Source organism: Vulpes lagopus, chromosome 3 (genome assembly GCF_018345385.1).
Source record: "Vulpes lagopus strain Blue_001 chromosome 3, ASM1834538v1, whole genome shotgun sequence".
Classification (NCBI taxonomy): Eukaryota; Metazoa; Chordata; class Mammalia; order Carnivora; family Canidae; genus Vulpes; species Vulpes lagopus.
In genome coordinates, this window is record NC_054826.1 from 94,248,445 (window position 1) to 94,391,877 (window position 143,433).

The following is a 143,433-nucleotide window of genomic DNA, read 5'->3' on the forward strand; positions in this document are numbered from 1 at the left end:
TCCCACGTCGGGCTCCCTGCGAGGAGCCTGCTTCTCCCCCTGCCTGGGTCTCTGCCCCTCTGTGTCTCTCATGAATAAATGAATACGCTCCTAAAGAACCAAACCGAACCAGACCCCACGGACCGCGTGCCGGGTTGCAGCAGGGGTTAACCTGCAGGGGTGCTGGGCCCGGGCTCGGCCCTGAAGTCGGCTGCCCCAGCCCTGGGTCTTCCCCTGGACCTCATGGACGTCCCCGTCCCTGTTCCCAGGCTGCCCGGCTTGGAACTCGCGCTCACCTTGTCTTCTGCGCCGCAGCTGCTGAGTCTGTCTCCGCGTGCCCTGGACCGGTTCAGGGTTTTCTGGCCTCGTTTTGCCTTTGTGACCCGCCGTGTCTGTGCAGGTCTGTCTCACTAGGGAGCGGTGGTGGGTTTCACTCACCTTGGTTTCCCGGTGCCTTTCCTGGGAACAGAATATGTTCTCAAATAGCAGGTGCTCAAAACATAGTTTTAAATTTTTATGGGTTTATTTTGACTAAGCTAAAGTTCTTGACGACCTGTTAATCTTTCAGATTTAATTTAAAAATTTATGACCTTGAAAATACGTATTTTTTCTAGTTCTCTTCCATACTCCTTGATAATTATGGAATAGATAGCTTGTGGTCTTGACATTTGCTGTTGTTTTACACTTTTTTCTGGTTTGGGGATGCCTGGGTGGCTCAGTCTGTTGAGCAGCCAATTTTTCTTTTCTTTTCTTTTTTTTTTTTTTTAATTTTTAAAAATCCGCTGGGCCACCAGGGCTGCCCAAGCAGCCAATTCTTAATTTCCACTCAGGTCATGATCTCTGGGCCCTGGGATCCAGCCCTGTATCAGGCTTTGGATTGGGGGGTGAAGGGAGTCTGCTTGAGGATTCTCTCTCCCTCCCTCTCCGTCAGCTCTTGTCCCCAGCCTGCCCATTCACCGTTCTCTTTCTCTACAATAAATAAATCTTTGGGTGCCTGGGTAGCTCAGTGAGTTAGGCATCTGCCTTCAGCTCAGGTTGTGATCTCAAGGTTCTGGGATCTCTCACCATGTCATCAGGCTCTCTGATCAGCAGGGTGTCTACTTCTCTGTCCCCCACTGCTTCTCCCCTCCACTCATGCATGCTTGTGCTCTCCCTCCCTCTAATATATAAAAACCTTTAAAAGGATAAATCTTTAAAAACTTTTTTAGGGATCCCTGGGTGGCGCAGCGGTTTAGTGCCTACCTTTGGCCCAGGGCGCGATCCTGGAGACCCAGTCGAATCCCATGTCGGGCTCCCGGTGCATGGAGCCTGCTTCTCCCTCTGCCTATGTCTCTGCCTCTCTCTGTGTGTGACTATCATAAATAAATAAAAATAAAAAAAATAAAAATAAACTTTTTTAAGTTAAATTTTTTCTGGTTTTATTGAAATATAATTGACATGTAACATTTCATTAGTTTTAGGTATACAACATAGTGATTTAATATATGTATATATTGCAAAATGATCATCACCACTAGTTTAGTCAACATCACCTTGTGTAGTTACAAATTTTTGTTGTTTTGTGATGGGAACTTTTATTTTTAAAAAACAATTTATTTATTAATTCATGAGAGAGACAGAGACACAGGTAGAGGGAGAAGCAGGCTCCATGTAGGGAGCCTGATGTGGGACTCGATCCTGGTACTCCGGGATCACGCCCAGAGCCTAAGGCAGATAGATGCTCAACTGCTGAGCCACCCAGGAGTCCCTGATGAGAACTTTTTAAGATTCATTGATTGAGGGGATCCCTGGGTGGCTCAGCGGTTTGGCACCTGCCTTCAGCTCAGGGCGTGATCCTGGGGTCCCAGGATCAAGTCCCACATTGGGCTCCCTGTGTGGAGCCTGCTTCTCCCTCTGCCTGTGTCTCTGCCTCTCTTTCTCTGTCTCTCCGTGTCTCTCATGAATAAATAAAATCTTAAAAAAAAAAAAGATTGATCGATTGATTGATTGATTTGAGAGTGTGAGCCCACCAGTGGGGGGAGGAGCAGAGGGAGAAGGAGAAGCAGACTCCCCACTGAGCAGGGAGCCCTGCACAGGACTTGATCTCAGCACTCTGGGATCATAAATTGAGCCAAAGGCAGGCACTTAACCAACTGAGCCATCCAGATGTCCCTCTCTTAGCAACTTTTAAACATACAGTATGGTATTGTTAACTATAACTGCCATGCGGTACATTATATCCCTAGGACTGACTTATTTATTGATTGATTTTTAAGATTTTAAACTTTTTTATTTTTTTAAAGATTTTATTTATTTATTCATGAGAGACACACAGAGACAGGCAGAGACATAGACAGAGGGAGAAACAGGCTCCCTATAGGGAGCCTATTGCAACACTGGATCCCCGGATCTGGGATCATCCCCTGAGCTGAAGGCAGATGCTCAAATGCTGAGCCACCCAGGTGTTCCAAGATTAAAAAAAAAAAAAAAAAAAAAAATTTTAAAGTAATCTCTACACCCAACGTGGGGCTCAAACTCAAGCCTAAGAATTTCACTCTGGCCAGCCAGGTGCCCCAGGACTTACAGGACTTACATTTTTATGGCTGGAAGTTGTACCTTTAACTCCCTCCTCCATACATTTCTGTGGCCCAGACTGTGGAAAAGGTGGCACCTTGGGACTAAATAAAATCAAGGCCTCGCAGACCTGAAAAATGCACCTTTGGAAAGGAAAACCTAGGAACAGTTGGGAAAATAAACTGGGCCCCTATCTCAACACGTGAGAAGTTTGATAAATGGAGCCTATGACATTGCAAATGCTGAACGTTGGACGTGATGGGAATGAACACTAGATCAGGGATGGGCAAACTTTTTCTGTGCAAGGCCGGATAATAAATATTTTTGGTCTAGGGGACAATGGTCTCTGTCACATGCATGCAACCCTGCCTTTACAGGAAAGCAGCCACAGCTGAGATACAAACAAATGAGTGTGGCTGTGTTCCAATAAAAGTCATTGACAAATGTATGTGGCAATCTGGATTTGACACACAGGCTGCAGATTGTTGACTTCTGTTCACAACGCAGAGTACTAACCACTATACCATCACGGCCTGTTGACTCCTGTTCAGAATGTTTACTTATCATTAGTAAAATGTTACATTGAAATGGTGAGACAGATAATCCTCAAGGATTGCTGGGGAAACTTTAAGATTTGAAAGGGTTTTTGTTTTGTTTTGTTTTTAGTTTATATCTCCAATCTTAAAAAGAGCAAAAAGTTGGGGTGCCTGGCTGGTTCAGTGAGAAGAGCATGCTACTCTTGATCTTGGGGTTGTAAATTCAAGCTCCACATTGAGTGTAGAGATTGCTTAAATAAATAAACTTTAAAAAAAGTAATAAAAGGGGATCCCTGGGTGGCGCAGCGGTTTAGCGCCTGCCTTTGGTGCGATCCTGGAGACCCGGGATCGAATCCCACGTCGGGCTCCCGGTGCATGGATCCTGCTTCTCCCTCTGCCTATGTCTCTGCCTCTCTCTCTCTCTCTCTCTGTGGGACTATCATAAATAAAAAAAAAAAAAATTTAAAAAGGAAAAAAAAGTAATAAAAGAGCAAAAAGTTAAGTGCTGTGTAAATCCTATGATCCAAATGAATGTTGCTTATGTATTAGATTTTAATAGAAAAAATGAATCACCCTGTAGGCTTTGGGGGATTTTACTCTGGTATAAGCTCTCCCTGTTAAAGATTTTTAGCTTTCATACAATGCAGTGATTTTTTTTTTTTCAGGAAAATATTCTCAGGGTGGGAGACCTCAGGCCATCTTCTAATCATGTTTCATTATTTTGTTTTAAGTAATCTCTATACCCAACGTGGGGCTCAAACTCACAACCCCAAGATCAGGAGTTGTATGTTCTACCAACTGGGCCAGGCAGGTGCCCTCATGTTTCATTATTTTTGATGTTCCATTAACGCACAGGGTGTTCTAAGTCATAAAATAGAAAAGACAAGGCTCCTGTCTCCATTTGTTGTTAAAGTAAATGATGCAACAAAACAATAATTATGCAACACTCATTTTTGTCATTGCTGGTAGCACAGTTGATACCAACTAATAATATATTTTTTAGTTCCACCTAGCTTTATTGTGCATATTACTTATTCTCTGTTATAAACCAGAGTTTTGACATCACAGTCCTCCTAGGGATTACTTTGGTATAATTAACAGACATGATACCTGTACCTACTGGTGCTAACAGATGTCAGTCAAGCAACTTTTGAGTTTTAGAGGAAGGCTTTGTTAAAGCTTCTCTATGTGAGGAATTGTGCAAAATAATAGATACGATGGTGCCGCCTTTGGCAGCACATATACTAAAATTAGAACAATACAGAGAAGATTAGCGTGGCCCCTTTGGAAGGACGACACAATAATAAAGATGTTGTACCATACATGCATTTAACTTAGAGTTTAATCATGGTTGAACCACAAAAAAGAAATGAGAAAAATCACTATTTAAATATCGTAGGGAGTGCTTGGGTGGCTCAAGTTGGGCATCTGACTTTGGCTTAGGTCATGGTTTCAGGGTCCTCAGGTTAAGTCCTGAGTTGGGCTCCATGCTCAGTGGGGGAGTCTGCTTTGCCCCTTCCCTCTGCTCACCCCCCTCCAGTCATGCTAGTGAATAGATAAAATCTTTAAATGAATGAATGAATGAAAAAAAATTATATGTGTATAGGCACTTTCTGTCATTCCAGTGAGTGACATGCAGGAGATGGGAGCCTGGAATATACCAGTGCCTTAAATGGTCTCAGTTCTCTGGGCTTTCTCAATACAAACATTTCAGAACACCACGTGTGATTCCAGTGTGTTTTTCAGGGTGCCTCGCTGGCTTAGTTAGTAGAGCATACGTCTCTTGATGTCTCTTGATCTCAGGGTTGTAAATTCAAGCCCTGTGTTGAGTGTAGAGATTACTTAAAAATAAAATCTTTTTTTAAGGCTTTTATTTATTTTTTTAAAGATTATTTATTTATTTATTCATGAGAATACACAGAGAGGAGAGAGAGAGAGAGAGAGAGGCAGAGACACAGGCAGAGGGAGAAGCAGGCTCCATGCAGGGAGCCTGACATGGGACTCGATCCTGGGTCTCCAGGATCATGCCCTGCGCTGAAGGCAGCGCTAAACTGCTGAGCCACCTGGCCTGCCCTTTTTTAAAGGTTTTATTTATTCATGAGACACACACACACACACAGATTGAGAGAGAGAGGTTCAGAGACACAGGCAGAGGGAGAAGCAGGCCCCTCACAGGGAACCTGATGGGGTACTCCATCCCAGATCCACGACCTGAGCTGAAGGCAGGTGCCCAACTGCTGAGCCACCCAGGCATCCGTTTTTTGTTGTTTGTTTGTTTTTTTGTTTTTGTTTTTCTTTTAAGATTATTTATTTGAGAGAGAGTATGAATGGTGGGGAGGGGCAGAGGTAGAGGAGACAAGCAGATTCCTCACTGAGCGGGGAGTCCAACATAGGGCTGGATCCCATAACCTTGAGATCATGACCTGAGCCTAAGGCAGAGGTTTAATTGACTGAGCCACCCAGGCACCTCTTTTAAAAAATTTGATTGATTGATTGGGCACCTGGGTGGCTAGGGGGTTAAGCATCTGCCTTAGGCTGAGGTCATGATTTCAGGGTCCTGAGATGGAGCCCCCACATCTGTCTCCCTGTTCAGCAGGGAGTCCACTTCTTCCTCTCTCTCTGCTTGTTCTCTCAAATAAATAAAATATTTTTAAAAAACCCAAAAAGTGTTTGAGTTAGTTTACTCTGAAAGATGGTCAAGAATCAGGTTTTTTTTTTTTTTTTTTTGAAAGATTTTTATTTATTTATTCATGAGAGACACACAGAAATAGGCAGAGAGGCAAGGAGAACCAGGCTCCCTGCAGGGAGCCTAATGCCAGACTTGATCCCAGGACCCAGGGATCATGACCCAAGCCAAAGGCAGACGCTCAACCACTGAGCCACCCAGGTGTCCCAAGAGTATCATTTTCTTTTTCTTTTTTTTTTTTTTTAAGATTTTATTTATTTATTCATGAGAGACACACAGAGAAGCAGAGACACAGACAGACAGAGAGGAGACTGCAGAAATCCTGATGCGGGTCTCGATCCCAGGACCCCAGGATCACACCCTGAGCCGAAAGCAGATGCTCAACCAGCATCTGAGCATGCTGAGCCACCTAGGTGTCCCAAGTATCAGTTTCTTAACCATGGTTTATTTATTTTTTCTTAAGTAGTCTCCACAGTAACATGGGGCTTGAACTCATGATCTTGAGATCAAGAGTTGCATACTCTACCAGGTGAGCCAGCCAGGAGCCCATCTTAGTAAAATTTTTAAACAATAGCAATAATCTATTAAAGTGTTTTGAGCCCTACTTTACTTTTAAAACAGTGCAAATTTTCCCATATTGATCCTTTTTAATAACAAATACATTATTGCTTTATCTTAGATAAAAATTGAACACCTGTTCAATATATTTAAAGGTTCATTTTAAAATCTTTGTGAGATTTCTGTAACTTCCAATGGGAAAATAATTCTATTTCAATCAGGTAATGCAGCTGATTTCTGAAAACATAGACAGGACTTTGGAGTGAAAGCTCTAGTTTCAGTACACTTACTTTGCATAAAATAAAAATTGTTTCATGTTGTGCCCTTCTCATGAAAGAATTTCATCTGAATTCTCTTTTTTTTTTTTTTAAGATTTTTTAATTTACTTCTTAGAGAGAGAGGGAAAATGAGCAGGAGAGCAGGAGAGGGAGAAGCAGACCTCTTGCTGAGCAGGGAGCCTGATGCAGGACTCTATCCCAGGACCCCAGGATCACAACCCGAGCCAAAGGCAGACGCTCAACCACTGAGCCACCCAGGCACCCCTAATCTGAATTCTTAATGATGCATTCTAGAGACTGATTTTCCCAAAAAAGAATTACATAGCCCAGTGGATGGACCATACAATTTTTGGAAATAGAAATGTACAAATAATTGACACAGAGTATAGTCAATTTCTAAAAATAATTGTTAAAAATTTGAAACAATTTTGAACTTGCAGGAAAGTTGCCAGTATGGCACAAAGAACTTTATTTTTTCTGAACCATTTGAGAGAAATTATGAACCTGACGTCCTATTATTCCTGAAATACTTAACAGTGTATATTTCCTATCAACAAAAATAGCCTGCATAGCAGCCGTATTACAATCAAAATAAAGTTAGCCCAGATACATTGTAATCCTAAGACTTCATTAAGTTTTATCAGTCGTCCTGGTAATGGGACAGTAAAGGGAAAGTACTTTGCAAACCACATCTAAGGGACTTATGTCAAGAGCATAGAAAGAACTCTATAAATTCAATAAGAAAAAATAAGCCAGGGGATCCCTGGGTGGCGCAGCGGTTTCGCGCCTGCCTTTGGCCCAGGGCGCGATCCTGGAGACCCGGGATCGAATCCCACGTCGGGCTCCCGGTGCATGGAGCCTGCTTCTCCCTCTGCCTGTGTCTCTGCCTCTCTCTATGCGTGACTATCATAAATAAATAAAAATTTAAAAAAAAAAAGAAAAAATAAGCCAGTTTTTAAATGAACAAAAATTTGAACAGGCATTTTCATCAAAAAAGATAAGATATAAGGATGGGAGATAAGCACACGTAAAGCTTCCCAGCATCATTAGTCATTAAGAAAATGCAAATTCAAACCACAGAGTAATATCACCACTTTGGAATTCTCTTGTATTTTCGATAGGAACCCAAAATGGTATAGTCACTTTGGATAGCAGTTTGGTACTTTATTATAAAGTTTAAAATACATACTTCTCATATGACCCAGCAATCTCACTCTTAGGTATTTACCCAAGAGAAATGGAAACAGGTATGTGAATGGTCATAGTGGCTTTGTTCATAATAGTCAAGAACTGCAGACAGCTCAGATGTTCCTCACCTGGCTAAAGGATAAATAACCATTGAATCGCTACAGTGAAATACTCAGAAGTAAAAAGAATAAACAACTAACAGAGCAACAATACAGGGTAGGATTCCATTTATATGACATTCTGGAATAAGCAAAACTAGAGACAGAAACATCGTTATTGCTAGGGTTTGGGATGGGGTTATGGATCCGAGTACAAAGGGGCATGGAGGAATTTTGGGGGTGATGGAAATGTTCTATACTTTGATTTTAGTGGTGGCTACTTGACTTTATGTTTATTAAAACGTATAGATCTGTATACTAAAAAGTGAGCTTCCATAAATTATGCCTTGATTTAAAAAATTTGGGGGGTGCCTAGGTGGCTCAGTCGGTTGAATGGCCAGCTCTTGATTTCGGCTCTAGTCATGATCTCAAGGTCCCGAGATCAAGCCCCATGATGGGCTCTGTGGCAAAGCTGCTTTGAGGATTCTTTCCCCTGTTCTCTCTACGCCTCCTCCTCACATGCTTTCCCTGAAATAAATAAATCTTTAAAAAAATTTTTTTAATGACATGAACAGGAATTTAAAGAAATGAAATGTAATCCCAGTAAGGATCTGGTTTACAGCAGTTGCAAAGAATTTTTTTTGAGAGGGGTGAGCAGGGGTGAGGTGATATGGTGAAAGGCAGAGGGAGAGAGAGAATCTTAAAAGCAGGCTCCATACCCAGTGTGGAGCCCCCACCTGGGCTCAGTCCCAGGACCCTGAGATCATGACCTGAGCTGAAATCAAGAGTTGGATGCTCAACCAGTTGAGCCATTGAGCCATTCACATACCCAGCTAAAGAATATTTATAATAAAAACTTCCCTGTACTTAAAAGGAGACAGTGAATGATCATCTTGACCATTTTTCTTCTTGTTGAAAAAAATCTGCAGACATGAACAATGTTTGAGTTCAGGGATGTGTGCCCCACTTTGACTGCTTTTTGGTCTGCTTCATCATGAGGCCTCTTAACTTGGAGGTTATTTTAAGGACATAAAAGGCCATGTCCTGGGTTTTTTTTTTTTCTTTTCATTTTATAAACTACCCCCACATAAGTAGTTTATAATGACAGACTTCTGCTCATTCTCAAATATTGGTATGATAACGAGAGTCAAAGTTTTTATTTTAAGATAATTATCTAAAAGCTTCAAATTGGGGGCACCCACATGGTTCATTCAGTTGAGCTTCCAACCCTTGATCTCACCTCAGGTCATGATCTTGAGGTCATGGGTTCATGCCCAGCATGGAGCCTACTTTAAATAATAATAACAAAAGAAGAAAAAAAGGTTCAAATTGAAGAATGTGTATTTATCTGTTCGTGGCCAGGTCATGCCTGCTATGAAGTCCCATTCTCTCACATTCATTTCATAATAGGGAGACCAACTTATAAAATTTTTTAATCAAAGCAATTTGCATTGTAATGGCTCTGCTAGGCTATGGTCTTTCTCAGGAAGAGTATAAATCTAATTAAGGCATCCTCAAGTGTCTTCAGAGAATTGAGATAGTGGCATTTTTTTAGACTCCCTTTTCAGGCTGCTCTATTAGCACATTGGCTAGGGTATGCTGTGGTTTAAAGTACCGCCTGGTGGCGGTGGATTACAGAAGCAAGGATTTATTTCTTGCTTCATTAAAGGACTATTGTGAGCTGGCTGTAGTGTCTATGCCATGGTTTCTTCAACCACAGTTGATGGAACTGTCCCGTAGGGAATAGTGGTGGTGATTTTACAGAGAAACAGGGAGTGTTGCAAAGCCTCTGCCTGAAAGTGATGTCACTCCCTTGATGTCACTGCCCAAGGCAAGGCACATGGCCACATAGCATTCAGGTGGGCAAAGAATCAAAGCACTGAGAGAGAAACATTTGTGAGTCTTTTTTTTTTTTTTTAAGATTTTATTTATTTTCTCATGAGAGACACAGAGAGAGAAGCAGAGACACAGGCAGAGGGAGAAGCAGGCTCCCTGCCCAGAACCTGACGTGAGACTCGATCCCAGGACCCTGGGATCACGACCTGACTTGAAGGCAGACGCTCAACCACTAAGCCACCCAGGCACCCCCTTTGTGAATATCTCTGAATAACCTTATACAACCACCATACTTCACTCCCTTAGATCCATCTTTAGGCTTCATCTGAGTATCTGGGTTATCTGTTAATTTTTCCTTTGCTTACAAATATAATTAAGCCAGCCACTTTGGGGCCATGACATAGCTGGCAGTATTTCTTTTGCATTCTCTATTTCTAAAAATCCTTTCTATGGTGCTGGAGAAATTTTTCCAAAGACATTTTGGGATGTTACATTGATTTAGACTTTGGAGGAATTTCGAGTGAGCTTTTATACCAGAGAAATCCTAGTGGGAAAAGGAAGTTGGGATTGTCTCTTCTCACCTTTAGCATACTTCTCACTTCTCTCTTTTGTACTTGGGAATTGGAATTTAGTGTCAGGCACTCCTGTGTGGGGTCTGATGGAACATCATCAGATCAGTGTTCCCCTCCTCAACCAGGAGGTGGTTAATGTGCTTTTCCAGCAAACAACCGGAATTTATTTTATGAGGAGACAATGTCTAGGTTTGATAGAAAACATGCTTCATGAGAATTAGCATTACTTACCAGAGATCTTGGGCAGAGACTTTATCCTTTTTTTTTAATTATTTATTTGAGAGAGAGAGTGTGAGTGAGAGAGAGAGCATGAGCAGAGGGTGGGGCAGAGGGAGAAGCAGACTCCCCACTGAGCAGGGAGCCTGATGTGGGACTCAACCCCAGGACCCCACAGTCATGACCTGCCTGAGCTGAAGGCAGACGCTTAACCAGCTGAGCCACCCAGGCGCCCCAAACCACTTTATGTCTTTAGTTTCTTTACCTGTAAAGGAAGGTTGGAAGTGGGTTATCAGTGAGGACCCTTGCAGCTCTAAACATGTGCTTGGAGGACACTGGATTTCTACCGCTCACTTTCTTGTTACTTCTCTTGGACAGGGATCATGGCCCAAGTGGCAGTGTCTGCCCTGCCCATGGAAAACGAGGAGTCCTCGGAGAGCAGGATGGTGGTGACATTCCTTGTGTCTGCTCTGGAATCCATGGTGAGGTGGTCTGCAGTTCTATAAAATGTCCCCTAGTGGGACCACTGTTGAAATAACAGCTGGGCCACACTTCACTGTCCTTGTCTGTGTAACTATATTCTTCTTCATAGAGGTTGCGGGCTCATCAGGTAATCTTTAAAAAAGGCACTTCTTACGTTATGAATGTAATTATATCAATGTGAGCTTTCCAGATTGGAAAATTTAACAAGGATGTCTCTGTTTCCTTGTTTGAGAATGGTTTTGCTGTAAATGCAGAGGTAAGCTAATAGTCCATTTATATGCCTCTATTTAGCACCACCATATAAAATGGACCTTGTGGGTGAAAACTTGGTGAGAAATGTACATGCCCTCAAGGTATCTGATCACAAAATACTTATTGATTAGAAAGGGAAATCAGAGACACCTGGGTGGCTCAGTGGTTGAGCATCTGCCTTTGGCTCGGTGGTGATCCCAGGGTCCTGTGAGTTGAGTCCCACTTTGGGCTCTCTGCAGGGAGCCTGCTTCTCCCACTGCCTGTATCTCTGCCTCTCTTTCTGTGTCTCTCATGAATAAATAAATAAAAATCTTAAAAAAAAAAGAAAGGAAGGGAAGATCAACACCTTTATAAAAGTGGACAAGTGTGAGGGACGCCCCCTTAATCAAGTGATCAGAGTGGCCATCAGCAGTAATGGGACAGACCAGTATCATGTGTCTCCTGATGGGATGCTCCGGGAAGGGGCTTCGCCCTTGCTGTGACATTCCTGCCAAAAACACCTGACCTGAATCTAATGGGGAAATACCAGACAAAGCCAAATTAAGCGATGTTCTATAAAATAACTGGGGTGGACTTTTTTTTTTTTTAAGATTTTATCTATTTTTTTTTAAAGATTTTATTTATTTATTCACTAGAGACAGAGAGAGACAGAGAAAGAGAGAGAGAGAGAGAGAGAAAGAGACACAGGCAGAGGAAGAAGCAGGCTCCATGCAGGAAGCCATGTGGGACTCGATCCCGGTCTCCAGGATCAGGCCCTGGGCTGAAGACGGCACTAAACCACTGAGCCACTCAGGCTGCCCTCTATTTATTATTTTTGAGAGAGAACAAGAGAAAGTGTGAGTGGAGGGGCAGACAGAGGGAGAGGAACAAGCAGACTCCCTGCTGAGCTGAGAGCTGACGTGGGGCTGGATCCCATGAGCCTGAGATCATGACCTGAGCCAAAACCAAGAGTCAGAGGCTCAACCCACTGAGCCACCCAGGCTGCCCCTTGGGCTGAACTTCGAATAAATGTCAACTGCAGGAGACACAAAAGACTGGAGAACCATTCCAGATGGAAACACAAAAGACTAAAGAGCTCACTCAGGTAGAAACTGTGACCCTGGATTGGATCCTTGACCAGAAAAAATAAACAAATTGATCCATTTTTCTCTTTCTTTAAAGAAGATTATTGGGTTAATTGACCATATACCACACACACATAGCTCCCTCTTACATACATGTGTGTGTATATACACATGTGCACACAGATACACATGGCCCTACACCCATCATATTTATTTATTTATTTATTTATTTATTTATTTATCTTTACAAAAGATTTTATCCATTTATTTGAGACAGAGAGCAAAGCCAGCGGTGGGGTCACGGAGGGGCAGAGGGAAAAGTAGGCTTCTCACTGAACAGAGAGACCCATGTGAGGCTCGATTCTAGGACCCTGGAATCATCTGAGCCAAAAGCAGACACCCAACTAATTGAGCCACCCAGGTGCCCCTAGACCCATCATATTTAAACCATAGAAAACCAGGGGTAATAAAAATAAAACAAAAACGAACAAACAAACAAAGAAAACCAGGGATGCCTGGGTGGCTCAGTGGTTAAGTGTCTGCCTTCAGCTCAGGGCATGATCCCAGATTCCTGGGTCAAGCCCTGCATTGGGCTCATTGCATGGAGTCTGCTTCTCCTCCCTCTGCCTGTGTCTCAGCCTCTCTCTGTATGTCTCTCATGAATAAATAAATAAAATCTTAAAAAAAAAAAGGAAACCAAATGTAAAGAGAAATCTTGAAAGCGTCCCAGGGGTAACTGAATAATGGCCCTTAGAGATGTCCCTATCCTCACCCTGGTACCTGTGAATGTTCTTATTTGGCAAAGGGAACTTTACAGATGTGATTAAGTTAAGAATCTTGAGATATGGAAATTATCAAAGATTATCTGAGAGTAGATAAAACTGTTTTTTAAAAAAACACCTTGGAGGGCAGTCCCAGTGGCGCGCAGCGGTTTAGCGCCGCCTGCAGCCCAGGACGTGATCCTGGAGACCCGGGATCGAGTCCCGCGTCGGGCTCTCTGCATGGAGCCTGCTTCTCCCTCTGCCTGTGTCTCTGCCTCTCTCTCTCTGTGTCTCTATGAATACAATAAAATAAAAAATTAAAAAAAATTAAAAACATCTTGGAATAAATTTTGAAAGAAAATATCAGGATCTATTTGAAGAGAGAACTAGAAACATTTTACCAAAGAATTGACCACATTCCTTCATATGACAGATATTCATGAAGTGCCTTGCATATCTAGATGGGTCTTTAGGCCTTGGGGTCACAAGCCTTGAAAAGACAGATAAGGTCCTGCCCATATGATCTCATGTTCTATCTAGGGAGACAGACAATAAACAAATTCTATGTGGATATGTTCATATCAGTAAATATAATAAGTATTATAAAGAAAAGGAGGGGGGAGCTTGGGTGGCTCAGTTGGTTGAGTGTCTGCCTTCAGCTTGGGTCATGATCCCAGTGTCCTGGGATAGAGCCCTGCATCAAGCTCTCTGCTCAGCGGGGAGTCTGCTTCTCTGTCTGCTCCTACTCCTACTCATGCTCTCTTTCCCTCTCTCTGTCTCTCTCAGATAAAATTTTTTTTTAAATTTTTTATTTATTTATGATAGGAACACAGTGAGAGAGAGAGGCAGAGACACAGGCAGAGGGAGAAGCAGGCTCCATGCACCGGGAGCCCGACGTGGGATTCGATCCCGGATCTCCAGGATCGCGCCCTGGGCCAAAGGCAGGTGCCAAACCGCTGCGCCACCCAGGGATCCCTCTCAGATAAAATTTTTAAAACATAAAGAAAAGAAGGGTCAGGAAACAGATATGGAGCAAGAACAGGTGGTTATGACAAGGTGGTCTAGGAGAGATTCTCTGGGTAGTTGCCTTTTCTGCAAAGATGTGGATGAAGGGAAGAAGTAGGCCAGGCCCATATCCAGGAGCAGAGTATTCAGTGAGAACAGATTGTGCAAAGACCCTGAGGTGGGAACAAGTGTGGTATTTTCTTCCATTTATTTATTTTTAAAGATTTTATTTTAGGGCCAGAGAGAGAGAGATGGGGAAGAGGGCCAGAGGAAGAAGAAGAGGGAGAGAGAGAGAAGAATCTCAAGCAGACTCCATGCTGAGCATGGAGCCTGGCTCAGGGCTCGATCTTACGCCCCCAAGATCATGACCTGAGCCAAAATCAAGAGTCAGATGCTTAAGCAGCTGAGCCCTCCAAGTGTGATATTTTCAAGGAGCATCAAGAAGTCCAGTAACGGGATCCCTGGGTGGCTCAGCGGTTTAGCACCTGCCTTCAGCCCAGGGCGTGATCCTGGAGTCCTGGGATCGAGTCCCACATCAGGCTCCCTGCATGAAGCCTCAGGCTCCCTGCATGAAGCCTGCCTCTCCCTTTGCCTGTGTCTCTGCCTCTCTCTCTTTCTGTGTGTCTCTGTCATGAATAAATAAATAAAATCTTAAAAAAAAAAAAAAGTCCAGTAACACTGAAGCAGGGGGAGAAAAGGAAAAGGGGGCAGAGGTGAGCTTCAAGAGGTACCAGGTAGCTAAATCACGGAGTGCTCTGGGCCTTTCTCCTCAGTGTGGTGGGAAGCATTTGGAAGGTTCTGAGGGAAGGAGTCATGTGGGGGAGTGGTGCTTGTATGAGCAGTCAGTTAACATGGAATAAGACTGGAATGCCGGGACACCAGTTAGTGGGCTAGTAGACTGTGGTTCAGACAGGAGAGTTTGGTGGCATGGACTAGGCTGGGAATGGTGGGAAGAAGTGATGCTTCTAGAATTATCTGTAGAGTTGACAGTATTTAGCAACAGATTGGATGTGAGTTGTGAGGTTTTCTTGGGGGAAAATCAAGAGGGTTTTTTTTTTTTTGTGGTAAAATATACAGATATAGATCACAAAATTTCCCATTTTAACCACTTTAACCAGTTCAGAGGCATTAACTGCATCTACTTGTCATGTAGATGCCATCACTACCATCCTTCTCCAGAGCTTTTTTTTTTTTTTTTTTTAAAGTACCATGCCTTCTTTTTTTTTTTTTTTTTTTTTAAAGAATTTTATTTTATTTTATTTATGATAGTCACAGAGAGAGAGATAGAGAGAGGCAGAGACATAGGCAGAGGGAGAAGCAGGCTCCATGCACCGGGAGCCCGACGTGGGATTCGATCCCGGGTCTCCAGTATCGCGCCCTGGGCCAACGGAAGGCGCCAAACCGCTGCGCCACCCAGGGATCCCTCTCCAGAGCTTTTTAATCCTCTTCAACAGAAAATCTGTACTCCTTGAACAAAATTGTTCCCCTTCCGCCCTTCCCCCAACCCCCTGAAAACCAAGAAGTTTTGTTTTTTTGTTTTTGTTTTGTTTTTTTAAGATTTTGTTTTTAAGTAATCTCTACTCTCAGTGTGGGACTTGAACTCACAACCCCAAGATCAAGAGCCTCATGCTCCTACCAACTGAGTCAGATAGGTGCCCCTGGTTTTTTATACAATACATTTTTATTTAGGAATAGTTTAAGGGGATGCCTGGGTGGCTCAGTGGTTGAGCGTCTGCCTTTGGCTCAGGGCGTGATCCTGGAGTCCTGGGATGGAGTCCCACATCAGGTTCCCTGCATGGAGCCTGTTTTTCTCTCTGCCTATATCTCTGCCTCTCTCTGTGTGTCTCTCGTGAATAAATAAATAAATTTTTTTTAAAAGAATACTTTAAGGATTTACAGAAAAGTTGCAGATTTGCAGGGAGCTCCCATATGCTCCTCACCCATCACTTATGTAAACTACGGCACATTTATCCAAATCAATAGATAGTACTGGTACATCACTACTAGCCAGCCCCAGAATTTCCTCCATTTTCATCAGCAATTTTTAAAAAAAATTTGATTTTAAAATTTGAAAAATTTTATTTTATTTTATTTTATTTTATTATTTTTTTTTTTTTAATTTTTATCTATCCATGATAGTCACAGAGAGAGAGAGAGGGGCAGAGACACAGGCAGAGGAAGAAGCAGGCTCCATGCACCAGGAGCCCGACGTGGGATTCGATCCCGGGTCTCCAGGATCGCGCCCTGGGCCAAAGGCAGGCGCCAAACCACTGCGCCACCCAGGGATCCCAAAATTTGAAAAATTTTAAAATCAAAAAATTTGATTTGGGGCTCAAACTCACAACCCCGAGATCAAGAGTCACATGCTCCACCAACTGAGCCAGCTGGGCGTCCCAGATTTCATCTGCATTTTGACTGAGATCTTTTCTCTGTCCCCCCGAGCCTCTTGTGGCATCACACCACTTTCAACCATCAGGTCTCCTTAGGCACCTCTGGTCTGTGACAGCTTCTTAGTCCTCCCTTGTTTTTTATGACCTTGATGGCCTTGAAGAGTACTGGTAGGTATTTTATCAAATCTGTCAGTTTGGGTTTCACTGAGACTCTGCCTTCTGTTTGGACTGGGGTTTTGGAAAGACCATGGAGGTGAGATGCTCCCATTCATACATTGTATCAGGGGCGCATGACGCCAACGGGACCTGTCACTGATGAGGCCTACCTGGGTGACTGGGTCAGGGTGGTGCCATGGTTAGTCTTATGTGTCAGCTCAACTGGGCCACGGGATGCCCGCACATCTGGTTAAACATTATTTCTGGGGGTGTCTGTGAGGGTATTTCGGGAAGAGATTAGCACTTGAATTGGTGGACAGAGCAAAGAAGACGGCGCTCCCCACTGTAGGTGGGTGTCCCCTAGCCCGTGGAGGGCCAGAATAGAACAGAGTCAGAGGAAAGGTTGAGTCCCCTCTTTGCCCAAGTGCTTTCTGGGGACATCCATCTTCTGCTCTTATACTCTTGATCCTGGGGCCTTCAGACTCAGAGTAGAATCCACACCATCAGTTTTCCTCTCTCAGACTTTCGAACTACACCACTAGCTCTTCTGCAGCCCCAGCTTGCTGACAGCCCATCATGGGACTTGTCAGCCTCCATAATCACATGAGCTAATTCCTCATGAGGAACCTCATATTGGAGAGAAAGAGAGAGAGACTTTTATTAGTTCTGCTTCTCTGGAAAACCCTAACACAAATAGTGGTTGTCATGTTTCTTTGTCATCCAGTTACTATTTTTCCCCTCTATGTCCTGTTCTTGGGAAACCGGTCACAAAGACCAGCCTACAAATAATGATCCTCAGTTTTCATAATGGGAAGGTGACAAGACGTCTCTCACAGTTCTGGTGGGAGTGTGAGCCCCTCTGAAATGCTACTTGTAATATGCTTTAAGAATCTTAAAAGAGGGGATGCCTGCATGGCTCAGTGGTTGGGCATCTGCCTTCGGCTCAGGGCGTGATCACAGGATCCTGGGATCAAGTCCCACATCGGGCTCCTTGCAGGGAGCCTACTTCTCCCTCTGCCTATGTATCTGCCTCTTTCTGTGTGTCTTTCATGAATAATAAACAAAATATTTAAACAAAAAAAGAGGCTTAAAAAAAGAACCTTTAAAAAGGGATGCTTGGGTGGCTCAGCAGGTGATCCTGGGGTCCTGGGATCGAGCCCCACATTGAGTTCAGCGAAGAGTCTGCTTCTCCCTCTCCCTCTGCCCCTCCACAGTTTGTGTGCTCTCTCTCTCTCTCTCAAATGAATAAATAAAATCTTAAAAAAAAAGTTTAAATAATTTACACCTTTTGACTCAGGTGTATGAATCCATCCTGCAGAAATAATCACACATGGACAGAAATGATTACATTCTTGACATTTATAGTGTGATTTGTAATAGTAAAAAAACTTTTCAGTAATGTTGTGGTTAAGCTACAGCATATGCATAGGAAAGAATATTGTGTATTCATTCAGAAATCATGTTGTTCAGAACTTATCAATGCTCAAAAACAATGAAGAGCAAATAAAGCAGAATGGCATCCTATAGAGAGTAGTGCAATCCAGTTTTGTTTGTAAAAATTATGTGTGTGTGTGTGTATGTGTGTTTCAAAGTGTGACTCGTGTAATTCTGTGCAGTGGGATTACCAGTTATTTCTTCTGTGTGCTTTTCTGTATCTGCTAAAATTTTTATAATATACATGTATTTTTTAAAGATTTTATTTATTTATTCGAGAGAGAGAGAGGCAGAGACACAGGCAGAAGGAGACGCAGGCTCCATGCAGGGAGTCCGATGTGGGACTTGATCCTGGGGTTCCAGGATCACACCCTGGGCTGAAGGCAAGCACCAAACCGTTGAGCCACCCAGGAATCCCCTACATATTTTATTTTTATTTATTCATTTATAAAGATTTGTTTATTTGAAAGACAGAGTGCAGGAGGAAGGGGCAGAGAGAGAGGGAGAGAGAGTCTTCAAGCAGACTCCCCACTGAGTGAGGAGCCCAATGCAGGGCTGGATCCCACGACTCTGAGATCATGAGCTAAGCCAAAACCAAGAGTTAGCCCCTTAACCAACTGACCCTTAACCCAGCTGCCCTTATTTATTTTTCTTAGTCAGCTGCATGTTCAGTGTGGGGCTTGAACTCACAACCTTGAGATTGAGTCCCATGCTCTACCAACTGAGCTCTACCAATATGCACCCCTGTAACACAGATATTTTATAATGAGGAAAAAAAAACCGCCTTTGGAAAGATCCTTTCTACCAACAATGGCCTAAGTAAGGCTAAATATTAGTGACTTCACCTGATACTTCAGATTCTATAAGGTTCTATACTTCAGATGGATGAGGTGCTGAATTTTTGGTTCGTTTGATAGAAATACAGAGAGATTTGCCATGAAGCTAATGAAGCTTAACCTTCTTCTCCCCTCTCACGCTGGCCCCTCCCCTAGTCATGGGAAAGCCCCGGCATTGCGTGTTTGTGCAATTTGCTAAATAAGATATTTTAATCACAATGGTTAAGGTTTCTGCATCCTGCTCTTTCTCGCCACCACAGCCCCTGTATCTGTTTGCGATTGACACTATCACAAGTTCCCCAAATGTAGTGCTTTTAAACAACACACCCTTACTATAAGACAGTTCTAGAGGTCAGGGGCTGAAATCAAGGTATCACCAGGGCTGCATTCCTTCTGGAGGGTTCCCAGGGAGAATCTGTACCTTACTTTTTCCAACTTCTAGAGGCCACCCACTTTCTTCCACTACCAGCCCCTTCCAGCAAGGGCATCGCTCTGCCCTCTGGTTCTGTTGTCACCCCTCCTCTTCTGCCTCCCTCTGTACCTTGTCAAGACCCTTGGTGATTCCATGGGCCCACCTTAATAGTCCAAGAAAATCTGCCACTGTCAAGATATAAAAAATAATCACATCCGCAAAGTCCCTTCTGCTACATAAGGTAATATGTTCATTCACAAGCTCTGGAGATTAGGACATGGACACCTTGGTGGGGGGGCGATTATTCTGTCTCCTGTGATCCCCTGCGTCAGGCAGTACTGGAGTGGACACAGGCACCTTTGGGGCTTCAAAGGGGAAGCTCAGTTAGGGATACATTTAGTTTAGTGTTATTATGTGGCTTGCTGTTATTTCTATGTAGGGGTAAGTTATTGCTAGACACCCTAGTGTGAGAATGGTTTCTGGGAATATTCTTATGGTTCATTGTGTCAACTAACCCAGTAACAGGACACAAAGGGATCTGAGGTCACAGTGCTATGAACATGTACTCATCTCCAGAAGTAGGTGGGTAGTCAAGGAGAAACAGGTTTTAAATATACAGAGTCAGGGGCACCTGGGCGACTCAGTCAGTTTGGGCATCTGTCTTCAGCTCATGATCCCAGGGTCCTGGGATCGAGTCCTGCATCAGGCTCCCTGCTTCTCCCTTTCCCTCTGCTTGTGCTCTGTCAAATAAATACATAAAATCTTTTTTTTTTTTTTTTTAATGTACAGAGCCAGAAACTAGTCTGTGGGAAATTCTTCCAATCAGTAAACAGGTAAATTGTAAATAGAGAACCTGTTTGTCAAAACAGAAGTTCTCTCTGGTCGACTCACCAAAGTAGCATATGCACTTATAAATACACTACACGTTCTTTGAAATCTTTGGAAGGATCTACACAAAGTAAATATCACAGATTTCTTGTCTATCAGGAATTATGCTATAGCACCAGGATAAACAGGAAGTGTGTCTTATGCATGAATTTTTATTTTATGCATCCTTACATCAATAATAAAAACATAATCAACCAGATTAGAGGAAACATTAAGTTATCTCTTTGTTCTCACTATAGAAAATATATTTTTTTTCACTATAGAAAATATTATAAAATTGTTGTCATAGGAAGAGGCAAAGAGTTTGTAGCCAAAAATATAGGGGAAAGAGGCATGTAGAAGAGGCAGGTCAGCTGGTAAAGATACTGCACCCAATTCTGACAAGCAACAAGCAATTCTTTGACACCAACTGGGTGTCCTGCAATTTGACTCAATTCTGACTCTATGTGGAGAGAGAGAGATCCCACAGGTTAAGGGCTCAACCCTACAAGGCCTGCCTGCACTTCAGATGCTAATTAACATCAAGTCAAGATTGTCATCTGTGCTTCTGACCTATGGCTATAGGTTGGAAGTTCTAAAGACCCCGCCCTCCTTGGGTTTGATTCATTCACTAGAGCAGCTTGCAGAACTCAGAGAAACATTTTACTTACTGGATGACTTTTTTTTTTTTTTAAGATTTTATTTATTTATTCATGATAGACATAGAAAGAGAGAGAGAGAGAGAGCTAGGCAGAAATACAGGCGGAAGGAGAAGCAGGCCCCATGCCGGGAGCCCGACGTGGGACTCGATCCCGGGGCTCCAGGATCACGCCCTGGGCCAAAGGCAGGCGCCAAACCACTGAGCCACCCAGGGATCCCCCACTTTTTTTTTTTTAAGATTTTATTTATTTATCCATGAGAGACACAGAGAGAGAGAGAGGCAGAGACACAGGCAGAGGGAGAAGCAGGCTCCATGCAGAGAGCCTGATGTGGGGCTCAATCCTGGAACTCCGGGATTATGCCCTGAGCCAAAGGCAGGCGCTCAACCGCTGAACCACTCAGATGTCCTGATAAAAGACCCCTTTATTGCTCTCTTAGGAAATTCCAAGGGGAAAAAAAAAAAAGGAAATTCCAAGGCTTTTAGGAGCTCTGTGCCAGGAACAGTGAATGAAGACTACTTTTATAAATCACAATATCATAGGTCAGTAAAAATATTAATTTAGTGTTAATAAGTTAATAAAATGGGTTTTTCTCTGGGTTTTATGATGTTTATGGTATTTGCTTGGTGGATTTGTTTTGTTTCTTTTGGGGATTTTTCTCATTCTATTTTTTTTTAAAGGTTTTATTTGTTTATTCATGAGAGACAGGGAGAGAGGCAGAGACACAGGCAGAGGGAGAAGCAGGCTCCATGCAGGGAACCCGACGTGGGACTCTATTCCGGGACTCTGGGATCACGCCCTGAGCCAAAGGCAGATGTTCAACCGCTGAGCCACCCAGGTGCCCCTTGTATTTCTTTTAAATTAAGTAATCTCTGTGTCCACCATGGGGCTCGAACTCACAATCACAGTATCAAGTCACATGCTCTGCTGACTGAGCCAGCCAAGCACCCCTGTGTTCTTTAAAAAAAAAAAAAAATTATTCATTCATTCATTCATTCATTCATTTATTCATTCATGAGAGACACAGAGAGAGAGAGAGAGAGAGAGGCAGAGACACAGGCAGAGGGAGAAGCAGGCTCCATGCAGGGAGCCCAACATGGAACTGTATTCCAGTCTCCAGGATCACGCCCTGGGCTGAAAGCAGCGCTAAACCACTGAGCTACCTGGGCTGCCCCCTGTGTTCTTTTCTTAAAACAGACCTCTCAGGCTCTACAAAATCTGGATCTGCCGTGGTATATAATACTTTATTCTTTGTTTCTATTTCAGTGTAAAGAGCTGGCCAAGTCCAAGGCAGAAGTGGCCTGCATCGCAATGTATGAGACAGATGTGTTCGTTGTTGGAACCGAGAAAGGACGTGCTTTTGTCAATGCCAGGATGGATTTACAGAAGGATTTTGCAAAATACTGTAGGTTTTAACAGCTTTATCCCTTGTTTTCATACCTCTTAAAATCTTTACAGGGAAGACTTATGTAATATTTTCTAAGGTGTCCTAAGCATTATCTTAAAAATGGCTCTGATACATCTCTTTTGACTTGACATACCAGTGAATAGCTGCCTAACACTGATGAGTCCAAGAAACAGGGTCAATGTACTTTGTACTGTGTCCTCAGCAGCACCTTGGTTTTATAAAATAAATTTAAGAAACATAGAGTAAATTATCTTTCATTCCTTTTATAAACCCACATTTTTAAAAATTCTGGGGCACCTGGGTAGCTCAGTCAGTTGAGCTTGTGACTCTTGGTTTCGGCTGGGGTCTTGATTTCAGGGTTGTGAGATTGTGCACCGAGTTGGGCTCCACACATGGGATGGAGTCTGCTTGAGATTCTTCCTCCCTCCCTTCAACCCTCCCCCCCTGCTCTTATGTGCCCACTCACTATCTCAAATAAATAAATAAAATCTTTAAGAAAATTCTTATTTTACTCAATTCCAAAGGAAAGCAAAAAAAACTCAGGACTTGTTAGGTATTGCTCTGAGTTAATAACCATTTTCCCTTTTATCACTATGGGATCTTCAGAGCTCTAAATGTGTTATGAGTGGCGAGGAGCACTAGTGAACACATGTGGCCATATGTGATGGAAACTAGTCTAGGGTGTTAAAACCTACATCTTGTATAGTGATGATCTCTACCATGGTAGGTCATCTACTAAATATTGAGTTAGCATCATAGTATTTTCTGGAACCAAGAAAGAGGAAAAGAATCCACAAAGGTTTATCAGAGGATGTAATGTGAATGTGAGTGTGGAAGAAGAGAGGATAGATGTAGATATAGATATTTCCAAGAGTTGTCAGAGGGAATGTGGGCATAAATATATATCTATATATGTCAAAATCATATATGTATGTATGTGTATACACATACACACACACACACATACACACACACATATATATATATGTGTATATATATATATTTCTATATAATATATATATTGTATATATATATATATTGTATATATTGTGTATATATATATATATATATATATATATATATATATATATGTGCAAGGAGAAAGGAATTGATTAATGCAGATTGGTTTCCAAGCCCAAGATTAGGGTCTCCACTCTCAGGAAGATAGATTCAAATATGAAACAATCTTTAAATAGTACAGTGAATGTATAACTGATGAACAGGAAGGGTATTCTCAATTCATTGTCAGCTGCCAATTGGATTTTTTTAAAGATTTATTTATTTATTTAAGAGAGAGAGCATGAGCTAGGGGAGGGGTAGAAGGAGAGGGAGAAGCAGACTCCTCGCTAATAAGGAGCCTGACACAGGACTCAGTCTCACGACCATTAGATTATGACCTGAGCTGAAACCAAGAGTCAGACATCTAACCAACTGAGCTACCCAGGTGTCCCACCAGTTGAATTTCTAATCATTGACATTTAATTACAGATTTTTTTCAAGTTTCACAGTTGGCATGCTGGTTTTTCAGATATAGGGCTATGTGTACTTTCCATTTCTTCTGGTGCCTATTTCAGTAAACTTCATTTTCAACTTCATTTTTAACTAGTTGATTTCATTAAGTTGTTGAATTTGGTGGCAAAAAATGGTTTATAATATTTGCTTTGTAATTTTAATGTCTGTATGGATGTCTCTACTTTTGTTCCATGGTGAAGGTCTTCCCATAACATGACTGTTACTTTCAGACTATAGAGCAAATGATATTTCTGTTATCATTTCCTTTGAGCTACTACTATTCTCTGTGTGTCGAATTATTTATAGTTCTTTATCAATAGATTCATTTCAGAGGTGATCACTGTTATATATACCAGAAATACATTCTTTGTGCTTTTTTTTTCTTTTGAGAGAGAGAGAGTGCATGCACAGAGGAGGGGGAGAGAAAAGAAGTAGAGGGAAGGGGCAGAGGGAAAGAGAGAGAATCTTGAGCAGTCTCCACACTCAATAAGGAGCTCAATGAGGGGCTTGAACTTACAACCCTGAGATTGTGACCTAAGCTGAAATGAAGAGTTGAATGCTTAACTGACTGAGCCACCCAGGCACCCCCAATTTTTTTAAGATTTTGTTTTGTAAGTAATCTCTACACCCAATGTGGGACTTGAACTTACAACCCTGAGATTGAGAGTTGCATGCTTTATAGACTGAGCCAGCCAAGGGCTCCATCTTTGTGGGTTTTTTAAATTAGAAGATCTTGTTTTAAGGAGCATCTGGATGGCTCAGTTGGAAGAGCATATGACAATCTCAAGGTTGTGTGTTCAAACCCCACATTGGAGGTAGAGATTACTTGAAAAAAAAAAATCATGTTTTATGTCTATTCATCCCCTTTTTATCTTTGCACTACCAGAAGCATAGACATTCAGGGAGTGTATGAGACAGGTGTTTGGATACTGACTCTGTGCCTATCACTCATTTACAGGTATTGCTGAGGGGGTGCACGAGGCCAAACCCCCTTGCCCTACAAACGGGATGCAGATTGATTCAGGAGAAACGGAAATACTCAGAAAAGCAGTCGAGGACTATTTCTGCTTTTGTTATGGTAAAGTTCACATCAAGCATTAATTATGAATAATTCACTAAGAATCAGGACAGTGTTACAGATCACCTTATTGGCATGACTACTTAGATGCCTCTTGAAGTTTAAAACTCCACATGCTCCTTAAGTGAAGAGCCAGTTCTTTAGTACGGAGCAAGTCTTATAGAACACATCCTGATCTCATCTGGTCCGTGGAAACCTCTGACTGATCAGACTTCATTCTTCATTCTTTACTCCCATGCTAGGGAACCCCCACTGCAGGGCCAATGCAATTACGGTTGACTCTTAAACAACGCACAGGTTAGGGGCACCGACCCCTGGCACATTGGAAAATCTGCATCTAACCTTTGGACCCCTTGCCCCTACCAGAACTTAACTACTAAGAGCCTACTGCTAACTGGAAGCTTTACTGGTAACAGAAATAGTCAACACATATTTTGCATGTTCTGTGTAATATACAATGTATTCCTACAATAAAATAAGCTAGAGAAAAGAAAATGTTATTAAGAAAATAGTAGGGAGGGATCCCTGGGTGGCGCAGCGGTTTGGCGCCTGCCTTTGGCCCAGGGCGCGATCCTGGAGACCCGGGATCGAATCCCACGTCGGGCTCCCGGTGCATGGAGCCTGCTTCTCCCTCTGCCTGTGTCTCTGCCTCTGCCTCTCTCTCTCTCTCTCTGTGACTACCATAAATAAAAATTAAAAAAAAAAAAAAGAAAATAGTAGGGAGGGGCACCTGAATAGCTCAGTCGGTTAAGCATCTGCCTTCAGCTCAGGGCTCCCTGCTCTGTGGGGAGTGTGCTTCTCCCTCTCCTCCCTGCTCATGCTCTCTCACTGGTGCTCTCTCTCTCTCAAATAGATAAATAAAATCTTGGAAAAAAAGAAAAAAGAAAATTGTAAGGAGGGTGTGCTGGGTAGTTCAGTTGGTTGGGCATCTGACTTGAGTTTGGCTCCGGTCAAACTCAATCTCAGGGTTGTGAGATAAAGCTCTGTATTGGGCTCCATGCTCAATGTGGAATCTGCTTGAGATTCTCCCTCTCCTTCTTTGCCCCCTTTTAAAATTAAATAAATAAATAAATAAATAAATAAATAAATAAATAAATAAATAAATAAAATCTGAAAGAAGAAAAAAAGTCACAAGTCTGAGCACCAACGTCAGTCACTGGTGTTGGCCTCTCCACCTACTCATGTCTTTCATGGGGATTAAGATAAGGATTTTTTAAATTAATTTATTATTTTTGAAAGATTTTATGTATTCATTCATGAGAGACACAGGGAGAGAGAGAGAGGCAGAGACACAGGCAGAGGAAGAAGCAGGCTCCATGCAGGGAGCCCGATGTGGGACTCGATCCTGGGATTCCAGGATCACCCTCTGGGCCCAAGGCAGGGGCTAAACCACTGAGCCCCTCAGGGATACCTAAATTAATTTATTTACTATAATCTCTACACACCCAATGTGGGGCTCACACTCACTACCCCAAGGTCAAGAGTCGCAGGCTCTTCTAACTGAGCCAGCCAGGTGCCCCAGGATGGGGATTTTTTTTAATAAAAACACAGTATTTTATTATTTTATTTTATTTTATTTTATTTTTAAGAAGTGTTTGTTTGTTTGTTTGTTTGTTTGAGAGAGAGAGAGAGAGAGTACAAGCAAGGGGAGGGTAGGCAGAGGGAGAGGGAGAAGCAGGCTCCCCGTTGAGCAGGGACCTGATGCAGGACTCGATCCCACGACCCCGGGATCATAACCTGAGCTGAAGGCAGATGCTCAACCACCAAGCCACCCAGGCACCCTCATCCTACACAGTATTTTAAAAAGCTAGGTAACTGGGATACCTGGGTGGCTCAGTGATTGAGTGTCTGCCTTCAGCTCAGGTCGTGATCCCGGGGTCCTGGGCTTGAGTCCCGCATCGTGCTCCCTGGAGGGAGCCTGCTTCTCCCTCTGCCTATGTATCTGCCTCTCTCTCTGTGTCTCTCATGAATAAATAAATAAAATATTAAAAAAAAAAAAAAAAAGCTAGGTAACCAAGGAGCGCCTGGCTGGCTCAGTCAAAAGAGCCTATGACTCTTGATCTCAGAGTTGTGAGTTCAAGCCCCACATTGGGGGTAAAGATTACTTAAAAATAAAATCTTTGGGGATCCTTGGGTGGCTCAGCAGTTCGGCCTAGGGTGTGATCCTGGAGTTTTGGGATCGAGTCCTGCATCAGGCTCCCTGCGGGGAGCCTGCTTGTCTCTGCCTGTATCTCTGCCTCTCTCTTTCTCTTGAATAAATAAATAAATAAATCTTAAAAAATAAAATAAAATCTTCAAAAAAAGGGTAGTGACCAAATAACTATACAAGTGTTATACTTAGTTGTGATATTGGTACCTTCCTTTCACATATTTATGGGGCCTGTAGGGCCCTGTGAGCGTTTGACTGGGGAGGACCTCGAACATAGGGGATCTTGAGGTCTCAGGTACATTTCTCTGAGAGAAACGGGCCTCCTTCACTTGGGAGCTGGTCAGCCAATGCGGGAAGGCTGACATGGCCCCAAGATTGCGATGTGAGGCCACATTGACTCTGTAGCTTCTCCACAGACAAGTTGGCTTGACTTGTGCAGAGTGACACAGGGACGTAAGGACATTAAGCATTGGCTAGGGGCGCTCATCCTCTGCTGACAACGGCCTGAGTAACCATGGGTTCTCTGCAGCCCTGGGTGCACCACCTGCAACAGAATGGAGAAAAAGACCTGTTATTTCCTCTCTCTTATGTGAAGATGTAAAGTAAAATGTTTTATAAGTTTTTCCTCTGGCCCTTTGGGAATTTTATTAACTTGGGTTGTAAGGAATAGGGGGCCCTTCAGCTTTTTCTGTTGCTTCAAAGCCAAGTGTCACCACCTGTATTTCTATTTTTTTTTTTAAGATTCTATTTATTTATTCATGAGAGACACACAGAGAGAGGCAGAGACATAGGCAGAGGGAGAAGCAGGCTCCCTGTTGGGAGCTGGATGTGGGACTCAATCCCAGGACCCTGGGATCATGCCCTGAGCCAAAGGCAGACACTCAACCACTGAGCCACCCAGGTGCCCACCACCTGTGTTTCTTTACTGCACCAAACAAAACCAATTGGTTTTGGCTCATCTTCATTCCACCTGAAGGCATCTCACCTCACCTCTTCTAGGTAAAGCCTTGGGGATGACAGCAATGGTGCCTATTCCGTATGAGAAGATTCTGAGAGACCCAGCAGCTCTGGTTGTGCAGGGGCTTCCAGAAGGAGTGGCCTTTCAACACCCTGAGAACTATGGTCTCACCACCCTGAAATGGATCTTGGAGAACAAAGCTGGGATTTCATTCATCATAAACAGGTGGCAGGCTCTATCCCCCTCGTGACAGCTAGTTCTTTTGAGGGAGGATAAACTGACAGCTGAATTTCAATTTGTTAATTAAGTCCCATTCAGCACTTAGAAGTTGGTTATTCAGATTTTTAATCTGTCTTCCTTGTGTGTTCATGTTGGGTAACAGTATTGGTTTTCTTGCAGACCTTTCCTAGGTCCAGCGAATCAGCTAGGTAAGTGACACTTCTCATACCCAATGCTTGCCCTCAGCTGCTAAGCCAGTTCTGCTTTCCTTCATTAAAATGCAAGTTTGGCACATTCTAGAACTTGTATATTCCTTGCCTTCTCTCCATGGAGGAAGCACCCTCTGACACTCCAGGGTGGAGGGGGTCATGCTGCTTTCATGGGTATGGAACTCAGGGAAGGACGCACCTTAACAAGAGCTGAGACCTGGGTTTTTGCTCCCAGATTTCCATCCTCCCCAGTCCAATGCTCACAGCTTGCTCAAACCAGCAAGCTTCCACAGCCAAACCATGGAGGAGGGTAAGGCCTACCTTCTCCTGGAGTACAGGAACAAGAGGATGCTGGGTCACTTTGTGGTCTTTGACCAGCAGCCACCAGCCAAGCATTATTGGGATTGGGAGTGGGTGTAGGAAGTATGATCATTCCCGTGCTCATGAGACTCTAGAAGGAATGAGATTGTCCAACAGAGAAGCAGGGGTGACCCATGGTCTTCTCAGAATGGCTGGTGGTAATTGCCTTGGGTCCTGGGAAGGGGTTAGGCCTGTGATCAGAAGGGCTGCGTGGAGGATGAGGCTCTCAGGCTAAGCAGGATGTCAACTTGCTGGTTCATGGGAAGCCCCTCCCACGTGCTTAGGCAAAAAACTGTGGGTGGGTGTTGGAGGCCAGACTTAAGAACTCACACCCCTTCATCATCTCCTTAACTTATGATGAAGGGACCAAAAAATAATAATTCTGCCAAAAGCATTTAGAGATCCACCTCTGCCCACTTCTTATTTTCTCAGATTATTATTCTGGAACATAGTTGGAAACGGTGGGCTATAGCTATCCTTGAAAGGCCAGGTCTAAGAGGGTACTATGCTGAGACTACATATAGGTACAGAAACAAAATGCCTAGGGGCAGGGTTCATAAGGTGCACCACACGCCGGGGTGTGCAGAGTGACATGATGTCATCCCGAGCCTGAACTATTCACAAAGCCCATTTCCAGAGCAATTGTGAGTTCCTAGAATTCCCTAGCTCCTGTTAAAGGAGGGACCCGAGGGGTGGCAGGTGAGTAGGTGACCTGTATTTTCATTATAGAACAATACTAACATCTCTCACTCACTCAGTTCTTAGGCTCACCAGGCACCATTCTGAGCACTCTGCATGGATTCATTGATCCTCACCCAACCACCATTTTCAGATGAGGAAACTGAGGCCCAGGAAGGTGTAGTAACTTGCATGGGGTTGCTCCGGCCCCAGTCCATTCTGGCTCTGGCATAGGCTCATGCACGTGGCCCCAAGACGTGAGGGCTGGTTTGAGTTTGGCCTCTGCCCAGTACTATTATGTGTAGGCCTGGAGCTAGAGTTCTGTTCTTTCTACATTTGCTTTCACCTTATGTGCCTCAGAATGTTGTCATTTTCAAGGTGCGGAATGAGGCTAGCATGTGTCTTTTTACTCCTGCACAGGTGAGCCAGTGGTGGTCACAGATGCTAAGAGATCAGTGACATCGCCAAGTGAAAGGTAAGGGAAATAAAAAAATTTACACGTAACCCTGAAGTGTCAGTTTTTAGACCATGGAAAGCTTCCCTTGTTTTGTTAGATATTCTTTATTCGAAAGGCTGTCTGGGATTTTAAGACTATGTTCCACTGACACCTTTGATTGTATTAGAAATTACTAAGAAAGGTAATGTCAAATTAACTAGTTAGTTTCACATTCAGCTGGGTGGTGGGAAGGGGAGCTAGGATGACATAGAGAGGGGGATTTGAGTACACTGTGTCCAGCTGCTGGTGGTTTCCTCTCACCCCACCTGGCTTGTCCTAACAAGGGTTCTCTTCTTTCAGCTGTGGCACCATCAGTGTGAAAACTGAACCCATGGAAGATTCAGGTATGTACACTGATGCTTTTAGAATCAAATATTGAGCAGGTTATCACTTGACAACTCCTTTTGTTTTACTTTTAAAAAATAAGACTTTCAGTAAAGTAGGAAGGGGAGGTACTTCCTCAATTTGATTAAAAAAAAATAAAAAAAAAAAAATCTACAGGGACAGGTGGTCAGCAGTTGAGCCTCTGCCTTTGGCTCAGGGCATGATCCCAGGATCTGGGATCAAGTTCCATATTGGGCTCCCTGCAAGAAGCCTCTGCCTGTGTCTCTGCCTCTCTCTGTGTCTCTCATGAGTAAATAAATAAATCTTTAAAAAATTAATTAATTAATTTTAAAAATTTAAAAATCTACAAAAAGCCGTAGCTAACATCACAATTAGTGGGGAGAAACTAGAACCTTTCAGGGGTTCCTAGGTGGCTCAGTTGATTGAGCTTCCAACTTTTGATTTCAGCTCAGGTCATGATCCCAGGGTTGTGAGACTGAGCCCTACATCAGGCTCTGTGCTAAGCATGGAGCCTACTTGAGATTCTCTTTCCTTCTGCCCCTTCCCCCACCCTCTCTCAATAAATAAATAAGTAAGTAGGTAGGTAAATAAATAAATAAATAAATAAATAAATAAATAAATAAATAAAATCTTAAACCTAGATCCTTTCTCATTGAGATCAGGAATGAGGCAAGGATATCCCCTTCTCCTACTCCCTTCCAGCATCATACTGAAAGTTGTAGCTAATACAGTAAGACAAGAAAAGGAAATAAAAGGCACACAAATTGAGAATGATGAACTATAACTGCCTTCATTCACAGATGACAGGATTATCTATATAGAAAAGCCCAAAGAATTGACCACTACAAGAGGTGGTGGTGAGTAGAGCTTTATCCCAGCCTCTACCCCCTACTCCTTAAAGGAAGGAAAATGGCATTAATTACAAGGAAGATGTTAAAAGGTTAAAAAAATATTTTTTTAAGATGCAAATGCTTAATCAAGGGATGGGAAAATATGGAGAGCATTAAAAGTGGAAAGGTTAGGGGGATCCCTGGGTGGCTCAGCAGTTTAGTGCCTGCCTTCGGCTCAGGGTATGATCCTGGAGACCCGGGATCGAGTCCCACATCAGGCTCCCTGCATAGAGCCTGCTTCTCCCTCTGCCTGTGTCTCTGCCTCTCTCTCTCTCTCTCTCTCTCTCTCTCTCTCTGTGTGTTTCTCATGAATAAATAAAATCTTTAAAAAATAAAAATAAAAAAGTGAAAAGCCTAGAAAACCTAAAATGAGCTAAGTACATAAAACCAAAACTCAAAGTTCAAGTTGATAAAAATGAACACAGACTGGGTCACCCAGCCTGGTTAGTCAGTGGAGCAGGCGACTCTTGATCTCCGGGTTATGAGTTTGAGTCCCACACTGGGTGTTGAGTTTACTTAAAAAAGAAGAAGAAAATATATTGAAGAAGGGAAAATAGAGATTTTAGCATCACTAAGGCCATCACAGTGCGGTTCATGCTCAGCTGCCTCTTAAGGCCCTGGGGGGACCCTTAGGACACAGCTCTCCTCCTCTGTCTCATCTGTGGGTGCTCTTGTCCCTCCCATGCACATATAAACACCTGCTTAGCAGAGCTCCATATTAAATGACAAAGTCTGAAAAATAATGGGGCTCATCCACTGTAGTTATTCTAGGTAAAATCAACACAGGTCAATGAACAGAGAAGCAAGCCACGTGTACAGTTCAGCACAGTTCAGCTCTTAGACAGGACACGTCTTCAGTCCTGCCCAATTTGATCTTAACCTAGGGCACCTGTCAGAGCTCAAATATACTCTGTCTGTGCCTCCAAAGGTCACAGGTTATTTAAACCCCCCAAGCATGGACGGCTATCAGCTCCCCCAGCAGCCCTTTCTGGTCCCACAGTGTCCAGTCGCCTATACCACCTGCTGCACCAGAGGGGCATTTCCCACCACCTTAAAACAGGCCTCTCTTTTTTTTAAGTCCTCTCTACACCCAACATGGGGCTTGAACTCACGACCCCGAGATCAAGTTGGCCAGGCATGCCCAGGGCTGCCCCAGAGAGGCTGAGGCCTCTCTTTGGAAATGTGGTTCAGCTGAAACACAGATAGGCTCCCTATTAGTGTGACTTTCTTTTTTTTTTTTTTAATATTTTATTTATTTATTCATGAGAGACAGAGACATAGGCAGAGGGAGAAGCAGGCTTCATGCAGGGAACCCGACGTGGGACTAGATCCTGGGACTCCAGGGTCACGCCCCGAGCCGAAGGCAGACGCTCAACTGCTGAGCCACCCAGGCGTCCCTAGTATGACTTTCTACTGCGGATTTCATGCTGCCAATTGAAATGCTTCCAGCTACGTGCAGACTCCTGAGAGCCTTATTTCTTAAGATATTTCTGCAATACTTGCTACATAGAACAAGAGTTGAAATGGTTTTGAGTTTCTCTCTTTCTCCCTTTCCCATCCTCCCTTATAGTCTCGGCTTGCATCCTGTTGACCAGAGTCCCATTGGCCAAAGCGAGCCACGTGACCAGGCCCAGCGTTAAAGGGTGGAGATCTAGCTTCCACTTCTAGAAAAGAATGGGAGAGACATTGCAGACAGGCATGCCCCCTGGGGTGGGAGAAGCTGTGGCTAGTTTTGTAGCTCCCTACACCTCTCCAAGATGAAAGCTTTTGGTTTTACTAACATAGTTCCCCTGGGTTTTAAAATTTTGAAATGCATTTCATTGTTGTGGGTAAATTAAGATTACAGGTGCCACCGGGTGATGTATAAAATATTGAATCACTATATTGTACACCAGAAACTAATACTACACTGTGTGTTAACTGGGATTTAAATAAAAATTTTAAAAAATTGTATGTGCCAGCTCAGGTCCCATTACAGAAGAATATCTACTGTATTTCACATAAATGCATATGTCTATGCAGCTGTCTTGAAAGGAGACAAGTTCTCAGACTAGGAACTAGACCTTCTTCCCTTCTTTTCCTCCCTGCCTCTTTCTGTTCCTTTTTTCATCATCTCCCTCTTTCCTTCTTTCCTTTTTTATTGACTTTATATTATTTTGTGTCTGTTACTTATATTTTTATATGGGTAAACTATTTGCTCACAGAGTGTGAGCTCCACCTTGTTTTGTGGACCCACCACGTCACCACATTCATCAAGGCAGACCCTGGAAGTTCCAGCAGTAGCTCATCATTCTCTGCCTGTGGCTGTGGCCTATCTAACGCATGATTTTATCATTTTCATTGCATCCAAAGGCATGGCAGTGAAAGTGGCAGCTGTGTCCATCAAGAAGGAATCAGAAGATCCTAATTACTATCTATGTAATATGCAAGGTAATACTGTTTCTTAATAATTTTCTTCCCCAAAAGTTATTTGTGATGGAAAATTGTAATTAGTCCCCATCTGAAAAACAGGTGGACAGTAAAAAAAAAAAAAAAAAAAAAAGCCATGTACCTGGGATCTAGCATAGGGCCATTTGAAGTTAAAGCATTTTACAGTCATAAAACAGATCCTGTTTAGCCTAAGTCCACATGCTTTTAGGCAAATGTGAGAGCAAAGGTATTCCAGGGTGTATTTTATTTGAGTCTGTCTGTTAAGTATTCTTTTTTTGTTTTTTTCTGTTAAGTATTCTTATTTTGTGTGTTCTAAAATACTGGCCTGGGTGGCTCAGTCGATTAAGCATCCGACTCTTGATCTTGGCCCAGATCTTGATCTCAGGGTCATGAGTTTGAGCCCTGCATTGGGCTCTGTGCTAAATGTGGAACCTACTTTAAAAACAAACAACCAAAAAAAATAATAATAATAAATAAATAAAATAAAATAAAAATAAAAACAAACAACCTTCTTCCTAATCTTCTCCTGTCCAGTGTGTCCTCTAAATTACTGGGAAAGTATCAAAAGTTAAGATATGAATATGACAATGAAGACATTCGGGTGCCCGTTCTTAATATATTTGCTTCATTGACATCATACAAGTTAAACGGGGACCAGAAGAGTCTGATTACCAAAGATGCACACTTATCACACGAGGCACAGGTAGGTGGTCTGTGCAGTTGCCTGGCTTGGTCCTCTCCCTGGAGACCAGATTCCCTGGATCCCAGCACAATGCCAGTTTGAGGATGTGGTGTTGTGGCATCCATAGGAGCGTTGCCAGCACCTGGATCCTGTCTCATCTTCAACTCCTCTGTGAATGCAGGCGGAGTGGGAGACAATTTGCAATTAATTCCTCAAACATGACCAAGTTTGAAGTGTTTCCTACAAAAATCTTACCTTTCAAATATTACTGCAGCATTACAGAGCTCCATAACTTCTACTAAAAAACTTTTTCAAAAACTCTTAAGACTGGTGAAAATGTGTGTTGTCATTGCTCTGTCCTGGGCCTGTGCCCCCACCCCACCCCCACACACAGGTGGCCTGCTGCAGTCTCTTAGGATCCCTTTTCCATCTGTCCTGCGTCCTGTCCCCCAGTCATTTATTCATTGAGAACAGGGTCTATCACCTCCCTACCCAGCTCACTGTCTGTGCCTCCTCATCACCCATGGAGCTCCTGTGGTGTCCCTGTTCCATCCCCATTCCCAGCCTCTCTTTCTATTCTGTATGCCTTCCACACCATCACCCTCCCTCAGTTCTTTGGACACACTGCTCAGTCTGATTCCTTATTTTTTTTTAAGGTTTTATTTTTTTATTCCTGAGACACAGAGAGAGACAGAGACACAGGCAGAGGGAGAAGCAGGCCCCATGCAGGGAACCCAACTTGGGACTCGATCCCGGGACTCCAGGATTGTGACCTGAGCTGAAGGCAGATGCTCAAACACTGAGCCACCCAGGCGCCCCTCAGTGTGATTCCTTAAACATGCCCTGAATCCTCCTTCTGGTTCTGCAGACTTCTGGCAAGTTGCACACTTCTTTCTGGGCACAGTCAGAATCTCTAATAGAACAGGGAGCCCTCAGCTCCTGAATTGCACACAGCATTTAGCGTGGCCTGCTAGTGTCATGTTTCTGCTCTGGCTGCAGGCTGCCCCAGCCAGTGGTGCGCTCCTGGTGGGAAGACACCACGTCTGCCCCCAGCTCAGAGCCCCAGCGCTGTGTACACAGCCGGCAATAGCATGTGCTTGCCGAACGGAGCGGGTCTTCACAAAGAAGCAGTGTGACCGGGATCCCTGGGTGGCGCAGTGGTTTGGCGCCTGCCTTTGGCCCAGGGCGCGATCCTGGAGACCCAGGATCGAATCCCACGTCGGGCTCCCGGTGCATGGAGCCTGCTTCTCCCTCTGCCTGTGTCTCTGCCTCTCTCTCTATCTCTCTGTGACTATCATAAATAAATAAAAATTAAAAAAAAAAATTAAAAAAAAAAAAGAAGCAGTGTGACCTGTTTTGCAGTCACTCCCGTTTGGAAGGAAGTATATATAATTACATCTTGATTCCCAAGAATATGTTTTTCAACTTAAATGATAAAACCTTGAGGTTTATCAAAATGAACACAGTTGGGGGAATCTAGACTATTCACAGAGTCTACTCCCAAAGGCAGCAGGGAAATAAATAAAAGATTAGATAGATATACCTACAATCATTCTATTTCAGTTTTTCAGACAGAAGCACATTATTCAAAGAGCAACATATAGGTTAAATGTTTAATTTATGATCTTTCTACTGCTTGGCTTGGAAATGACAGTACTATTCAAGACTTCTTAGTACAAAAAACTCCTTAAATTGGCCCCCTTCCTTCTTGACACCCAATGGGTTAAAATTGCCTGACATTATGGACTATATTCCATAGCACTGAATGTTTTTGCAACCATTTAGATAAAATCCTCACATGTTGGAAGTACTGGCGTCTTTATAATCCTTTAACTAAGGAAGAAATGTTTAAATCCATAAAGGCAACAAATGCCACCTGCTCAGAATGGCCGTTGGCCTTGGTAGGGGCCCCAGTGATGTCAGTTGGGCTTGTGCAAGGTTTATAAGAAAGCCTGATTTCCTATCCCACCCACCCCACCTGGACCTCACCATCCACCTGCAGCACAGACCTCTCAGGAGACCCCTGATGCACATACACACATACATGACTTGGCCAACACACAGAATCCATGGAAGTCCCATAAAGTCTTTTACATGTGCAGGGACCCCTGTCCGGGGCCCCTAGAAGTGTATGCACAGGACAAGCTTTGCTGAGATACACTGTGCCCAGACTCCCTTGACATGGTGGAGGTGAGAGCATCAACACTATTCAGTTTTCTTCCCCACTGACACTACACGATTTGGGGGAGGAAACTTCCAGGCAGAGGGGAAAATGGATGCAAAAACCCAAGATCAAGGAACTAACACGGTCTTTCCCACATCCCATCACTGACACTGACTCCGTGCTTCCCTGCTCCCCCATTTAAATGCCCCTCTGATTATGTTGAGCCTGGATAACATAGGATAATCTCCTTTTCTGAAGGTCAGCTGACGAACAAGCTTAATTCCATCTACAACCTAATTGCCTCTTGTCCTGTAACATACTAGATTCATAGGTTTTGAATATTTATGCAGGGCCACTGCCCACCACAAGTACTAAAATTGAATGCCAGCTTTAAAGTAACCTAGATGAAACGGACAAGCTACTGAAACTGATCAGAGATAAAACACAGAATTTGAATAGTCATAACCAAGGAAAATGAATCTGTAATCAAGAAACTTCCCACAAACCAAAAAGCCCAGGACCAGATGACTTCACTTGTGAATTTTACCAAGTGTTTAAAGAAGAATTAGCACCAATTCTTCACATACCCAAAAACTGGGAGAGGAGAGAAAGCTTCCCAGCTCATTCTCTGAGACCAGTATTACCTGATCCCAAAATCAGACAAAAAGCAACACAAAACCGAGAACTATAGACCAATATCCCTTGTTAATATACATACAAAGATCCCCAACAAAAGACTAGTAAATGAATCCAGCAATATATAAAAATGATCCTACCTCATGAAGTGAATTTATCCTAGGAATCCAAGGTTTAGTTCAATATATGGAAATCAAGCAGTAGAGCACAATGTAATGGAATAAACGACAAAACCACACTATTATCCTAATAGATGTAGGAAAAAAATCATTGGACAAAATTTAACATCCTTTCATAATAAAAACACTCAACAAACTAGGAGTTGAAGGGAACTTCTTTTTTAAAAAATTTTATTTATTCATGAGAGAGATACAGAGACAGGCAGAGGGAGAAGCAGGCTCCCTGCGGGGAGCCCTATGTGGGCTTTGATCCCCGGTCCCCAGGATCAGGCCCTGAACCAATGGCAGCACTAAACCGCTGAGCCGCCCGGGCTGCCTGGAACTTCTTAACCTAATAAAGAGCATTAATGAAACCCTACAGCTAACACCCTACTTAATGACGAAAGGTGGAAGGCTTTTGCCCAAAGACCAGGAATGAAACAAGGATGACTGTTTTTGCCACTGTTATCAATTGTACTGGAGGTTCGGGGATTCCCTGGGTGGCGCAGCGGTTTAGCACCTGCCTTTGGCCCAGGGCGCGATCCTGGAGACCCGGGATCGAATCCCACGTCGGGCTCCCGGTGCATGGAGCCTGCTTCTCCCTCTGCCTGTGTCTCTGCCTCCCTCTCTCTCTCTGTGTGACTGTCAAAAATAAATAAAAATTAAAAAAAAAATTTGTACTGGAGGTTCTAGGCAAGACAAGTAAAAAAAAGTCATCCAGATTGAAAAGGAAGAGGTTAAAACTATTTCTATTTGTAGATGACATGACTTACATGTTGAAAATTCTAAGGCATGCACACATTCACATCTTAGAGCTAATAAATGAGCTAGCAAGATTGCAGGACACAAGATTAATATAAAGAAATGAGTTGTATTTCTATATGTTAGGAATGAACAATCAATCAAAATATGAAATTAAGGGGCACCTGGCTGGCTCAGTCGGTAGAGCACATGACTCTTGAGCTCAGGGTCATGAGTTTAAGCCTCACATTGGGGGCAGAGTTTACTTTTAAAAAATGAAAATAGGGCAGCCCCGGTGGCTCAGCAGTTTAGCGCTGCCTTCAGCCCAGGGCATGATCCTGGGGTCCCGGGATTGAGTCCCACGTCAGGCTTCCTGCATGGAGCCTGCTTCTTCCTCTGCCTGTGTCTGTCTGTCTGTGTGTGTGTGTGTGTGTCTATCTCTCATGAATAAATAAAATCTGAAAAAAAAAGAAAAAGTTCTATTTACAATAGCATCAGAAATACTTAAAAAATAAAATACTTAATAAATTTAACCAAAGAATTGCAAGACTCATATACTGAAAACTATAAAACATTGTTTAAAAAATTAAAGGAGACCTAGACAAATGGAAAGACATTCTGTATTCATGGATTGGAAGATTTTCTTAAGATTCATGCGGAAATGGAAGGAACCCTGAATAGCCAAAACAACCTTGAAAAGAATACAAAGCATGATCAGGGGAAGGGGCAAAGAAAGAATCCCAAGCAGATAATGAGCTGAGTGTGGAGCCCAATGTGGGGCTTCATCTCACAACCCTGAGATCATGCCCTGAGCCGAAATCAAGGATCAGATGCTTAACCGACTGAGCAACGCAGGTGCCCCTGCATTCCCTGATTTCAAAGCCTATTACAAACCTACAATTATCAACACTGTTTTGATAGACATACAAACCAATGGACTAGAATTCCAGAAATAAACCCACATACTTATAGTTAGTTGATTTTCAACAAGAGTGCCAAGACAATTCAATGGAGAAAGAATAGTCTTTTCAGAAAATGGTACTAGAATAACGATACCTGGGGCTCCTGAGTGGCTTAGTCGGTTAAGCACCTGCCTTCAGCTCAGGTCATGATCTCAGGGTCCTGGGGTCGAGCCCAGCGTCAGACTACCTACCCAGCAGGGAGTCTGCTTCTCCCTCTCCCTCTGTCATTTCTCTCACTTGTTTTCTCTCTCTCTTTTTCTCTCTCTCGTTCCATCAAATGAATAAATAAAATCTTTTAAAAAATTACTGGGTATCTACATGCAGAAAGATCCATTTGAACCCCTGCTTCACACTGTATACAAAAATTAACTCAAAATGAATCAAAGGCTGGAGCACCCGGGTGGCTCAGTCAGCTAAGCATCTGCCTTCGGTTCCGGTCCTGATCCCCGAGCCCTGCCTCGGGCTCCCTGCTCAGTAGGGAGTCTGCTTCTCCCTCTGCACCACCACCCCACCCCACCCCGCTTGTGCTCTCTAACTCACTCTCTCTCAAATGAATTTAAAGAAAAAAAATCTTTTAAAAAATAGATCAAAGACCTAAATGTAAGACCCAGGAACACACATGCACTTTGAAGAACACATAGACATAGATTTTTGTGACCTTGGGTGAGATCATGGTTTCTTAGTTTAAGCAGCCAAAGGAAGAAAAAATACACACATTGGTAAATACACACATTTGGTAAATACACACATTTACCAAAATTAAAAACTCATGTGTTTCAAAGAACTCTATCTAAAAAGTAAAAAGAGGGGCACCTCACCTGGATGGCTCATTCGGTGATCTCAGCTCAGGTCTCAATCATGAGTTCAAGCCCCAGGATCGGCTCCACATTGGACACGGAAACTACTTTAAAAAAAAAAAGTAGGGACACCTGAGTGGCTCAGTGGTTGAGTGCCTGCCTTTGGCTCAGGGCGTGATCCCGGATTCGCGGTTCGAGTCCTGCATCGGGCTCTTTGCATGGACCCTGCTTCTCCCTCTGCCTTTGTCTCTGCCTCTCTCTGTGTCTTTCATGAATAAATAAATAAAATCTTAAAAAAAAAAAAGAATTTTTAATTTGGGGGAAATTGTGTTGTGGTGAAGATGAAGGATGAGAGTCATTATGTCTTATTTGTACACGCACAGTCTGTGCACCCCAACCCTGCTAGACTTGGGAATTTTTTTCAAGATTTTATTTATTTGAGAAACAGCGAGAGAGAGAGAGAGAGACAGACAGACAGACAGACAGACTGGGAGGAGGGGCAGAGGGAGAGGGAGAAGCAGGCTCTCCCTTGAGCAGGGAGCCCAACCCAGGACCCTGAGATCATGACCTGAGCTGAAAGCAGATACTTAATCGACTGAGCCACCCAGGTGCCCCAGACCTTGGATTTACTTTAATGACCAGTGGCAGGCAGGTGTGCAGAAGTGGGCACAGAAAAACAGAATAGGGAATTGGTGGTGTTGGCACGTGGCATTATTCCATCTCTGCTTTTGTAGGTTTGAAACTTCTCCAAATTATAGATAAAATAACAAAGAAAAAGCATAAAGAAAGGATTATTTGTGTGAATTTTATTTTAAGGATTCGAAGTGTTTCCCATGTACATTCATGTGTGGGTCTTGAACTGTTCGTGCGGTTTTAAATGAATTCTTGTTCTTGTTTACATTTTGTATTTTGGCCTTTTATTTATTTTTTAACTGAGCATTTACTTCCCTTTCAGAAAGCCAGCATCCTTGTGGGAGTAGCGAAGTAATAGAAATGGAATTACCAATGGAAGGTTAGAAAAGCCAGGCATTTTATCCTCCTTTTGATTTTGTTGTTTTAGTTTACAGTATTTTGCAGAGAACACACTCTTTTAAACACTCATGACCTAAGTTTAAAAATAAGGCAGCTTCCTGGCATGTCTTCTTAGAAAACCAGCCAAGTCTTAGCCCTAAAATGTGGCCTTATGAACTCTGTCACTCTTCCTTTTCCAATCTGTGATTCTCCTTAAAGCACTCGAATTAGAAGTTGCATGGTAAGAAAACTTTACACCTGTGCCATTTGTTGCTTTATTCCATTTTGTCTTCTTGATGGGCATATTAAAATTCCTTTTATTTCTTGCTTTTAAGTAAACCCTATACCACACATGGGGCTCGAACTCGTGACCCCATGGTCAAGAGTTGCATGCTCCACCGACTAAGGCATCCAGGCACCTCTATTCTTTTGAACAGAGTTGAAAAGTATTTTAGGAAATACTGTTTTTAAAGATTTTATTTATTTGAGAGAGAGAGAGCATACATTTGCATATGCAAGAGAGAGCGAGAGCAGGAGTGAGGGGATTGGGGCAGAGAGAGGGAGAAGCCGACTCCTTGCTAATCAGAGAGCCCGACGATGTGGGACTCAATCCCTGGACCCCAGGATCACGACCTGAGCCAAAGGCGGACACTTAATCAACTGAGCCACCCAGGAGCCCCTAGGAAATTCTTGAATCAGAAGTAGAATTTGATAATATTTCCCTCCATGTGAGTATAAATCTTGAGTATTGTATCTAAGTCCTGTACTCTGACAATGGTTCATGCATTCCAGGGTAAAATTAATAAAGGAAATGTCCTCCCCAAACCTAGAGGAATGGAACATCTTTGTCAGGTTACAAGCAGGAAGAGCTTGCTTTTAGGAGTAGGTCTATCTTAGTCCCAAAATAATTTGTATTTTTCTCTTAAGTAAGAGGCATTCTCCAAAGAGCTAATGTGTTATCACTTTGAATAGTTTCTGTGATTTGGAGAGTTCTGGGGTTCTTTCTTTATTGTGGGGGACAGTTCCAATGGCTCCCTGAACATTTGGTTCAATTCTGTGACCTAAAAGAGTTTTGATAAATTTTGCCAGAGAACACACTATGTTAACGGTCCAGTGTTAGAATCATTCACTCACTCCTGGTATGAATCATCTTGAACTTAATTGCTTTAAACCCAGAAGACAAGTCCCCTCTGCCATTATTCAACTTCCATTTATTTTTCTAAATTAACCATTTAAAAAAAAATCGTGGCTAAAAAAACACACCACATAAAATTCACCATCTAAATCATTACCGAGGGATCCCTGGGTGGCGCAGCGGTTTGGCGCCTGCCTTTGGCCCAGGGCGCGATCCTGGAGACCCGGGATCGAATCCCACATCGGGCTCCCGGTGCATAGAGCCTGCTTCTCCCTCTGCCTGTATCTCTGCCTCTCTCTCTCTGTGACTATCATAAATAAATAAAAATTAAAAAAAATAAAATAAAAAAAATAAATCATTACCGAGTGTGTAGTTCAATAGTGTTAAGTGTGTGTGTTCTTCACACTGTTGTACAGCGGGCCTCCCGAACTCTTGCAGATCTGTCCCCATGGAACACGGTGCCCTTCTGGCCCCAACACCCCCAGCCCCCATACCGCCTGCTGTCCCTGTGAGTTGGACCACTCCAGGTCCCTCGTGTGAGTAAAATCACACTATACAGTGTCCATCTTCTTGTGACTGGCTTATTTCACCTGTATGACACTCCCCCTCTCCCCTGGGGTTCACCCATGTATGACAGGATTTTGCCATTTATTTTTCTGACTTTCCCTGGGTATTGGGGAGGACGGAGATTTCAAATTCAGTTTAAATCTGTTCCTCCCTTACAACATTTTCTTTACCTTTGCGGAAGCCCATTGAGACATTGTTCTGTAGGGGCACCTGGCTGGCTCAGTCAATGGAGTGCAAGACTCTTGATCTCAAGGTCATGAGTTCCAGCCCCACGTTGGGTGTGGAGCCTGCTCAAAATATATATAAAAATAAATAAAGAATAAAAATTTAAAAAGACATTGCTCTGTCATGGTTTTTTTTAAATGGATAGAACGTATTTAGGAAGGGAAGACCTACATGAGAGTCCCGGTAGAGCTGGTGTGGAGTAGGAGTCTGAAAGATGTCACTGGATGTTGGTCTTGGAAATACCTTGTTTCTGAAGAGATTTTTTTTTAAGTTTTATTTATTTATTTATTTATTTATTTATTTATTTATTTATTTATTTATAATCTCTTCACCCAATACGGGGCTTGAATTTATAATCCCAAGATCAAGAGTCACATGCTCTACTGACTGAGCCAGCCAGGCACCCCCAAGAGACTTCTATTATAGTATAGCAGGCAGCCCATTTATGAGACAGCTGAATTAGTTTGATTTTTTTTTTTTTTTTTTTGGTAAATTTTTTATTTTGCAGTAAAGAGTCACAAGAAACTGCAAGAACAGTCAGAGAGGTCTGGTGTGTCTTCGCCTATTTCCCCCCAGATATTATATCTCAGGTTCCCATAGTCCAATATCCAATAGCTAATTAGTCTTGAGTCTTTCTTCCTCTACTGACAGTTAATGGGCAGCTTTCTGAAATGAGCCAGAGTCAGGTGAGGGCGTCTAGCCATACTTGTGTCTGTAGAACTCCGTGTCATGATTCTTGCAAACCAGAAAAATCAGTTTTGCCACCGGTGTCATAACAGACTGAACCCCGGGGGCTGCTGGCAGGGGAACGGCCACCCAGAGCACACGGCTTTCTTTTATCCTAGTGATTTCTGGTGACAGCAAGAAAATGCAATATGATCACAGGAACTCCATCACCTCAGATAGAAGGGCACAGAAATCTGTGTCCACTAATGTGGGTGACAGGGAACTGCTTCATAATGTGTGAGAGGTTCTTGCCCCCCCCTTATCCCCTAGAAGGCTATCCTGTCTTACCCTGTGATACCTTTTAAAGTTAAAATTACCTTCACCATAGAGATGCCTGGCTGGCTTGGTCAGAAGAGCATGTGGCCCTTGATCTCACAGTCATGAGTTTGAGGCCCATATTGTGTGTAGAGATTACTAAAAAATAAAAATGATAAATAAAAATAAATTTTTAAAAATGGTTTAAAATGTCGGGCTAGGGGCACCTGGGTGTCTCAGTCGATTGGGCGTCTGCCTTTGATTCAGGTCATGATTCTGGGGTCCTGGGATCGAGTCCCACATCAGGCTCCTGGCTCAGTGGGGAGCCTGCTTCTCTCTCTCTCTGTCTCTCTCTCAAATAAATAAATAAAGTCTTTTAAAAAAAAAAAAAAGCCAGGCTAAGCTACTGTTTTTGTACAGGAGCAATAAAAGGTTGGAACATGAGAATACATAATAACAAATGTCATTTTAGCAATTTTTTTTTCAAGATTCCACTCAACGTGTCCCTTCAGAAACGAATGAGGACCTTGAAGTCCAAGTGAAAATTGAAGGTTAGTTGTCAAAAGCTTCATCAGAGTGACGCTGCTCAGTGTGGCTTTCATTTCCTCTTAAAGGGTTATTGTGGGGAGAAAAATTAAACTGGCATCAGGGGGTGTGTGTGTCTCTCTGGATATATGGGGGGGCCAAGGGGATGTGGGTGTGTGTCTGTATGTATGTAGGGGGTGTGGGTGGGGTGTATAGGTATATACATGTAAGTATGTGTGCCTATGTATGTGTGTGTTTTAGGTCATGCACATTAGCACTGGCCAGGGACCCGACTCTGCTCCATCCCAAGTGAGGGAAGAAAGAAGAGGGTGCAGGGAGGGGTAGGGCTGCCTTCCCTCCGAAGCATATTCCCTCTTCTGCTGGAGTAAAAAGAGTTCAGGGGCGCCTGGGTGGCTCAGTTAGTTAGGCATCCAACTCTTGATTTTGGTTCAGGTCGTGATCTCAGGGCCATAAAATCGAGCCCTGTGTTGGGCTCCGCCCTTGGCATGGAACCTGCTCAAGGCTCTCTCTCTCTCCCTCTGCCTGTCTGCCCCTACTTCCTCACCCTCTCTCCCTCAAAAAAAAAATTTTTTTTGTTTTTTTAAATAATAAAATAGGGACGCCTGGGTGGCTCAGTGGTTGAACGTCTGCCTTCAGCTCGGGGCGTAAGCCCAGGGTCCTGGGATCGAGTCCCACATCGGGCTCCCTGCATGGAGCCTGCTTCTCCCTCTTTCTGTGTCTCTGCCTCTCTCTCTGTGTCTCTCATGAATAAATAAATGGAATCTTAAAAAAAAAAAAAAATTTAAAATAAAAAATAAAAAAATAATAAAATCAAATCTCCAAAGTTCATCCACATTGCAGCATATGATAAAACTTCCTTTCTTTTTAAGGTTGAATGATATTCCACTATGTATATAAATCACAGCTTATCCATTTTTCCATCAATAAATGTTTGGATGGTTGTCTTATTTTTAAGAATATAACATAGTGTAACATAGACAGTTGTCAAATCACTATGTCGTACACCTGAAACTGTTGCAACATTGTATGCCAACTCTACTTCAATTTAAAAAGGAAGAAAAGGAAACAATAGGGGCACCTGGGTGGCTCAGTCGGTTGAGCGTCTACCTTTGGCTCAGGTCTTGATCCCAGGGTCCTGGGATGGAGTCCTGCATCAGGCTTCCTGCTCAGCAGGGAGTCTGCTTCTCCCTCTGCCCCCTGCTCATGCTCTCTCTCACTCACTGTCTCTCAAATAAGTAAAATCTAAAAAAGGAAACAATAAATTTTATTTATTTATTTATTCATGAGAGACACAGAGAGAGGCAGAGTCACAGGCAGAGGGAGAAGCAGGCTCCCTGAGGGATGTGGGACTTGATCCCAGGACCCTGGGATCACACCCTGAGCCGAAGGCAGATGCTTAACCCACTTGAGCCATCCAGGTATCCCTATTTTTTTTATTTTTTAAAGATTTATTTATTTTAGAGAGAGAATACGCAGGGCAGAGGGGCAGAAGGAGATGGAGAGAGAGTCTTAAGCAGGGTCTACACTGAAAATGGAGCCCAACTCCAGGCTTGATCTCTCAACCCTGAGATCCTGACCTGAGCCAAAATGAAGAGTCAGACTCTTAATCAGCTGAGCCACCCAGGCACCCAACATCCTTTTTTTTTTTTTTTCTTAGAGATTCTCCTTTGACATCAACACTAAACTGCAGAGACACAAATATAATTAATGCCACGCCACCTGGCAGCTAATTGTTCTCTGAAGCTTTAAAAAATTGGGTCTCGGGGATCCCTGGGTGGCGCAGCGGTTTGGCGCCTGCCTTTGGCCCAGGGCGCGATCCTGGAGACCCGGGATCGAATCCCACGTCGGGCTCCCGGTGCATGGAGCCTGCTTCTCCCTCTGCCTATGTCTCTGCCTCTCTCTCTCTCTCTCTCTCTGTATGACTATCATAAATAAATAATTAAAAAAAAAATTTTTTAAAAATTGGGTCTGTGCTTTTCTGATGAGAATGGCATGTTGACATTTTTAGAGAATTAACCTAATTTTCTTGAAGTTCTAAATTTCATTTTCTGTTTTTAGGAAGCACAAATTCATCCACTATTACAAATTCTGCAGCAGGTGTTGAAGATCTTAACATTGTTCAGGTGACAATTCCAGGTATGGAAGTTTATCTGGCTTTATCATAATTGACTCTATATCTTTCTGTTATATTTTTGTTCTGTTTTAGCCATTTTATATCTTTTTGTTATATTTTTGTTCTATTTTAGCCATTTTATGACATGGGTTGGAGCTATTTTATTTTATTTTGTTTTGTTTTTTGCATTCAGCCTTTCAACTAAGGAATGACAATTCAAGAACATAAAATACAAAAAAAAAAGAATATAAAATACATTACAGAGGGGATAATTGTCACACACTGAATATCTTGCTTATATCAGACATTATTAATCGGATATAGACTGCTTCTCACATCCATGCCTTGGCATTACCTGGAAAAAACATCTCAAGGCAGGCAACTCCAAGCACTAGCTACCATTACATAAGAATTGACCACAGAGGTGGAATTTATTTGCTGCCCGTCAAGCAATCTTTCTGAATATGTATATGTAAAATATATCTAGAGAGACACAAAGGAATCTAATAACAGTTTCTCCAAGGAAGGAAACAGAGCCAAGAGAGGGATAGGAGAGAGATATTTCACTGTGTGCTGTTCTATGTCTTATGAATTTTGAACCACATAATTGCTTTAGTTATTCAAAGTTAAATACAATAAAAATTTTAAGTATTGAAAAATATTCCCTCCTAATCCTAGTATATCTGATTCCTTTTACTTGTCATATTGCATTAACTAGGATTGCTATTATAATGTTGAAGAGTAGAAGTGAAAGTGGACATCTTTGTCCTGCATAATTCCCTAAAGGAATTATGTTCCCTAAAGTAGGATGGAGTGTGTTTACATGGATTTATAATTTGGGAAATTCTCTATCATCTATAATGGCTTCCATTTACACATTTCCAAGAACTAAATGGAATGATAAGCCAGGTAAAGTGCTTCTTTCATGTGCTGTCAGGCACCTCCTCCAGCAGCTTTTGTGGGGGCAAATATATCAATAACACTAGTGTGCTTGATTGTCTAATTACTTTTAGATAATGAGAAGGAAAGATTATCCAGCATTGAAAAGATAAAACAACTAAGAGAGCAAGTCAATGACCTCTTTAGCCGAAAATTTGGTAAGTTTTTACATTTTTATATATCCAAAATGTATATATTTGGAATATTTCTTTTTATTGGAATACTTTATTGATATTTCTGGGGGTCCCTGGCTGGCTCAGAAGAATGTGTGACTCTGGATCTTGGGGTCATGAGTTCAAGCCTGCTTCTTGAGCCTATGTCTCTATCTCTCTCTCTCTCTCTCTCTCTCTGTGTGTGACTATCATAAATAAATTTTAAAAAAAATTTTTGGGGTCATGAGTTCAAGCCTGCTTCTCCCTCTGCCTATGTCTCTCTCTCTCTCTCTCTCTCTCTCTCTGTGTGTGTGTGACTATCATAAATAAATTTAAAAAAAAATTTTTTTTAAGATTTTATTTATTTACTCATGAGAGACAGAGAGAGAGAGGCAGAGACATAGGCAGAGGGAGAAGCAGGCTCCATGCACCGGGAGCCCAACGTGGGAGTCAATCCCGGGTCTCCAGGATCGCGCCCTGGGCCAAAGGCAGGCGTTAAACCGCTGCGCCACCCAGGGATCCCTAAAAAAATTTTTTTAATAAAATAATTATATATAGAAAAAGAAACTGATCTTTCTGCGAAGGAGTTATAGTCAAAATCAGTGTGTATTTTTCCTGAAGAGCTTTTACATGGATACACTAATCACAATAATAATGTCTATCTTTGATTTACTGAGTTCTTACCATGGCTGAGTATTGCTTTTAGCACTCGAATGTGATTATTTAATCTTCATAAAACCCTTTTACAGGTAGATGCTGGATTGTTTCTCTTTCATGGGGAGAGAATCTGAATCTTTTACTGCCTGTTGCCAATGTCAAAGTCAGTAAGATTGTCTGTGAAGTAATGATGGCCAATGGCCCATGTTGTTACTGGATGGGAAGGATGTTGACATCTTGGCACTAAAGACAAAGCGTGGTCTGGGAAAAGTAAGTGACATACTTACGTGGTCTTCTGTTGCCTGTCTCATCACAGGTGAAGCAATCGGGGTGGATTTCCCTGTGAAAGTTCCCTACCGGAAAATCACATTCAACCCTGGCTGTGTGGTCATTGACGGCATGCCCCCGGGGGTGGTCTTCAAAGCCCCTGGTTATCTGGAAATCAGCTCCATGAGAAGGATCTTGGATGCCGCAGAATTTATCAAATTCACAGTCATCCGGTAAGTGAGCCTTCCCTACTTGGTGGTGAGAATGAGTCTGAAGGTAGCCCCTTGCTCTGGGTGGGCAGGTGGCTGCGCAAGAATTGTTTTACCCCAGGAGGTGGGCGGCGGGGCTCTGAGGTCAGGTGCTGTGCCAGGCTGCCTCTCATACTCATTTTATCGTATTCCGCTTCTGGGAGCTGTGGGTCCATGTTCCTGTTTCTTAGTGGGAGCGAGCAGCCTCCTGTTTACCTCCCGCTGCACCTAACATAGAGTTGACACTCCCCAAAGTCTGCCAAGTAGAACTAAACGGACAAGAGAGGGCAAGAGCTTTGTTGCATTCACTGTGTCTCTTTCTCTTCAGACCACTTCCAGGCCTTGAGCTGAGCAACGGTGAGTATTCCGGGTGCGGGTGCGAGATGGTCTTTCTGGCCCCCACTGTGCGGTGCCAAATGTCTCAGCAGGCGCTCACCACGGGCTCCTTGCTTCTAGAGCCTTGAGCCTTAGAGCAAAGCGTGATGCTCTTCAGATGCAGTGTACTTTGCCTGCCAGTTATAAAGTCCTTTAATTCTGGTGCTTGACCAGGCATTTCTTCTCATGCGACAGTTCGATAGAGCTCGCTGGCACACTCTCATTCAGGACCCCTTTATGGCAGGGGGGCTAGTAACGTAATACTGAACTAGCCCTTCTGAGGATAGCACCTACCTGCCTGGCCACCTCAGCTCCCTCCCCCAGGATCTCCCCCTCAAGATCTCCCCACAGTTCAGAGCCAAAAGGGGTGCCACCTAGCTCAGAGGGGGGGTGTCCCAGGACCCCCTCTGGTCCTGAGGTCATCATCTGTTTGATTGAGTGATGCCCCATCCACTGTGCCTGTTAAATATTCTGAACATGTCCCCGGAGTCATTGCAAGCGAGTCAACAGCATCCTGTCGAGTGAGTAACGCAGATATAGAGATGTCAGGAGTCTGAGTCACTAGGGAACCTCCTCAGTTAAAGCTGGAAGAACTAAAATATTCTTTAAAATATTCTTTCAAAATGCCCCATTACTATTCCTAAACTTATCTTGTTGCTGGATGGTTTTGTACATTTTTTTGTAGCTTTACTGAAGTATAATTTACATACTGTAAAATTCACTAGCATGAGGTATACACATGTCAGTGATTTTTACTAAATTTACAGAGTTATGCAACAACTGTCACTATAGTCTAATATTAGGACATTGCTGTCACCCCCAAGAGATTCCTCCTACCCATTTCTCTGTCATTTCCCATTCCTACCCTCAGCCCCAGGCAACCACCGAATTGACTTTCTTTCTTGTCTCTGCCCACATTTTCTTAAAGTGAATTTTTAGACCTGTGTTCTCTCCAAGTAGAGCTCACCTGCATCATGGCCAGATTTCTTTAAATTTAAAACAAGTAAGTTCTGTGCGGTTCCGTGACTACGACCAAGGTCCTTTGTGACTCACGGCAGGTAAATCACGTGCCTTCTGTGGTCATCCCCTTTTGGTTTATTTCAAAGTTCTCTTGAGACTCAAGGGAAAAGAATGGACATTAAACTGCAAACATACTGCATATCATTTTTGCTTAAACCAGGTGTGGCAAACATACTTGCTGAACCTCAAAAGATGCCGTTCATAGGGCTTATGTACCTTTTAAAAATGGGAATAAGTGGCCAAGGACTAGGACACCTGGGTGGCTCAGTCGTTGAGCATCTGCCTTCAGCTCAGGTCATGATCCTGGGGTCCTGGGATCGAGTCCCGCATCGGGCTCCCCAGAGGGAGCCTGCTTCTCCCTCTGCCTATGTCTCTGCCTCTCTGTGTGTCCCTCGTGAATAAATAAAATATTTTAAAAAGAGAGAAAAGAAAAGCCAGGGATATTTTCATAAAAGTCAATTTTTGGGAGCCAGGGATGCATGGCTGGCTCAGTGGGTAGAGCATGCAACTCTTGATCTCAGAGTTGAGAGTTTGAGCCCCACATAGAGTTTACCTTAAAAAAAAAAAATTGGTTTCTAAGTTGTCTTTCGGAATTGGAAGATCTGGCCACAGGTCCCACACTCCCTCCAGCAGCGATTTACTGGAGCTGAGAGTCAGCCATCTATCTCCACAGGGGTGGGTTAACCATGCCCCCCCACCAGCCACTTCACCCTGATGTTTGTCATCATGTTTTTGCTGTCATTTTTTCATATAGTAGAGCTAAGAGAAAAAAGTGAAATATTTCTTGTCTCCATGTCTCTGTCAAAAGTGGGAAAAAGAAAGATAGACCAGGAGGGCCGTGTATTTCAAGAGAAGTGGGAGAGAGCGTATTTCTTCGTGGAAGTGCAGAATATCCCTACGTGTTTAATATGCAAACAGAGCATGTCTGTGTCCAAAGAGTACAACCTCAGGCGTCATTATCAAACAAATCACAGTAAGCACTACGACCAGTATACGGAGAAGATGCGAGACGAGAAGCTCCATGAGCTGAAGAAAGGGCTCAGAAGGTACCTCTTGGGATCGTCAGAAATTGTGGGTCCTGAGCAGAAACAGGTGTTTGCAGACGTGAGTCCAAATGACAGTGTGGCTGTGCAGCCTGTAGAAGATGTGGCTGGGAGCTTATGGGAGAAGTTACGCGAAAAAATCAAGTCGTTTGTGGCATACTCTATTGCAATTGATGAGATCACGGATATAAATAATACCACCCAGCTGGCCATATTCATCCGTGGTGTGGATGAGAATTTTGACGTGTCAGAAGAGCTTTTGGATACGGTGCCCATGACGGGCACAAAATCTGGCAACGAGATATTTTTGCGTGTGGAGAAAAGTCTTAAGAGGTTTAACATCGATTGGTCCAAACTGGTCAGTGTGGCCTCTACCGGCACCCCAGCAATGGTAGATGCGAATGACGGATTGGTCACAAAACTTAAATCCAAGGTGGCGATGGTTTGCAAGGACTCGGATCTGAAGTCGGTCTGTTGCATCATTCACCCGGAATCTCTTTGTGCGCAAAAGTTGAAGATGGAGCACGTCATGAGTGTGGTGGTGAACTCCGTGAATTGGATATGCTCCCGTGGACTGAACCACAGTGAGTTCACCACTTTGCTCTATGAACTGGACAGTCAGTACGGCAGCCTGCTGTACTACACCGAGATCAAGTGGCTCAGTCGCGGGCTGGTGCTCAAGAGATTTTTTGAATCGTTGGAAGAAATTGATTCCTTCATGTCATCCAGAGGAAAGCCCCTGCCTCAGCTGAGCTCTCAAGATTGGATCAGAGACTTGGCCTTCTTGGTCGATATGACAATGCACCTGAACACTTTGAACATCTCCCTCCAAGGGCACTCCCAGGTCGTGACACAGATGTACGACTTGATCCGGGCGTTCCTAGCCAAACTGTGCCTCTGGGAGACTCACTTGGCCAGGAATAACCTGGCCCACTTCCCCACGCTGAAGTCAGTTTCCAGAAATGAAAGCGACGGCCTGAACTACATTCCCAAGATCGTGGAACTGAAGACTGAATTCCAGAAAAGGTTGTCTGATTTCAAACTCTACGAAAGCGAACTGGCCCTGTTCAGCTCCCCTTTCTCCATGAAGATCGAGAGTGTGCATGAAGCGCTCCAGATGGAGGTCATCGACCTGCAGTGCAACACGGTGCTGAAGGCTAAGTATGACAAGGTTGGGGTCCCCGAGTTCTACAAATACCTGTGGAGCAGCTACCCCAAGTACAGAGTCCACTGCGCGAAGATTCTCTCCATGTTCGGGAGCACCTACATTTGCGAACAGCTGTTTTCCATCATGAAACTGAGCAAAACAAAATACTGCTCCGAGTTAAAGGACTCGCAGTGGGATTCCATGCTCCATATCGCGACGTGACTTAGGACACGTGCCCGGCCACACCCCGAGTTGGGGCACAAGACTAGAATCCTCTGGGCCCAAGGGATGGCACCATGAGAAGACGAGCTATAAAACCTTTCTCTTTTCCAGTGTTTTCCACTTTGACTTGGAAACGTTACTTGCAGTATCCTACCTGTTTGTATGACATTTTATGCCTCACCGTAGTCCAGTAAAGATCAAGACAGTTTTATTGTATTTCTGGTGGTGCCTTTCCTTACAGCTGGTGGGTTTCACTCACCCCTGGTGGCACTGAGTCCAGCACACTGATGTTTTAGATCAGTCAACAGAGGGACGCCTGGGTGGCTCAGTGGTTGAGCATCTGCCTTCGGCTCAGGTGTGATCCTGGGATCCTGGGATCGAGTCCCGCATCAGGCTCCCTGCTCACTGGGGAGTCTGCTTCTCCCTCTCCTGCCACTCCCCCACACCCCCGCTCATGCCATCTCTCTGAAATAAATAAAATCTTTAAAAATAAATAAGGGCACCTATTTGTGTTTGAGCATCTGCCTTCAATTCAGGTCATGATATCAGGGACCTGGGATCAAGTCCCGCATCGGTTCCCTGCCTGCTTCTGCCTCTGCCTATGTCTTTGCCTCTCTCTGTGTCTCTCATAAATAAATAAATAAAATCTTTAAATAAATAAAAAGATTTAAAAAATCAGTCAACAGAGAAACAGATGTGTGCATTTGTGGAGTAGTATAAATGCACACACATCTATCTCCCCACTTTTTGTATGATGTCCCTTGTGATCTAACATGTTTGCAAGCTTGGGAACAGTCCCATGGAGACACATTCACATATCATAGTACTCCTGAGTGACCTGTCTCTTCCTCCATGCCGACCTACAAAGGTAGGAGTTAAAAATGGAAAACCTCAGATAACAACACGGCCTTTCAAAGGCCAGGGAAGCTGAGGTTTGCAGGTTGTTTTTTTTGTTTTTGTTTGTTGGTAAACTTTATTTTGAGGGGTGCCTGGATGGCTCAATTTGTAGAGCATCCTACTCTTGATCTCTGTGTGGTGAGTTCGAGCCCCACAGTGGGTACAGTGATGACTTAAAAAATAGATAAATTGTATTTTGAAATAATTTCAAGTTTACAAAGAAGTTGCAGAAATGAGAATGGTATGAGGAACACTTACACGTCCTCTTGCCAGATTGTCATATTGTTGAAATTTGACCCCTGTGCTTTATCAGTTGTTTGCCTGGGCTCCCTTGCTCACTCACTCTCTTTCTCTCGCACATGTGCACACGCGCGTGCACGTGTGTGTGTACATTGCCTATAAGTGTGTATACACGAGTGTCTGAGTGTCTATAACGTGTGTATAAATGTATGTGCCTAATGTTTTTCCTGAACCGTCTGAAGGGGTTACATACATCATTTACCCCAGAGTACTTAAGGGAATATTTTCCAAGAATAGGGATATGCTATTACCTAACCATGACTTAGTGATTAGCTCCAGTGAATTGAATGGTGATGTGTTGCTTTGACCTCATTGACTGTGGATGGTACCCCTTGTGATCTAACGTGTTTGCAGGCTGGGGACAGTCCTTTGGAGACTGTCCTGATGTACTTTCCTATATAGCATTTAACCCCCGAGAGTTGGCGTAGAAAGCTCGCATGCGCGCACACACGCACACACACACACACAATGTGTTCTTAATCCCTATTAGGTACTAGAATTAGTGATGCCCCAGGTGTGGCTACTTTCCAGACTAGAGGAATTAATCTTTCCAGGGAACAAACAGGCTAATGATCCTGACCTGGTAGTGACCCATTCAGGAAGCAGTGGACAGGGGGATCCCTGGGTGGCTCGGTGGTTTAGAGCCTGCCTTTGGCCCAGGACATGATACTAGAGTCCCAGGATTGAGTCCATCAGGCTCCCTGCATGGAGCCTGCTTCTCCCTCTGCCTCTGTCTCTGCCTCTCTCTCTCTCTCTCTCTCTGTCTCTCATGAATAAATAAAATTATTTTTTTTAAGGAAGCAATAAAAAAAATAAAAATAAAAAGGAAGCAATAGACAAATGGATTAAAATGAAGGGAGGCTGCAGGAGAGAGACCAACCTCCAGGCCATTTCCTCCAGCCCCCGCCTGGAGCCCAGATGCATGTCCCCAGACTGAGGGAGAATGACCCAACCCCAGCAGTTCCTGTCGTTGGGCAGTTAACTACAGTGCTGCTGGGTCTGGCTAGTTCAGAGGCTCACTTCCTGGGGGGAGGAAGGGGCTGGTGTACAACAGGGTCCGGGGACCCGCCCCTGGAGTACCTACTTGAGCAGGTGTCAGGTGGACCCTGCAGGAAAGGGTCAGCCCCCTCATGTTATAAATCAGCAGCTAGGGCTCAGAGTGATTAAGTGACCTGCCAAGGTGACACAGCAGAGAAGTGGTCAGGGTTCAGACTAAGTCTGTGTGACTCCCAAGTTGTTCCATGACAGGTGGCTGTCGTGTGTGGCTTTCCAGTGGTTAGCCCATCAGGTGATGCTGAGGGGACAGCCGGGCTCAGCCTGGGCTGCCCTCTGTGGCTGGACTGGACTGGACTTCCAGCTTTGGGCTGTTGACTACAGGGGGCTGATGCTTCAGCCCCAGCTCATGGGCTGTTCAACGCCTACAACCCCTGGCTTCCTTCTCTACCCTGCATGTGTGTTGGGACCCCAGTGGTGTCACTCATGTGGATTGAGCCAAGCCTAGGAAAACTGACTGAACGAGCAGGTGGTTTTCCGGGGTCGTGGATTGATGGGGTGTCTGCAAATGAGAGCACAGGAGCATGGTGGTGGGACCCAGCCCAGGAGCCAGGGACTGGATTTGGTGGTCCCCATCAGTTTCTAGGGGCAAAGGGTACAGTGCAACTCTCCTGAGGCCCTGTCTTCCCATTCCAAGGTGGGCAGAGGACACTGGCCACTCCTCCAACACAGGCCTGGGGTTGGGGGCTTGGAGTTCTGGAGGCCAGGCCCACGTCACCTCCCTCCTCTGACTGTCCCTTGGCCACAGCATCTTCCACTAGGACTGAGCCACAAACCAGGAGTTCTGTAGGGTCAGGAGAATATAATGGATCCAGTAAGGCTTTGGAATCAGAAAGAAAAGCCTGACTCCACCTCCTGGCTCTGTCATATTACCCTAAAAAAATTGCTTATGTTTTCTGAGGCTTGGTTTCCTCCTCCATAAACCTACCTGACAGGGTTGTTCTCAGAACCAGAAACAATGAAAGGAAGAGCCCAGCATTATGCCCGGCCTCAAGAAAACTGGCTATAGTGTGTGTGTAACTCAGACGCAGCATTTCCAGAAGCCCTTTGGCTGGGCAGGCATGCAACAGGGACCAACACAAGGCCATCTCCAGGGGATCAGAAATACAGAAAAATGTGAAGAAAACGTTTGATCAGGACTTTAGCTTGGAAAAAAAATGAAATTAAAAATTAAACAAGATTTTAGGGCAGCCTGGGTGGCTCAGTGGTTTAGTGCAGCCTTCGGCCCGGGGCGTGATCCTGGAGACCCGGGTTCGAGTCCCATGTTACGCTCCCTGCGTGGAGCCTGCTTCTCCCTCTGCCTGTGTCTCTGCCTCTTGCGCACGCGCTTTCTCTCTCTCTCATGAATAAATAAATAAAATCTTTTTAAAAAAAATAAATAAACAAGATTTTATCTTAGTTTTTTATTTTAATTGCAACTGAACAAGCAAAGGGGTTGGGATTCTCAGTGGTTAATTCTCCCACAGCTTTGCATGATAGCACTTGATGGGCTGGACTTTTCCAGCAAACCAAGTCTGCAAAAATGCAAATAAAGGGCCCAGTGACCTTCTCAAGGTCTCTTTCAGTTGTTGTAACCCTCAAGTTGTTCTCTTGAGAAGCATCAGCCCCCCCTCCAAGGGACCAGCCTCTCCCATCCTCTTGTGCCACCTCCCACACAGGAGGGGCAGCTGCCTTCCTAATAAGCGGCTGCTTTTGTAAGATTTGCAGCTCCGGGCTGCACCCTGGTGTCTTTGCATTTTGCACAAGATCCACCAGCAAAGACTTTGAGGCCAAAGGCTGGCAGCAGTTGCTTGTGGGGAGATGAGGGTCTGTTCATCAATGAATAATTGCTTTCTGGTACAACCTCCTAACTGGGCAACCTTTCAGTGAATAAATCAGAGGTGCTCCCTCCGTATACCTAAATTACCAATTTTCTTTGTCCCCGAACTAAGGTGCACACCCTGCACACTGTGGCACCCTTCTTTAGGGCTCTTCTGCAGTGGTACCAAAGTTTTAGCAGGCAGCTTCTGTCCAAACAGCCAGCAGTGGGGGGGCAGGGGGGAACGGGTGCACTTGGCCCCGTGCAAACTTAGTCTCGGCCAAGGCCAGGGCAGAGTGCAACCGGACCTTGGTTCTTGCAACTTCCCCCAACCTCCCGCCCCAGCAGAACTCACAGCCCTCAGTCCTTACTTTATAAATATCCCCAAAGGCGTGCCCAGCCCAGCCCGCCCGGCTGCTCTGCAGAGCCTCTGTCCACTCCAAACAGCATTTACTATGAGCGGCGAGCCGTTAGGTGGGGCGGGGCCGGGGCTGCCAGAGCCATCCAGACTCCGGATCTATACACGTATATACAGGGATGGGACCCGACAGGGCGGAGGGGCTAGGACGCCATCTAGGGGAGGCGACCCGGCCTCAGACGGAAGACGCCAGCTTCCGCTTGGTGCTCTCGCTGCATCGGTGCAGGATAAGGTCTGCGCTGGGCCGCGGGGGCACCGCGGGCTGTGGCTTCGCGGGCTGGGTCGCTGGCTGCTCCCCTGCGGCGGAAAGCGCGGCCGGGTGAGAGGCCCCGCCCCGTCTTCCAGGCCCCGCCCCAGGCAGCCCCGCCCCCAGGCCGCTGCGGGCTCTCACCGCGCGGGCTCCCTCCCTGGGCTTTGCGGCCAGGTCTGCTCCCGGCCCCGCCCCGGCCCCGGCCCCGGCCCCGCCCCCATCCAGGCCCCGCCCCCAGGCCGCTGCGGGCTCTCACCGCGCGGGCTCCCTCCCTGGGCTTTGCGGCCAGGTCTGCTCCCGGCCCCGCCCCGGCCCCGCCCCATCCAGGCCCCGCCCCCATCCAGGCCCCGCCCCCAGGCCGCTGCGGGCTCTCACCGCGCGGGCTCCCTCCCTGGGCTTTGCGGCCAGGTCTGCTCCCGGCCCCGCCCCCACCCAGGCCCCGCCCCATCCAGGCCCCGCCCCCAGGCCGCTGCGGGCTCTCACCGCGCGGGCTCCCTCCCTGGGCTTTGCGGCCAGGTCTGCTCCCGGCCCCGCCCCCACCCAGGCCCCGCCCCCACCCAGGCCCCGCCCCATCCAGGCCCCGCCCCCAGGCCGCTGCGGGCTCTCACCGCGCGGGCTCCCCGGGCTCTGCGGGCCGGGCCGCGCCGGACGGCGGCGCTGCTGCAGAAAACGGACGCTGTTGCGCCGATAGGTGTCCTGGCTGAGGCGCTTCCGCGATCGCTGGTGGATGCTGTGCGCGTTGCGGATGGACGACCTGGGCCCGGCGGGACGGGGGCGTTGCTCAGCGCCTGGCTATCCCCGCCGCGCCCGTGTCCCCGCCTGCGGGGACTCGCAAGACCGGCCCCGGGGTCTTGGGGAGCGGGGCAGGCGTGCAGCTGCCCCGCAACAACGCGGACTTCCGCCGGGCGGCAGAGCCCAGGCCCGGGTCCCAGCCCCTCGCCAGGCTGAGCCCGGCCCCGCCCCAGGAAGCCCTCTGAACTGCCGCAGTCGCAGTCGTCACGGCCGCCCCCAAGGCCACCTCACACCCCTGCGTTCCCACCGCCCCGCGCCAGCCCCGCCCCCGCCCCCAGCACTGCCAGTCCAGGGCCTGGGCCCACAGAGGGGCCGTGGTACACCCTCGTGGTACCCTCAGCCCCTTCCAGCCTGGGGACCCTCGCTCACCTGCGGGGCGGGGCCCCTCGGCTCTTGATCTGGCGATGCGCCTGGGCAGCATCCTGCCCGGACTTCTGTAGGTACATGGATGGGAAGTAGCCGGTGATGTCGTCTTTCCTGCAACAGAGGCAGTCCTTGAAGCCCTGGCGGTCACACGGGGAGTAGGGGCCTCAGATGAGGGGGGCTCAGAGATCCCTCTAAACGGTGGGGGTTAAGGCAGCTGGAACTGGGAGACGCCCATAAGCCTGGCTGACACCGGACCCTGTCCCTCTGGGCCTCAGTTCTTCCATCCAAGCAACATAGGCCCCCTCAGCCACGATGTTGGTGGTGCTAGGAAGTTAGCAGGTCCAACTTGACCCTGGGGACATGTGTTTGCAGTAAAACATTTGCAACAGGGTGTTTATCAGGGTTTTTTTTTTTCCCTTTACAGCCACTGCTTTCTGTGTCTAAAATACCTTTGCCTACCTCCGGGTCACCAAGTTCCCCTATGCTTTCTTCCGAAAGCTCTTTAGTTTGGGGTTTTGTGCTTGGTCAAATCCATGACGCATCCTGAAGAAATATGCATGGTGTGAGGTAGGGGTCTATGAGACTTTCCTCCATGTGGATGCCCACTGGTTCCAGTTCCAGCACCACTTGTTGAAAAGATTTTTCTCAACATTCTCACTACTCTAATTTGGGAGAAAAAACTTGGCATATTACAAAGCATGCTTGGTAAAACTCTGATACTTCTTGGCTGGTGGGAAAGTCACAGGCAGATTCTCAGGGGTGCAGAATGGGCAGTTAAATCAAGTGAGAGTCAAAAAGGTTGAGAATTCCTGCCTCTGAGCCCCCAGCCCAGAGCCAAGCTGATGGCAGATGCTTTGGCCACAGGCTCACTGGGGCTGAGAGGGTGTACAAGGACCAGGGGAGGCCCAGCAGGTCAGAGGAGATGGCTCTAGAAGCCACCAGGGTTCTGCTTTGCCCAAGAGGAACAACCAGATAAGAATCAATTACAACAAAAGATTTAAAAGGAGAAGGGATGACAGTTCTCAAATAGAATAATTAACACAACAATTAACTGTGTTGTAGAAGGAATAATAGATGGCGAAGTGACTCCAAATCACAAAGGAAAAAGGTACCCACTCAGGCAAGGATACTGAACCCTGAGAGACAGGTTGTGGTGGGATAATCACTGATCTGCTACCAAAGTAGAAACTGAGTCCAGAGAGAGGTGGTGGTCTACCCAGAGCCATACCCGGGGTCAGCACTGAGCCCAAACAGACCATGACCCAGGCCAGGGCTGACACTCAGGGTGGGAGGGGCACTCTCCTACCTGACGACCCACCAACCATCCAGGAGCTTATGAATGACTTCGATGGCTTCGCCTTCCTGCAGGGACATTTCATCCTCCATCTCGGCAGTATAGGCTTTGATGGTGACATAGGGCTCACCTGGTCGGCCATGGGGACAGGAGTGCGGTATGATGGTCCGCCCGGCACTGGCCTGCCTCCCTTCCCCTTCTCTTCTTTCTGAGCCTGAGGCTTCCTCCAGCTAGAGCCCAGGACCACCCTCCTCCCTGCCTGCTCCTTGCTGGTCTCCCTCTGCAGGCTCCTGCCACCCACTCGTGGGGCACCCTGGAGTTCTGCCCTCTGCCCATTACACCCAGGGGAGCCCGCCCATCCCACTCCCACCATCCACACCAGGGGCCAGACACCTAAACAGGAGGAGTGGCCAGGCAAGGGGTGCAGGTGTAGAGCACCCATCCATGTGGCACCTGAGCCACTTGACTGCAGAGTGTGTACACACCATTTCCAGTTTTTCCAGAGATGCCATAAGCCCACAGACAATTGTGAAATCTCTCCATTGCAATATATGGGCAATCAACTCTAATTTATTTCGACCTCCACATGAGCCCCATCGAGGGGACCTGGGGACTGACTTCCAGTTCTCCGCTTCCAGTCATCGAGGATTCCTCCGCCTCCAGGCAGTGCTCCTTCCTGAACCTCATACGCCCGGGAGGGACCCCTACGTATCTCAGGCGGGCCTCATCGCCCTCGCCTCTACTCTACCTCCTGGTTCTCTGTCTTGACCAAGGGCATCACCTGCTACCTGGGCCCCTCAAGCCAGACTATGGGGTCTCTACCCTGACTGCCCAGCCCACAACCGTATCCAACCCCAAAGTGGCCACTTCTCAATATCCCAGGGCCCCTCCAGTCCCTTCCCCCACATCCTATGGCCAAGGAGGGCAGGTGGCACCTTCGTAGTTGGGCTCTGGGTCCTCTGCCTCATCAGGACTGTCCAAGGGCTCCAAGTAGGACGCCGGAACCCAACCTCGCTTTGTCTTCGTTTGGCAGAACCACCAGCCTGGGTGGGGAAGTGGAGGGTGAGGCAGTAAGTCTGGGCGGGCCTCGAAGCCTCCCCCAGCCACCAGGGTGGTAAGGACTCCCGGACAAGGACACACAGATATCCACCGCTGCGATTCAGAAATGTCACCTTCACACACTCCACGCCAAAATCACATACACACACACACACAAGTCCCAGGATTCCATCTCAGAAAGCTGCTTCCCACACATCATGCCCAGAAGCTGGCCTGGCCACTGGGACATAATCTGGAGATGCACAGATGCCCGCAGTCTCCCCCGGGGGGGGGGTGCACCAGAGTGGGGAGGACAGAAGGGGACCCCCCGAAGGAGTCATAGCCCATAGGGGATAGGGTGGGGAGGGAGCCCGAGGCTGTCTGAGGGGCAGAGCCTTGGTCGGGGGCTTGAGGCCGTGGACGCAGGCACAGGGGAGGAAGGCCCCAGCAGGGCAGGGACACTGACCACTCTCGCTCTTCTCCACGACGTCCACCACGTCACCCGTGGCCAGAGCCATCTGGGAGCTCGAGGTCTTCTCGAAGTCAGCAATGGCACGGTACGTCTGCAGGATGATGGGGCCTGTGATGTCTGGACGGAAGGAGGGCAGGGTGAGTGGACAGTGAGGGGATGTGCTGCCTCCTCCTGGCAGTCCCCCACTCAGGCCTCCAGAACTGGCACTGGGCTCCCATCTCCACCCAGCCAGGTGCACAGGAGGTGGACGCCCCCTGCCAACGAGAAAGCAGCAGAGACAAGCTCGTCTTCACAGCCCTGCATTTATTGAGCACCTAGTGTGTTCCAGACACTAGTCATGCACCTTACACATGCTCCTTCTCACTTGATGAGGTTAGGGAGCAGCCCTCCTGGACCTTAATGTGCACACAAATCATCCAGGGATCCCGCTGGAAGGCAGGTTCTGATTCCAGAGGTCTGCAGTGGGACCTGAGCATCTTCATGTCTAACCAGCCCCCAGGTCATGCAACTGCATGTTATGTACTAAAATACATCTTCTCCCCTCCCCCAAAATTCCCATGTTGAAGCCCTAAGCCCTAGTACCTTAGAATCTGTATTTGGAGTTAGAGCCTTTAAGGAGGTCATAAGGGTGGGGCCCTCACCCCATAGGACTGGTGTCCTCATAGGATGAGGAGGAGACACCAGCAGGAGTACGTGCACAGGGGGAAGGCCATGTGTGGGCACAGCAAGGAGGCAGCCGTCTGTACGCCACGGAGACGCCTCCGCAGAGCCAACCCTGCCCACACCCTGTTCGCAAACTCCCAGCCTCCAGAATGTGAAAAAACACATTTCTGCTGTTTAAACCACCACCCCCAGTCTGTGGTTGTTATATGGCGGCCCACACAGACTAAGACACTGCTGGTCCCTGGACCACACTGACTGGCCCACTGCCGTCCTGGCATCCCACTGACTGGTTGAGATCCTGTTCCACCTTTCATGTCTGTGTGGCCCTTGACCTGAGTTTCTTTTTTCTTTTTTTTAAGATTTTATTTATTTATTCATGAGAGACAGAGAGAGAGGCAGAGACACAGGCAGAGGGAGAAGCAGGCTCCACGCAGGGAGCTTGATGTAGGACTCCATCCTGGGACTCCAGGATCACGCCCTGGGCCAAAGGCAGATGCTCAACCGCTGAGCCACCCAGACATCGCATTGACCTGAGTTTCAACTTAAATCAAGCCTCAGTGTGTCCAGCTGTAAAATGGGGATAATAGCACTCTGGTCCCTACTTCATATTGTTATAGAGATAATTGCATGTGTTAATACATGCAAGATATTAAAATAGTGTCTGGGAGCACCTGGGGGAGCTCAGTAGGTTGAGCATCTGCCTTCAGCTCCGGTCATGATCCTGGGTCCTAGGATAGAGCCCCATGTCAGGCTCCCTGCTCAGTAGGGAGCCTGCTTCTCCCTCTTACCACTGCTCCCTCTGCTTCTCCTCCACACCACTCGTGTTCTCACTTGCTCTGCTCTCTCTCAAATAAATGAATAAAGGAATCTTAAATGAATGAATAATGAATGAATGAATAAATAAATAAATAAATACTGCCTGGGACAGAGTAAGTTCTCGATAAATGTCAGGTTGTATTATTAACAATTATCATGCAACACAGATCAGATACTGTCAGGCCTCTGCGTGACACCTGATGACCACCTTCACCTCCAGACCTGTCTATTCAGTCAGCCAGGACCCCCCTGGCTATAGGGAGCTGGGATCATGCTGGGCTCTGCAGCTTCAGACATGAGCTCTGAAAGCTTCACTGTCCAGTGGCCGCCCCCCCAGGTCCCCAGGCTTTAGTGCAGCCACTGAGGACCCCCTGCCCTGGCCTTGGCTGCACAGCCTCTGCTCAGGAACCCTGATCATGTCCCCAGCCCCCGCAGGGTGACCTACAGCTAGCTGCCCCCGCCTCTCACCCGTGACACTGCTCTTGCCGTCTTTGGGCACCAAGTAGGTCTCTGGCTTTTTCACCCTACAGGAAAGAAGAATCTGGGTGAGGCGCTCAGCTTCCTGCGGGGGGCACAGAAGCTCCGGGCAGACCTACAGAAGAACTTCCCAGAAGAAAAAGGAACCTGGGATGTGGGGGCCACTGCTGGGGGAAGGGAGCAATGGGACTGACAAAGAAAGCACCCCCCCACCCCCCCACCCCCACCCCCGCCCCAGTCACCTGGGGACGCAAAGAAGGAACCAAGTGCTGAAGAGAACACTCTGGTCTGGGAAAGGCTCCTGTTATTTTGGAGGCTAGCTCCCTTCTGGGGCCTCAGGGGTATGGCCAACGGGAGTGGGCATCCCCGCCACCCAGGCCATGGGAGCCATAGGGAGGGGGCATCCCCAGCACCCAGGCCATGGGAGCCGTGCCACTCATGGGGCCAGCCCACTCTGGCCGAAGCACTGGTGTCTGTCCGCGGTGGCCTGTCCTCCAGGCCCCACTCGTACTCTGTACTCAGTGAGCAGAGAGGGACACAGAGAGGAACCTTCTGCAGGCAGCCTCCAGCAGCACAACACATTCCCCTGAGACCTCACTCAGCTTCTCAGATGCTTTCCATGATGGGCCCTGGACCAACGGGCAGGCAGACATGAGGTGACAAAGCGGAGGTGTGCTGCGCTCAACACCAACACCCCACCCCACCCCGCCAGCCCGGCTGGGGCTCCGCACTTCACAGTTTGGAAGCACTCTCCACAGCACCCATTACGACATCTGGCCCTTACCACCCGGTACAGGTGGGGAACCTGCTTTCAGAAGGCAGGGTGAGGACAAGGACCTAGGATCTCAGACTCCCAGCCCACAGAGCCTCCCCCGAGGTTCAGGGGCTCCAGGTGGAGACTTGGCAGGGATGCTGCGGAGGGGGTTCCAAGTTACATGGGCCAGAGTTGGAATCCTGCCTCCTTCTCTTTGGGGCTGTGTGATTTTGGGCGAGTCGCCTCCCCTCTGAGCTTTAGTCATCTGTAACATGGGGGACGCCCTGCACCCCCTCCCCAGGCCGAGCTCACCACCCCCTTCCCTCTCCCGCTTCGGGGACAGAATGAGGGGGCCACTCACTGGCTGTCCGTGGGAAGCTTGAGGTCGTCGGGGCGCACTCTAAAGAAGTCGAGGAGTTGGGGGCAGCGGGAGATCTTGACAGGCAGACCCATGAGCGTGTTGTAGTACTCGGTGAGCGTGCCCTGGCGACTCTCGGCCGCCCGCTGCCCATCGAACCACCGCGGGGCTGGCCGGGCCGGGGAGGGACACCGAGAAGCCATGAGCATTGTCCCAGGTCACGACACAGAGGGGATGGGGGTGGAGGGGCAGGTCACAGGGCAGGTGAGGGGATCCAGGACGGGCCACCCTGCTCCTCACCTGGCAGGTGCGGGATGATCCTGTTCTCTGGGTTGATGTCCCCTGCCTCGATAGGAAACATTTCCTTTAACATTTTCTAGACACAAAAGAAAGGATTGAGGAAGATCCTTTATTACAACCCCATAAAAGCACAGGGTTGGAAACAACGCTCCTGATCCCTTGGGCTGGTGCCATCCTTGGCTCTCTCTTTCTCTCTCCTCCTACATTCCTGCCAGCAAGTCCTTCTGGTTCCAGTCCTAAAATTTATCCAGAATCTAACTCTTCTCACTACCCACACAGCCCCCACCTCGGGCTGTGCTTCCGCTGAGCCCAGGTTATCACAACAACCTTTCACCTTTGTCTTCAATCCAGCACCATCTTCACATTCAAATTGGATCCTGTCTCTCCTCTGCTCAGAACCCCTCCCTGCCTCTAAGCTCACTCAGAATGGAAGCCAAAGGCTCCACGTTAGTCTACAAGGCTGTGCAGACCAGACCCATCCTGCCTGCCTCACTCCCTCCTCTGCCACCACCCTCTTCTCGCTTGTTCACTCTGCTCCAATCATCCCTGAATACTCCAGGCCTGCTCAAGCCCCAGGGCCTTTGCACTTGCTCTTCCCATTCTTCCCTATATTTGTTAATAGCACTTCCTCTCTCTTTCTCCTTCTACAAGACTTTGCTGGGATGCCTGGGTGGCTCAGCGGTTGAGCATCTCCCTTTGGCTCAGGGCATGATCCCAGGATCCTGGGATCCCGGGATCGAGTCCCACATCGGGCTCTCTTCAAGGAGCCTGTTTCTCCCTCGGCCTGTGTCTCTGCCTCTTTCTATGTGTCGTTCATGAATGGATAAATAAGATCTTTTTGTTGTTGTTGTTGTTGTTGTTGTTTTGTTTTTTTGTTTTTTGTTTTTTTGTTTTTTGTTTTTTTTGATAAATAAGATCTTTAAAAAAAAAAAAAGACTGTTCAGATATTACCCATCAGTGAAATCTCTGTTGACAATTTCCCCTCCTTACTCAGTCCTCCCGTCCACCTCCCCATACTGATTAATTTTTTCCATAGTTCAAATAACTGCCTAACAGGGATCCCTGGGTGGCGCAGCGGTTTGGCGCCTGCCTTTGGCCCAGGGAGCGATCCTAGAGACCCGGGATCGAATCCCATGTCGGGCTCCCGGTGCATGGAGCCTGCTTCTCCCTCTGCCTGTGTCTCTGACTCTCTCTCTCTCTCTCTCTCTCTCTCTCTCTCTCTGTGTGTGTGACTATCATAAATAAATAAAAATTTAAAAAAAAAAAAAAAAAAAACAAATAACTGCCTAACAGACTATATAAGTTACTTACGTTTTATTTGTCTGTTATCCTGACTCCTCTACTAGAATTTAAGATCCACAAGGGAGGGCAAGGACTTGCATCTTTTTTATGCCCCTGTCCCCTTCAGAGCATCTCCCACGCACCAAGTAGAACGCACCTGGCACTTAGTAGGTGCTTGATGAATAGTTGTTGAATGAATGAGTTCACCAATTAGCAAAAGGGGCTAATCCGACAATGGAACAGCCCAGAACAGTGTAAAGAGGAAAGATGGAGCCGTGCACATATCAGCATGAACAGGTCTCAAAAACTGACCTAATGACAGTAACAAGGCAGAGAAGGAGGCAGTCAGCATACTGAGGACTTCTTGAAAGGCTGTGGAAAATGCATGCTTAACACTATTGCATCTTGTGCTTGGACTTGTGTGTGTGCGTGTGCATAGGTGTGCATGCAGTCCCCCAGGGCTGGAGCTGACACAAGTGCATGGGATAAAGGGAGCTTTCTACTTCCTTTGTAGTGTTTTATTCCTTTATCTTAAAAAAACCTTTTGGGAGGCCTGGCCGGCTCAGTCAATGAAGCAGGTGACTCTTGATCTCAGGGTTGTGAGTTCAAGCCCCACGTTGGGTGTAGAGCTGACATAAAAACAAAACAAAACAAAACAAAAAACAACTAAACAAAGCCTCCTAGCAAACAGCATAGTGACATCAATTGTGATTCAGAGTCCTAGGTGTGTAGGGCTGCTTATAGTCTTCTTCATGTTTATCTGCATTTTGTTTTTATTTACTCATTTACCTAATTTCTTTTTTTTTAAGTAGCCCCCATGCCCAGCATGGAACCCAACTCGGGACATGAACTTAAGACCCTGTGATCAAGACCTGAGCTGAGATCGAGTCAGATGCTTAATGAATGGACTGAGCCACCCAGGCTCCCGGCTGGCTCAGTCAGTAGAGCATGAGACTCTCAAAGTTGTGGTTGTGAGTTTGAGCCCCATGTTGGATATAGAGACTACTTAAAAATTTTATGGGAGAAGTGCAGGAAGGCACGCCACTCCAGGACTCACTACCCTGCTTACAGAGGCCTTTGGGGATGGACCCTCCATCCACATTCTGTCTCAGACCAAGGCCCATCAAAAGCCACACTCTGCACACTATGCTCCCCAATGACCATCTCTATTGTGTCTGGCCTGGGGAACCCCATGGGGTTTTAGAGCCTGTGGGAATCTCATTCAATCTGATGACAGCAGGTGCCCACAAAGCAAGAGAACCTGAATCCTGGGGTGTCAGGGTCGCCACCCTGCCTTCTCACCTGCCCAGGGTCCTCATTGGGCCAGTGGCCATGAGTCAAAGAGCAGGCTCCTGGGATGACAACCTGGTGGTGACACTAACTAGGCTGTCCCCTGCAAGGACAGAGGAGGCACAGCCCTTAACACCCCCTGAAGTTTATCATCTTGAATGGGGACAGAGTCTCTGTGTGGGAAGATGAAACTATCCTGGAGCTGGACCATAGTGACAGTTGCAAGACACTGGGAATGTATCTCATGCCACCGAACTGTGGGCTTAAAATGCTAAATTCGTGTTATGTGTATTTTATCACATTTAAACATACTTTAAGGAAATCTTACCAAATGCAACGATGCAAATGGAACTAAAGGGTATTATGCTAAGTGAAGTAAGTCAGAGAAAGACAATTGTCATGTGATCTTACTCATGTGTGAATTTAAGAAACAAAACAGTATCATAGGGGGAGGGAGGGAAAAATAAAACAAGATGGAATCAGAGAGGGAGACAAGCCATAAGAGACTCTCAACTCTATGAAACAAATAGGGTCACTGGAGGGGCGGGAGGGGGGCATGGGGTAACCAGGTGATGGGCATTGAGCAGGGCACAGGATGGAATGAGCACTGGGTGTGATATGCGACTGATGAATCACTGAACTCTACCTCTGAAATTAATAATACACTATGTTAGTGAATTGAATTTAAATTAAAAATAAAACGTACTTTAAGGAAAATGTCCTTTTAAGTTGAGAAGTAAATAACGTCCCCTCCCCCTCCGCTGTGGGCTGGAGCGCCCTGGGCTCCCCACTTGCTGGCCAGCACCCGGGCCACCCGCCCTGGAAGGGCACAGCTGGGCCTGCTGCGCAGTGCCCTCCCTGGGCACCCGGCCCTCCTGGCCGCCCGCGCCGCCCCGCGCACCCCACCCCCACCGCCCCCCCCCAGCGCGCCCGCTCTCACGTGGAACTCGTAGATCTCGGTGAAGCGCCGGTAGACCACCTTCTCCGACAGGTCGTGCCACTTCACCAGAAACATGTAGACCTGGGGGGCCGGGCGGGGGACCCCGTCAGGGGGACGGAGCCCAGCGCAGCCCAGCTCCTGCCGCAGCTCGGGGCCCCAGGGCCGGATGCCCCGCGGCCCCCAAATCGGCTCAAGCTCCCGGTCCCTAAGGGGCCGCGGCTCCCGCGGCTGGAGGGGGCGGGGCGGGGCGGGGCGGGGCCGACCCCCGGAGGGGCGCTCGCTCGTGGCTGGTGGTGGTGTGGGCCCCGGGGCTCAGCTGGTGGAGCAGCGTCCTCTTGGGTTCGGCGCAGCCGGTGGCCCCGGGCTGCTGAGATCAGCCCCAGGGCCCCCCACACTCAGCACGGAGTCTGCTTGAGACTCTGTCCCTCTCCCTCTGCCCTTCCTGCTTGTGCGCGCTCCAACACATCGTTTTTTAAAGATTTTATTTATTTATTCATGAGAGACAGAGAGAGGCAGAGACACAGGCAGAGGGAGGAGCAGGCCCCACGCAGGGAGCCCGATGCGGGACTCGATCCCAGGACCCCGGGATCACGCCCTGAGCCAAAGGCCCGTGCTCCACCGGGAGCCCCCGGGCCGTCCCTCTCTCTAACAAATCTTTAAAAATACGTATTTACTGGTTGTATGTTGGTTGCACGATTCTGATCACTAAAAACCGTTGAATTGTACACTTTATATAGGTGAATTATATCTCAGTGAAGCCATTATTAGAAAGAGAAAAAATACAAACTTGGTAAGGAAAACCAAGATAGAGCCAGGAGAATTCTACTGAGGCACAAAACGGAACAAATCAGACAGGTGCCTCCACACGGATGAAGCTCAGAAGCATTATGCTGAGTGGAAGAAGCCAGATACATGGTAGGATTCCTTTTCTACGACGTTCTAGAGCAAGTGCAACCAAGTAAAGGGGGAAAAATCAGAGCAGTGGTAGCCTCTGGGGGTTGGTGGAGGGAGGGGACCTGGGGCAATGGTAATCTATGTCTTGATGAGGGTTATGTAGGGACCTGTACCATCGAAATTCAGCAAATGTACCTCTAAGACTTGTGGATTTCATTTTATATTAATTTTACAGTGAAAGAAAAAAATAGGGGCACCTGGCCAGCTCAGGGGAGCATGCAAAAATATATATCATAATATTTAAAAAAAACAATTGTATACTAGTGGTGTGTGAACAAAAAAACCTCAGTGGAATAGGATACAAAATCTAGAAATATATCCAAGTACACATGGAAATTTAAAATATGATAAAAGTGGTATTTCAAACTACAGGAGTAAAAGTGAGCTTTTAGTTTCTCCTTTTTAAAAAGATTTTATTTATTTGTTTGACAGAGCACAAGCAGGGGGAGCAGCAGAGGGAGAAGCAAGCTCCCCCACTGAGCAGGGAGCCGGACATGGGGCTCCACCCCAGGACCCCAAGATCATGACCTGAGCTGAAGACAGATACTTAACTGCCCAACCATCCAGGTGCCCCTGAAGTTTTATTTATTTAAGTAGTCTCTATGTCCCATGTGGGACTCAAACTCACAACTCCAAGATCAAGAGTCACATGCTCTACATACTGAACCAGCCAGGCACCCAAGAAAATTATATTTTTCCTTCCTTCCTTCCTTCCTTCCTTCCTTCAAGATTTTATTTTTAGGGGCGCCTGGGTGGCTCAGTCAGTTAAGCTTCCAACTCTTGATTTTGGCTCAGGTCATGATCTCAGGGTTGTGAGATGCAGTCCTGTATCAGACTCCACACTCAGTATGGAATCTACTTGAGATTCTTTCCCTCTCCCCCTGCCCCCTGATCATGTGCTCTCTCTCTTAAATTTAAAAAATATAAAAATAAAAATAAAAATATGTTATTTTTAAGCAATCTCTACACCTAATGTGGGACTTGAACCCCAAGATCAAGTGTCTCATGCTCCATGGACTGAGCCAGCCAGGTGGCTCTGTGTACCCTCCCACCCCCCCACCCCCCTGCTGCCCACCTCTCTCTCTATCTTTGCAAAGAGAAATATAGGAAAGATAAACCAAAATGAGTCTCTGAGCACATCTTTTTTTTTTTTTTCTGAGCACATCTTTTTATAAAGTTTTGATGTTGGATCATTTCATTTTTTAAAAAGATTTTATTTATTTATTCATGAGAGACACAGAGAGAGAGGCAGAGACACAGGCAGAGGGAGAAGCAGGCTCCATGCAGGGAGCCCAACGTGGGACTCGATCCCAGGACTCCAGGATGACACCCTGGGCTGAAGGCGGTGCTAAATCACTGAGCCACCTGGGCTGCCTGATGTTGGATCATTTCAAACATGTTAATATATTACATATTTAAAAATAAAATTAGATCAACAAGGATTTTTTTTAAGACTTTAAATTGGAAACAAATGAAAACAAATGAACTTCACTATCAAATGGGTCACAGCCATATTAAAGAAAACTGGAAAAGGAAAAAAAAAATCCAAGTAACTTTTACAGTATTTCTACCCTCAATCCAAAAGGAGAAAAAGAAAGAAAAAAACTGCAAAGAAAACTTAGAATTGACTTCATAGGTTTGTAGGTTGATTGTTCATGATGGCGCGGATGCCGTCATTGTGATAAAACAGGCTCATGTGGATTGCAGGACCGAGCAAGGGGTAAAGCTGTTAATCTAGTGGGCGGCCAGGGTTCTCGCGGAGAGACAGGCTCTGCACACATAAAGCAGAGTAACGAGAATGAGATGGAATTGTTCTTTCCCGAATCTGAAAGGACCTCAGAGGCAATGAGCACACTCAGCGTTGAGATCTAGGGTTCTGACACCGCCCCCCACTGCAAAGAAACAGAGGTCCTTAGTGCAGTGGTCGAGTCCAGGGCTCGGGCTGGGGAGCAGCAGGTCAGCTGGAGCGTCTCGTTCCAGAAGTTAAGAATGTGCTCAGAGAATGCCAGGCTATGTCCAAAGAGCACAGGGAGCCAGCTTGAAGGGGCTCCCACTGGCCCCTTCCGAGACAATCGGAGCATGAGATGAGTTACGGCAGTGACGGATGGTAACCCATGGAATAAAAGAGAAATCCACACGTCCACACTGACACAAGTCAGTAGGAAGAGGGGAAGAACTTTACCGGTAAAATGTTAGCTACTAAAGCAGAAGCAACAGTAGAGTTTAAAAATCACTATTTGGCGATCATTATAGCAATTTGACTCAGGCAAGAGTCATCCACATACTGTGGAAGGAACAGGAGCTGCTTATAGTTGCAGAGAATCTCCCCGCAGGTTAATTATTCATCACAAGGGGGAAAATAGTAACTTTACAGTAGAGACACGTAGTGATCGAAACTAGCATCACCAACACAGGAACCAGCAAAGTCGCCTGCCGCCTGATAGGATCGGCGAGAACACAGTGTCACTTCTGGGGTAGTTCTGCCACCGGCACATGACCCCAATCTAATGAAGAAGGGTTAGACAAAACTTTTTGTAGAAGGGACATCCTACAAAACGACTGGCTCCAGCTCTCCAAAATGTCAAAGTTGAGAAGAACAAAGAAACATTAAGTCTGACCCAAGAGCACCTGGCTGGCTCAGTTGGAGGAGGGTGTGATGCTTGATCTCGGGGTCATGTATTCGAGCCCCATGTTGGGTATGGAGATGACTTAAATAAATAAAACTTAAACAACAACAACCAAAAACGACTGACCCAGATTAAGGAAGTCTGAAGAGTCACAATAAGTGAAATGCAGCAGGTGGTCCTGGGTTGGATCCCAGACCTGGAATATTTTTACTACAGAGGACAAGTAGGGGAACAGGTGAAATCTGAGTGAAGTCCGTGGGTTGGATAACAAGTGTTTCATCCACGTTAATTTGCTGATGTTAACATATTTGCATTGTGGTGTAAGAGAATGTCCTTGATTTTAAGAAATACACAGTAGAGAGGCGCCTGGGTGACTCTCTTGGTTTCCGCTCAGGTCATGATCTCAGGGTGGTGAGGTTGAGCCCAGGCACGCAGCGCGGGAGTCTATTTGAGATTCTCTTTGCTTCTCTCTCTCTCTCTCTCTCTCAATCTCTCTCTCTCAAATAAATAAATAAATCTTTAAAAAAATACATAGTAGTATTTAGGAGTAAAGAAACACAATGGCTCCCAATTGCTCTGAAATGATTCAGAAAAGTCCCATTCAGAGAGAGAAAGAGTTGGGGGTGGGGCGGGGGAAGAGAGAAGGAGGGAGGGAAGGGGGGACAGGGAAGGGGAGAGACAGGGAGTACAGATGTGGTGGTGGAGGAATGTTGGAGCTATTGGTAGTTTATCTAAGTTTGAAATTACTTCAAAATTAAAAATGAACAAGAAGAAAAGTCTCGGCATAGGATGCTAAAAGCGCCCTACAAACACTGTACAGTTGACCAAGCAGAGTTCCTCCCTGGGCTTCCTCTGGCCTGGGGCACCTTGGGGTGGGGTGGGGTGGATGTGTCTGGGCAGACACGTCCCAGCCTCCCAGGACGGGGTGGGGTGGCCGCTCGGCAGGGTCATGTAATGTAAGGGACCCCACAGCCCCCGGGGACAGATGGCTGCTCCTGGAGGAGCACTGCCTGGGAGCTGGGATCGGGGAAGGGGGCGGGGGAGCCAGGCGGGCAGCCGACTGGGGCCAGGCCCCTGCCCTCCTGCCAGGTCCGGGGCGCTGGGGTGGCTACTCACGTAGTGCTGGCTGGGGACGAAGCGCTTCTCGAAGCCCAGAAGGGCGATGTGGCGGATGAAGGTGTCCCCCATGGCTGGGCTGCGGGGCCTCCCCTCCTGTGGGGCGCTCCCAGCTGGGCCTTAAATGGGGTGGAAAGAGGAAGTCACTTGGGTCTGGCAGGGCTGGGGGTGGAGGGGCAGGGAGGGCTCTGCTTCTTCTTTCACTTTCTGGGATTCCTCAGACTCCCGTGGCGTGGCCGTGGGCGGCCTCACGCAGGCATGTGGCCGGGAGCCCCGGCTGGTCCTCCCCAGGGTCTCTGAGCCCCCAGTGGCGGGGAGGGTGCCCATCCTTCCCTCCCTCCCTGGCCACCTGAGGACCAGCCACATGGGCTCCTCTGCTCCCTTCCTGCCAGGCTCTGCAGCTGGGGTGCCACCTGGACCACCGCCCACATGTCCCCAACTCCCTCCCTGTCTTCAGGTTTGTGCCCAGTTGGCGCCTCCTCCAAGAAGCCTTTCTTGATAACTTCATGCAAAATGGCAAAACTTCATGCCCCCCCAACCCTTTTGTTTTGGTCCAGAGCACTGACTATAATTGACGTCCTGCCTATTTGTTCTGTGTGTTTTCACAGTCTCTCCTTAGCAGGAGTGAGCCCTGAGGGCCCAGGCCTGGCCTGGCCACTGGCTTGCAGAGGACGCTGCACACGTACTTGGGTGGTGGCCGCTCGGTCCCTGAGTGAACCAGCGCCTACGTGGGAGCAGGAGAGCACCAGGTACATGTCTGCAGGGGGCATAACTGGGGCCCAGTGGTGGTGGGGACAGGCTTTGAGGGGGACTCGAGTTCAGATGCTGAGCAAATGGACCCTCAGGGCTGACTCCGTTTCCTTGTGATTGAAATGGGACCATAAGCTCTGCTGAGAGGGGACGTGGGGTGCAGAGGTGAGGGAGCCCCGTGGGAGTGGGTGAGGGGAGGGCGGGGCTGGGGCCTCTGTCGCTGGCGCCTGGGCCCCAGGTGGAGGCCTGGGAGCTCCGAGGTTGTGGAGCTGGTCCGAAGGTCACAGACCCAGGCAGTCTGGCTGTGGGCTCAGGTCGGCGGGGTCAGCTGGTGGCCCAGATGCACAGATTCCAAGACGGAGAGGCCACCAGCCCTCTGAGCCCCGGGTCCCCCTGGACTCCCGGGGGTGAGGTGGCATCCAGCAGAGGAGCCAAAGCCTGGCATCCTGTGACTGTCGCCGTGACCGGTCAGGTTGGTGGTGGTTCTTGGTTTTGTCTATGAGATGCCGGGGTCATGCCCTCTGCTCTGAGAGGTTTGCTCGGCACGTCGCCTGTGGTCACCGGGAGGTCACCAGCGCTGGGTGCGGCCAGCCTTGCGAGGAGCTGCCGGACAGGAGGGGACAGGAGAGGAGGCAGACGGAGCACCCTTCAGCAGCTGGGACTCCGTGTGGACCACGTGTCCACGGATGAAGGCAGGGCGGCGTCCCCGGCTGGGTGCCCTCCCCCGTCAGCAGGTGCTCACTCTGGAGAACACGGCGGCCCCAGCCTGCGGGGCCACGGGGCCCTTTTCTGTGGGTGCCTTGTACTTGGGTGATGGTTAGAAAATGAGGATGAGACAGGTCGTGGTGGGTGGTTGTGCCTGGTGGCAGGGAGTTGGGGGAGGGGGCCCTGCAGCCACAAAGCGCCCTGAGCGCTGGCGTCTGCCACCCCTGGCCCGTGGTGCTGCCCCAAGTCCCCGCGGGGCCCCCAGCAGGGCTCACCTGGGCGCACGGAGGGCGGGGGTGGGGGGTAATGGGGGGGAGGGGCGGCTGCGACTGCAGCCTCGGCATTTCCTTCCCTCTCTTCAGCGGCCTTTCCACTTTTGCGTAACAATAACAGGCCCGGCAGCCAGCGGCATCGTGCTGCCACCAGCTGTCAGCTGCCACCTTGCCACTTCCCTGCAGTGGCCTCCCCAGACCGGACCTCCTCCCGGGGCACCCGCAGCCGGGTGCATCCAGGGCGCACTGCGAGCCCAAGAGAAGTCCTGCTGTCGCCGGCAGAGACCTCTGTCGCTCCCCAGGCTCAGAGCCTTTGGGAAGCCGAGAGGGGACTAAGTTTCATATATGGGTGAGACAAGCTAGTGATCAAAGGGTTGAAAAGAAAAGAGGGGATGAGCAAAGTGAAGGAGAGGATGAACAGAGAAAAGGTTTTTTTTTTTGTTTTTTGTTTTTAGCGGGGGAGATTCAAACTTTGAAAAAGTTTTAAAACTTTTATTGTGAAATATACTGAAAACAAAAGTGTACAGTTTGGTGATTATCCAGTCCTAACAAGGAAGCCGGTATCTTGTGCCCCATCAGCAGCATATTAGAGCAGCCCCGAATGCCCCCCACTTCCCCTCATGGCGGGCAGGAGGGGCTTGCTCTGGGTCGGGAGGGCTCTGTGTTTCTGAACATCTTATCACAAGGAGGCTGTCGGATAGGTACTATTACTTCCCCCCACTTTGTAGATGGGAAAACTGAGGCACAGAGCGGTCTGCGGCGGCTAGTAAGGGAAGGGCTGGGATTTGAACCCAGGCCGCCTGGGCCCCAGGGCCATGCTCCCGACCACTGGGCTCCCCTGCTCTGCCCTCGAACATGTGGATGATGAATGCCACTGGGGATTCACGAGGGAGGGAGGGTGTACGAACACCCCAGAGAGAGGCTCTCAAGTGGGCCGGGCGGGGAGGGAGGCAGGGCTTTCCCTCCGGCCTTGTGGGCCCTCACAGCTTTCCTGCCACCACCGTCCGCACCGCCAGGCCTTCCCCACACGGGCCGGGCCGGCTAGTTCCTCCACCAGGAAAGTCCCGGGCTGGGCCCTGGACACAGGCTGAGTGGGGTAGGGGGTGTGGTTGGACACCACAGCCTGGGGCCTAGGGGTGCCCCCCCGGCACCCCCCTCGGTCTTGTGGAGGGAGGGAATCTAGAGCTTTCCAGGACAGGGACCGTCAGCCACTGTTCGTTCTCTCCCAAGTGTGACCTAAAGGCCTCCTGCTGCCCCTCCCCGGCTGAGGACAGCCTGGATCGCAGTCCAGGGATGCGCTGGGCCAGCCCTCGGCACCGGGTCCTCGAGTGGGCGCCGGCCGCAGGGGCTCCGGCTGGGAGAGGTGGAGGCCGTGGCTGCAGCAGGCGTCTGCAGGCAGAAGTCCGGTGGCTGGAGGGCCGCTTCGGTTTCTCAGAAAACCGGACAAGGATTGGGCTCTGGCTGGGTCCGGGAGGAGCCCGGAGGCCCCGTCAGAAGGGATCTGGGTGCCTGCGATGCGGAGAGGGCCCAGGACACACTCAAGGCCCACCCCTGGGCATTTCTTCTCCCCCTGGGCCTTCGCCACCCGCTGCCTGGGCACAGTGGACGCACACACACCCCTGCTTTGGACTCGGACTCCACTTCCAGTGTGTGCATGAGGGGCTTGGCCAGTCACCCCGGCCTCGGCGTCTCCACCTGGGAGGTGGCACGGACAACCGCCCTTACTCCACGGGCCGTGGGCATCACGTGGGGTTCAAGTGCTCAGCTTGGCAAGTGGCCTTTATTAGATGTAGACTGGGCCCGGGCCCGGCCCTGAGGTCAGGAGGGCATGGCAGTGGGCCGGGTCCCCCCACCCGCCTGAGGCAGGGCCCGTCCCAGCTGTTGAACCCGGGCTTTGAAGGGATGGAGAGGGATTGGTACATGAAGAGCAGCAGGGCACCCCCCCCCTGCTCCCCCCCCCCCCCCCCCCCGGGAGGAGTGTGAGGCTCAGACCCCCTAACCAGCCCTCGCCCCCCCACAGGCTCACGCGCAGGGGCGTCATCTGAGGCTTTCATGACAAGGTCAGGCACAGGACAGAATCCGAGACCAAGGGCTCCAGCCCTGGGCGGCCCCGCTGCACTGCAGCACCCGGCAGAGCGACCCGGTCCGATGGCGCCTCCCCCCAACCCACAGCCCGGCTGACACTCCTTGCTGACTGGGCCCAGAGGCGTCGGCCACCAAAGCTATCTGAAGCTCATCAACCAACCACAAAGGATAAATCCAGCAGCAAGCTGCTACCACAGGGGATTTTGTGGTGATCTTTGAACTTTAAGCCGACTCCAGTAATGAGGAAATCATGCCTCCAGATGCAGTCACAGTGCTGGGCTGCCATTTACAGATCTGTCTGGCCCTAGGACAGCCGGCAGGACCATGGAGTCTGTGACTTGCCAAGGGCTCAGTCCCCTGCCAACAGGTGGTGGACAAAGGTGAGAAGCGGCTGCTCCTGCCATCTTGCAGCATCGGTCTTGAATCAAGTGCCAGGCCCACTGGTCCCCTCTGAAGGCCAAGCCAACACTTGCTATGGCTTTTATGACCACACCCCATAGGCTCCTCACTCCAAGCCTGCATTTTTGGAACCCGTCGCCTCCTGCATTTTATCAAAGATTTTCCCAAAAGGATCTAGACTGGTCACTCTAAGGGAGAGGAGAATTTTGGTCTGAATTCAATAGATCCTTTCAGGATGTTTCTGGATCTTCTTAGAGCCCGTGACATCTAAGCTTCTGGGATGTGGTCTTGCTTTCCGCCTCTGGTTGCATCTACCCAATAATGTTTACTGAAATGAGTGGGGACATTCATTTCCCCCATCCAGGTCCCCTTGGGCATTGCCAAGGGCATGGTCCTTGATAAGAGTCGTTATTACGGAACTTAAGATTCTAGATGAACAGAGATCACGCAATAAGTTGATGCTTCTCAACCACCTGGTCTTGCTTCTGAGAAGGAAATCCGGCAGGAAACACCTTTACTAATTGGTATTGTATCATAGCTCGCTTTCAACTTTACAGACACTTCCTTAAAATAAAACCACAAGGTATGCGTGTCTCGGGGTGGGTGGGGGGAGAAGGGGGAGGAAAAGTGACAAGACCATTGCTGATCGGGGTAATGAAGCTGGGGAAAACCACGAGCCAATCCAATCGCCTGTTATTTAACCCAGTTCCGGGGTTAAATCCGGGGTGAGGAAGCCCCTCTGGAGCAGCCAAGCTAGGTCCACCCACTGTACTTGTCACCAGGCCACCAGACCCTCAGGGACATAGGATTTCTGCAACTAGCTGCAAAAGCTTTCAAACCTGTTCTTAGAGCCAGGAAGACTGGCAGCCGCGGGGTGAAGTCCAGAAAGCCAATCACCCTCACATGTGGGAGGAAGGGTCCACCCTGCAGAGGCTGGGAAAGCAACTTTGGGGGTGGGGTTCTCAATAGAAGGATGAGCAGCCCCGTTTGTGCTCATCTCGCTGGACTGAGAGGTCAAGATGCAAAGGAAGAGCTGCTGTGCTCAAGAAAGCAGCCTACAGGCCCTCAATTCCTGGAATCCTGTCCCCTTCTTCATCTCCACCCTAGGGAGCCCAAGGCATCTCTGAGGGAAGACATCACGCAAATACACACCCAGACACTGGGGCTCCCACTTAGGAGACACCCTTCGGTGTGTGACAATCATCTGCCCACTATTGTTAAACCAACCAAGTCCCCTGCATTTAGGACCGGGGTTGGGGTGTTTAGTACAGTCTAAAAAGGTCCGGTGTCAATCCCCTCCCCCCCATCTTTTTTCTCCCAACACATCTTTTCAGTCTTTGGTGGTGGTGACGGTGGCACAGAAACGAGGATGCTCAGAATAACTGACCTTAGAGGGGGAAGCAGCTGCCTGTTGCGGGGAGCACTACCGTGGGCACCCTGAAGGCTACTGACCAGTGCTCAAGCCTTGTCCCAGTCCCTGCCCCGGGAAGACCCGGGATGGGGGCATGATCACTACACAGTCTTTACTTCCTCCTCCATGAAGTCTCAGAGCAATTTTGGCCTGGGGCCAGAGCACACTAGACACACCTCACCTCACAGGATCTGTGATCGTTGGAACCAGTGAGAGGTCTCTCAGGATGTGCTCCCCGCCAGCGAGGTAATGCCATCTCTCAGCGCAGACCCCCCCTTCAGGGCCACCCCACCCTCCATGGCGAGGCCTCCCAAGAGCTCCAGGGAGCAAGCCTCACATTCCCCACCACTGAAGGTCCAGAGCTTGTTAGCACTTGGCCCCACTCTGTGGATGGGATCTAAATCCTACAGCCCTGGGACATCCGCGTTTCTTGCTTGTGCTGTTTTTTCTGATGGAGATTTCCCCCAGGTTAACAGCTGTCCAGAAGTGGAGGTTGGATGTGGTAAACAAAGCCTGTGTTCCTCATCACTACATCCCCCAGTTAAAATTCTCTTTAACCAAAAATCCTGGACTAAGGAGGCTGTTTCAGAAACCCTAAGCAGGTTGGAAGTACCGACGAGACCTATCTGTGCCATTTGATTTTTCCATTTGGAGCTCATTGACCTAACAAAGACCCCAGTGGACAAGTTTAATCCTCCTCCCTCCCTTCCAGGATCCTGCTATCCTCCTGTGGCCCTATTTATACACACACTGCCGCCCCGTGGGCACCGGGGGCCAGGGCCACCGGCCATCCAGGAAACCAGCCCAGGGCATCCCCAAGGGCAGGGAGGCAATCTTGGAAGGCAGCGCCCTGGCTGGGACACAGGGGCTGGAGAGACAGGCTGGAAGGTTCTGGAGAACCCAGTGAGCCAATGAGAACCACTTGGCTCCTCCAGCAGACGGGACAGCAGTACCCCTTGCTGAAGAGTCCCCATTTCTTGAAGAAACTAAGCTTGATCAGAGGGGAGGCAGAATGGGCCAGGACAGCATTCCCTAAGCCCTTCAAAAGTTATGGATGTGCTTGCAGTGCTGATTCTGGGCTGTCTGTCCAGAGTACAGAAACTGATCTGTTTGGCAGATGTGAAATAAAAAAAATATATAAAAAAAATAAATAAATAAAGGAAAAAAGGAAAGCAAAAGCTTTCTATATACGAGAACAGAAAAAAATGTGTGTATGTGCAGAGTATATTTAAACTGGACGTACACACTCATGCCAGATAGGAGGAAAACACATCTGCTTGCTAGGTCTGTAATCCCACAGAATTTTTGTTAAAAAAGTATTAGACGTAAGTGCTTATTAACTCCTTTTAAAAATGGCCCGTGGATGGAGAGGTTTCTTCTTTAGTGGCTGGGATGGGAAGTTGTGGGTTAAGGGCAGCAAGGCTGTGTACACTTTTTAAGAACACTTTAAAGGAACCACGAGATCTGCCATAGTAGCTGCCACCCCATGTCGGTTGTAGGTTAATAAGCAGCGAGTTCTGCTTTCTTTTTTCTTTTTTCTGAGTTCTGCTTTCTGTCAACACACTCGGGTCGGGTCAAGGGAGAGGCAGGGGCTGTGCTGGGAGAAAAGGAAAAAAATCTGTAGTATGTGTAATTTTTTGTTTGTTTGTTTTTTGGGTGGGAAGAGCTGGTGCACGTGCTCTGTGTAGGGAGGGAACTTGCCTCAAAATCCCCTGGAAGCTGCTTACAGCTGGCATGTCCTAGCTGGAGAGTGGGGGGTTCAAGCCCCAGCTCAGAATAGATGCGCACTGGTCTCAGAAAACCCGTGAACAGTGCTCATCTAGCCTCCTCCACCTTGCACTCCACCTACCACCGAACCGCCCACCTGCCCCAGACATAATCATGAAAACACCTTCGAAAGAAATAAATTAGTGTGTGAAAGGCATGGATGGATTTTATTTATTACCCTATATCTACAATTTAATTTGAGGTAAAATATAAGCAACACATAAAAATGCCTATTTCTGCTACCATGTAATATAATTCTCCATCGTGAATATTGTGATAAAGCTAATGAAAACTCTATGCCATCACATACTCTAGCTTCTCATAGCTGGTATTTTACAACTCTCATTGTCTGTGAAATCCAACCCAGGTAAGATTCTCCCACAAAATGGCGCAGAATATCAGAGGGCGCGTCGTTAGCTTATTGGCCTCTCTTTCCCCACACTGGAGCCTCAATGTTACAAGTAGAGTTCTGAAACAATGAAGGCGATGAAAACCCCTGGAGTCTGGTCCGAGCTGGAAGTGTTCCAGAGAAACCTACACCACAACAGGTTGCGTGACCGCGAGGCTTTAGTGTCTGTTGCTGAGCTGGCCCAGACACTCCTACCTGATCTCACACTTCCAGTAGGCCACGCACTTTATTTGGACGCACAGTCACCATGGAAGAGGTCCTCAGTATTCCATCTACAGGCCACACGCTGACATACTAACCTCTTACTGGCTTGTTAGGTGATCCAGATGGTGGTTGTTTTTAATTATGATAAAAAACATATGAACCATGATAGATAGCTTAGGAAAAGGTTTAGTCAAATATACAGATACTAACTGTTCACTCAGTCGTCAAGGAGAGCCGTGAACAAAAGGATCATTTAAATGATTTTTCAAATAGAAAAACTAAAAGGACTGAACTATCACAGGTGTTTCTTCACTGCAGGAGCTGAGATGTTCCAGTAGGAGAGATCTTCGCTTGATTGGAAAATAAACACCATAGCTGAAGGCTCTGTTGATACGTAAAAAATCTGATGAGATTCATCCCTGTCATTTTCCCTGTCGTTTTTCCAGCATTGCTGTAAAATCCTTATAATACATTCCAAAGTAAACCAGCCATTCCAAATCTACAGTCACTCTGCTCTTTAATTCAATTCACAGAACTGCTGAAAAAGTAGACATTTCTATCTAAAAGTAGAAAAAAAGGTTTGTATAGAAGGTATTTCTGTTATACAAGTATATTACACAGCTTGGGGCAGTAACAGGTCCAAAAAGCTCTTCTCACCCACTGATACTTTAAGCTACAATAGGAGAGAAAACAAACAAGCAAGAAACCACATTAATCCAGTTACAGGAATTTAACAGTGGCAAACATCAAAACTCAATCAACACGTAAGGCCATGACCTGGACTAAGTCTATGAAATATCCAGACCAAGAAAAAGTCTTTGTATAAAAAAGTACACCATCAGGTACAGATCAGAGCCAACTACTGTGAAGCTAGACCCTACAACCATCATGTCAACTATTCAACTGCTCAGGCTTAGCGAGGTTCAATGGGACCAAAGAACCAAGCGGGCAGACTCCTGGTGTGACTTGGCCAAGTTCAAGAAGTCTGGAAGAGCAGGTTCAAGGCTGTAGATTAATTATGCAAGACGCACGATGATTTGTTGAATCTCAGCCAGACTCTGCAAATACTATTTTTGTCAGAGTAGTTCTACGGATTCAGAGTGAATTCCAATGGAGAGGATGAGATTTATTTTCCTTTTAGGGCAAAAGTGTTTTTTCATCTTTGATTCACAGACAAATATTGATCTAAGGAAAATCTCTCTATTTGATCTTCTAACTCAAATCATTCAGTAGGGCTTACACTTGACTTCCTAAGACCCAAAGGAGGGGGAGGGGCATCATTTATGGCTGAAGCAGGGCAAACAAACTAACTTCTAGGTGTGTGTGAATACACTAGGTTCAGACGGACACTAGATGGCACCCCAGACACAGAAGCGGATTTACCCTAGGAGGGAAGAGGTCTACCACGTAGGGTCTGGTTCTTGCTTGATCTGAGAGTTTCCATCAGTCTCCTTTATTTCTATCAAGAAAAACAAAGGGGGTGGGGTGGGGTGGGAGAAAAACAAAAGGGAACTGGTAAGTAAGTCGCACTATAAATGCAAATCTGTATGATTATAAACCCACTCCTACCAAACTCTGCACTAAAATGATTTAATAGGAATCATGAGATAGTAAAAACAACATTTTCAGAGACCATGTTCTAGCAATCAGTTCTAAATTCTGTTACTCCAGTTTTCAAGGTAACAAACACCATATTACTTATCTATTTAAAAATCTAGGTTAGAAAGTGGCCACTGAACTGGTTCAGGAGTCATTCATTAAGAGTCATTTGGAGAGAACAGAGCAAAAGAACCACAAGTCACCGCTAACAAGACATTTCTGGACACTAAAGACAGATCCAATTCACCTCAACACAAAAGAAAACACAACTGCAGGGGTTTTAGAAGAGGTGGCATGAAAATCACAATCAATGCTTTCTGAAGGCACTCATAAGGAATTTCAGTGTTTGACAGCTGGACTAACCCTTTTTACCTTCTGTCGCAGGAACCTCCAATTGGCTGGGCTCAGCTGATTCTGAAGAGAAACACATGAAGATTTATCTTAACAAAGTCCTAAAGTTGCTCTCACTTACTTACAGGTCCTAGAGGAAGCAAGGAGAAAGCTCTCCAGACACTGTACACAAAGCACAGGTCCCAGATGCAAATAGCAGCCACAGCTGCTTGGGATTCAACAGGACAACTCAACTAGACTCACCTAGGCTCCCCCAAATTTCCTCTTCTGACATGTGCTAAGTTAATGGGAGCAACCAAAGTCTTAAATAAAAATTGCAATTAACATAGCTCTCACGAGAAAGAAGTTCCTTTTTAAGGTCTTTCCCTCCCTTCCTGTGGATTCCTGTTTGATAAAATAAATGCCTTTTGTTGCTTTCAAGTGGATCCCAGTAGCAGGCCTCAACCCTAGTTTCTAAGGGACCTTTCTTTAAAGCCACGATTTCCACCTGACACAATGTGGCTGATAACAAGCATTAGATACGAATGGTATAAAAGAGTAAAGTCAGAAAGACATGTTTGTCACTAACAAATTACCCTCTACAACACTGGCCTCCCAGGGTTCCCAGCCTTCTTTCTGCCTGACCGGGACAGTGCAGTCAAATGGCATGTGGCCCACTGTTCTATTAGGACCCAGAGCTTGAACACAACAGACCTCTGAACACAGACAGGATTCATAAACACGAAGTCTGAGTGTGTAAATGACTTTCCCTAAAGTTAGGCACATGTAAGCAAGTGAGGTCTATCCACAATTTCATGTGATCCACTTTGTCGCAAAAGTAGGAATGTTTGTTTGACCTCACTTAATTTACCTTGTATCACTGGGCCTTCTGATTCACTCTGATCAACCAACTCTGAAAATAAAGCAAATTCATTTAAACAATAATTTACTGGCTGGCTATTACAACGGAAAAGCATTCTTACAACCATTCTCTACTTGGATGCTTCAAATTTGCCAGAACAGGTGCTATTTTCCTTATGAAAGGAGGGAACACATATTAAAAGTACTGATATATCCCATGAGAATAACTAATTCATAGTCATTACCAGAAAGTTCTATTATATACTACTGCATAAGGATGAGAAAAAAACTGAATATTTTAAACAAAAGATTGGGGGCGGGGGGAGGCTTAAATACAATACTCTTTGAAACTAAAAATTACACAGAAAACAGATGCACTGGGATTAATAACCAAACAACAACAAAAAACAATTAAAAAAACCCCCACACATACACAAAAACCCTAAAAGAAAAAAACATTTCTGTAAATGACCAAGCTCCCTGGTGTGATTCAAGTCGAATGTCACAAGGAGGATTAAAAGTCTATGAAACAAGGTCTATATGCTCTTTCATTATTAACACTATCAGATACGAACATACTTGGCCAAGATAGAGAGTATAATAAAAGCTGAATCTATAAAAAAAAAGAACCATAGTAGTTTAGGGGCATAGCCAAATGAATACAGACCAACACATGTATGTATAGTATTTGCTAAAAAAACGATTTTAAGTGTTATGAACCTCAGGGAACTGGAAAACCACATATATTTGTTCATGCAACGATATTTGAGAGCCCAACATGTGCCAGATCCTGGCTTATATATTAACAGAAGCAAGTGACATCACATTAAAAGATCTTATTTCAGCACTTTAATTGCATAATAAAGGAACTGCAGTAATAATATCAAATACAGATTATTCTTATGGAACGTATCAAGTATTGCTCTACGTGAGGAGTCAAGAAGCTTTTTCATGAAGAGCTAGTTAGTGTGTATTTCAGACTTTGCAGGTCACAATGGTCTGGTACAGTTTTCCAAGCTTTCTGCCATAAGCAAAGGGGCCAGGAAATGTTCTCATAAAAGTTTATTTACAAACAGAGACAGGAGCTCCCTCATCCGTTTTAAGATGTTTGACAATGAAGGAGTCATTTAAAATGCTCGATGACTCTCAAAATGGGTACAATAAAACCATTTTACAAATGAATGAACTGAGATTTAAAAGACTGAGCAACTAAAAAATAAATAAAAAATAAAAATAAAAATAAAATAAAATAAATAAAAGACTGAGCAACTAACCCCATTTTACATGCAGAAAGTGCCTAGTGCTCTTACACAGGGGCTAAATCATCAAATTTGCCTGGTTACCGCTGTAGGTGAGGTAAAACATTACGTGCTGTGAGCAAAGGGCATGTATACACCAACAGTCTCTCACACCCCAGAAAAGAAGAAAAAGAAAAAGACTCCATGAAATCTACTCACGGTTATTAATCACAAGTCCCGGAAACGGTCTAGAGAGAGAAAACAAATTGTGTAACAGTTTATTTTTACTCTACAAGAATGTACAAGTACATTCAGTTTATTTAACTAAGATTTAACTCCCGTCACTTATGTGTTAGAATGAGCAATATTATCCAACTACATTTCTTTCCTTTTTTTATAAAGATTTTACCCATTCATTCATGAGAGACACACAGAGAGAGGCAGAGACACAGGCAGAGGGAGAAGCAGGCTCCATGCAGGGAGCCCGATGCGGGACTCGATCCCCAGTACTCCAGCATCACGCCCCAAGCCAGAAGGCAGATGCTTAACCGCTGAGCCATCCCTCCAACTACATTTCAATCTTATACTTCTTAATCTATGGACAGATGGACAGATGAATAACTAATACCAACGATCACTGGAAAAGGTCACATGAACAATGGTGAAAACATAGGAGCCAAGGAAAAAAAAGAGTGCAGTAATTCCACTGACATCCCTAGTGGAAGCAGGCTTTCACCCAGTCCCCTGGGGAAGAGCACACACTGCTGACATGGGTTAAAAGGGACAGGTTAAAAGGGATAGAAACAAGATTTTTAGGGAAGGGTACCAGGAGAAGAGGAGCAAATGACAAAACGCCTTAGGGGGTTACCACATGAACTATTTCGAAGAACCAGTCCAAAGGGATTTCTACTAGATACAGAGGGAGCTTGCCAGGGAATTGACTGTGAAGATTTAGTGGTAGTGAAGTTTTGGGGGTCGGAAAGGGTGGAGACTACATGGACCCTTGCTTAGGCAGATGGGAAAGAGGACATCCACTGAATATCTTACTGGGATGAGCACTTATGAATGAATGTAATCTCATGATGTCACTGAAGTGTAGGTTTAATCATCATTCCTGCTCTCAAAGATAACAACTACACTTTTATAGTACAGACAAGGACACAGAACGAGCTGGCTGGCTTGGGATCGGGTCCCTGTTTGACCTGAGCCTGTGAAGAGGTGCCTGAGGAGACACAGGCTGGCCAACTGTTTTCTGTCTTGGGCCAGCCAGTAAGTATTTTCAGCTCTTTGCAGACCATACTGTCTCTGTCCTAACTGCTCCGTTTTAGCCTATAAACTGAAAGCAGGGCAGCCCCAGTGGCTCAGTGGTTTAGCGCCGCGCCTTTGGCCTGGGGTGTGATCCTGGAGACCCGGGATCGAGTCCCGCGTCGGGCTCCCTGCATGGAGCCTGCTTCTCCCTCTGCTTGTGTCTCTGCCATTCTCTCTCTTTGTGTGTGCTTCTCATGAATAAATAAATAAAATCCTAAAAACAAACAAACAAACAAACAAACAAACAAACAAACAAACAAACAAACAAACAAACTGAAAGCAGTGGTAGACGCTATGTACCGCTAACTGTATGTGACTCTGTTTTGATAAGACTTTATAAGAGCAAACAGCAGGCTGGATCTGGTCCACAGGCAATAGTTCGCTAACCCCTTGCCTTAAAAACTAGAGAATTAAGAGTCAGCTCAGGAAGAAAAGAATCCCACAGTAGAAGAACTCAAGCATTTTAAGTGTTCCTTTTGCTACATGGAAAACCTGATTCTATTATTACATAGAACTATATTCTGGAAGATGACTTAGCCTCATGATCTGCAGATTCATTCTGACGAACAAGCAGGGAAGGCTCACTTACCTAATGACTGTGAATTTAATGAACTCAGCAGAATCTAAGATCCTTCTCATGGAGCTGATTTCCAGGTAACTGGGGGCTTTGAATGAAACTCCGGGGGGCATGCCATCAACCACCACACAGCCAGGGTTAATTGTGATTTTCCTGTAGGGAACTTTCACAGGGAAACCCATACCAATAGCTTCACCTAGAACAAGATAAGCAGCATAAAAGCACAGATCAATCTATCATCTCTAAAGTGTTAGAAAGCACACGAGCAACATTTTAAAAGATGGTTTCCACGGTTAATGATGGCCACAGTACACAACAAACTACCCTACCTCTGAACCTTAATTCTATTCACTTTGATGGCGATCTTCATCAAGAGTCTAACACAGCTAAGATTTCCTTAGGAAAAAACTTTAGAGAAACTCGAACACTTGCATTCCAACTTTATTTCCTTTTATGTAGGAAGATAACAGCTATCTGAGCATAATCCATTGTGCAGATGTCACTGGAAGGAAATGTCCTAGCTCACTGCAAGGGGCACCATGCAAACACCAAACTCACCAAATTTCCGACTGAAGAGGTCATTCACTTGCTCTCGGAGCTGTCTGGCTTTTTCAACTTTTGACAGCCTTTCATTATCATCATCTAGAAAAGGTAAGAGGACAGTCATAGCTTAATAATGCAATTTTAATTCCAAGTTAATTGTGAGGTGCTCTGAGTGAACTTGCTTCCTGTTTTCAGAAGATTTCAGTATTTTATACTGATCAAGATGGAAATGACTTAATCAAGTGATTTGACTCTAACAACACAAATGAAAATGCTCTGCCTTTGTTCCTGTTACAAGGAGCTTTGCCTGCACTTTAGAACAAATTTCTGAAATGAGACAAAAGGTACTAGCTCATGCCTGCATCTGGCCTAGAGCTTTCTGAAAAGGAACTGATGAGGTAATGTGTTTGGGGAGTGCTTTCTGCAAGGCGGGCGGGGGCACTGCACCACACAGAGCGAGCTCCAGGAACCTGAGTTGGTCAAGTGAAAGCCCAAACATGGAAAACCCCACAAACAAGAGAAAGACAGAAACATCATACCTGGAATCGTCACCTGAATGATGTTAAGATCTTCAACACCTGATGCAGTAGTATTAACGTTGGGTGATGAATTTATTTTTCCTTAAAACAGAAACTTCAGATTAGAAGACATGCAAAATGTAATTAAATTAGCTCTACCGATGTGCTTATAATTCAGACTACACAATACAGTATTTAACCCAATTTTGTACAAGGGTTGTTCCTTCTTCTGGTGTATTTTGTCATCCTGGGGGGATTAAGCTTCCTGACAGATGGTTTATACCCTCTACTTTTTTCTCTTTCTCGTGTTTTAGTACAGCATCAGACACACAAAGATTCTCATTTATATTAAATAAATTCAAAGTTGTAAAGAAATCACAACCATGAGTTTTAATGAGCTTTCTTGGTTTTGATTCGGTAGCTGCTCTTTCAACAATCTTTTTTAAAAAGTCAATGCAACAAAATAATTTTCTCACAGCACATTTTCCATAGCACTCACTCCAACACTCACTCGGAGGGCTCTTCGAGGAGGAGGTGCTCTCCTTAATTGCAGTCTCAAACATTTCAGGCCTGAAAAACAAGTAGAGAGGAAAAAAAGTGTGCTAATCATCCAACAGCAAAACATTAAAGATCAAACAAAGATTTTAAAATTTTACTTTCTATACATATACATTCAACTTAGTAATGGAAGAACAGAAAAAACATCCCTCGTCTAAAGTAACATACACAAAAAACCCAATTCTAGTCATGATCACAATGCCTATCCAGTCCTGCCTAGCTTATATTAGCTTCTCCGGTCCATGGTTTCCACTAAACCTTGGAAGAATCCAGTCAGTGCTAGACTTGAGGATGGACATATGGAGCACACTGTTCACGGGTAGCATGTAAACAGGGACAGGCTTGTGAAAACTTAAGCATGTGTCTTTTTCTATTAAGAAGTAGAAGCAAAGGGATGCTTGGGTGGCTCAGTGGTTGAGCATCTGCCTTTGGCTCTGGGCGTGATCATGGGGGTCCAAGATCGAGTACTACATTGGGCTCCCCACAGAGAGCCTGCTTTCCCCTCTGCCTGTATCTCTGTCTCTCTCATAAATAAATAAATAAATCTTAAAAAGAAAAGAAAAGAAAAGAAAAGAAGTAGCAGTACAAGCAGAGGCTTTAGCTATTGCCAGACCTTTACACACTTGGCCAGAAGTACCAAAGGTAGGAGGAATGCCTGGGTGGCTCAGCGGTTGAGTGTCTGCCTTTGGCTCAGGTTGTGATCCTCGGTCTGAGGATCGAGTCCCACACCAGGCCCCCTGCATGGAGCCTGTTTCTCCCTCTGCCTGTGTCTCTGCCGCTCTCTCTGTCTCTCTCATGAATAAATAAATAAAATCTTTAATTAAAAAAAAAAAAGAAGTACCAAAGGGGGCCATTGTGGTTGGCAGTGTCAGCTTTGGTATTTGACAATACTGCTACATGACTCAAAAGCAAGCGTTAAACAAATGACATCTAAAATTCACTTCAATCAATTTCAAATAATTCTTGAGCACTAACCCATATTTTTAATTTTTTTTTATTATTTTATTTATGATAGTCACACACAGAGAGAGAAAGAGAGAGGCAGAGACATAGGCAGAGGGAGAAGCAGGCTCCATGCACTGGGAGCCCGATGTGGGATTCGATCCTGGGTCTCCAGGATCACGCCCTGGGCCAAAGGCAGGCACCAAACCGCTGCGCCACCCAGGGTTCCCCTAACCCATATTTTTAAATTCTGATTATTTCCATCCATTTCAGTTGTGGTAGCCTAATTCACAGACCTCCAAAGTAGATGGAAATTTATTTCATTTTTTTGTAAAGATTATTTATTTATTAGAGAGAGAGAGAGAGAAAGAGAAACAGGCGAGGGAGAAGCAGGCTGTATGCAGGGAGCCTGACGTGGAACTTGATCCTGGGTCTCCAGGATCACGCCCTGGGTGGAAGGTGGCACTAAACCACTAAGCCACCAGGGCTGCCCTGCAGATGGAAATTTAGAATATTCTGGGGGCACCGCCTGGTGGGCTCAGTTGAAAGAGCACCCGACACTTGATCTCGGGGTCACGAGTTCAGGCCCCACAATTATGTGTACAGATTAGAAAAAATAAACGAAGAAAGGGAAAATATTCTGTAAGCTGGAGAAATCACAGGACTTTATTAAAACTGCACACCTCAGACCCCAGCAGCATCAACCATTAAAAACAGGACAATGGTAGACCTAACACTATCAAGTTTTTATCCCTCTGACAAGCTATAGTCCTCCTTTCCTTTCTTACCAATTATGAAAAAATTGTAAAATCTACGAAAGTACAGCTTAAAGAACTTTTTTGGGGGATTCCTAGAGCTCATTTTGTCTTGACAGAGGTGAACCCATGTACCAATCTGCCTGCATCACAAGTACCGGCTTCAAGGCCAGTCTTGTTTCTGCTAACTGCCCTTACTTTTTAATGATGAACTTAATCTTGGCCTTGTTTCTGAGTATCTTCTCCAGCCTTGGAATGCCAAAAGTGGACGGCCGCCGGAATGGCACACCCTCAGGCAGGCCCTCCACATAGAAGTCTTCTGGGAAAGATTCAAATAATGCAAACGGCACTTTTACAGCTTGCTTAAGGCCAAGAGCTTCGCCTGTAAAACACAGAGTTTCTCTTATTTCTCACATTCATCACTTTTCAAAACTCAAACTTTTTTTAAAAATGCATTTTAAATTACATTTTGTAGCTACTAAAATTATATATATATATATTTAAAGATCATATTACTTTCAATCTTAGAAAAATTTGTTCATTTTGCAGGCTCAGAAAAGTGGGAGAAATGATGGCATTCATGCTTGCAAAATGCACGCACTTCCAATGACCGTAAAATTTAAATGCTAAATATTTTATTCTGTGCACATTCTTCTACTGAAAAAAGGCCACCATATATTTTAGCACTAACATTTCAAAATAAGCTTACCGCATTTTTCATTGAAAAGATTTTCAACTTTCTGTTTTAGGTCTGTGATTTTGGCATTCCAGGCTTCTGCAAGTGAAAAATGAGACCATTACTAGCAATATTTAGCAAAATACATCTATGCTCAGCATTCTTATTTTATTGTACATTTTTTAACAAGCACACAAAAAAATACACAGGTTTTTAGCATAGTCATATCTTGGCAACTACTCTAATCTGACATTATTAAACTGTTTTATCATATTACTGATACATTGGCCACAAATAAATGACATAGGCTAAAATTAAAAATAAATGAAAACCAAGAAACCTCCCACCAAAACAATGATAGCACCTACTATGCTCCAGGTATGGTTCTACCCTTTAAATAACTTAGTACTAAAAAATAAATAAATAAATAAATAAATAAATAAATAAATAAATAAATAACTTAGTACTTAGAATTCTCATACTAACCCCATGAGGCAGAAGTAATATCCCCATTTTACACATCCAGAGACTGAGGCACAGAGGGGTTAAGTAGCTATTATAGTGCCTTTAATAGCTCATATATACTGACTTACCAGATAAAAAAAAAACAATTCACCTAGAAAAATAACATATTTGTATTGGTTCCTTTTATTTCAAATGGATGAAATTAAGAAAAATAAAATTTATATGTACCAAAGGAAAATTCTCTCCCCCGAGGCTTGAAGGGAACATTAGAACCATTAGTCTGGGTAGGGGTTCGAACCGTGGAGGTTTGAGGGTTGTTGTTATTAGGGCCTAAAGAAAAATTAAAAGAAAAAAAAAAATCAATCAATGCACATATTTCATCATGTTTAAGTACTGCTTGTGATTCCCCTTAAAAACCAAATCAAGTTCAAACAGGACACAGGCACTGTGCAATGCAAATGGACACACAGGCCCCAGGCCACATCCACCCATCCTTCTACTTCCATCCTTATATTCAGCCATTTTTATCCAGACAGAATTGGCTTTCCAGAAGATCTGAGGTATTTTTGACTCACTGAATGCTTCGTTCGAGCCCTTTTGGAGCCATCTAATTTTGGGGTAGCTATGTCTGCTTATGTGTTTTCCTTTCAACCCTTGATCATAATCACAACGTCAGGTACGGTTATCCTATCTCTACTAAGAAATCTTCCTTTAGATTCTCTAGCTGACTCTGGACACATCCTTCCTTTGGGGGGAAAAAAAAAGATGCTTATTTATTTAACAGATGGGGAGGGGCAGAGAGAGAGGGAGAAGCAGATTTCCCACTGAGCAGGGAGCCTGAAAAGGGGGCTTGATCCCAGGACCCTGAGATCATGACCTGAGCCAAACTCAGAAGCTTAACCCACTGACCTACCCAGGTGCCTCTTTCCTTTGAATTCTTAGTATAATTTAGAAATAGTGTTCTAGGAAACCAGTTGTTTTTCCATTGAATGAAGAGGACTGTTTAGGTGATTCTGATAAATCCCTGACCCTGATTCTTCTTTATGTAGGGTCACCTAATGATTAAATAGTTTATTTTAATCTGTAGCCAACCAGCAATATTTAAAAACAAAATAGTCAAAATAGTGGGAAATTTTTAAAAAATTAAGTTTCCTCATATTTTCTTTAGAAAATAACCAACATTCTAAAGGTACATCTTCAAACTCCGATTTCCTAGTTTGTAGAATATACGTATGGACTCTGGGCTTTCTGGGCTTTTCTGGGCTCAGCAGGTTAAGCGTCTGACTCTTGATTTCGGCTCAGGTCATGATCTCAGAGTCCTGGGATGGAGACCTGCACTCAGCAGGGAGTCTGCTGGAGATTCTCTCTCCTTCTGTCCCTCTTCCACCGAGTATACCCGTACTTTCTCTCAAATAAATACAATTTAAAAAAATTAAAAAAAAAAAAAACACTCTGAGCTTTCACCTAAACTATTTTCCTACTGAGTTACCTACTTCCTATTCTTACCTCCAATGTTTGCAACAACACTACCAACAGTGAAAGGTGCATATGGTCACTGCCCCAAGGATGTTGTGTGTTCACTAATTTAGTTTTCACAGGTAACATTACCACATCCAATGTACCCATGGAGACACTGAGTCCTGGGGACTACGTAACTTGCTGGTGACCACACAGTAGGTGCTGGGGCTGGGATACCAGCCATCGGAGTCTGGTTCCTTGGTCTTCACCACTACACACTATACACTACACACTATAGTCTCTGATGTGCTTGTGGACAAGACCTTGAATGTCAGCAAGGGAAAACCTCAGTATGTGTGTGGCCATCCCTATCTTCTGAACTTAGCCTGGATATGGCCTTAGAATCCTCACCAGTATTAGAGGTGTTGGTGGGAATGGAGGATTCAATATGAAATGTATCTGTCATCCTCCATTAAATGTCAAGGGATGCCTGCGTGGCTCAGTCGGTTAAATGTCCAACTCCTAATTTTCAGCTCAGGTCATTATCTCAGGAACGTGAGATTGAGCCCCATTTCTAGCTCCCATTCAGCACAGGGTCTGCTTGTCTTCCTCTCTCTGCACCAGCCCCCATTCGCATATATGCTCTCTTTGTCTCTCTAAAACAAATACATAAGGTCTTTTTTTTTTTAAATTTTAATTTATTTATGATAGTCACACACACACACACACACAGAGAGAGAGAGAGAGAGAGAGAGAGAGAGAGAGAGAGACAGGGAGGCAGAGACATAGGCAGAGGGAGAAGCAGGCTCCATGCACCGGGAGCCCGACGTGGGATTCGATCCCGGGTCTCCAGGATTGCGCCCTGGGCCAAAGGCAGGCGCTAAACCGCTGCACCACCCAGGGATCCCCATAAGGTCTTTAAAAAATAAAATAAATACAATAAAATGTCCAGACCCAACATTCTACTCTTTAATTATTTCAAAACTCCTGAATAAAAATGCTAGCTTCCTTAAGATGGTATAGCAATGAAAGCAAAGTGTATGTGGGCTAGCTGGTTCTAGCAGCCTGTGCCAGCTGGCAGGTACAACCATGGAGAGGCCATCAGTCCCTCCCATCACCACAGCCCTGCAAGAGGCCACTAAGGCACCCAGCTCACAACTCTGCTTGTGTCAATGCTCGTAAACCAAGCCTTTGACAGTAACAGAGCAAGACAGAAAGGAGTCTGGGAGCAACAGACCGAATGGAGTTGATTGAACTATCTAGTTCTTATCATTCTTCATTAATGAAGCAACATTCAGGTTGATAGTTAAGTGAAATACCACCACACACCCTCTGGAAAAGCTTAATTTAAAACAATGACAATGCCGAATCCCGAGAGGACGAGTGGAAGCTGGAACACATACATGCCTGGCAGGAGTGTAAAATGGCAAAACCACCTCGAAAAACTGTTCAGTACTTTTGCATAACATTAACAGCTCCATGATTCTGCTCCTAAATATCTCAAGAGGAGGAGAACATATGCCGCACTTTGTACACACATGTTCACAGTGTCGTTTTTAGACAAGGCTGGAAACAAAACCAAATGTCCGCTGACAAATGTATAAACAAAATGTGGTGAATCCACATCATGGTGGAACACTCAGCAATAAAAAGGGGATAGTGAAATATGCCCCAAGTGTAAATCAAAAAGCATTCTGTCGAGAAAAAGAAGCTAGCCGTAAAAAGAATAGATACAGTATGACTCCATTTATATGAAGTTTCAGAAGAAGCAGAAGCATTCCATAGTGACAAAAAGCAGACCAGTGGTTGCCTGTGGGCCCGACTGGGAGGGACTGGCTACTGAGGGCACCAGGGAGCAAATCAGAGTGATGGAAATGTTCAAAAAATTGACTGAAGTGGTGGCACAAACATTTCTCAAAACCTAAACCATACAATCACAATGAGTACATTCTACCGTGTATAAATCATATGTAAAAATTTTACTTTTTAAAAGTAAAACAATTCCAAACAAGCAGGACATATAATTTAAAAACAGTATTAGTATAGTGCAAACAAAATACCTCCCCTCTTCACTAAATGGTCAAAAAGTTCCTGGATATGGACACAGCTTTTACTCCATACATCACCTTAAAATACTAACAACTGTTTAGTGGTATTTCAATGACTATTACTTACATTTAGAGTCCATTTATAGCCTTGTTAAGCAACAGAAAGCTACCATGGGACAAGGGCCTCTACAGCATGGGGAACGTAATATAAACCTATTCTCTGTTCATCTCAAGTCAGGTCAAAACCGTTTTTTACCAAGCCATCACTGATCTTAAGCCCTTTCCTTTTGAATTAGAAACAATGGGTTTCTAAACTAGTATAATAAATGGGTTTATTACCCAATCTAAAGGGCATTCCTATCTTGTTTCCCTTGCTGAAACTACTGCAAAGCAAGAAAAGTATTAGCAATTACACGGGACCATCCCAGTTAAAACATTTATTTGTACTTAATAAACCCTCAAAATGGGATCCCTGGGTGGCGCAGTGGTTTAGCGCCTGCCTTTGGCCCAGGGCGCGATCCTGGAGACCTGGGATCGAATCCCAAGTCGGGCTCCCGGTGCATGGAGCCTGCTTCTCCCTCTGCCTGTGTCTCTGCCTCTCTCTCTCTCTCTGTGTGACTATCATAAATAAATAAAAATTAAAAAAAATAAAGATTAAAAACTTATGTCCATACAAATGTTCATAATACCCCTAAATCAGAAATGTCCCCAATGTCTACATGATAAATGGATAAATAAAATGCGGTACATTCACATGATGTAATGTAATTCACCAAAAAAAAAAAAAAAAAAAAAAAAGGAAAGAAATGGAACACCCAATGGGATGGTTATTATCCAAAAAGTAAGAAACAGAAGGTGCGTCTGAGGAGGGGGCTCAGTTGGTTAAGAGTCTGACTTTGGCTCAGGTCATGATCTCATGATTCTGGAACAGGGTGCCAGCATGAATTCGGAGTCTGTCCCTCTGCCTTTGCCCCCCCGCCCAAGTAAATAAAATCTTAAAAAAATAAGAAACACAATAAAAAGTGGTGATGAGTACATGGAGAAACGGGAATGCTTGGTACGTTGCTGACGGAACGTCAAATGTGTGGCTGGGGTGGAGAATGGAGCGGCAGTTACTTAAGTGAGGGGAATTCTGTATTGACCAGGTGGAGTTTCAACAGGGGAAGAGGACAAAGGTCTGGAGATTGACAGCGGTGATGGTCGCACAACAATGTGAATGCACTTACTGCACAGAACTGCACGTTTAAAAAATGTAGACCGGGACGCCTGGGGGGCTCAGCAGTTGAGTGTCTGCCTTCAGCTCAGGCCATGATCCCAAAGTTCCGGGATCGAGTCCCACATCCGGCTCCTGCATGGAGCCTGCTTCTCCTCCCTCTGCCTGTGTCTCTGCCTCTCTCTATGTGTGTCTCTCATGAATAAATAAATAAAATCTTTAAAAAATAAAAATAAAAAAGAACGGTCAAGCCTTGTTATGTCATGTATATTTAACCAAAAATCTTAAAAGGTGGATGGAGGGGAAGCCCTGGAGAATTAGGACAAGCTACAACCCAGATGCACCTGGAAAACATGATGCCAAATGAAAGAAGCTGCTCACAAAGGATGTCCCACTGTGTGTGTCATTCCTCTTATATGAAACGTTGAAAACAAGCTGATCCAGAGACAAAAAACTAGATGAGTGGTTCCCAGGGGCTGCAGGGACAGGGAGATGGGAACAACTGCTATAACCATGGGGTTTTTTTCCTGGGTGATGAAAAGGTTCTGGACTTCGACCGGTCGGTCGGTTGCTCAACCTTATGAATATAATAAAAATTACTGAGTTGTGTAATTTTAAGTGATGAATTAAAAAAAATAAAACGGTTAATTTTATATATGAATTATACCTCAATTCTAAAAATAGTGTATGAGTCAAATATTTTTCTTACCATTTTATAGATATACTAACTGAAGCAGAGATTTTAAGTAATTTGACTAAATGGTGGAGCCCAGACTTAAAAAATCTAATAACACGTTAGCAGCAGAAATAATGTTAGCACATTATTTAGTTTTAAATTCTCCCCACCCAATCAAGAGATCTAAAAATAAATCTGCTCGGGAATTCTAGAACAGCTTCTTGCTTGTGCTGACAATGGGTCCAGGGAGGGCTGATACTAAATATCCTCTATACCTTGCTTTGTATGTACACCTGAACCTGCTGGAGTTCAATGGGTCTTCCTGTATCCCCGAAAGAAAGGACAAGAGGAAATTGAGAAGCCAGTCTTAGAATTTTGGAGCTACAAAAGGTAACCTACCTTCAGAATTTCTTTTATGTAAGAAAAACAGGCATCTCTCTTTGTAAAATTACAGTTGTTTACAACAGAATACAATCCTAATTTCTACCTGGTAACCTTACTTCTATAGACCTAATCATATTAAAGCATTACATTAACTCCTCATTTCTCTATTTTTCTTACATTTACTTGATAACCAAGACTTTACTTATACTTATTTTTTTAAGCAGCCTCCACACCAATATGGGGCCTGAACTCATGACCCTAAGATTATTTTTAAGATTTTATTTATTTATTCATGAGACACACAGAGAAAGGCAGAGACATAGGCAGAGGGAGAAGCAGGCTCCTTGCAGGGAGCCCAATGTGGGAATTGATCCCCAGACCCAGGATCACACGCTGAGCCCAACACAAATGATCAACCACTGAGCTACCCAGGCATCCCACAACTCTGAGATTAAGAGTTGCATGCTCCTCTCAGGGTCATGAGATCAGATTCTGAGTCTGCACTGGGCATGGAGCCTCCTTAAGACTCTTTCTCCTCCCTCGCCCTTTTCCTCTGCTCCTCACTCTTTTCTCTTTCTCAAAAAAGGGGGAGGGGATGCCTGGGCAGCTCAGTTGGTTAAGTGTCCAAATTTTGATCTCAGCTGAGGTCTAAGCCCAGGATCACTGAGTTCAAGCCCAACACTGGGTTTCACACTGGGCGTGGAGCCTAAACTTAATGAAACAACACACACACACACACACACACACACACACACACACACACAGAATTGTATGCTCTACTGACTGAGCCAGCCAGATGCCCTCAAGATAACTAAAAGGGGACTAAGTTTCCACTTAGTACCAGTACTGTAAACCATCAATATAAAACTTGAAGTTATGTGATAACAAAGAATTATCCTAATGAAGTAATCCTTTTTTACTGAGTGAATTGAAGAGATGGAAGATGATATCCATAAGAACAGTAGGCTGAGAATCAACTACACTGTGCAAAGTACTTTAATACTGTGAACCTGAAAAGATGAAATTTCCAGACCCCATGCAAGTGGAGAGGGTATTAACCTGAAGATGTAGTAGGAACTAGTTTAATCCAAGGAACTGCCATTTAAACCACCCTTCAACACTTTACTGAAAAGAATAGAAGGGGCGCCTGAGTGGCTCATCTGGCAAGCCTCTAACTCAATTTCGGCTCAGGTCATGACCTCAGGGTTGTGAAATGGAGCCTGGCACTGGGTTCCACACCCGGCATGGAGCCTGCTTGGGATTCTCTCTCTCCTTCTGCCCTCTCACCTCAAAAAGAGAGACAGAGAGAGAGACAGAGAATTGCACATGTTCCTCTCTGCACCCTTAATTTATTAGAAAAAAAAATTTTAGTGATCTTCCTGCAAGCAGATTACCATGTTCTGTAGGAACATCATGTGGACTACTGTGGACGTTTCAATCAGAAAGATTCAGAAATTTAGTTTTATCATAGGTAGCTCTTCACATGTAAGTCCAGTTTTGCAAAAATTCATTTGCATAACAACAAACAGTAAACTGAAGAATTGATGGACACTGTCAGTGAATTGGGAGAATCATCAGAAGCCTACCGAGAGTGGCCTTACCTTCCACAGTGACCTCAATTTCTGGAACTTTTGAATTGCTCCCAGGGCTCCGTGGTCTTTTCGGGGACTGCAAGGCTATAAAAGAAGCATGTGATCACTTCTGCATATTGTAAAAAACAAAACAAAAACCCAGAAGGAGATGCTTTATAAAAGCAGAGTATTAAAATTCATACAGTTTGGGTCTTTTCAAAGAAACCTGAAGAATTAAAGTGGTAGTGTAATCCTCTACCTGAGTCTCAAACATAGATGTGGAAACATGAATATGAAGGAGGATTGCAAACATGAAATTTTCATGAAATGTTTCAAAAGGGGGAGGAGAGCCTATTATATAAAATACCTTAAAAAGCCAAGAAATAAACTGAAAGCCCCCAAAAGACAGGAGCACATGATTCAGTGTGATTTAGGTAATGACGATAAAGAATGTTTTAATGCACAGAGGTGTAACAAAGCATATATGTTCTCTTACCTTTAGTGTTTATTTTACTAGCCATTCCAGGAGGCAGGTAGGAAATAACTAGTTCAGGTCTATAAAGAAAACCAAGAAATGTTACAATAGCCACCATACTATTGATCTTCACAGCTAGTAAACATTATCACAAGCAGTGATTTTTTTTTTTTAAATAAATGCTATCATTCATAATGCGACAATGCATTCTGTTGTCATGGATAAAAACAACTCTCACTTTTCCCTCCCACCATAATGTGCTACATGAATTTGAAGAGTAAATGACTTCTTCCATGAAATGAAAATTAATGAACACTAGTTTAGTTTCTGCAAGCATGGAAATCCTGCAGATGTGTAAATAAGAAACACAAGCACTGAAACTCAGCTGTCCACGAGCTGCCTCAGGAATACTGGAAGAGATACAGATCTGTGTCTTCATCCTTCACTAAATTACTGAGAAATGTTAAGAGTCAACACAGTACCTGTGACCAAGGTGAACATCACCCCTGTAAGGCAGGGGGGTCACCCTTCTCCTTGTATGGAAGAAGAAAATCTACACAGGTTAAAGGATTTTAAGCTCAGAGCTGTGCTTCCCATCACAGTCTGCAAAGCCTTAGCTATGAAACACTGCAAATAGAAAGAAAACTTTACTGTTTTGATTCTAGAAATGACTACATGGGCAAATTAAACTTACTTTTTAACAACAAACTTGATTTTATTACTCCCTCGGACAATTCTTTCAAGTCGTGGGATTCCAAACCAGGTAGGGCTTCGGAAGGGAATGCCTTCTGGCAAGCCTTCTACATAAAGGAACTCAGGGTTTGATTCAAACACAGGGTATGGAACCTTCACCGCCTCTGTGAGTCCAAGAGCTTGAGCTGTAGGTTAAGAAAATATAACACATGTAAGGTAAAATGTTAAGAGACATTCTTTTATTTTTGTCCGCATTCTTTTAAAAAATTTTTCATTTTATCAAGGTATAGTTGACATATAACATTACATTAGTTTCAGGTATACAGCATAATGCTTTGGTATTTGCATAAATAGCAAAATGATCACCAGAGTAAGTTAACGTCCCGGCATTCTCAAATGTGTTATGCAAAGATTCCCTATCATCTAGCGATATCCACTCAGTATTTTTTTTTTTTTTAAGGAAGTCTCGATTCAATTATTAGAAGCATTTTGCATAGTATATTGTGCAAAACGGATGAACGGGCCTAAAAAATGAGTAATTTGAAAAAGAACATTTTAACACTTAAGGAAATCCAAAGGATAGTTCTATTACTAGTCAAAATGATCTCTGTGCTCTGGGCAGAAATAAACTATGGGCCAAGGCATACTGAAAGAGCCAAGTTTGCTGTTGAAAGATATGAGTTGCATATGGTGCACCTAAGTGGAATTCATCAAGTTAGAGAGATCAGAGGCAAAGATTCCAGATCCCATATCTGGGACACAAAACGTTAACACCTTTTAATAATGATGGATGGGAAGGCCCCGGGGAAATTGCTATCACTCCCACTCCTTACTTCCTTTTCCATGATAGACACACCCAATCAACTGAAACACTCTTGCTGAATCTCCTCAGAATCCTCCTCAAGACAGCGCTCCAGGAAACCGCTGTCAACAAATCTACGTTGAAACAAACGATGAAACCTATTTGCTGTAGGTGCGGTGTTAGCCAGATTTGAAGTGTACAGTGGAACCAAGCCTTCCCCCAACTCCTCCCTTCCTCTCCCATTTGGACATCCCAGAAAACCTAACCTGAGAGCAATAATGTAACTTGGCTCAGGTTAAGTAGCAAATTTGGTAGCAGAAATAAATGAAAACCCAGTTTTGGGGAACTTACTTTCATAGGCCTGAACTGTTAGAATTCATTCAGAACACTGCCTTTCATTTAGGTTTCTAAACTAAGACATAATCACTAGGTCTTACTTACCGAATTTCAAATTAAAAATCTCTTCCACTTGTTTCCGTAGCTTGGTAATTCTGACATTCCAGTCTTCTTTGACTGGAAAGCAGAAATAAATGTAATTAACAATGTTCCTTCCTGGTGCTGACACAAAATTAGGCTGGATTTCCCAGTGAAGCTGTTTTGTTTTGCTTTTTTAAAAAAAGATTTTATTTATTTATTCATGAGAGACACACATAGAGAGAGGCAGAGACACAGGCAGAGGGAGAAGTAGGTTCCATGCAGGGAGCCCGGTGTGGGACTCAATCACGGGACTCCAGGATCACGCCCTGAGCCAAAGGCAGATGCTCAACCACTGAGACACATAGGCATCTCTCCCAGTGAGGTGGTTTTTTTAAAAGATTCAGATATATCTGACATACAACATCATAATCATTTGGGATGTACAAACCAGTGATGCTCTGAATTTGACTTCTTAGAAACAAAACCTTTGGGGGTCACCTGGGTGGCTCAGTGATTAAGCATCTGACTTCGGCTCAGGGCATGATCCTGGGGTCCTAGGATCGAGTCTCACATCAGGCTCCCCACAGCCTGCTTCTCCCTCTGCCTTTATCTCTGCCTCTCTCTGTCTCTCATGAATAAATAAAATCTTAAAAAATAAAAATAAAAAAGAGGGGATCCCTGGGTGGCACAGCGGTTTAGCGCCTGCCTTTGGCCCAGGGCGTGATCCTGGAGACCCAGGATCGAATCCCACGTCGGGTTCCCGGTGCATGGAGCCTGCTTCTCCCTCTGCCTGTGTCTCTGCCTCTCTCTCTGTGTGTGTGTGACTATCATAAATAAGTTAAAAAAATAAAAAATAAAAATAAAAAAGAAAGAACAAAATCTTTGGGTCTTAAAGAGGAGGATTCCCTGCACTATCAAATATCAGAACTTCAGGAAGACATAGGCAAATTTCAATTAATATTGTGAATGAGGGAAAAAAAATTGTGAATGAGGAAACTGTTCGTAAGCACATGCTATGTGAGTGGTCTTTGAGCATTCTGCCCTGGAGGTGTAGCACAGAGTGCCGTCAGGACAGAGAGAAGCAGCTGTGTCAGGGATCTGGCATCCTACACCAGCTTCACAGAACAGCCTCAATTGTATTTGCTCTCTGTATAGGTGTTCCCTGTCTTATCAAACTGATGTGTGGCCAGAAGCCCACAGAAAGCAAAACTTCACTCATTACAGAAAAAATACGGGAGAGATACGTGTTCAGATGATCAGAGAGGGCTTACTTGACACTATTCACATCTATAATCTGGCTTATTTCATTCCCCTTATTTAGAAGACAACTATCCCCTTTTAGATAAAGGGAAAATGAGCCACTGAGCCACTGCAGAAGACACGTAGGATGTCACTGACTTAAAGGAAGACACTCAGGACTTGTTTAGTGGAGGTGTGGCTGGAGGCCTGGGGGGTAAGGGGAGGAGGCTTTGAGGGGAGGGGGGGAGGGGCTGGACAAAGAGAGGAGAGCAGGGGAGGGGGGAAGCCCAAGGATCACTCTGTGTGGATGTCATCTGTGTTTATGGATGAAGGCAGTGGGAAATGCTAGGGACACTGTGGCTTCAGAAAATCTCACAACACACTGTTTACTTTTGCTGTAGAAAAATTTAAAAAACAGTTGCTCTAAAAGAAAACCTAGCATCTCAAAGGTTTAATATTGTGTGGCTCAACTGTTCAGCTGGAAGAAGTTAAGTCTGGTAAAGACCAGATTTGAATTATTACTATAAAAACATCAAGACTCCCTTCCTTCAAGTCAAGAGCTTCTGTTCACTTGTCTAATTTCTGCCCTATGCTACAACTCCTAGGCTGGTATCTGCTGACTAACAGAAAACCATCTCTGCACTAATCCCAGGACGTAAGTAACTATCCCCATTCTGCCCTTGCAAACAGCAATCACCTGGTTAACTCCAAGACTTCCTTCCATGTGACATTTGTGTATCTTCCCCAAAATTGAGGGCAAAGTGCCTGACAGTATGTTTTTTTTTCCCCGACAGTATGTTTAAGTGTACAGCTTTTATCAAATCTCATGTCATGCCAAGAATCAAGTAGACCTAATGGCATAACTAACTTTTGTCACACAGGTTGACAGGAATTGGCCCAGTGAAAGCTGAATGCCTGGTTCACTGGCAGACCGGATAAACATTTTGTTGGAATGAAGAATGACAACTTTAATTCTTGCCAAGGTCTCCTAGGAATGGTGGAAGGCTAAGTATTGTTAATGATTTAAAACATCGAGGGTTTTTTGATGACAGGCTTTTCTTCTTTCTTTCCTTCCTTCTTTCCTTTCCTTTCCTTCCTTCCTTCCTTCCTTTCCTCCTTTCCTTTCCTTTCCTTTCCTTTCCTTTCCTTTCCTTCCTTCCTTCCTTCCTTCCCTCCTTCCTTCTTCCTTCCTTCCTTTCAGATTTTATTTATTTGACAGAAAGAGAGAGAGCGCACAAGCAGGGGGAGCTGCAGGCAGAGGCAGACGAAGAGGAAGAAACAAAGCTTCCCACTGAGCAGGGAGCCTGATGCAGAGCTCAATCCCAGGATTCCGGGATCACAACCAGAGCTGGAGGCAGTCACCCAACCTGATTGAGTCACCCAGGTACCCCAATGACTATGCGAGAAGACAACAGATCAAGTACAGCTGAAAACAGGACACCTAAATCTAGTGCCAGGCACATCTTTACCACTCTCAGGTTTGTATTCACTAACAGAATTACTCAGTAGTGGGCAGCACAGGTGGCTCAGTGGTCTAGCGCCACCTTCAGCCCAGGGCCTGACCCTGGAGACCCGGGATCAAGTCCCACATCAGGCTCCCTGCATGGAGCCTGCTTCTCCCTCTGCCTGTGTCTCTGCCTCTCTCTCCCTGTGTCTCTCTGAATGAATGAATAAATTAAAATCGTAAAAAAAAAAAAAAAAAGAGTTACTTAGTAGTGATCACATTAATCACAACCTTGAATTTGACTTCTCTCTTGAGAAATGAAGACCCATAAGGAGATTTTCATCATAATCCCATTCCACTTTTGAGAATAATTCTCTATCACTTCTCTCAACAAAGCCTAGGTCATCCTGTCTTTATCACCAATACTGTTTCTTTGCCTAAGTCAAAAGCACATTAAGAAGGTCACTGTGTGGCTTCTGATGCTCATTGATCATGCCGTTTACCCAGCAGGATTCCTGGCACAGGAGAATTCTGTTTCCCTTGTACCATGTTTCTGAACCACTTTGTACGTCAGTATAAACACAAACAATTTTTTAAAAAACTTTTATTCATTTATTCATGAGAGAGACAGAGACAGAGACACAGGCGGAGGGAGAAGCAGGGAGGCTGATGTGGGACTTGATCCTGATCTCTGGGATCACAACTTGAGCCGAAGGCAGATGCTTAACTGCTGAGCCACCCAGGTGTCCCAACACAAACGATTTTATAATCTCTTTGGCTTATTGGCTGACCCTCGTGAGCTGCCCACAAGTAGAAGGATCAGTATTAAGTATAGACACCTTGTATACCATTTTGCTACAATATTTGTAAGAACAATTAACTGTGTGAATTCAGAAACACCACCTAGTTCTGTAGGGGGTGCCATTTTCTGTAATGCTATAGAATACAGGCAAGCAGTGGTCACTTTTTCTGACATTATGCATGGTAAACAAAAAAATGGCAAAGAAATAAAGGCAGACTTATAGTTCTTTGAAGAAAATAAAACCATTCATTCACACAACTGAGACTGAGACCTCACAGTTCTACTGGGCTATGAGGTCACTGCAGCTGCTGGAATTACAGTGTTTGTCATTAAAAAAAAAAACAAAACAGGGGATGCGTGAATAAAGATTAAGGTCTCAATCTGCATGGTAGGCCACATTAGCCCCATGTGGGGGCTGAACCAAGCACTTGAAATGTGTTTGTTGAAGTGAGATGCACTCTTAAGGATAAAACTTGCACAAGAGTTTTACCTCATCATGTGTTTATTTCAATCAATTACAGGTTGAAACACTGATTTAGCTACTGGAAAATTAAAAATGACACATGTGGCTTGCATTTGTGATGCACGTTATATTTCTACTGAACATCACTGATCTAAATTCAAAACCTGAGGTGCATTTGGGTTGCTCAGTGGTTGAAAGTCTACCTTTGGCTCAGGGCGTGATCCTGGGGTTCTGGGATCAAGTCCCACATTAGGGTCCCCGAAGGGAGCCTGCTTCTCTCTCTGCTTCTCTCTGTGTGTCTCTCACAAATAAGAATTTTTAAAAAAATATTTACATTCAAAGTCTGAGCTTTCCCAAAATTACCTGGGTGTGTACTGATAAATCAAGGCGTGCCTGCACTGAATGTCAACATATGATTTTGAAGGGGAAGGGAGAAAAGATGAGCTCTGTCCCTTTAAAATAAGATTGTCAAAAAGGTTAACATACACTGATCTAAGCTTTTAAAAAGGAATTCATAACTATCTTACCTGGTGTATTCGTTCTTGGCTGAGTGACTTCAGTAGTACTGTGGGTCAGAAGTTCTGGTCTGCAAAAAGGTGGGTCAGATTATTAAGAGAGCAGGCAGGGAATGCTTTATAGGCCTTCCTCACACAGCTGTGCACTGCCAATAATTTCCAATATGGTTCATTCTGCCTTCATACCCAGTGGGGTAAAAATCAGTTTGAGGACTTGATTATTTTGAAAATAGTAATTTTCACAGATTCAGGTTCAGATCTGTATGTCCTCAAAGGCATCTGAAGCTCAACTACACAGAAACAGTCGCCATTTCACCCAAAACAGTTTGAATATTTCTAAAATCAGATGAACTCCATCATAATACCTGTAATATCTGGTCCTGTTGTCCTAAAGTTCCCTCTCCCTTGTACAGTGAGACCCAGTGACAAAGGCAAGAACCCCAATGAGTAAGCCACAGACAGCTACCCATTCTACCCCTACCCCTTTAATAAATACCCTTCTGTATTAAAGACGGGTATTCTGCACCCTCTCCCTGGCCCCATATCACCCATTCTGCTACACTTCAAACTCAAGGCAGAAGAATCCTTTTAAAATCCAAATTACTAGTATTATTATTAAAGTAAGCTCTACGCCCAACTTGGGGCTTCAACTTGCAATATGAGAGTCATATACGGTACCGACTGAGCCAGCCAGTTGTCCCTCCAAATTCTTTTAAGACAAACTGGCTTTAAAACCTTTTAATTACTCCATTGATAGTCCAGTACCAAAGGCCTTCCTCCGTGCCCACATCTGCCAGGCTTCCCACAGGGCATCACTCCTTCCACAAAGAATGGTGTAGTTATGTGACCCATCCCTCCTCTACTTTTATTATTTCCTGTATGTGAAGTCCCTTTACACTACTTCATGCACAGCTGACCGATCAACCTGCCACCCCTCACTTTCTCCACCAAAGCACCCGGTAACATCTTATTGCATTTATCTCATATAATAAGCCTCCCAAGGACAAAGATGCCGTTGGACCCAGTTTTATCTATCTGGTATCTGGTAGTAAATAAACATTCGCTCAACACATGAACCTAACTCTAATATAACCTAATTTTAAATATGGAGAGTGAATCCAGCTGAGCAGGGAACAAAGACCCACTTGCAGGAAATTAATCTTTTCTTAAGGACAGCATTACAATTTGTTTCCAGATATTATAATCTTACCTTTTAATAACAAATTTAATTCGATTGCCCACTTGTATGATTTTCTCCAGCCTTGGGATGCCATACCACGAGGGACTTCTAAAAGGAATGTTTTCAGGTAGTCCTTCCACGTAAAGGTCATTAGGATGTGCCTCAAATTTCTGGTAAGGTACAGCTTTGGCCTCTGTGCTCCCCAAGGCTTCCGCTTCACAAAGGAAAAGCAATTCAGGAGATTAAGTTTCTGTTGAAATCACCGTTTAGTACAATCCAAAGAAAGGTAGTGGTCAACTTTCGGAAAAGCAAAGTAAACCCTGGAAACATACACACTAACTATGGAAATAGATTCAGCACAGCAAAGGCAAGAATGAATGCCCCATGACCAAGAGGCTAACTTCTGGTGGAGGGGAGTTTCCGGATTTGAAGACCCTCTTATATATGTATGTATGTGTTTATTTATTTACCTGAAGTTCAATTTGGCAACAAATAGCCTAACACCCAGTGCTCATCCCACCAAGTGCCCCCCTCAGTGCCCATCACCAAGTCACCCCAACCCCTCACCCACCTTCCTTTCCATTACCCCTTGTTCGTTTCCCAGAGTTCAGTATCTCTCATGATTTGTCACCCTCAGATATTTTCACTCATTTTCTTTCCTTTCCCCTTTATTTCCTTTCAGTACTTTTTATATTCCCCAAATGAATGAGACCATATAATGTTTGTCCCTGGATTTGAAGACCATCTTTTAATAGCGCTAAGGTCCTACAAAAGAATCTTCAATATCTTTGGGAGGAAATAAAAGGATAAGAGAACAACCACAGAGAATAAAAAATCTAATTTAGATACTACTTTTTCAAAGCATCTGGAGGCCGACTTTTGCTGCTTCATGTTCTGTGAGTGTGATAATCCTGTTAACTGACTCCTGCACACGAAGTTACTGCAGGCTCTATTCTTTACTTACATTGCAACCATGACATGAATGTTCCTTACCCCTTAAACCACACGAGTGTGGCATTTTAAAAGGAAATAACTTCTGCGAAGAATGCATGGAATGGGAAATAAAAATAGCAAGCAGAGACTGCTTTAGATTAAAAGAAATATATCAACCAAAGCTAATGCACCAATCTTGTTTAAACCCAAAATCAAAGCAAAACCTTTGTTTTATTTATTTTTAAAAGATTTTATTTTTTTATTCATGAGAGATACAGAGAGAGAGGCAGAGAGAGAAGCAGGCTCCATGCAGGGAGCCCAATGTGGGGCTTGATCCCAGGACTCCAGGATCACGCCCTGGGCCAAAGGCAGGTGCTCAATTGCTGAGCCACCCAGGCATCCCATTTATTCGTTCATTCATGAGAGACGCAGAGAGAGATATAGAGGCAGAGACCTAGGCAGAGAGAGAAGCAGGCTCCCTGTGGGGAGCCTGACACGGACTCGATCCCAGAACCCCGGGATCACGGCCTGAGCCGAAGGCAGTCACTCAACCACTGAGCCACCTAAGCGTCCCAAAGCAAAACCTTTAAAGGTCCTTTGCAGGTAAATGATAAACAGTTGATGGTGTGAGGTGTGACGACTACACGGTGCTCATGTAAGAAAATGAAAACACTATTCACGGAGGCATACTGAACACAATATAAGTAACATGGTACCTGTGACTTGCTTTACAGAACACTCTTACAAAGGGAAGAAAGGGAAAAAGATGAACAGTGTGGAAAAACCTTAATGATCAAAGATTCTGAAAACTGGGTACATGGGAACGTTTTGCACTGCCTTTCCACTTTTGAATCTGTGGAGAACTAAAATTTTAAAATGAAAAAATGAAATTTCCAATCTCTGCTCTGAAACCATACTTGAACAGAGCACTAAGAAAGATCTGAGGCCTTCCATTTAACTTGTTTCACTAGCACCAAATCTGAAGGACTCAAGTACAGGATCTCTTCACTCTAAGTAAAGAATGTGTATTTGAAATCACACACACAATATGTAATAAAGATTCTGACCTTTAAAGGAACCACTCCCTCAAGAAATAGGGTAGAGCCTTCCACACCACACCCAGGAGAAATCTACGCTACAATAGGATATGTGATAGAATAATAATTACTCATGGAAATAGAGCAAAAAAGAATATGGTAATAAATCTAACAAAGATAGAAGTTATTTATAGGAGAGGGGGAAGGCCAACTGCATCAGCTGGTCCCCAGTGAGGCCTCCTCTAGAGAATACAATGATCCGACTCCCTATTCCCTTCTTGTCCCCATACTATATAACCCTCTTGTATATTATGTATCCACTTCCTTTTCTCCATGCACCTTTCCCTGCATCTGGATGAAAGCCCCTGGGGGAAGTCCACTGCCTTCTGCTCTGACTCATTCTCAGCACCTGGTGCCCAGGCGTCCAGAGGGGCCTAAGGCCTAAAACTGAGTATTCTGCAGAATCAGCGGAACCATCTAGACTTACTATGTTCGACACTTAAAGAAAACATAAGCGTTCCTCTTTGCCTTTTAGGAACCTTTAAAGAAAGCAGCAACCCTCTCTTGTCCTAGACTCACCTAAGAACCTAAATAAAAATAAAGAGCCAGACTTTTCACTGTTTATGACATAGCAACATGTAAGCTCTTACCTATTTTCTTAGCTTTGACACAAGGCCCGAACATTTTTCTGTTGGCCACTTTTCGTGTGAGTGAGTGCCTTAGAACGTAGATCAAAAGCACATGTGGAGACTTGCGGGAAATGTGGCCTACTGCACTCTGAGAAACAAGCATTCCTTGCAGGCAGCTTCCAACAAGCCTCTAACATAGGAGAGTCGGAAGCTATGTCCACAGTAGGTATGGAGCTGCGAGGGACAGGCCCTGTGCTCAACTCTCAGAAAGAAGCATTCCTTGAATGCAGCTTTCAACTAGCCACTCACCTATGGGAGTTAGAATCTAGCTCCACTCTAGGTGAGGTATAAGGGCTTGTCAACAGCCTCTTCCTTCCATGAGGCCAAGTCAGCTGGCTTGGCAAGCATCAATGGCTTGGCAAGTCAGTTGGCTTGGCCAACTATTTTCCCCCAAGCTCAACTTCCAGAACCACACATGAGGGCAAAGTTTAAACCAGCTCATGCAAATACTCCTGGACTCTAATGACACTATGATGGCTTTTCCAATGATGAATGACCTTCTTGATTTGATTCATTTTATTAAATGCCTTGGAAATATAATGATCTTTAAAGCTGTAAAGATGCCTAAGTTTATTACTCATTAGCTGATTTCTGACCAGGTATACCAAGAAGAGAGAACTTGTCACTAAAGTCTTTTTTTTTCTTTTTTAATAAGATTTTATTTATTCATGAGACACAGAGACATAGGCAGAGGGAGAAGCAGGCTCCCTGTGGGGAACCTGATGTGGGACTTCATCCCAGGATCCCGGGATCACAACCTGAGCCAGATGCAGCTGCTCAACCGCGGAGCCACCCAGGTGCCCCAGTCCCTGGCTTGTTAACATTGGCCACTTATTCCCATTTTTAAAGGTACAAAAGCCACGAATGGCATCTTTTGCGAGATTCAGCAAGTATGTTTGCCACACCTGGTTTAAGCAAGAATGACGTGCAGTATGTTTGTAGTTTAATGTCACTAAGGTCCTATATTCACGTTGGGTTGTCCAGAACAGGGATGAGGAGAAAAAACTTAAAATTCGGACTTCTCAGGGGATCCCTGGGTGGCTTGCGCCTGCCTTTGGCCCAGGGCGCAATCCTGGAGTCCCGGGATCGAGTCCCGTATTGGGCTCCTGGCATGGAGCCTGCTTCTCTCTCTGCCTCTCTCTCTCTCTCTCTCTCTATCATGAATAAATAAATAATAAAAAAACTTAAAAAAAAAAGATTAAAAAAAAATTACGGACTTCTCCCCAAGGCCTTCTAATCTGAGGTCAACATTACAGGTAAATGATCCATACAGATTCTGCCAACAACATGCGATCAGTGACCTACGTTCCAAGATGCCACCTGAGATGCACCTAAGAGCTGCTTTAACACCCAGTGCCATGCACTGCCCCCTGGAAACCACAGGGCAAATAAGAATTGTCACCCAGGAGACTTGGTTTTTTGTGGTGAAACTCTAATGGTTTCTCTCACATAACAGTGAGAACACCCGTGGGCCACCCACACTGGCCTCTGCTGCAGCCTTCCCTGTGGAGGACAGCTGGGGCACTCCTGTACTGCCTTTGGACTACTCGGTGACATAATTTAATGAGGTCCAATGTACACTACCTGACTGAAAGGCTCAGTGGTTCCTGATGGCGTTAGCATACACTTCCATGACATTATCTATTCAGACATTTGGTCAGTACCTGCTCCAGCCCCAGTCATAGTTCTAGAAGCAGATAAGATACAGAAGATCTTGGCTGTCATTATCTACGGGTGTTGTAATGGGAGGCAGAAGACCACCCTCAGTGCTTGAGGATAGAAAATGTGATGACATATAATGAGCTTAGGGGTATAACAGTAGATGGTAACTCAGGAAAGACCTGGCCAATAGGGTCACATTTAAGATGTAAATGAAAAGAAGAGGCACAAAATATCTCAGGTCATAGCAGGGGCACACTCCCAAGGACGTGACCTTGGAAAAATAAAAGATAAGTAGATGGCAGTAACAACTGGTACCAAGTGAGCAAATGGGACTGTCAACCAGGTGGTATCAGAAAGAAGGCAGGGTGGCTATGATCAGGGACTGTGGAGTTTATTCCAAGAAAAACGGGAGGCCATGGAACAGAAAAGAGGGAAGGGAAATGCCTCCATTTTATGTTTTGATGATATTAAAACCTAGCTGCAAAAAAAAACAAAAAAAAAAAAACAAAAAAAAACAAAAAAAAAAAACAAAAAACAAAAACCTGGCTGCTTTGTGGCACCAACTTTGACAAGAGCAAGAGACAGCAGCAGAGAAGGAGTGCAGATGTGGGGTGGGCAGAAAGTCTGTCAGCAGGAGGCCATGTGAGAATTGAGAAGAGAAATCCAGGATCCTCATGGGGCTTTGGCTGGGACAAAGTGGCGGGTGGTGCTACACAATGGTTGGGTAAAGGAATATGTTGCGGGGGGGGGGGGGGGGGGGGGCGATGGGACAAAAATCTTAATTAGGCCATGTGAAATCTGCAGATATATCAAAACAGGTGGAGGAGGGAACCCTGGGTGGCGCAACGGTTTAGCGCCTGCCTTTGGCCCAGGGCGCGATCCTGGACACCCGGGATCGAATCCCATGTCAGGTTCCCGGTGCATGGAGCCTGCTTCTCCCTCTGCCTATGTCTCTGCCTCTCTCTCTCTCTGTGTGACTATCATAAATAAATAAAAATTTTAAAAAAATTTATAAAAAAACAGGTGGAGGAAAAAGAAAGGTCGAGTGTCAGTTGGGAATGTCCAGGGCTAGAAACTTAAATGCAAAAGCCATCAGGAAATTGGGACTCTGGGACGCCTGGGTGGCTCAGCAGTTAAGCGTCTTCCTTCAGCTCAGGGGTAATCCTAGAATCCCAGGATCAAGTCCCACCATCAGGCTGACTGCATGGAGCTTACTTATCCCTCTGCCTATGTCTCTGCCTCTCTCTTTCTGTGCCTCTCATGAATAAATAAATAAATAATCTTTTTAAAGTGGGGGGAATAAAAGGGGGGGGGTAGGGACTCTACTATGTTCCCAACATGAGATGGGAAGGATTAGCTGCTGAGAAAGCACAACAGGGAAAGAGCGAGAGGGCTCAGGAGCGAGCTGCTAGGCGGCACCCCAAGCTGTCCAGACTGAACTGAAGGGAGGTGTGGTCATGAACAAGGAGGACAGCCACCGACACAGGAAGAAACCAAGAGTCACCCAGGTTTGAAACAACCAATCCCATTGCAGGGCACTGAAAATCAGGGCAAAGCAGGGGAACATGAGCCTTGGTAACAAAAGATGTTGCAGTGCCAAACCAAACCTAAGTATGGGTGGGTAAGTGTTCAGGGATGTGAGCCAGCAAGGCCAGGGAACGAGAGGAAAACAGGTGGTTCACACTGTGTTTTCAGATGACCAGACCTCCAATGACAGACTGCAACCCAGGCCCTTTCCGACAAAGAGACGCACCACGTGCTCCTACAGGGCTCAAAGACAAAGGACGACTGCCAGGTGCTGGGCGCTGTATCAGTAATGCTGGGTCAGAGTTACTCAGGAAAAGAGCTCGAGTTTCCACTGCACCACTCTCTCCCCTGTGATATGGGTCTAGAACTCTTGATGATTTACAGATGGATATTGACCAATTAAAGAAAACTGGAGGTGACACACCAGTCAGAATGGCTAATATTAACAAGTCAGAGGATGCAGAGAAAGGGGACCCTCTTGCACTGTTGCTGGGAATGCAAGCTGGTGCAGTCACTCTGGAAAATAGGATAGAGGTTCCTCAAAAAGTTCAAAATAGAGCTACCGTATGACCCAGGAATTGCACTACTGGGTATTTAGCCCCAAGATACAAATATAGTAACTGAAGGGACACATGCACCCCGGTTTACAGCAGCAATGTCCACGATAGACAAACTATGGAAACAGCCCAGATGTCAATGGACAGATGAACAGATGAATGGACAAAGAAGATGTGGTATATATATAAAATGGAGTATTGCCACCAAAAAAAAATGAAATCTTGCCGTTTGCAATGATATGGATGGAACTAGGGGGTATTATGCTGGTAAAATAAGTCAGAGAAAGACAAATACTGTATGATCTCACTCATATGTGAAATTTAAGAAACTAAACATAATCATAAGGAGAGAGAAGTAAAAATAAAACCAGATGAAATCAGAGGGAGACAAATCGTCAGAGACTCTTAATCATAGGAAACAACCTGAGGGTTGCTGGGCAGGAGAGTAGAGGGACGGGGTAACAGGGTGATGGGCATTAAAGCGGGCGCGTGACGTGATGAGCATGGGGGGTTATACAAGACTGAATCGGTGAACGCTCTTCTGAAACTCACTGTATTTAATTTCTTTCTTTTTTTAACTGTAATTTCTTAAAGCAAAATTTAGAAAACTTATTCTGTAATATACTTTAGTCATGGAGGAAATCAGACTTACCAAATTTTTTGCAGAAAAGCTGATCTACCATCTTCCGCAGTTTTGTGATTCTGGCGTACCACTCTTCCTTCACTGTAAGAGCAACAAATATAAAAATGTCCTCTAACTGGTAGCATCACTAAACTAGGCCAAGTAAGTATTATGATTTTTCTTAAAGTTTATTTAAGTAATCTCTATATCCAATGTGGGGCTCGAACTCATGACCCTAAGATCTCACATCTCACAAATAAGTATGATACCCATGGCTCTGTGCTCTAAAAAGTGAACCCTTTATGTCCTGTGGACGATGATGAGAGAGGATTCCACTGACCAACGCAGATGTGGATAAAACACTCTGCTACACTGTGCCAGACTTTGTGTCTCAGAAGTAGAACACGTATAGTTCTCTTCACCTACCCAGAGATGTGATGTTTACAGTTAATTTTAATGGATTATTAGGAGGAAGGTAAGTTTATTCTTTTTGAAAGCATAGTATTGCAATATTGTGTGTTTCTTGTATTTAATGTTCTGATTTTGCACATTTTTTAAAAGTTATCTCTATGCCCAAGGAGGGCTCAAACTCACAACCCCTATCAAGAGTCACATGTTCTACCAACAGGGCTAGCCAGGGATCTCACTTTGACACATAGTTTGAAACAAGACTGGAGACCTACCTCCTGAAGCTGGTTTATCAAGCTGTAAGTCTTCACGTGTTGAATTCAGAAGTTCATGTCTATAAGGTAAGAAAAAATACTAAGGATTTACCAGGCAACATTTAGCAAAAGTAGCAACTACTAGTACTTATTTGATATTCAGTCATGAAGACCAGTTTTAAATTTTTTTTTTTTTTTTTATGATAGTCACAGAGAGAGAGAGAGAGGCAGAGACACAGGTGGAGGGAGAAGCAGGCTCCATGCACCGGGAGCCTGATGTGGGATTCGATCCCGGGTCTCCAGGATCGCGCCCTGGGCCAAAGGCAGGCGCCAAACCGCTGCGCCACCCAGGGATCCCTGAAGACCAGTTTTAAAAAGAAGAGACAATCTGGACTCTTAAGCACAATTAAACCCTTATTTCTGGAGATTTCAGGAGAGTAATAAAACCAAACAATAACTGCAAATTGTTTCATAAGGTACGTCTTGGAGCATTTGTCCTTCATGGAAACACTTCACTTTGCAACCCAAAGATATCTTATAAAAGCATATACCAAAAGAAGTGAACCACAAAAATTTTCAATGAGATCCTTTAATTTTACATTATACTCAGGACTACCTCACCTTAAGACATCTATAAATTGGTTATAAAAATCCTAATTATACTTCAATACTAACACACCTGCAAGACAGATTACACGTTTTGGGTTTTTTTTTTTTTTTTTTTTTGGTAATACAAAACTGCCCAGAAAACATAATTTCTAGATCACAGAATTTTCATAAACTAACATATATCCCATCATTCCATTTTGATGTAATGAGCTATAGTTGGGGGTTGTGGATAAGGGTGGGAATTGGGTCAGATATAAGCATGACCCTATTAACAACCATCTCAAAAATGTTGGAAACAAGCCCAGGATTAAATCAAGGGTGTATACATAATATTTAAATAATATTAGTGAGCTATAAATAAAACATATGCTAAGCTCTATAGAATTACCCTTCTAAATCAATCAAATACTTTACACACATCAAGAATAACCACATTAACTATTAGGGAAAGACTTTAGAAGTCCCTCTCAATATGGAAGAGAGCCTGTCACAAATAGGTATATTGAAAGGACCTGAAACAGGATGTGCACAGCCTAAATTATTCAACAATACACTTGCATTAACATTTAAACATCCAAACAGTTTTATACCCTTCAAGGTTAGCAAATACAAGCAATGCTATATATAAAAAATTTATATATAGAAGTTCTATAAATATAAAAAAAAAAAAGAAGTTCTATATAAATATAACAAATTTATAAAATAAATTCTGTATTTTCTTTAAATATTGTTATTTAAAAATGAATTCAAAACCTCTAATATTAAAAGCACAATAAAATGATAGATAGCACAAGTTTTCTTAAAACAATAAACGTATTAATTTATCAATTTATGGGGGAAGGGGGATGCTGACTGATGGTCCTTGGGTAGTGTCAGGGTTTTAGAACAAGCCCATTTGGTTGACAATTCAATTTCATGAGCCTACTAGATCTTGAAACTATAATTTGTTTGCAACGACTTCTCTCTGTGGAGGACAGCTCACTTATTACCTTGAGATACCTCTTGGGTCTTTTTCATGCTTAGTTAAATCTTAAAAGCTGTCATCCCCTTACCGAATACCAGTATAGACGCAAGCATGCTTGGTTGTAATCTTTGATCAAAACAGTTGTTAAATTTCCATTTTTTTCAGCAGCACCAGAGTGTTCCCAAAGTAATGAAGTTGAATACTTCTGCAAATGATAATACTATTATTCTACCACTTTTTGAAAAATATGTATTTTATTTGAGAGTGAACATGGGGGCAGGGGTAAGAGGGAGGGAAAGAGAGAATCTTAAGCAGACTCTGTGCAGAGCCCGAGGCGGGGCTTGATCTCAGGTCCCTGGGATGACAACCTGAGCCAAAACTTAAGAGTCAGATATTTATCCAATTGAGCCACCCAGGCACCCCATTCCACTACTTTACTGTTTGATTTTTTTAAAAAGATTTATTTATTTATTTATGATGGACATAGAGAGGGAGAGAGGGAGGCAGAGACACAGGAGGAGGGAGAAGCAGGCTCCATGCCAGGAGCCCGACATGGGACTCGATCCCGGGACTCCAGGATGGTGCCCTGGACCAAAGGCAGGCGCTAAACCGCTGAGCCACCCAGGCATCCCCTACTTTACTGTTTATAGTTCAAGATATGAGAGAAAAAAGTTCAAAAATAAGTTATAATAATATGCACACAGAATCAAAAGATTCATTCCTAATCACAAGACTTCAAATGAAAGCATGTCTTTCAGCAAAAGCACACTCATGGCAACACCCTTGGGCCTGAGTACTGCTTGGTCTAGACCCATAATGGTTTATCTCTCTCATGGCTACAACTGGTTGAGGAATAAGCATTTAAGAGAATTCTAACTGGAGAAGAGGAAGGCCACCTTCCAAGAGAAACACAGGTAGCTGTGGGCTCTCCTCCATACACTGCCTGGCTGGGAGGCCAGGAATTTCTGCATCCGGCACATAATTGGTCTAAGGAAACTAGCAGCTCAAAGAAGGAAGAATCCGGAGAATAAAAGCAGAGCCTTCCATACCAGTTTTAATCATCTTACCCCTGACCTCCTTCTCAGGTGAGATAAGCATATTCCTGTATGAAGGTGACTAACAAGGATTTTTGTACCTCACTGCTGCAATTCCTAACCACTACCCTACCCTTTCCATGGCAGAAAGTCTCTATTTATGGGTGCCTTGGTGGGTGGGTGGGTGGGTGGGGGGTCGCTCAGTCAGTTAAGGGTCCATCTCTTGGTTTTGGCTGAGGTCGTGATCTCAGGGTCATGAGATTGAGCCCCACATCGGGCTCCATGCTCATCATGGAGTCTGTTTGAGATTTTCTCTCTCTCTCTCTCAAATAAATAAATAAATCTTAAAACAAAACAAAACCTCAGCCCTAAAAACAGGACACAATAATGACAAATACTATATTAATTTTTTTAAAAAAATCTTATGCTGATACATGGGCAGCCTGGGTGGCTCAGCAGTTTAGCACCTGCCTTCAGCCCAGGTCGTGATCCCAGAGACCCAGGATAGAGTCCCATGTCGGGATCCCTGAATGGAGCCTACTTCTCTCTCTGCCTGTGTTTCTGCTTCTCTGTGTCTCTATGAATAAATAAAATCTTAAAATATATACATATATATTATGCTGATACATTGATACTTTATTCCTTTCTTTAGCAGACTTAGCAGAAAATTGGAGAAAAGAATGACAGCTATAAGTCAACCACATGAGCAGATATTCATGTTCCAGAAGCCAACTCTGGGCATGACAAAGAAAATCCTGTCCACAGACACATTAAAACATGGTAAATAAAACAATATATAACTCAAATTTAATTAAAACAGAGCCCTAGAGGTTAACAAACATTTGACAACAGTATAAAAAGATGCACTAAATAAGAACAAAGACAAAAGTCCAAAGAGTGTCTTACTTCTTAATCACAAAACGAATCCTTTCCTTTGCCAGTAATATCCTCTCAAGGCGAGGAATTCCGTAAGTAGACGGTCTTCTAAAAGGAATTCCTTCTGGAAGTCCTTCTACATAAAGATCTTCAACGTGTGACTGGAAAAGAGGGTATGGGATCGTCACAGGACCTTTGGCTTTGATAGCTTGAGCTTTAAGGATAAGAAGAGAAAGGAAAAATCATTAATTTACAAGGATTAACCACAGCCACAGTTTGTACAATAGAGTAATTGAATATGTACTGCTCTGTAACTTTCACTACTTTATCTTTGCTTTTTTGTTTTCTAAACTATAACTAAATCACAAGAATACTACAAAGAAACTAAAGAAAAAGAACACCAACGATGCCAGTAGTCTAACCAAATCTGCAATCAAACAGTGTATTATTTTGGGGTAACATAGATGCAAGCCAGATGTTCTATTGAAATTTAAAGAATGTGCAATCCAGAATAACACACTGGTTCGCATCAGCTAATACATGCAGTACGTACAGAAAGACAAGTGATATTTTTCAATGACAAACATTAGTATAGAAAGGATTTTTTTTTAGATAAAGTAATTAAAGTACAAGATTTTTTTTCTGAATTGTAAAGATTCTGCTAAGATATGCTTGTCCAAAGGTAAAATAATGCAGCAGCTGCGAAAGGTCAAAAACATGGAGAATCAAATATAATGAGAAGACCTTAGTGATTTTATCAAACAAACTAGGAAGGGTCAGATTCTCCAAACAACAGGGTACGGCTGAATATCATATGTAATGTTTGTGATAATGGAACTGAGATTAAGACAATTCTTTCCCCTCACCTAACTCCTGATTTTGCATTGTTTGTTTTCAAAGTAAGCTTTATGCCCAACAAGGGGACTAAACTCATGACCCTGGGTGTATCAAGAGCGGCATGCTCTACAGACTGAGCCAGCCAGGCACCCAACTCCCCATTTTGTATAATTTTAAAAAAAATTTATTTATTTATTTATGATAGTCAGAGAGCGAGAGCGAGAGAGAGAGAGAGAGAGAGAGAGGCAGAGACACAGGCAGAGGGAGAAGCAGGCTCCATGCACCGGGAGCCCGATGTGGGATTCGATCCTGGGTCTCCAGGATCGCGCCCTGGGCCAAAGGCAGGCGCCAAACCGCTGCGCCACCCAGGGATCCCAACTCCCCATTTTGAAATGTAGAGCTGAAATGACAAGGTGTCTGGGACACTGTAGTTTTGTTTGTTTGTTTTTTATGATTTTATTTATTTATTTGTAAGAGACACAGAGAGGGAGGCAGAGAGAGAAGCAGACTCCTCGCAGGGAGTGGGACTGGATCCTTGGACCCGGGATCATGCCCTGAGCTGAAGGCAGACAATCAACTGCTGAGCCACCCAGGCATCCCAGGATATTGGGATTTTAAAATAAGTTTGCATCAAAAAGAGATGGGACAGGAGAGAGAGGACAAGAAGGAAACTCTCATAATGTTAAAGGTTGTTGAATTTGGGTGATGGATACTTAGAGGGTCTCTGTATCACTTACTTTTAGTTTTGTTTGGAAAATTTAATAAAAAGGTTTTATTTATTTATTTATTTATTTATTTATTTATTTATTTATTAAAGATTTTATTTATTTATTCATGAGAGAGACAGAGAGAGAGGGGCAGAGACACAGGAGGAGGGAGAAGCAGGCTCCATGCCGGGAGCTTGATGTGGTACTCGATCCCGGGACTCCAGGATCACGCCCTGGGCTGAAGGCAGGCGTTAAACCGCTGAGCCACCCAGGGATCCCCCAATAAAAAGGTTTTAAAAAGCATGAGTTAAGCTCATCTACAACAGAGACACATTTATAGATTGTATTAAAAATTTCATTTAAATATTTTGATACTGAGTCAATCAATGCCAAATATTTTAGGACTGCAGAGCAGACACATATCACTCCTCTCAAAGGCTTTTACTTCGCTCGATGAGCACAGCAGTTACAGAAAAAGCTATCTAGGGGGTGTACAGCAAGAACAGCCAATGAGCTACTGACCTGGCCAAAAAGGCCCCCCACCTTGCAGCCTCCTCCTTGTTCCACAGGAATCCCACCTCATCAAAAAAGCCATCCTTTTTCACTAGTATTCTATGTAGAATTCTGTTTGCTGAATGTTAATACCTGTACTGAAGTTTCAAGTGGACCGCAGTACCATTACTGCTGAGTTACATTTAACATCCTTTGTTAATCTGAAAATCCTATTCACATAACAAAGAAACCATCTTCCCCTAAGGCTATCACTATTGTTTCAATTTGTAAAATGTGAATAATGTTCTTATAATCTCATCATGCTAGGAAAACATTATTTTCTTACATGCAAAATAATGAAATAAATCACCAAGTAAAAACAGAATTTCTCTTTATGAGAAGCACTGAGATTTCTAAAACTGTCTAAGAGTAATTATTTTTACTGCAAACAGTACTACAGTAAGTATATAAATGTGTAACAAAAAACATTTGCTAATTACATACAACCTATTACAGGAAGTAATTTACAGACACTATGCTGTCTATCTTATCAAATCTTCGTAACACATCCTCAGCTCCGCTGATCCTTTCCCAAGAAAGGTTCAGAGAGGAATGAAGAGAAATGGCTGAGCATTCTGTCCCCAGGGCCTGTAACCTTACCAGCATGGGACACTGCTTAATGTAGAACAGGTTCTGGGAGTTTCTGCTTTGAAGTGGACCAATTAAAATCACAGGCAAACTGCTCTGGCTACTGGAGAGGGAAGGCTACTAAGAGAATCATAAGGAAATAACTGAAAGCATTAGGGGAAAGTTAAATGAATTTGTTACTGAATTTGCTCTCATTCTGAATCTCCACAGACGGGATGGCTGTCATCCATGAAAAATGGTACAGGAGCTCATATGTGAAGTTTATCAAAGTAAATAATACCCGTGTAGTTTATCATTCAAGAGCGTAACCCAGAGAAACTCAGTGATACAGGAGAACACGCTAAATATAGGATTTTCAAGTGAAAATTCAGTGAATCAGCCCATTTTATAGACTGTCCGTCTAGTACAAAGTAAAGAATCCTCCAAATAAAAACACAGTTCAATGATGGTTGCTATTTTTAGGTGAGCATTTAATATATACCAACTGGTGGTAACACGGTGCTTGTTTCCTTGATCACTATCTAAAGACAAATGTAGGATAGAATAATGAAAGGAAGGAGAAGAGAATTTGAGATCTAACTTAACCAATTATGTATCAATCATCAAAAACTGGGACACTAGATGAATACCAGACTTAACACAGCAGATGAAGTAAGACTATTACTAAAGAATCTCAACTTCAATTCAACCTCCAAGATCTGGGACTTTTGCAACAAATATGTAAATCAACTCCCAAAGGCTCATGTTGAAGTGTTAAGAGAAATGCTTCCTGGTAATCACAGAAAGAAAACTTTCCCAAAGCATCAAAGTAATCGAGGAGATAGGGTTTCTAATATTTGGACAGATACTCCCCATGACCTTCTGAGGGAACCATATACAATCAAGGCACACTTCACTGAGAGAAGTAGACTTTCTTACATTGGATGATATATAACCTCATTGTTAAAAGGCTTATCAACAAACTATTACAAGAATTTCTTAGTTTAGGGGTGGCTCAGTCAGTTAAGTGTCTGCCTTTGGCTCAGGTCATGATCCCAGGGTCCTGGGATGGAGCCCCTCATAGGGCTCCCTGCTCAGTGGGGAGTCTGCTTCTCCCTCTCCGTCCTGCCTGCCAATTCCCCCTGCTTGTGCTCTGTCAAATAAATAAAATCTTAAAATAAAATAAAAAGAATACCTGAGTTTAGACTCACCATATTTTCTTTCAAACAACTCTTCAACTTGTTTCCGTAGATCAGTAATTCGAGCATTCCATTTCTCTGAAAAATTGAGATTTCAAGTTACATCTAAATAATAAATCCCCGTTTGGACACACTATTATATTACAATGATCCAACATCTAATAACTTATTTTCTACATAATATATCCTATTTTTTTATATTAAGTAATCTCTATGTACAACATGGGACTTGAACTCATGACCCCAACCAAGACCAACAGTCTTCCACTTACTAAGTCAGCTAGTGCACCCATCCTAATTTTTAATAATGCAACTCCATCTATATAATTTTACTGCTTTATGAAGAACTATTCTCTTTCTTGTGCTTCTTAGGATTGGTCCAGTGAGAGGTTATAAGAGATGTTTTTAAAAGTTTATTTTCAAGGGGCACCCAGCTGGCTCAGTCAAAAGAATGTGCAACTCTTGATCTTGGGGCCATTGAGTTCAAGCCCCACATGAGGTGCAGAGATTACTTAAATAAATAAAAAAAAAAACCTTTAAGAAAAACAAAGTTTATTTTCAAAATAAACCGAGTACCTCTTTTTAGCCTGATAATTTCTAAAAAGGTCAAAAAAGACCAGTCCAATTAAACAGTATTAAGTGGAGGCAAAAAAGAGGAGGTGTCTAAGGTCATTCTGAAAACTTTCTAAAGCATGCCTATGTTCTGTCGAAATAAGTATTTAAACACAGTTGCACCCTTCAAGAGAGTGCTAAGGAATATAAATAGCTGCAAACTTACTACTATCCATATAAAAATCAATTTATATCCAACATTTATGACTATGACAAATTAAAATACTTAAAAAGCTACTTAAAAAGTACACAAGTGGGGATCCCTGGGTGGCTCCGCGATTTAGCGCCTGCCTTCAGCCCCAGGGCGTGGTCCTGGAGTCCCGGGATTGGGTCCTGAGTTGGGCTCCTTGCATGGAGCCTGCTTCTCCCTCTGCCTGTGTCTCTGCCTCTCTCTCTGTGTCTCTCATGAATAAATAGAATCTTAAAAAAAAAAAAAGTACACAAGTGAAATGTTCTAACTATTCAAAATATGGATCGCAAATATAATTTGCTCCACTGATATTTAGTCCCTTAAAAAAGATACATCATCCACTGGGGCTTGTTTAGATTAGCTGCTGGCAGTTACACAGTATAAGAAAAATCAATGCGTAAAATAGATTTTAAATAAGCAAATGAGGTTTTAAAGTGAAGAAAAACGACTTAATTACTAAGTTGTCAAAACCCTGACTCAAAGTCTATTAACTGTACTTAACATCAGAAGATGCTGTGCCTCGTGCTCAGCCCCAAACCTTGCTTCAGCAGTGTCTGTAAGCTTGCTTCCAACTGTGCTAATCTAAGGTAGTAATGTATTTTTAAAGCAGCTCATTCCCTCCACGCTCACCAGAATGGCTCAAAGTTCTACAAGAAATCACTGGAAGGACAGAGAGGAAAGGCGCCTGCCCACATCTGATCTTGAACGTACCGAAGTTGAACTCCCTCACTTTCCGCTTCCCAGCATTGGCAGGCTCCGAGACCGCTGGCTGGGGCGGCTCGCTGCTCTTTGGTCTCTTGGTAGGTGGAGAATAATCATCATCTTGAAAAAGAAAATGGTCATCACTGGAGGAACAGTATGACATAGTCCCAGCTACCGCTGTTCAATCCTCAATATTCAAAGACAGAGGTGGGAGTCTTCACCCCCGTGGGCAGCCGCAGTCAGCACCTCCCTGCGGGCATCTTTGCCTAGTCCCTCCCAGTAACCCCTTCAGCTTTCCTGCTCTGGGAGGCTGTGCTCGGGTAGACAGTCCTCATCTCTCTACCTTACTTCATCTTGACTTTCCTTAACTGGAACCACATCCTCATAGATTTCCCTTCTCCCCTAACTCCTCTCAACTCTTGAGATTACAATCTCTTTAAAGTCTTTTCAAGAAAAAGGTTTTAATGGAGACAGGTAACTACAGTTCTACAAATATGTAAGAAAAAGGGGAGGAAACATAGCTTGAAGAGAAAACTATTTCAGCTCATACGAGATCCAAGCATGCACAAACAAGGGAGGGTGGGTAACTGTATGTCGAACACTTTGAACAAACACAGAACTTACAGAATTAATGAAATAATGCTACATTATTTGTGAAACAGATAACGCTGAGTCAACACAAAACCTAGTAGAAGTGGGCAAGCAGATATTTAAGTACAGAATGTAGACGACTTAAGACACTGGTAGCCCGAGTTCATGATACTGTCTTAGTGGATATGTCTGCAGTGCGACTCTGCTAGGAAACTGCATCTAATGCTAGAATTAAGGACATCTGGATAAAATAAGAAAAGCTACCAATGCCATCTTTTTCTAGAACCCTGAAAATGTCTTGTGGTACAATACTGATTTCTGCTCAAACATCATCCATACATTACTAAAACTACCCGTTTACAAAATCTCTACTTGAAATTCAATCTGGGAATGGGAAAGAAATAATCACTGTATTAAAGACAATCTCAGAAAGATGCCATTCAAGTACTACAGGTCACTCTTCTAAATAATTTTCACTTTCCTCTCACAACTCAAGAAATCGGCTTAGCAAGTGTTCTGTGACCTAACCATGACATACCACTCAGCAGTGCAGCTGAGATCAGACTCTGAGTGTGACTCTTACCAGCACACTAACATGGTACTCTCAAAGAGAGAACAAGAAATTCCAATTCAGCAAATACACAACGTTGCCTAGAACAACCATACATAACTTCTATGTATTTTGTACGTTAATCAAGGGAAAATCTGACCGAAGCTTAAAAGACATGTATGTCATTCCTCTCCCGGCATCATAGAACACAATCAGACACTGTAATCCTGGTTCTTCCTCAAACACCAAGAGATACTCTAGTAACATGAAATCATTTGCTGATTATTCCAACCAATAGGAGAAAAAGTCACCAATGTCACCAATACCAGATTAAGTCACATCAGGACCCATTTATGAGCTGGAAAAGACCAAAATGCCACATTTAGGGGATAGTGGGAAATGTTATCATATAAACAACTTAAAATACTCTTTCATGTATTGACAGCCACTGTAGAAACACTTCTTCAAATCCAGAAAAAAAGAAATCTATTGTAGAAGATTTTAAAATTACAAACTAGTAAAATAAAACTCGATCATGTCATCTGGGCTTATTAAATTACTACAAGGATTAGTGGTCAAATGACTATAAAAATGGTTAAAAGACTATAAAGATTATCGAGTAATTATATTCAATCTAAAAAGACACATTTGGGAAAACATAAGTGTCATTAATATGTTTGCCCTTCGATTCTGAAAATGTACTGGAAAAAAAAAAAACAAAAACCAACCCCATTTTTTTCAATTTCCAGATTTTTAGAAGCAGACGAGTATTTTCATGCTAGTTTGCATAAAGTAAAATGAAAGACACTCGGTTCACCTATGAATAGTGTCAAACCGCTTTGTTTTATCTTAAGTAATCTCTACCCTCAACGTGGGGCTCGAACTCATGACTCTGAGATCAAGAGTGGCATGTTCTGCTGGCTCAGCCAGCCAGGCGCCCCCATGTCAAAGCATTTTAAACTCTTGATGTTAACGTTTCTTTACAAACATTAAGCAATGACATTAAAAGCAAAAATACTTTCTCTGTAGGGTAAATGTAGCCTACTTCTATAGGTCATTTAAACTGATTGTTAACTGAATTACATAAAATGAAAACTAAAAGTATAAAATTAAGACGACAAGAGAGCTGGAGGGTGGTAATGAAGAATCCCAGCAATCTATTATATTAATCTCCACTATAAGCTCTTTGAAACTGAGGCCCAGGGGCAAGGGCAAAACAGCTTTTCTTTAGTGTCAAGACCTCTTTGATCAGTCCAGTTTTACTTTACAACATAAAGGATTTAATAGGATACACAAATTTTATAAAAGTAACCTCATTAACTATAAACAGAAATAAAGAACAAAGACAAATCTAGGAGAGTGTTTTCAAATAAGACAAGCAATTGAACAGACCATAATATATTAAAGAGTGGTATTCCATTTCTCTCCAGCGACAAGTATGTTTAATCTATAAATGTGAACAAATACAAAGAGATAAATTTAATTACTTGTGGTAAAAAAAAAAATTACACCACACATTCTAGTAAAAGACTAAGCCATTTCATATATTTACTAATCAATCTTTGGACGTTTTAAATCACGTGAAACGTGGAATGAAATCAAAGTAACAGCTACAAGCCTGACCATATCTTCCATAGCCTTTTCCACTTTTTTCTGCAAAAAACGAATTTCTTTTGAGAAAGTACAAGCAAATGTTATTTTAACTTCAAAATCCTTTCCACAAAGGATAAAAATTACGTACTTCTCTGTAGCAAAAATATCAAATAAAGCTCTAAGCATTTGCCTCTTTTGACAATCAAGTCTGGCAGATAGAACACTGTCATTCTAATTATCATGGCATTTCCACATTAGAAACAACCCACTTTTGTGTTAAAAGATGCGTATTTCAGGAGGCTTCGAATTCAACCCCAAACTAAAAATGTTTACATCATCAATGCTAAAAGCTGGTAAGATAAATTTCAAAATATTTTAATGTGCAGAAGTTGTTATGCGGGAATAGAGAAGTATTATGCTGCCAGTACTAACACAAGCACCTACCACACCTTGAAAAAAAAGGCAACTACTGTCCTTAACTCAAAATGTGTATTTAGAAAAGCTCATTCCCCTTTCTGCAACATATTTACAAATATACCTACAGGACAGCACAGACTTCAGAGCTTAAATTTATTATGGCATCCTTAACGCTGAATGCATTAATGAAATATGAAACAAATCTGCTACTTTTATTTGCAACACAATCCAATGGTGATGCTTCCACCATACAATCTGACATCTATTTTTTAAAGATCAAACTAAGGGATCCCTGGGTGGCACAGCAGTTTGGCACCTGCCTTTGGCCCAGGGCGCAATCCTGGAGACCCAGGATCGAATCCCACATCAGGCTCCCGGTGCATGGAGCCTGCTTCTCCCTCTGCCTATGTCTCTGCCTCTCTCTCTCTCTCTCTCTGTGACTATCATAAAGAAATAAAAATAAATAAAAATAAAAATAAAGATCAAACTAACAAACTAGATACCATATTCCTCTTGAAATTATGCAGAGCCATGAATTACCCTACGCATTTTAAAATTAATGGATGGCAGTTTTCATCCATGGATCTAGGTCCCAACTCCTTTAAAACTCTAATTTTTACAGAAACAATAGGAAACTCATTATATAAAAAAATTTTAAAAAAGGAAACTCATTATATGATTCTTAAGCAGCTATATAATTCAAAACACAAAAAATTTCAAATACTATAACGTACTTAACCATCCAGATCCTATGAACATGCTGATGTTTCCAAGATAAGCACAATAATTAAACAGTGACGAACAGCAAAGCCTACTGGCTCTATTTTCAGAACAGACAATTCACCTACTTTTATCTCCAATGCCTCCATCCTGCTCTAAAACATCTGGCCTCTGGCCCTGGGCAGCCGAACACAACAGCTTCTAAGGCCGGTGTTCTTGCTCTGCTCCAGTCTACTCAGTCTTTCACAAAGCAGCCTTGTTTCCTCAAAGGGAGGAACAGAACTGTTGCTCCTCTTGATCAAATACCTCTAGCAGACTTGCCTATCCTGTTCCTTCCTAAATCCTAATCACCATGTGCAATCCCAGGCACATACAAGGTGCTGGTTATTTGCACAATGATTAAACGAATACTTGCATAGCGTAGTCCTTAATTATAAGCAGCAGCCAAATATTTATGAAAATCCTACTCATGAGCGTCACAAAAAAAGTATTCCAATGGAGGATGACAAGTCATCCAGCTATTGAAGCTCTAACACAGTGTTTTCCAATAACAGTCCATGTGCCTGCTACATGTAGAACCGCACTGCTGTGTTGAAGTATTTGTGTATGTTTCCATGGACAGGGAGAAAGAAAATTAATATTTCAAACACAGCTTTACTTCAGAAAATGAAGGATTTGTTTCTAAATGAGTCTCCTTACAATCAACTTAAAGGAAAACCTTGAGTGAAGAAATGAACAGGAGGTTTGCCACAGCACAATGGACATGTATGAGAGGCTCAGGTTTGGGAACCAGTGCCCTAACAGAGAAGCGTGCATGATGGGAGCCTCTTCTGAAGCACAAAACACTCCTGTATTACCATGCCCATGACAGCGAGAGCAAACGGTTCTAAATAAGATTCCCTCGGGATGCCTGGGTGGCTCTGCAGTTGAGTGTCTGTCTTTGGCTCAGGGCGTGATTCCCCGGGTCCGGGATGGAGTTCCACATTGGGCTCCCTGTGAGGAGCCTCCTTCTCTCTCTGCCTATGTCTCTGCCTCTCTCTCTGTATCTCTCATGAATAAATAAATAAAATCTTAAATAAATAAATAAGATTCCCTATGCATGTATTAAAGACCTATCAGCAATCCAATTTTACTTCCAAATGCAGGCATGATGTTTACTAAATTAAGGCAAGCCTCTTATTCCAAAGGCAATTTTCCAAACCTAAGTCACATACAAGGGGAATGTGTACCACTGGCTCTAAGGACAAATGCATCACCACAGATGGAAGAGCACAACTCCAAGCACACCACCAGCAATGGTAAGGACTACGATCCTAAATAATGTGTCTTCAGTGATGCCAAATTAACCTCTTTGCAGCTCCATATGATTTCAAATGCAGAGATCAACAATAAAGTGCTGTGGAAAAGTCTAACAAACTTACTTGATGACAAGTTTTTTTGTTTTTCTTTTCTATAAACTATTTGGGAAATATAGAAAGATACAAAAATAAAAGTCATCCCAAGCAAGTAGGATTACGTTCATGTATCTTCTTTTAAGCACAGCATTTTCTTAAACAAAACTGGTATCATTCTCTAGAGATAATTTTCCTTTTAAATGTACTTCATTCATGAAACACAGGAATTTTTCAACCTCAAAACTTCTTATAGCAGTAATCTTTTTATAAGTCACTGTCTTAAAACGAAACCAAACAAAAAAACATCCCTCTTGTTCAATGCTTGTATATTTTTTGTATTAGGAGGCTTTACCACATTTTCTTTTTCCATCAATATCTTAACTAGTCATATAATGATTAAAAATCATCAATTTAAATTAAGGTTGATATTGACCATGTGTGTGAAAGTATATGCTGTGGAGGATGACAGCCTGAAAGGCAATTACTTTGCAAAAACCTGGCATTTCACTGGTCTTCTGACCATAAAGAAATTCTACTACTTGTGGATAAATTAGAATGGGTAAAGCAAACTTCTGGCACTGTCTCAAATTCAGAGAGACAGGATTTATCATTCCCCTTCAAAGAGTTAAAACTGAAAAGACTGACACTTCAGGCTCAAGATCCATTCATTTCATGATTATCTTTAAAGGTCTTGTGCTATAAATGTCAAGTATTTATTTTCTAAGCAATTTTAAGTTTTTTTTTTTTTTTCTTCAATTTTAAGTTTTTACCTGCTTTAAGTATTCCTAAATCTACTAGGTTACTAGTCCTACTTAAAAGTTTTATTCTAGGGGCACCTGGGTGGATCAATGGGGTCAGGTGTCCCTCTTGGTTCCAGCTCAGTTCATGATCTCAGGGTCAAGAGATTGAGTTTTAGATCAGGCTCGCGCTGAGTAGAGAAGCCTGCTTAAGATTTTCTCTCTCTCCCTCTGCCCCTTCTCATCCTGTCATAAAAAAGTTTTATTCTAATAATTTTATTAATCATCTATTTTTCCTATCTCTGCAGAAAGGACAAAGTTCTGAGTGTATATAATATTTACATACTTTAAAAAAGTTCTTCTCTCATAATTAATGAGGCTTCTAACTAACAGTTCTTAACAGTTAAATTCAAGTATATAATGCTGACTACAAACAATTCGAAATTGCTTTTAGGTTAGTGAAATTATATTAATGATTCAAGAAATGTATGTGTGATACTGAGATATTAAGACATGAAGTATGAAACAAATTCTCATGAGAATCATCAACATATTTCAGAAGCAATGAAGACAAACATTTTGAGTAGTATGAAACAGCAAAACATGATAAATAACCAAATAACAAAGGAGACAGGTTATAAAAAGAGAGAGAGAGATCAAATTAAAAAAGGTTAGGCTGCAGGAAAAAAACAAAAAACAAAACAAACCTCAAAACCCTGAATCACTAAGATGTGTGGTTGAAGGGAAGAATTCTATGGAAATGTGATATATGTGTATTTTAAATGATCATTATAATGTATGCTAAAAATATCTATATATTTTTGCAAAACTAAATATATACATACACATGTATTTATACACAATAAACTGGTATCTACCCGAGTTTAGGGATTTTAGAACAGAGCAGGATTGGTAAACAAAACTTTACATAGTACAATTTATTGTAATGTTTCAATATTTTACTCTAAGAAAGTACTACTAGTGGAGGGGAAGAGAGGAGAGATGGGTGGGGGCATTTTAGAGGAGTAGCATAAGCCGTTAATTGAAAAGGAAAAATATCAACATGCATTTAGGAATTATTAAACATGAGAAATGATACTATTAATAATTTTCTATTAGCTTAATTTATTCATAATCCTGGCCTATCTGCATTCATGCAGTACCTTGGAAGACAAAACTAGGTTTGAAGCCACTGTCACTAAAGATGTTACTTGAGCATCTATTCATCTATTCATCGCTACTGCTTCAATAATCATTTTTAAAGACAGATTCTCCATCAGCCTTTAATAGTGTTCTAGGGGCAAATGTGAAGAACGAGGAAGGAACTCTCCACACTTTCCCTTCCAGCTCATGGAGGTACAAATTAGCTCTCTTCTGTTGCAACCCAAGCACAGGTTCTAAACTGTTTTTGTGGGCATCATGTTTGGTCATTGATTTCATGTGTTTACTTTTGATTCCCAGTGACAGTGAAGGACAGCTCGGTCAACTTGCGGGCCGCTGCCTGTGCTCACACCCTGCCTGGTTGTCTAGAGCTCCCAAAGCACTGGCTGCGCTGCTGGGAAGCGGGCTGCCTCGGTCACACATACACATATATGCATCAGTTCTTCTCACAAGTTTCCGTTAAGAATGAATGGAATGTATACTCGGCAATGTGAATGTGACAAAGGGTTTTATGACCAGAAGTCCACTTTTGGAATCCAGGCTTCCGGGAACTAACCTTCGATAGTCACCTCAACTTCGGGGTCCTCACTTGTTTCTGAAGGGACATGCTGAGTAGAATCTTGAAAAAAATAAAATTCTAAAATGACATTCGTTATACAGCACTTTCTGTAAGTTCCAACATTTCACTGATTCACTGTTACTCCAAAAGCAGCCTACAAGAAAATTGTTACTGGCATTTGAATTCAGCTCATAGTTGTTAGGTTAGAACATCTGACCCTTTTCATGGCAAACAGATGAGGGAAAACAGAAAGAAAACCTCTGGACAGCTACTTGATAATACCAAGCTACTTGCAGTAAGCATTAACGGACTCAAAAACCTCCGAGTTTACAGGAAGGAGATTATAATGCCATCACTATTGTTTTCTTGCTGAAACTAGAAAATGCTAGGACAGACTCGAGGCTTTCTCTCTTGTTTACTATTTCCCCTCTCCTTTCAGAGATCCTAGGAGTGGTTTACAGCATTAAATAAAACCACAATCCATTTTTTGATCTGGGGACCTTCATATCAAGATAATGGCTGGGACAGAAGCAAAGAGGACTCAATCCCCTAACATGATATGCAGCAGACTCGTAAAACATAAGATCTTTTGTTTCTTTTTGTACTACTACACAAAACAAATGTACATGAGAATGTTAGTGCTAGAAAGCTCAGCTAGAGAGTATCCTTGTCAACTCTCTTTTCATTTTGCAAAGGTTGAGAGATTAATTGATTTGCCAAAGATTATGTTCACTTGTTAGTAAAAGAATAAAGACCAGAACCCAGGTCCAACTCAACTCTGTTCATACTGAAATGGGACAATAAAAATCTCAAACATCAAGTATTTCAAAGCCTAGAATATGGACTATGGAGCAATGCAGACTGCCTGAAGAAGCCCTGTGCCAGTTGTGGCCTGCACATAGATAGCTCACTGTTGCACATAGACCACCTATCTAAAACAAATGTTACAGAGGAAACCATCTAATTACCTCCTGACAGTAAAACATTAAAAAAAATAATAATAATCCACACAATTTTCTATAAAAAGATCTCAAAAAGAAATGTAAAATATTGTTGAAAATGAGCATCTTGATATTTTTGCAAGATATGTACTTCAGTTAGAAACCTAATTCTAAAATCGAATTTGGAAAACTTAGCCGACATTTCAGGGACCTTAAGACCTCCCTATCCTCAAAATAGGGTAGAAATCAAATTAATGATTTTTAAAAGTTAAATAAAAAAGCAAATATAAGGAATAAAAATATTCTCGAAAAGACTCCTTTTCTATTCGGGCAGGGGGGGAGGGGAGGTAGGCACAACATGACCAGTTTTTGAGAGAAATCAAAATTCTAAAACAAGATTCAGGTACCTTACACCAGTCATTTTCCTTGGGAAAAATCTACAAGAATTCTTCTGGAATTATGTAAACTGCTGAGAAATAGGAAGCCATTTGGCTCAATAATAGTTTCACTTAGGATCTGGAGAATTGAAGGAGCCATACCACAGTTAAATATTTCCTTGACGCCACAATTGAAGGAGGATTGGCTGAGAAACAGAGAAAGGAGTGCCAAAGGGTATAAAAATAAACAGAGAGAAAATCCCTCCTTTATTAATCTTACGTGGAAACACTACTTTAAAAATAAAAGGTACCGTTACGTAATATTTTTAAGAATGAAATATGAACAGAAACCAGTCATATTTTTCGGTCTAAAATATTGAAGCCAATCTTTAACAGATCTGCAATAAGGCACAAGATGATCAGGAAAAAAGCGCAGCATTTGGCATCATGAAGAGTTTTACTTACCACTTCTGTTTTCATCCCCATATGCTTTATTACTCAATACAGTTATATATGTATATTACACCTTAGGACTAAAAAAATAAACCTGTTGGCTAAGAAGGCATACCAAAACAATCAACTTTTTAGTTTCAAATAAGGTGTTTGAAGGGCAATATTCTCTATAATAGAGAACAAACATAATATGATTACTGCAAATTAAAAATCCCTTTATTTCTAACCTTCTGCTGGTACTTCCATTTCTGTTCCTTCATTGCCTTCTGAAGAATGATGGCTCCCTAAAGAGAAAATAAACCACATATACTAAACCAGTAAAAACTTACATTGAAAGAAGAGAAACTAGGCAACAGTGCAAATAATTTAACACTTAACCATACAACATATACAAACTGATTAACTCTTCTGCAGTTAATTCCAACAATGCGATCTAATTCAGAAAAACACATAAAACTTCTATTTGAAAGCACAAGAAATTATTTTAAAATGTAAACAGATAAAGAAACCTAAGTAGGTTTGGGGATTTAATATTACTACTGTTAACTATACAATATAATTACTGATAGATGTTGGAATTTGAGATACAGAACAATTATGGTTCAAGGTACCATGCTCATCTGTCAATGACGCACACACAAAAACACAAATCAGAGTAAATTCTATCTTTGCTCACAGACTCTATTAAAAGTCTACACAAACAAGTTCAGGTTTTGCTGTGAAATGTTTCCTGCTTTCCATTTTTACAATGGCGGAAGCTATGGAAACGCAATCCCCATTATTTAATCAAAGTTGTACTAAAAGGAAACTCGTAAGTTAAAATTTAAGATACTACCTTTAGTCTCAAAAGCATTTTAATTCAGGTAATATAATCTGCCTGCTTCTAAAAACTGGAACATAAAGCAATGTATCAGGTTAGGCAGTCACAAGGTAAACAGGCTCATCCTACTAGTGCAGAAGTTTTACTCATAAATAGGAAAGAAGTAATCTACAACATTAGAGAGCCACTTAGGATTAATTGCCCAAACTGCCCCAGAATATCATCCTCTGTCCTTAAATGTCTGAGCTACTAGCATGGAAAAAGCTGAAAATCACTGCCTTCAGGTATCAATAAACTATATTACATAGGAGTAAGAATAAATCAGATAGGGGAAGTAAAATGCAATCCATTTTGTCATCCACTAACAACTGAACTCAGAGCTATGCTAAACATGTGACCCCTAGACATAGGTTTAAACATAAGTATTTATTTTGATCTTTAAAGAGCATCGATTACAGTTTCAAAAACTGCCATTCAGTGTCTAGTACCTTTTAACTTAAATGCCATACTAAGGTCAAATACTTTTGGTTTTTAAAGGTCTAGTTTTATGATGCCATGATTATCTTGGGATTCTCTTCCATAACTCCATATTATAAAAACTCACCTGAGCTCAAAACACTAGGTAAATCTATAAATCTAGAGACATGAATTATTCTTTAATTAACTCTTAAAGTATACTTTCTCAACACATAGTGCCCCACCCCCAGCCTTTAATGTTAAAATCCGAATTCATGGAGCACTGGCTTCTTTGACTGTAAAGTCAAAGAAAACAAAGATGTGAGGTCAAAGGAATGAGAGATAACGGAGCAGAGAATAGTATTTAACAAAGGAAGGGTGGGTAAAGGAACAAGTTAAGCACACTGTTCCACCCTAATATTACACAAGTGTCTGTCAACAAAGATGCTGTGTCCTTTCTGTTCTTTTTTAAATCTGAAATAAGCAATTACATTTATAGTCAAAGTAAAACTAAAAACTTAAAAAAAAAAAAAAAAAAAAAAAGGATCCTACTTGACCAAAGCCAGAATACACAGAAGTAAAAGCCATCACATAGCCTATGATCCTCAAGTCAGGGCACACTATACAAAAATTCCCAGAAAAGTATTCAATTAATAAACTTAGGGATTTATTTACAAGTGGTATTTCACAAATCTTTCTAAAAACTAAGTATCAACATGACCTTCTCGATATTTACATTACTAACTATACAACAAAAACCTTATTTCTGACTATTCTGATATAAGGTATAAATGTGTACTTTACCTTAAATATGAAAGTGTGTCATGTACCCATTTCGAGATTCATTACTAGATTCACAAAAGGGAAAATTGGTTTTGAAAAATTGTTGCTTGTGAAGTTCATTTATGTTTAAAAAAAAAAGGCCAATACATTTTCTTTTTCCTTTTCCATTTAGAAAAGTAACAGTACAGATATTAATACTAAAACACAGTCTGTCCAATATAAAGAACATCACATCACAACAGTACGTGGGAAAACGGAAGTGAAAACATTATACCTTGTAAAGACTTCGAAAGGGGGAGTTTGTCATCAACATCATCATTTTCGGAAGGGCCTGCTTTGGAATACAAAGATAATACTTCAAAAGTAATCCCAAAACTGTATTTTGGGTCACCTCAGTCAACAAATTGGACAAGAGAGATGGAATAATACAGCCTTTTCACGAACAAAAAAAGAAAAAAAAAGGCAAAATGGAAAAAAAATGACAAAATGAGTGGCATCAACTCATGGTCTTACTGAATGGAAAAGGTGTCCTCAGATAAGTTCATATGTAGACAGTCCAGAGACATTTTGAAAATGACCAGACATATGGATTGAATGGGAATGGCACGTCTGAAACAGTAGACATGGGTTCCACACAGAAGTTTGGTTCCTAACAGCAAACTGCAACTTTCACTTTACACAGATGGTAAATGGAGATTTATCACACGAAGTGTATTGCTTCCTTCCTTTACAAATATTTGCTTCATCTTTTGTCATGCTGAAGAAAACTGCAGAATCAAATTGCTACACCTTCCTTAACGCTCTAAAATCATGTAATTAAACTATCAGTAAGCCTAAATCTCCACTGAAACAGAAACAGGACAAATTAAGAGTTATTAATTCAGAATTCCCCCTTTCCTGCAGATTCACAGGATTCCTTAATAACCTAATTGTTCTTCCCAGTTATTAATACAGAAAGTATTCTGAATTAACTAAACCTCCACAGAAAACTATGAAGATTGTGACGTTACATGTAGTATCAAGCTTGTTAGTGATGAGGGTAATCAATCTAAAACAGAGAACAAAACACTGTGTTTTTAATGGCTACTTATAGAATGTTCCTGTACTCAAATGAATACAAACCACTTCACTGTCTCTGAATATTGGATAGTATCATTAAGACTTTTGAAAGGACAAAAAAAGAAAAAAAAAAGACTTTTGAAAGGTATCACATGAGAAATTTCACAAAGACGCAAACTACACATTATAAGCAAGGAACACATCATAGGAGAAATTAGTTTCAGAGAAGATGTACAAACTATATTCAGAATTTCAACTAAGAGCAAGATGCTGAATGAAAGAGACTTGAATTCAAACACCAGATTCATTGCTTCCTAGTCATGGGCTCGTGGGTAAACTATACACAGAAAATAAATGATAGCTAAGGGTGTTACTTGACTTTTAAGTATGGCTTTAGCTGCTTCTCCACTCTGGCTTTGTAGTATTCTTGATATTGTCCTGTTCTAATTTTGTAAAAATAAAGTCCTCTTTAACACAAAGTACATTTTTGTAGGATTTTCAACGTATAGGATTTCTATTTTAAATAACCTGTCTACTTCTGACTTCTAATTATACAAATTATATTATGTGCAGAGAATTTAAGGTTATCTGTCAACAAGTATAAAGTCAATTTTTTAAAAGATTTATTTATTTATTCATGAGAGACCTAGAGAGAGAGAGAGAGAGAGAGAGAAAAGCAAAGACATAGGTAGAGGGAGAAGCAGAACCCTTGCAGGGATCCTGATGCGGGACTCGATCCTGGATCCCAGGATCACACCCTGAGCCGAAGGCAGATGCCCAACTGCTGAGCCACCCAAGTGTCCCCTAAAGCCAATTTTTTTTTTTAATTTTTATTTATGATAGTCACAGAGAGAGAGAGAGAGAGAGGCAGAGACACAGGCAGAGGGAGAAGCAGGCTCTATGCACCGGGAGCCCGATGTGGGATTCGATCCCGGGTCTCCAGGATCGCGCCCTGGGCCAAAGGCAGGCGCCAAACCGCTGCGCCACCCAGGGATCCCTAAAGCCAATTTTTAAAAAAGATCCATGCTTTGTAAATTTATGTGCTGGGTGCAGAGTTCTAGATATGCATCAATTAGCTCATGCTTCTAAACTGTAGAATGCAAATATTGTACTTATCTATAAGTATTCAACAGCATGAGATGTTTTTGTTATTGACAGTCGTTTGTTAGAATCTCCCACATGACTAGAGACCAAATTTATCACAATTGTGTCAATTCTTTATTTCTATTTTAATTTCGAGGCTATACTTATACTGTAAGGTATATGCAAGGGTATATTTTTTGTGTGTGTGTATAGTATATATTAATGACCACTGTATCAACTTAGTTACTTATTAGTATATATAATATAGTGTAACTTTTTATACCTATTACTTTCTTCTTCTTTGGCCTCAAATTTATATTGTTAAACTTGATTTCTAGTGGTTAATATACGCCCAGTATACCTTCACAGATCACTACCCATTCAAACTACCTATGATGTTTACATTTAGCTATCTATGTTTTAACACATATATTTGGATTTTATTCATTCTAAGCACACTCAAAATGCTAGCCATGTCATTTCAGTCATGAAAATCAAACATTCCCAATGCTCGTATCTAAGGACCACTAACTATCCTAGGGGAACACTGACAAGTGCTCAGATATATGTTCGAGCCGATTTTAAAATGTCAGAAGTTTTGAAAGAAAACATAAATGTCCTATGTAGAATAATGATCAAATGAACTACAATATAATCATACAACATATTATCACAATAATACGATTAAACTTCTACGTGACAAAACAAGTAAATCTCAAAAACATACACTGCATGAGGGATGTACAAGAACATGTACATACCAACATATGTAGTACAATACCATTTGTCAAGCTTAAAAACTAATACCATATATAAAATGCATGTGCATGGAAATACACAGACACTTCTGTAGGAGCAGATATGCAATAAAAGCATAAAATCTTTATGGGTAACGGGGCACATGGGTGGCTCAGTCGATTAAGTGTCTGCCTCTTGATTTCAGCTCAGGTCAGGACCTCAGGGTCCCGAGATCTAGGATCACACTGCGCTGGCGTGGAGCCTGCTTAAGATTCTCTCTTTCCAGGACGCCTGGGTGGCCTGGGTGGCTCAGCAGTTGAGCCTCTGCCTTCACCTCAGGGCATGATCCTGGAGTCCTGGAATAGGGTCTGCCTCAGGCTCCCGGCAGGAACCTGCTTCTCCCTCTGCCTGTGTCTCTGCCCCTCTCTCTCTCTCTCTCTCATGAATAAATAAATAAAACCTAAAAAAAAAAAAAAAAAAAAAAAAATCTTTCTTTCCCTCTTCCTCTGCCCCTCACCTCCCCACCCAAACAAATGTTTATCAGTAAGGATGACCCTCAATTTCAAGAAACTAGTTAACTCGGAGGAATAGAAAAGAAAGTAGAAATTTCAGAGAGTCCAAGAAAAGGTGTCAATTACATATTTAACATGTTCTACTAAAAAAAAAAAAACATGTTCTACTGTGGTAGGGGGCGGGGGGAGATGACAAGAGAGTAAGATTCCATAAACCCGGGCAGATGTACAGTAGGTCTTTAGGTTTCAACATTTCACTTTAAAAGAAACCATTTTAGAAACACAAAACAGCACGTAGAAGTCACGTAGAAGTCACGTAGAAGTTTAATCGTATTATTGTGATAAATAAATGATCTGTAAGTACACCCAACAATATGTCTCACAAATTTTGTTTTATAAAAAGAAGCCTAGGGGTGCCTGGCTGGATATTGGAGCTACGAATTCAAGTCCCAAATTGGGTGGAGAGATTTTTTTTTTTTTTTTTTTTGGTGGAGAGATTACTTAAAAAAATAAATTAATACAATCTTATGGTTTTTAAAAAAAGAAGCCTCAAACAACAGTATACACAAAAAGATCCCATTTATGTGAAATACAAAACCAGACAAAACTAATGTAGGTTGCTACAGGTCAGGAAGTTACCACTGGAGGGGGGTTGCCTAGAAAGGAGCCCAAGGGAAGGAGCTAGTTTTAAGGATACTGACATCTAACAGCCCTTCAGAAAACACAAAAGGAGAAACAGATCTAGAGTCAGTTGGAGATTTCAAAACTGTTTAACAGAATAAGTAGACAGAAATAGCAGTAGGAACAGCAGACTTAAATAACAATCAATCAACCTTAACAAAGTTAAAATAACTGAAATTATACAAAGAATGTTCTCCAACCATAACAGAAATAGAGAATCAGTAATAGAAAGATACCTGAAAAGCCTACAAGTATGTGGAAATTAAAACTACCCACTTCTGCTATGATCCAGTAATCACACTACTGGGTATCTGCCCAAAAAACCAGAATAATACTAATTCAAAGGGATACAAATACTAATTCAAAGGGATACTACTGGGTATCTGCCCAAAAAACCAGAATAATACTAATTCAAAGGGATACATGCACTTTTGTGTTTATTGCAGCATTAGTTACATTAGCCAAATTATGGAAGCATCGTAGTTATCTATCGATAGATGAATGGAGAAAGAAAATGTGGAATATATAGAGAAAGGAGTACTAATCAGCCACAAAAATGAATGAAATCTTGCCATTTGCACTGACATGGATGGAGGTGGAAAGTATTATGCTAAGCAAAGTAAGTTGGTCAGAGAAAGATAAATACCCTATGATTTTACTGTTGTGTGGAATTTTAGAAACAAAACAAATGAGTAAAGGGAAAAAAATAACAGAGAAAGACAAAGCAAGAAAACAGACTCTTTAACTATAGAGATCACACTGACGGTTACCAAAAGGAGGTTGACCAGAAGGATGGTAGAAGCAGGAGAAGGGGATTAAAGAGCACACTTGTCGGAGATGAGCACTGGGTGTTGTCTGAAAGTGTTGAATCACTATACTGTAAACCAGAAATTAATATAATACTGTATGTTAACTATACTGGAATTAAAATAAAAATGTAATAAAAAAACTACACACCTCTACAGAAACCACAGGACAAAGAAAAAATCACAAGGAAATTCAGAAAATGTTTTGAATTGAAAGAAAACAAATACAAATAAAAGTTTGTGGAATACAGCTGAACTGATGCTTAAGAAATTTATGTCATCAAATGTTTATATTAGAAAAGATTTTAAATCAATGATTTAAGCTTTTATCTTAAGAAACATAAAATAAACACAAATTAAAATTAAAACAAGAAAAATAACAGAAAGAAACCTAAGAGCAAAAGTCACTGAAAGTAAAAGCTGGTCTGTGAGAAAAAGTATGTAAAAGCTCTAGAGCTGGACCAATGGTTCTCCACTGCTAGTGATTATATCCCCACTCCACAGGGAGAGTTTATGTCATAATTACAACATTTTTGATGGTCACAGCTAGGGAGATACTACTGCTATCTAGTGGGTAAAGGCTAGGAAAGCTACTAAACATTCTATAATTCATAGCATAAAAGAGATACCCACAACAATCAACTGCTTGATCAGAATATCAACATTGACAAGCTTGAGAAACTCTGAGCTACAGCAACCAAGAAAAAAAAATGATAGACACAAACTAAAAAACTAGAAATGAGAAGGGCATCACTATACATCTTGCAAATATTAAAATAAAAAAAGAACATTTGGCAAAATAGATTCCCTAAGAGACACAAACTGCCAAAGCACAATCAAGAAGTATGTGACCTGAACAGCCCTACAACTATTAAAAGAAATCTAAAAATGAAAAAACAGACCAAGTTTAAAAACCTTCCATTGGGGAGCCTGGGTGGCTCAGCTGGTTAAGTGTCTGCCTTCAGTTTGGGTCATGATCCCAGAGTCCTGGGATCCAGCCCTGCATCAGGTTCCCTGCTCAGTGGGGAGTCTGCTTCTCTCTCTGCTGTTCCCTCTGCTTGTGCTCTCACTCTCTTTCAAATAAATGGATAAAATCTTAACAAATAAAAAATAAAAACCTGGGGGATCCCTGGGTGGCTCAGCGGTTTGGCGCCTGCCTTCAGCCTGGGGCGTGATTCTGGAGTCCCAGAATCAAGTATCACATCGGGCTCCATGCATGGAGCCCGCTTCTCCCTCTGCTTTTGTCTCTGCCCCCTCTCTCTCTGTGTGTCTCTCATGAATAAATAAATAAAATCTTAAAAAAAAAAAAAAAAAAAAAAAAACCTTTCATTATGGAAACCAAAAGCCCTAGGTGGCTTCACTGGCAAATTTCACCACACGCTTAAGAACAGAATAGTACCTATTCTCAAAAACACTGTTCCAGGGCAGCCCCGGGGGCGCAGCGGTTTGGCGCTGCCTGCAGCCTGGGCTGTGATCCTGGGGACCCGGGGAACGAGTCCCACATCGAGCTCCCTGCGTGGCGCCTGCTTCTCCCTCTGCCTGTATCTCTGCCTCTCTCTCTCTGTGTCTATGAATAAATAAATAAAATCTTAAAAAAAAAAAAAAAAAAAACCACTGTTCCAGTATATCACTTCCCAATTCATTTTGCTGAGGTCAACATTACCAAAACCAAATACAAGGACATTTGTAAGAAGTTTTCTGACTAGTATCCCTTAAGAACAATCAATAATACATAAAAAGAATATATTATGGGATGCCTGGGTGGCCCGGCGGTTGAGTGTCTGCCCTTGACTCAGGGCGTGATCCTGGGAGTCTGGGGATCGTGATCCTGGGAGTCTAGGGATCGAGTCACACATCCGGCTCCCAGCATGGAGCCTGCTTCTCCCTCTGCCTGTGTCTCTGCTTCTCTCTCTCTGTGTCTCTCATGAATAAATAAATAAAAATCTTTAAAAAAAAAAAAAAAAAGAATACATTATAACCAAGAAGGGTTTATTATCCCAGTAATACCTGTCTGGTTTAACATCTGAAAATTAGTATTAATCACCATTTTAACAGACTAAACAAGAAAAATCCGTATAATCATCTCAAGAGATACAGAAAAGACCTACGAATTCAACATCCAATCACTATAAGCACTCTTCCCACTCGGAATACTAGAACTTCCTCAAACTGATGAAGGGCATCTACCAAACACTCACAGCTATTATACTCAAAGATGTCCTTCTAAAACTGTTAAGACATAAGGATGTCTACTCTCACTACTCCTGTTCAAAACAACACCAGGGGTCCCAGATTGTGCAATTAACCCAAGGAAAGGAAATGGAAGGAATGACATTGTCTACTTAGAAAATACCAAAGATTTCACCAACAAGTTGCTTCAACTACTAAGTGAATTTAAACCAAGACACAAGATACAAGGTCAGTTGTAGTTCTATGTATTGGCTATAGCTGGAAGCTGAAATGTATCAGAATAATACCATTTACAGTAACACCAAAAAACATTAAATACATATAAATCTTACAAAATGGGCACTACAGGATCTTTCTCTGAAAACAAAGCTCGGATAAAAAAAATCTAGGAAAAGCTAAATAGGTAAGAGATATAAACCATGCTCATGAATTAAAAGATTGGGTATTAAGATACTTAGTTCAAATCAGCTATATAGATTCAGCATAATCTCTATCAATATTCCCACAGTTTTTGAACAAATCACCAAGCCTATTTTTATAATTTATATGAAAAGATAAAGGAGCTAAAATAGACAAAATAATTTTTATAAAGAACAATTCTGTAGGACTGCCACAATCTGATTTCAGGACTTACTATATGCTATAGCACTCAACACAGGTTAATATAAGGTTTATAAAAGGACACACGGAAATCAAGGTAATGCAATGGAAAAGAGCAGTCTTTTCAACAAATGCTACTAGAAAATTTGGATATCCATCTGCTTAAGTTTGAACTAAATATTTGCCACGCCATGCAAAAATAAGGCCTAAATTGATCGAAGACCTAAACGTAAAACCACAAAATTTTTGTAAAACAAGATACACATTGTCTAGCTCCTACCTTCTCCAATTGGACCTAAGATAATATCATTTCAAACAATCTTTGCTCTACAAACATCTGATCTCCAACCCTTATTTCTCAAGCATCACCTTAAATTACTCAACGAACAAACTCAAAAGGGAACAAAAAAGCTTCTATACTCATGGCTGAGAATGACAACCCTAAACAGACAATACCAAAGATGAAGACAGACTTTTTATTTTAAAAATAATGTGTTAAGAAAAAAAAGACTAGGGTAGCCCCAGTGGCTCAGCGGTTTAGCGCCTGCCTTCAGCCCAGGGCATGATCCTGGAGACCCAGGATCGAGTCTCACATCAGGCTCCCTGCATGAAGCCTGCTTGTGTCTCTGCCTCTCTCTCTCTCTCTCTCTCTCTCTCTCTGTAGTCCCACATCAGCTCCCTGCATGGAACCTGCTTGTGTCTCTGCCTCTCTCTCTCTCTCTCTCTCTCTCTCTTAGTCCCACATCAGCTCCCTGCATGGAGCCTGCTTGTGTCTCTGCCTCTCTCTCTCTCTGTGTGTCTGTCATGAATAAATAAATAAAATCTTTAAAAAAAAAAAAAAGAAAAAGAAAAAAAGACTATTTTATCAACTAGTATTTATTAAATTTATGCACGTGTATTAGGTACCAAAAGCTACTTTTATAAAGGCTAATTTTTTTCCATAATTTTAACTCTTTACTTAAAACTCCACAGAATTGTCTCAACCTTTTACCCATGTGATTACTAACATCACAAGCCATAAAATGTTCAAAACTGGCAGATAAAAATAATAAAATTCACTATGAAACACTTTAATATATGTATACAGTTATTCATATTACAAATAAGAATAAATTTATTCATAAAACATTCACAATGCTCTAGAACTAATAAGGGCTTATCTTTTTAAATGAGTTACCACTATTAAGCAAATCACAACAAAAATGAGGTCTCGTAAGACACTCACTAAAATGGCTAAAAAGAAGACTGACAGGACAAGTGTTGGCAAGGATGTGGAACAACCAGGAACTACTTATGCACTGCCGGTGGAAATGTAAAATAGTACAAGCA

The 143,433-nt window shown here is 43.6% G+C and overlaps 3 protein-coding genes and 1 non-coding gene across 17 annotated transcripts in view; 2 read left to right on the top strand and 2 right to left on the bottom strand.

Annotated features, from left to right (window-relative positions):
- Positions 1 to 255: 255 nt before the first annotated feature.
- Positions 256 to 52,549, top strand: LOC121487575 (general transcription factor II-I repeat domain-containing protein 2). Of its 3 annotated transcripts, XM_041749455.1 has the most exons (16): positions 256 to 379; positions 10,879 to 10,982; positions 22,086 to 22,224; positions 24,698 to 24,817; positions 27,966 to 28,149; positions 28,324 to 28,352; positions 29,811 to 29,865; positions 30,187 to 30,230; positions 33,474 to 33,551; positions 40,647 to 40,703; positions 44,099 to 44,161; positions 46,215 to 46,292; positions 47,283 to 47,366; positions 48,334 to 48,517; positions 48,861 to 48,889; positions 50,736 to 52,549. In XM_041749455.1, exons 2-16 carry the CDS (start codon positions 10,884 to 10,886, stop codon positions 52,337 to 52,339), a joined length of 2,847 nt encoding a protein of 948 aa, XP_041605389.1. In that variant the 5' UTR covers positions 256 to 379; positions 10,879 to 10,883; the 3' UTR covers positions 52,340 to 52,549. The 3 variants fall into 3 exon arrangements, with proteins under 3 accessions (XP_041605389.1, XP_041605390.1, XP_041605391.1); XM_041749456.1 differs by lacking the exon at positions 40,647 to 40,703; XM_041749457.1 differs by lacking the exons at positions 256 to 379; positions 10,879 to 10,982 and adding an exon at positions 21,619 to 21,657.
- LOC121488500 lies at positions 4,289 to 4,395 on the top strand. Its single transcript, XR_005987119.1, has one exon. It is a non-coding gene; the product is annotated as a U6 spliceosomal RNA (small nuclear RNA).
- Positions 52,550 to 55,983: 3,434 nt separating the features above from the next.
- Positions 55,984 to 73,017, bottom strand: NCF1 (neutrophil cytosolic factor 1). Its single transcript, XM_041747064.1, has 11 exons — positions 72,594 to 73,017; positions 67,897 to 67,977; positions 64,386 to 64,461; positions 64,089 to 64,254; positions 62,965 to 63,020; positions 61,012 to 61,134; positions 60,443 to 60,550; positions 59,520 to 59,637; positions 58,217 to 58,324; positions 57,664 to 57,809; positions 55,984 to 57,102 (listed from the first exon to the last, which is right to left on the bottom strand). Exons 1-11 carry the CDS (start codon positions 72,663 to 72,665, stop codon positions 56,981 to 56,983), a joined length of 1,176 nt encoding a protein of 391 aa, XP_041602998.1. The 5' UTR covers positions 72,666 to 73,017; the 3' UTR covers positions 55,984 to 56,980.
- Positions 73,018 to 80,122: 7,105 nt separating this feature from the next.
- GTF2I (general transcription factor IIi) overlaps positions 80,123 to 143,433 on the bottom strand; it is an 84,980-nt gene continuing 21,669 nt past the window's right edge. The window contains exons 9-34 of one of the 12 annotated variants that reach the window (XM_041747889.1): positions 134,710 to 134,766; positions 132,604 to 132,660; positions 130,603 to 130,665; positions 122,893 to 123,003; positions 121,392 to 121,457; positions 117,548 to 117,731; positions 114,056 to 114,114; positions 113,403 to 113,474; positions 106,376 to 106,559; positions 105,178 to 105,236; positions 100,727 to 100,798; positions 99,485 to 99,668; positions 98,812 to 98,870; positions 98,346 to 98,420; positions 91,194 to 91,295; positions 90,534 to 90,599; positions 90,023 to 90,206; positions 88,081 to 88,139; positions 87,591 to 87,671; positions 87,067 to 87,150; positions 86,521 to 86,704; positions 84,843 to 84,871; positions 83,396 to 83,437; positions 82,567 to 82,608; positions 81,979 to 82,054; positions 80,123 to 81,268 (exon numbers count right to left, since the gene is read on the bottom strand). In XM_041747889.1, coding sequence (XP_041603823.1) covers positions 81,996 to 82,054; positions 82,567 to 82,608; positions 83,396 to 83,437; positions 84,843 to 84,871; positions 86,521 to 86,704; positions 87,067 to 87,150; positions 87,591 to 87,671; positions 88,081 to 88,139; positions 90,023 to 90,206; positions 90,534 to 90,599; positions 91,194 to 91,295; positions 98,346 to 98,420; positions 98,812 to 98,870; positions 99,485 to 99,668; positions 100,727 to 100,798; positions 105,178 to 105,236; positions 106,376 to 106,559; positions 113,403 to 113,474; positions 114,056 to 114,114; positions 117,548 to 117,731; positions 121,392 to 121,457; positions 122,893 to 123,003; positions 130,603 to 130,665; positions 132,604 to 132,660; positions 134,710 to 134,766 — 2,234 coding nt within the window. In that variant the 3' untranslated portion in view covers positions 80,123 to 81,268; positions 81,979 to 81,995. Of the gene's footprint in view, positions 81,269 to 81,978; positions 82,055 to 82,557; positions 82,609 to 83,395; positions 83,438 to 84,842; positions 84,872 to 86,520; positions 86,705 to 87,066; positions 87,151 to 87,590; positions 87,672 to 88,080; positions 88,140 to 90,022; positions 90,207 to 90,533; positions 90,600 to 91,193; positions 91,296 to 98,345; positions 98,421 to 98,811; positions 98,871 to 99,484; positions 99,669 to 100,726; positions 100,799 to 105,177; positions 105,237 to 106,375; positions 106,560 to 113,402; positions 113,475 to 114,055; positions 114,115 to 117,547; positions 117,732 to 121,391; positions 121,458 to 122,892; positions 123,004 to 130,602; positions 130,666 to 132,603; positions 132,661 to 134,709; positions 134,770 to 143,433 lie in introns of all 12 variants that reach the window. The other 11 variants (XM_041747887.1, XM_041747888.1, XM_041747886.1 and 8 more) reach the window with 11 other exon arrangements.

What these genes read in the sequence shown, in the direction of transcription:
- LOC121487575 (XM_041749455.1), top strand. Translation starts at nt 10,884, where the DNA reads ATGGCCCAAGTGGCAGTGTCTGCCCTGCCCATGGAAAACGAGGAGTCC. An exon ending in CCTCTTTAGCCGAAAATTTG is followed by an intron (nt 47,367 to 48,333) that starts GTAAGTTTTTAC and finishes GTCTCATCACAG; the next exon opens with GTGAAGCAATCGGGGTGGAT. An exon ending in AGGCCTTGAGCTGAGCAACG is followed by an intron (nt 48,890 to 50,735) that starts GTGAGTATTCCG and finishes CTCTGTCAAAAG; the next exon opens with TGGGAAAAAGAAAGATAGAC.
- NCF1 (XM_041747064.1), bottom strand. Translation starts at nt 72,665, where the DNA reads ATGGGGGACACCTTCATCCGCCACATCGCCCTTCTGGGCTTCGAGAAG. An exon ending in CCGAGATCTACGAGTTCCAC is followed by an intron (nt 64,462 to 67,896) that starts GTGAGAGCGGGC and finishes TTTTGTGTCTAG; the next exon opens with AAAATGTTAAAGGAAATGTT. An exon ending in GATCATCCCGCACCTGCCAG is followed by an intron (nt 64,255 to 64,385) that starts GTGAGGAGCAGG and finishes CGGCCCGGCCAG; the next exon opens with CCCCGCGGTGGTTCGATGGG.